Raw genomic sequence first — 121,896 nt, 5'->3', positions numbered from 1 at the left:
ATGATCAGAATTATTCAAGAAAAATAGCTGAATCTTAATGAGAGCAGTGAGCTTTGTTGTGTTTTAAATTCCTTTAGTTCCATCCCACACACTGCACCTCAGAAGATACATTGAAATGTAGCAACCCGCATTGCTGGGTGACAGAGGAATTGAAATTATCTGACCTGTCTTCTGGTTCTGTGGAAGACTTCAGTCAAAAGGCTTGTCTTTTCTGATCTGACTTTTTTTTTTTTTTTTTTTTTGAGACAGAGTCTCACTCTGTTGCCCAGGCTAGAGTGAGTTCCGTGGCGTCAGCCTAGCTCACAGCAACCTCAAACTCCTGAGCTCAAGCGATCCTCCTATCTCAGCCTCCCGAGTAGCTGGGACTACAGGCATGCACCACCATGCCCGGCTAATTTTTTTTCTATATATATTTTTTAGCTGTCCATATAATTTCTTTCTATTTTTAGTAGAGATGGGGTCTCGCTCTTGCTCAGGCTGGTCTCGAACTCCTGAGCTCAAACGATCCGCCCACCTCGGCCTCCCAGAGTGCTAGGATTACAGGCGTGAGCCACCGCGCCCGGCCTGATCTGACTTTTTTGACCCACCCAGGGATAAAAGTCTTTCTACGTCAGTGTTTGTCAAAAATATTTATTCACATGTGTTTAAACACCATAGATGCCTGAGACAATTGATAACAACCGGGGCAGATAATAGACCAACAAAAAATCTTAAATGGAAAAGCTGAGGAATGAGATGTTGAGAGGGGTTGTTACCAAAAGCTCGGCACTTGTCCCCAAGGCTGTATCAGAAGAATGAGGACAAACAGTTTCACGAAAAGGAAAGAGAAGTTTATTAATTTGCCAGAAAATGAGGAGTATGGCAGACTTTTGTCTTAAAGTACCAATATCCTCCCTATAAGCAGAAATACAGAGCTTTTAAAGGGAGTTTTCACTTGGGGCTATTGCTATTTATAGTTGATGGTCCTGATCGACATCATCTCCTGCAAAGACAATCTCCTGACCTCTGCCTGGACAATTCCATTAAGCCATCTCCTGTGGTGCAAAAAACCAAAGAACATTCCCTTGCCCTTCTGATTACTGGCCTGAGGCAGAGATTCAGGTTTTAATCCCAAAAAGAGTGAAGGGGGGTTAAAGAGACAACTTGTAAAAACATTTTACCCCTTTTCATGCCATTCTCTCTGCTGCATATTCCTCGCTCTGAATATATCCCTTCCATATCTATGGGAGGAGAGGTGACCACTCTGTTACATATTCCCCCCGTCAATTTCGCTCTTTCATATCTATGGGAGGAGGGGTGACACAGTCATCAAGCTACTTCCTGCTGAACTGGGGCGATGTTTTAGATGAAAGGTTTATACTTAATAGATTTTAAAAAATAAAGACTGCACCAGAAGACCAGGTGAAACGGGCACAAGCAACAACTACAACCATAAGCATTGACAAGGCAAAATGGAGGAGGATACCTGATAAGAGAAATTTTACCCTGCTTGGCATCTAAGAAACCAGTAGGACTGTGGGTCCATATTGTCACCTTGTACATAATGTCTGACACAGGGCTGGGCAATAAAAGAACATGGGACCTCTGAGCATGGGGCCATTAGTTGTACCCTGTAGGTGATCCGAGAGACTGGCTTCTGCAAATTGAGAAATCATATACAGGAATACTTGCACCAAACAAGGTTTAGGATGACAAACCCAGCAGTGAGACAGATCAACAGAAGAGGCGATAGTCTGGGGAAATCTTCACTAAAGAGCTGTCTCTCCAGCTTATAGACAGAACAAATAACCAAAGAAAGGTTAGACAAAAATATCAACATTTTCCTTTTTCCTAAACAGATACTTTAGATTGCCTAAAGACTAGCTTATTCACTGGGGGCTTGGGTCCTCTTCTTTCATGGGATACCTCTTTACTCTGGTATTATCAAAAAAAGACCAATTTCTCTTATAAATAAAAATATCTTCAAGAAAATACTAGTTAATTAAATCCAGCAGAATATAAAAAGCATAATACATCATGACCCGCTGGGATTTATCCTAGGAATGCAAGGTTCGTTCAACATACAAGAATTGATCAGTGTAATCCACCATATTAATAGAATAAAGGAAATAACCCTCATGATTATCTCAATAAATGCAGAAAAATTATTTGACAATGTCCAATATCATGTCATGACAAAAATCAGTAAAAAACATTGGGAGTAGAAGGAAACTTCCTCAATGTGATATGGGACATCTAGGAAAAAGCCGTAGCCTGCTTAATGCTTAATGGTTAAAAACTGAAAGCTCTATCTTTATGTCTCGAACGAGACAAGGATGTCTGCTCTCACCACTTCTAGTCAACATTATTCAGGAGATTCCAGCCAGGTAAATTAGCAAAGAGAATGAAATAAAAGCCAAATGAAAGGAAAAGAAGAAATAAAACTATTAATATTTTTACTTGCAGATGACATAATCTTATATAGAGAATACACAAAAAATTATTAGAGCTAAACAATGAGTTCAGCAAAATTGCCCAGTACATGAGCAATGTTCAAAAATCAGTTGTATTTCTATACACTAGCAATGAACAATCTGAAAATGAACTTAAGAAACCAACTTCATTTATAATAGCATCAAAAAGAATAAAATGGGCCGGGCGCGGTGGCTCACGCCTGTAATCCTAGCACTCTGGGAGGCCGAGGTGGGCGGATCGTTTGAGCTCAGAAGTTCGAGACCAGCCTGAGCAAGAGCGAGACCCCATCTCTACTAAAAATAGAAAGAAATTATATGGACAGCTAAAAATATATACAAAAAAAAATTAGCCGGGCATGGTGGTGCATGCCTGTAGTCCCAGCTACTCGGGAGGCTGAGACAGGAGGATCGCTTGAGCTCAGGAGTTTGAGGTTGCTGTGAGCTAGGCTAACGCCATGGCACTCACTCTAGCCTGGGCAACAGAGTGAGACTCTGTCTCAAAAAAAAAAAAAAGAATAAAATGATTAGGAATGAATTTAATAAGAGAAGTATAAAACAAACACTGAGACCTACAAAACATTGCTGAAAGAAATTAAAGAAGACCTAAATAAATGGAAATAAATTCTGGGCTCATAGGTTAGAAGACTTAATATTGTTAAAATGACACTAATCCCCAAGTTGATCTACAGATTCAATGCATTCCCTATCAAAATTCTAATGATCTTTTTTTTTTCAGAAACGGAAAATCCAATTGTAAAGTTTATATGGAATTGCAATTATATGGGACCTTGAATAGCTCAAACAATCTTGAGAAAAAAGAACAAAATTGGAGGACTTAGACTTCTTGATTTCTAAATGTCTAAACTTTATTGATTACTACAGTAATCGAGACTGTCTGGTATTGGCAGAAGGGTAGACTTATAGATCAATGGACTAGAATTTAGAGCCCATAAATAAACCCATAATTTATGGTCAACTGATTTTTTTGACAAGGGCACCAAGACCACTCCATGAGGAAAAAAAATCATCTTTTCAATAAATGGTGCTAAGACAACTGATTATCCACATGTAAAATAATTTAGTTGGACTCCCTCCTCACACGCTATAAAAACTCAAAATGTATCAAACACCTCCACGCAAGAGCTGAAACTATAAAACTCTTAGAAGAAAACATAGATGTTGATCTTCATGATCTTGGATTAGGCAATGGTTTCTTAGATATGACACCAAAAACACAAGCAACCAAAGGAAAAAAAATAATGTGGACTTCATAAAAATGAAGTGCATAAAAACTTGTGCATCTAAAAACACTATCAAGAAAGGGGAGGAAGGCCGGGCGCGGTGGCTCACGCCTGTAGTCCTAGCACTCTGGGAGGCCGAGGTGGGTGGATCGCTCAAGGTCAGAAGTTCGAGACCAGCCTGAGCAAGAGCGAGACCCCGTCTCTACTAAAAATAGAAAGAAATTATCTGGCCAACTAAAATGTATATAGAAAAAATTAGCCGGGCATGGTGGCACATGCCTGTAGTCCCAGCTGCTCTGGAGGCTGAGGCAGTAGGATCGCTTAAGCCCAGGAGTTTGAGGTTGCTGTGAGCTAGGCTGACGCCACGGCACTCACTCTAGCCAGGGCAACAAAGCGAGACTCTGTCTCAAAAAAAAAAAAAAGAAAGAAAAAAAAAAGAAAGGGGAGGAAAGGGTCACAGTTCTGCCCTCCAGGCAGGGCACAGCATGTGCTGGTGGGGGCTGATAACGGATATCCTTTGGACTGCCTGGGGTCTGGAGGAATGGCTCTGCCATGCTCATTCTGGGATGCTCATTCTGGGTGGAGCTGCACTTTTACCAGGGATCTCAACAGGTGCAACATCAGTAGCCAGATGAGCTGCCATCCCCTCTGCCCCCTTCTCGCTGAAGGAGAGCCATGGGGCATTTCCTCCTGGGGGCTGGTGTGGTGAAGTCCCAGTTCTTAGGAGCCTATATGTGTTATTTTCTGTGTGTAATCTGTGAGCATCCATACCACTATACCGAGTTCCTACCATCTACTCACTTCTGTTATCATATCACTATCCACTGTGGCCCTTATTTCTATCAGCTGCTTCTGTCTCTTTTTCCCAGGTGCCACCATGTAAGCTGTAATAGCATATTTCCCCAAATGATCCCAGGATAGAGCCCAAAATGTTTTTTTGTGAGCATAAATATGTCCAGTGCTGCTGGTCTATGATCACGTGGTACCTCCAGGAGAGAATGATATATATTGTGAACAATTAGGATAATAAATATGGATACAAAATTCCTTGGTGTCTTAAGAGAAAGTAGTCATTTGTTATTGAACACTCATTTGTTATTGAACACTTGTCTAGTGAACCAACATCAGGTTCCCCAGTCTGGCTGCACAAAATTCCATTGTTCCAGCACTCTACCAAAAAAAAAAAATCAGATTTTAATTGTTAATAGAGGGGTTGGGGTGGGTGAGAGAAGGAGGACTTTCACCACTCAAATAGGTGATAACCCCATATGAATCTCAGAAAAATATTCGGTGGACCAGGTCTACATATTTTTTTCCCATTGACAAATCTGGTGCCTAATTGTGTCTACTTGTTACTTGCATAGCCAGGGAACGAAAGCAAGCCCCCATTATCAATATCCCTAGATCTACAGGAATGGGCTTCAGGGAAATGATAAATCCATTACAGTCACTTTCCCTCTCATGTCAAAAAGTCACAGACACCAATACCCCTACCATCTTAAGCAGTTTCTAGTGTTTAAAGAGATTATCATTTAAAATGTCTCAAGAGCAAGAAGGACCTTCTTCATGGGTCTGGAGTAGGCTTGCTCTGACTTCTGGTTAGGATGTAGGTCATGACAGATCATTAATCTCACTGTAACAACTACAAAAAATCAGATGGTCAAAAACTCATACATTTTGAATGGACATTTGAGAGTTCTGTATGTGATGAAGTCTAAAGTAACTAAATTCCAGAGAGAGACAAACACATACAAATGGCGATTTTCTCCCTGGCAAGAATGGGCTCAGAAAGCAGAGGATTGGGCCAGTCATAGGTGAAAAAACTGCTTGGATAAGGACTGTCAGTGACTCTGTGGCCTAGATAGACAGATTGGAATCTATAGGAGCCCAAAAGCATAGCTAGTTCTCACCATGTATGGATTCTCCCAATGGGAGACAGAAGTGCAGACTGGGGGTGTGTGTTGGGGGGCAGGATGAGAGAGAGAGAGAGAGAGTCAGTCTTATATTTAGACCCCAAAGGCCTGCTTGACTTTAGCAACTGGAGAAAGCAGCCTATAACACAAATCCTACCTTCAAGGCATTTGGAACCTGATACTAACTAAACTAATAGAAAGTAAAGCTGGGCCGGCGCGGTGGCTCACGCCTGTAATCCTAGCACTCTGGGAGGCCGAGGTGGGCGGATCGTTTGAGCTCAGGAGTTCGAGACCAGCCTGAGCAAGAGCGAGACCCCCCACCTCTACTAAAAATAGAAAGAAATTATATGGACAGCTAAAAATATATATAGAAAAAATTAGCCGGGCATGGTGGCGCATGCCTGTAGTCCCAGCTACTCGGGAGGCTGAGACAGGAGGATCGCTTGAGCTCAGGAGTTTGAGGTTGCTGTGAGCTAGGCTGACGCCACGGCACTCACTCTAGCCTGGGCAACAGAGTGAGACTCTGTCTCAAAAAAAAAAAAAAAAAAAAGAAAGAAAGAAAGTAAAGCTGTATGCAAGCCACGGTCCATCTCAAATCCTGATTAGATTGAAGTTATAGACTTCAGGGAAACTACAGTGCCTGGTATGCAATAAAAAAAACTCCCAAACATGTGAAGTAACAGGAAAACGTGGTGCATGATCAACAGTAATTGGCACCCCATCAGTTCTCTCTTGTTCTATTTTCCAAAGCAAGTCTCTAGGCCAGCTTAGATTCCAGAGGTGGGGAAATAGACTCTACCTTGTGATGAAGCTGTATCACAAGGGTGTTGATACATGGAGCAGTGGAGAATTAGAGACAATTTAAAAATCAATCTACCCCAAGAGTTCCTGAACAAGGCCCTTACCTACGCTTTGCAGGGAGCACGAGATGCGGTCTGCCTCTGCTGCTCCTACCCTTACTGTTCATGTCTGTGGCCAGGCAGCTCCTTGCCACTGCTACTCTCGGTGGCGCCTGTGCAGCAGTGCTCAAGGATGCACCAAATGTCCACTCTTGGGAGACTCCCAAAGCTGCTGACCAGATGAACGGCCCATCCTAGGCATGTCAGAGATTCGCTGAGTTCCCCAAAGGCCTCTCTTGACCAAAGCCTATAGAAACAGAAAGTCACACTGTCACCTTCGCCAATCTGTTGCCACTCACATCACTTTTTCCCTCAGGGCTCAGACTTGGGACCCCTGAGCTGCAATGCCAGGCCCCAGTGCCCACACCTCACCACCCCTTCTTTCCAGCGGCGCATGGTCATCTGCTGATGACTTACTGTGTGCCCAGCAGAAGGCAAAGGTCTATGACCACCCTTCAAGGACAGTGTTCTTATTGCCATCTTACAGATGAGGGGCATGGATGTTCAGCGACATGCACAGGCCACTCAGCTGTTAGGTGACCTGCACTGGTGTGACTCAAAGCCCACACGCTTTCCATGCAATGGCTTCCCAGCGTCAGGAGCTGCCCTGAGGAACAGAGCCAGCCTGTGTCTGTCGTGGGATTCCAGGCGTGCTGCGGGCAGGCACTGGGGACCTGGTGGCACTGGGGACCTGGTCTCAGGTTCCCCTGCCCCTGACTTTCAGTCCCAGCCCCACCACTTTGCCCAGTTACTGATGGAGGCCATTCTGTCAGTGGAAGACCAATGGATGTGCCTGTTGCTTCTGGAGGCTCCAGGCCTTACCACATCCAGCCCTTACGACGACGAGACGACGCAGGTCCCGTTGCCACGGCGACACTGATGATGCCCACCCCCCCCCCCCAGTCTAGCCATTTGCCTCCCACGGAGACTCCTAGATCTTTCTGCCTCATCTACCTGGGCTTCTGGGGAAGCAGGAAGCCCACCAGGCCTCAGCACACAGGCCCCGAGACCCCCGACTGGGCAGCACAGCGCGGCAGAGGTGCCTCCTTGCACCCCCTGCCGCAGAGCTTGGGGGCGGCTTCCCAGGCGGCTCATCCCTGTCCCCGCGGGCCACGCAGCATCCGCAGAGTCCGAGAAAGTGAGCAGGCTGCCGCTTTGCTCGTGCGGGACCCCGAAGTGGCCGCGGGGCCCCGGGCAGGCGGTGGGCTCGAGAGGGGTCGCGGTCCCGCGGCGCGGGGAGCGGGGAGGGGGGGTGTGCAGGGGTGAGGGGTGGGGGGCGAGCGAGGGGCTCGGGCTGTAGGGGGAGGGGCGCGGGAGCGGGTGGCCGGGTGCAGGGGGGCTCTGCGCAGGGAGCGGGGCTGGGGTCCGGCTCTGGGAGAGAGCAGGGGACGCCGCGGCTGCTGCGGGGTTTCACGGGACGGTGGGAGGGACTTCGGCTGCTGTGATCTGCTCAGGGGGCGTCCTCCGAGGCCAAAGGGGTTCTTCCCTCCGCAGAAGGGAGGGGGCTCTGAGCCGCAGCGCTGGGGGTAAGGTGGGGCGCACGCACTGCGACACTGGGCAGGGGAGACCCTTCAGGCCCCCGCTGTGGGGGTGGCTGGTGTCAGGCTGGGCGGTGGGGGCAGGGTGGGCTGTGTGGCAGCAACGTCCCTCTCCCCGCTTCGCACTCACAGGCTGCGGCAGAGACTGCGACAGTCAGCGCAGCCGTCCCTGTCCCATCAACTCCTCCCCCTGGTCCCTGGCCATGGCGCTGGCGACGCTGCAGGACTGGTGCGGCTGGATGGGCGTGAACGCGCAGCGCTCCCTGCTCATCCTGGGCATCCCTGACGACTGCCTGGAGGACGAATTCCAGGAGGCCCTTCAGGCTGCGCTGTGGCCCCTGGGCAGGTACCGAGTGCTCGGCAAGGTCTTCAGAAAGGAGCTGGGGGCCAGGGCAGCCCTGGTCGAGTTTGCAGACTATATAAACCGAAGTGTGATCCCGCGACAGATACCAGGCAAGGGGGGACCCTGGACTGTGATCTTCCTGCCCCAGGCCCATGATGCTGACTTACAGGACAGACCCAATTTCCCTGCAAGGCCCCAGGGTCAAGCAGTGGCCAGATGGGCAGGTGAGGCAGGAGCTGCAGGAGAGGCAGGAGCTGCAGGAGAGGCAGGAGCTGCAGGAGCTGCAGGAGAGGCAGGAGCTGCAGGAGCTGCAGGAGAGGCAGGAGCTGCAGGAGAGGCAGGAGCTGCAGGAGCTGCAGGAGAGGCAGGAGCTGCAGGAGCTGCAGGAGAGGCAGGAGCTGCAAGCGAAGAAGTTGCAGCTGAAGAAAAAGCTCCAGGAGGGGAAGAAGCCACAGGTGAGGAAGGAGCAGCTGTGACAGGAGCTGCACGTGAGGCAGGAGCTGCAGTTGAAGAAGCTGCTCCAGGTGAGAAAGAAGCTGCAGGTGAAGAAGCTGCACATGAGGCAGGAGCTGCAGGAGAGGAAGAAGCCACAGGTGAGGCAGGAGCCACAGGTGTTACAGGAGCTGCAGGTGAAGAAGCTGTATGTGAAGAAGTCACAGGTGAGGCAGGATCTGCAGGTGAGGTGGCAGCTGCAGGTGAGGAAGAAGCCACAGCTGAGGCAGCAGCTGCAGGTGAGGCAGGAGCTGCAGGTGAGGAAGGAGCAGGTGAGGCAGGAACTTCAGGTGAGGAAGAAGCCCCAGGTGAGGAAGAAGCCGCAGATGAGGCAGGAGCAGCAGGTGAGGCAGGATCTGTGGGTGAAGCAGCAGCTGCAGGTGAGGCAGAATCTGCAGGTGAGGAAGAAGCCGCAGGTGAGGCAGATGCCTGGGCCCAGCAGTGGAGTGAGGCCCTGCAGCCCCTGCTGAAAACTCTGGCCTACCAGGAACTGAGAACCTTTTCCGGGAGGGAGCAGCCGGGCTGCGGGGAAGAGTCCTTTGAGAGCTGGCTAGACCATGCCAAGGACATGCTGTGCCTGTGGTGCCACACGTCAGAAAGGGAGAAGAGGAGGCGGCTGGTGGAGAGCTTGGGCGGCCCTGCCCTGGATCTCATGTGTGGCCTCCTGGCAGAGAATCCTGACACCCCCGTGCAGGACTGCCTGACCGCGCTCGTGCAGGTGTTCGGGAACAAGGACACCCGGATGACCGCGCGGCTGAAGTTCCTGACCTGCTCGCAGCGTCCCGAGGAGAGTCTGTTTGCCTACGTGCTGCGCCTGGAAGGCCTGCTGCACGAGGCCATGGAGAAGGGGGCCGTCCACCCGGCCATCGCAGACCAGGTGCGAGTCCGGCAGGTGCTGCTGCAGGCCCGGCCCAACGCGACGCTGCGGGACAAGCTGCGGAGGATGCGGCTGGAGAGGAGGCTGCCTGGCTTCCTGGGGCTGCTGCGGCTCCTTCGGGAGACCGAGGCCTGGGAGGCGGCTCTAGCTGTGAGGGAGCAGGACCAGCACACGGGAGAGGAAGGGACCCCTGGGGATGGTGGAGACCCAGCTGCCACCCAGGCCGCCCCTGCCGCGGGAGGCGCCAGTGAGGCTGTTCCTGACCCTGCAGATGCTGCCCAGGTTACTGCTGGTAGCCCGGGAGCCGCCCAGGCCTCCCCTGCCCCTGAAGAGGTCCCGGAGGCCTCCCCTGCCCCTGAAGAGGTCGCCGAGGCCTCCCCTGCCCCTGAAGAGGTCGCCGAGGCCTCCCCTGCCCCTGAAGAGGTCGCCGAGGCCTCCCCTGCTGCTCAGGAAGACGACAGTGTCCCTGCCCCTGCGGGCCTGGGTCAGGCAGGACCCACTGAGGCCCCTGGGGCCCCCCCGACAGCCCAGATGTGCAGTGCTTCTGACGCGAGCCCAGGAGGTCCTGGCTGGGTGCCCGAGAGCCGTGCCCAGGTCGGAGACCAGGAAGCCGAGGAGCCCCCCCTGGACGGGGAGGAGTAGGGAGAGGAGGACAGGGCTGGGGATATGAGCCACCCTGAGTCCTCCTCAGGCAAACAGGCTCAGAAGGCCTAGGGGCCTCCCACCTCCCCCAAGGGGCCCCAACCACCATCCCCGGCCCATCCCCGGCCCTTCCTGGTGACCCAGATGACCATGTTTGCCACCCAACGGGGAGGGGAGAGGTGGCCCTGCCGTGACACCACCGCACCTGGCCCCAGCCCCAAACCTTGCCAACTCGGGCAGCCGGCCTGGAAGCACCCGTGAGCGGCCGGCCGCGGCCTGGGTGAGGGCACCCAAAGACGTCTGCCACCCGCACTGGACCGGGAGACCTTAGAGGGACAGAGGCCGTCTCAAGGGTGCCGGCTGCCTGGGCCTCCCCAGAGGGGCCCCCCATTCACCGTCCCCGGGACAGGCCGAGCCCTGTTCTGGGAAGCCCACCCTTATCCGCGTAGGGCCCATAGCGACCCACGTGTCAAGCACAGGCGCCCCCCCAACCCCCACCCCCAGCCACCAGCCACCGTTCCTGTGCAAAGCCGCTGTGTGCGCGCCAGCCCCGGGGGGCACGTCCCGGCCTGCCCGGCCGGCCGCCTCTCGGCCCCGGGCACGTGCTGTGGGCTTCGGTGCCAGCCCAGGCCCTGCTCGCTGTTGTGCAGTGTCGTGAGCTCAGCTTCTGCTTTCTCGGAGTAGATTTAGGCCAACCGCAGCTTGTCCTTGCGGAGATGTGCGTGTTCTTATCCAAGCAGCTCCTCCCCGGAGACCCGGAGCACAGTCCCAGGAGGCAGCGGGCAGGACGGACGACGAGGGCGGCGGGGACGCGCACCCCGTGACCTCGGGGAGAAGAGCTGGACCTGGGACGGACGGGGGGGCTGTGCGGGGCTCCCCGAGGACTGTGCTTTGACGTCCACCCCTGCTGTCCCTTGTGACTCAGTTTCTTCGATGTGGTGGGGTGTGTTCTGCTGTGTTTTCCAGTGTCCTGTGACTGTCCTGTGCCGGCCATAGTTCAGGGCCTCGCCCCAGCGGGTGGGCCGGGAGGGGGTCCCTGAAGGGAGTGGAGGTTGCGAGAGTCCAGCGTCCTGGACGGGGGCAGATGTGGGGGCCGGGCAGAGGAGGCACCTGGCCAGGGAGCCCAGGAGGACGGGGCCCGGGACCTATGGCCTCTAGTGGCCGTCATCAATTGCTGTCTGTGTTGTCATTCCCTTTTCTCCAGTGGTTGCAGTAAATGTTTCTGCTCAATAAATTTCATTAAGTGTTCCAGCTGAGTCTCGCCTCTGCTGTAGGCAATTGAGAGAAAGGTGTGTTTGGAATGATACAGGGGTTAGGGCACAACAGTGGCCTGCCCTTCTGACCCTAGAGTGGTAATATGGGTATGGTTAGGGTATGTGCTGTATGGGCCTGTGGGGTGCCCTAACTGCAAAGGTGGTGCCCACCCAGGGTCAGTGGCTTTTGAAGCTTGGCAAAGATACTCATCTGAACATGCTGGATGGTGCCAGCAGACAGGACACAGGTGGATGCAAGCATTGTGTGGTTGGGTCCCAAGCACATGCGCCAAGGCTCGCGAAAGTGGGTAAGACGCTTAAGGGAGGGCAGGGTTGAAGCACCTGCATAGGTATCTTTTTAATAGTTCCCCAATTTATTGTCATGTTTATTCTGTCTGGAGTATAGTGCTATAGCCTGCACAACCAGTGTGGTGCCCTAGACTTGGGAGGGAAAAGTAAACCGAGAGTAAGAGAGGACCCCCCCCCCCTCCGCCCTCCGGGGTCTGGGCAGCAGACGCGGCACGACTGCGCCTGCGCGGGGACGCATCCGACTCGCGCGGACCCAACTTCGCGTTCGCGTGACTCGGCGAGCGTACAGCTGTCACCAGTGCGCCTGCGCTCGCCGCCATTTCCTGCAGCCGCGAAACCGGGTCGCAGTGGCCGCCGGGAAAATGCGCCGTCCGCCACGCGAAATGGCCGCCCCGGGCGAGATCGGCCACGGCGGGGACGTTCCCGGGGCCGTGCCCGCGCGGGCCGCCAGATGGCGCGCCAGGATCACAAATGGGCCGGCCTCCCCTCGGGGCCCCGCCCTGGGCTCCCGCTGCCCTTCCCCCCACAGCGCGGTTGGCTGCGGTGGCCCAACCCCCTGGGTGAATGTGGACCGTCGCCGGCCACCCAGGCTCCGGCGCAGGCGGGAGGAAGCGCGGTGTCCGCACGGAGCCGGAGGGGGCTCCTGCGGCCCGACCTTGTTTTCCAGGAAGCCAGTAGCGACCATCTCCTCTTGGACGGTGGACACTGGTGTGCAGCGATGTCCAGGGACAGGCTGAGGACGTGCGCGGAGGGCAGCTGCACCCTCCACCACGAGGCACCTCGGGTAGACCTGGGCTGGGCTGTGGGGCTCAGGGATGAGGGGTTCGTTCCCTAGAGTTAGATGAGGGCGCATCATGGGGCGGTGAGGTCCTGCAGAGCAGGGGAGTTTTACTCTTTCTAGCCCTGGAGATCATGGAACCCCCTCATTGTTTAGAGGTAAAAACTAAGGACTGAGAAAGGAGGGGATTGTTCTGGTTACTAAGTTGCAGAGCCAGGTGTAGGACTGTGCTGCTTTGCTTACACTTTGCTGCTCCCAATACTTGGTGAGCCTAGTGGGTGTGTTGCTTTGGCAGTCAGTCCAAAGGTGAAGGATGGGTGGGTTGAGGTTGGATAATTCTGAAAATATCTCCTAAACTGTCCAATATGATACCCCAACTCCTGCCTTGCAGATGATTGTGTTGCTGTCCCAACTGTAAGATTTTTGGATGGGCCGGCGCCAGAGAAAGAAAGACGAGCAGAGCTCTGAAAGGGGTAAGCAACGAGGCTTTATTGGGGCACTCCCGGGCGAGGTTCACAGCCGAGAGAGAGAGAGAGAGAGAGAGAGAGAGAGAGAGACCCGGGAAGTCACATCGCCCAGAAGTCTGAGTGGGTTTATATATGTTTTTAGGGCTGGGGGTAGGAGTTTCTTTGGCAGGAAGATTTATGGTGGGGAGAGCAAGGAATTGTCCCTTGCAGTTTTAGGGTGGGTATTGAGAAATAGGAGGGGCCGGTGGTATGTGTGGACTTTAGGAACCGAGACTCTTATCAGGGTAACCATCCAGATGTGGTCGTCCTTTAACTTAGCGGGGCCTTGCAGACATTGTCCTTGGCAGGTCGTGAGCTTCTTCTTTTTCCATTAGGGAGGGGAGGGGTGCCTGCCACCAGCCTTACACCAACTACTTAATATATTTGGAAATCTAACATTCTCATTCCTGCCTGTACAGGCCCTTGGTATCATTTAACTAAAGCTCAACTATTACACTGGGAGTGATATCTTGGTCTGACTCTTCTGTTATCTTCATGTCCATGGTGTCTTCCCTACTAAGTCAAGCAGTTTCTTTGCTGGCATTGGTGCCAAGGAGCTGAGAGGGCCCAATAGTATTTCCTTTTTCTCAGTCAGTGGTTCTGCCTTTCAGCATCACCTGAGTTTTATTCCTTCTAGCAAAACCCCTTCCTGGCTTAAGGCCGGGCACAGTGCAGGCCACTTTAACTTTTGCCTGCTAAAAGCGTCCCTTTCCCAGAGCAGCAGCAGCACAGGGAGGAACACCTGCCCCAGCTTTTATTCTCCCCAGGAACTTCCCTTTTCCTTTTCAGGTAGCCCTCCATCTTCCAATCGTGCTGCACATTTGAGCAAGCTGATAAGAAAGCCCGAGTGTTCCCTTCTTTGTTGCAGGTAGGAGATTCAATCCACAGAAGTCCCTGCGCCCAAGTGAGAATTCTCATCCTGGCCCCACCTACTAACCACAGTAAAAACCCAGGCCACTCTTCTTTCCTTGCTCCCTCAAGCCATTTTGGAATTGCTTGAGATGCCTGTCCTCTCCTCAGAACTCTCAATTATGCAATTAATGAAACTCTTCTTGCCCTCTTGGTGTTTATGTGATGTCTCAACATCCAAGCCTATTTTTAGGTATCCATCTGCTTCTGCAGGTGACCCTAATATTGGGGAAACCCAAGTGGAAGCCTATGAAATTGCACCTCCCCCCTGCCACAGCCTGAACAGTAATTTAAAGATAATTTCAGAGGTGGCATGACAGAGATTAGAGTCACTCTTAAAGATCTCAAGGATGTAGGTATGGTAGTCCCCATTATAGCTCCATTTAATGTGCCAGTTCTGTCCAATGTAGAAATCGGATGGATTCTGGAGAATGACTGCACACTACCCATCAGCAAGTAGTAATCCCAGTTGCAGATGCTGTGTGCCAGACACAATATCATTGCTCAGACAGATTAATAAGGCCCTGAGTACATGGTACGTGGCTACTGATTTGATGAATGCTTTCCTTTCCATTTCACTCAATTAAGGAAAGAGGATAAGAAGCTGCTATGGTTTGAATATTTGTCCTCTCCTAAACTCAAGTTGAAGTTTAACTTCCAATGTTGCCATATTGTAAAGTAGGGCCTTTAACAGGTGATTGGGTCATAAGGTCTCTGCGCTCAGGAATGGATTGATGGGTTAATGGATTAATGGGTTCTCATGGGAGTGGGACTGGTGGCTTCATAGGGAAAGGAAGGGAGACCTGAGCAAGCATGCTCAGCCCCCTTGCCATGTGATGCCCTCGGTCACCCAGAGCTCTGTAGAGAGTCTCCACCAGCAGGAAGGGTCTCATCAGATGCAGCCCCTTGACCTTGGACTTCCCAGTCTCCAGAACTGTAAGAGTAAATTCCTTTTCTTTATAAATTACTCAATTTCAGGTATTCTCTTATAAGCAACAAAATAGACTAAGACAAGCATTTTGCAATCACATGGACAAACAAAATCTTTATTTACAATTTATCCTAGGACTGCGTTAACTCTTTTATGCTCTGTCATCCTTGTCCTGTGTCATAATATAGTCCAAAGAGATGTGTATCATCTAGACAGCACATAGAACATCACTTGGATCCACTATACCGGTGCCATCATTCTGATTGGTCAGGGTAAGAGACAGCCAGCACACTGGAGGCCTTGGTAAGACACATGCACTCTAGAGGGTGGGAGGTAGACCCCAGGAGGATTTGGAGCTCTGCTACTTCAGTGAAGTTTTTAGGGGTGCAGTAGTCAAAGTGCACCTGGTAGGCCTCCTTGGGTTCTGGGGAGAAAGCATGCCTGAGCGTGGCTTATGGGTGGCTTGGCTCAGTATTTGGGTGTGAGCTTAAAATGGACAGCAGCTGCGTTCCAGCTACGCACACCCACGTATGTCCATGAAAGGGAGGATGGAATATCTTCCCGATGAGCAGAGGTTCTAGGGGTACACCTTGTCATCCACTTTGTGTGGAAGGAGAAGTGGCCCAGGGTGGGAATATACACAGATTCCTGAGCAGTGGCTAATGGCCTAGCCAAAGGCCTGAAAGGAAAAGGACTGGAAGACTGGAGACAGAAAGGTTTGGGGTAAAGGCATAGCATATGGATAGACACATGGGAGCGAGCATGGATGGAGAGTTTTATATCACAGATTAATACCCACCAGAAAGCATCAACAATTGAGGAAGAACTGAATAGTCAAGTAGACCCAGTGACCCAGCAAGTTGACGTTAGTCACCCTTCATCAGCAGCCAGTCTAGAACTAACACAATGGGCACATGAACAGAGTGGCCACAGTATGAGACACAAAACTGCTCATGGGCCAGCAGCATGGAATCCCACTTACCAAGGCCTTTGTTGCTACTACTGGCTCTGAATGTCCAATCTGCCAGCAACAGAGACCAATCTGAGACCCTAATATAGCACCATTTCTTCATGTTGGGTCCCTTCTCTTTTGGAAGGGCCATCAGCTCTTTCTTACAAGAATAGAAACCTATTCTGAGGAAGGGTTTGCTTTCTTTCTGGCAGAGCCTCAGCCAGCATCCCTACCCAGCGGCTTTCAGAGTGGGTGATCTGCAGGCCTGGAATCCCACACAAGAGAGCAGCCTAGCAGGGTGCACACTTCAGAGTGAAGGAGGTATGTGCGTGAGCCCATGAACATGGGATACTTCGCTGTCACACACTGCATCACCCCGAAGCTGCTAGATTGATAAAGTGTGACATGGCCCTCTGAAGGTGCAGCTGAAGGGCAAGTTTAGAGGCAAAACCCTGCCAGGATGAGTTCCCATCCACCAGGATGCAATATATGCACGGAATCACAGGCCTCTATGTGGCTGTGTCCCCAGTAGGAAAAATACATGGATCTGGGAACCAAGGGGTGGAGGCCAGAGTGGCCCCACTTTCCACCTTTCTCGGTGACTTCCTCAGGGACCAACATTGTGCCTCCCATCTCCTCCACTCTGGGGTCTGCAGAGTAAAGGTTCTGGTCTCACCAGGAGCCAGAGCCAGGGTCCTGTTGTCCTGATAGCTGTGACTGCTGTCTGGGCATTTGAGGGTTCCTCGTGTCCAGAGATTAGCAATCAGGAAGAGTCACTATCTTGGCAGGGGTACTAGGCACTTACCAAGGAATAGGTAGGACTGCTGTTACAATGGGGGGGGTAGGGAGGAATATGTAGGGGACTCAGATGATCTTCTTGGGTGACTTTTGGTACACCCTTGCCTGATGAGTGGCCAAGTACAGTAACTGTGGCCTGAGGAGGGTATGGATGTCAGGGACTCAGACCCCTCAGGGATGAAGGGAAGTCACCAAGCCTGCAGGGGTGACAGGTAGTTGAGGGTGAGGGAGACCTAGAATGGACAGCAGGAGAGGGTGATAATGGGTATCTGTTGCAGTTGCAGGACCAACTGCATCGATAGGGATCATACTTTGTCCCACGAACTTCTCTCTTCTAAGTTTACCCTCCGAAAGAGGGGCCCACATGAGCCACAGAGGAACTGATCCCCAAACACATATGGAACGGTTGATCTGTGTGGGACAAAGGATGGCCTGTGGCAGCTAAGGAAGTGTACCATTTAGATGTCGCTCTCAGAGAGGCGCTGTTGGGAGGAGTGCAGTTACCTGCCAGCATCCAGGTGCAGTGTCTTCAGGGTGCACTACAGCACCTGAGCTGAGACCATGTTATTCCCAGGTGGCTCCCAGTCAGCGGCTTAGCACAGCAGGGTACTGAGTCATTTCTGCTCAATGTGGGACTCCTCTATGGGCTTCTTTGCATCAGAGCCCCGCATTGGGTTGGCAAAGACCTTTCCCAAGCTGCGCCACAGTCTGAGACTCTTCCTTCCAGTCCTCCTTCCTTCTCCTCTCTTTCCACAGCTGTCACACCTGCACCACAGTCTGAAGAGTCTTCCTATCTCCTGTGTCCTCTCCCCTTCATCTTTCTCAAGAAATCTTTTGCATTGTGGCTTCCTGGGGGACCCCGGACTAACACATTTCATTTGGTGTTAGAGAGAGCTCCTCCTTATCCTCCCTCACGGAGAGGGTAGGAGAAAAGCCAAAGCACTCTTTGCTCCTACAAATTCCCTTTTAAAATCATCCTTGACATGTTTAATCTTCTCTTAAACAGCCTTGGTGGGATGGTGGTTGCTGAACTGCCTTTGCCGTCTTTTAGTAAATTCAGCCTTGTAGGGAGGTTGTGCAAGGGATTTGGGGGCTGCTCAAGGAAAAGAATATGACCGCAAGGGCAGTAACAGAGCAAGCTCTACTGGGCGGCACGAGGGTTGCATGAGAGGGAAAGTCGTCACAGCACAAGACCGTTCAGAGGCTTATGGGTGGGCAAGGAGGGGCCACCAACTGGAAGGGGAGGAAAGCAAGGGGATTCACGGGGGAGGGGGGTCAAAGAGGGAGCTTACATGTCTAGGTGATGTCACTCAGTAGCACACTGGAGAGTCTCTGGGTCAGACTACTCCTAAGGACAGCAGTAGTAGCTTGGGGGCTTATGACCACAAGGCTCTATTTTATCAATGGCCAGCAGATGCAAGGTGAGGTTTCATGGGGTATGCAAAGCAAGCAGGCTGTAAATGGCTAAAAATCTGCTTATTTGGGCTGCTTTAAAAATAATTAGATGTGTACAAATTTGAGTTTGGCACCAGTGGGTTTTTCAGCTAACAGGTCTCAGCCTGCAGTGAAGAAATAAGCAACTTAAGGGCCAAAACACAGAAGCCATCTTTGGCTCATTTATATAACAATGTGTAGGCCAGGCGTGGTGGCTCACGCCTGTAATCCTAGCACTCTGGGAGGCCGAGGTGGGCGGATCGTTTGAGCTCAGGAGTTCGAGACCAGCCTGAGCAAGAGTGAGACCCCATCTCTACTAAAAAAAAAAAAATAGAAAGAAATTACATGGACAGCTAAAAATATACATAGAAAAAATTAGCCGGGCATGGTGGCGCATGCCTGTAGTCCCAGCTACTCGGGAGGCTGAGACAGGAGGATCGCTTGAGCCCAGGAGTTTCAGGTTGCTGTGAGCTAGGCTGACGCCACGGCACTCACTCTAGCCTGGGCAACAGAGTGAGACTCTGTCTCAAAAAAAAAAAAAAAAAAAAAAACCAATGTGTAGTGTTTCCATTTAGACTAGATTTTGCAAGGACTTAGCACCTCCTGTCCTCAGATTTGGGATAAAACCTTGAGAAAACAGACAGCATTCCCTTTAACATCCTGTTGCCTATTTCACAAATACCGAACAGCTGTGTTGTGTCACGCCTTGTGGTAGGTGCTGGGGATACAATGGTCAGCAAAACCACTCATGGTTCCTGCCATCACGGAGCTTTGACTTGCTGAAAGAATTGCCCAAAAAAAGCATATGTGATTGCTGTGTTAAGTGCTTAGGAAATGCAAGTAGTACCAGAGCGCTCCAAGGATTTGTCAGAGAGGGACCTGAGTTAGAAAGGGGCATGCGCGCCAGATGAGGCATCCTTGATGAAAGGACATGAATGTTGAGACCTGAAGGATGAGTTAGCCAGGCAAAGAGTAGGGGTGGGGGTAGGGGTAGAGTCATGCTCAGGCAAAAGGAACAGAATGTGCAACTGGCCTTGAAGCTGAAAAGGGCCGTGGCACCAAAGTGACCTCTACCTCATCCACCCACTCCCAGTCAGTCACAGCCCAGGCTTTGTCATCTGAAACTGTCCCACCTCGAGACACAGTGATTCCAGTATACCACTTTTTGATCACCAGCTCCCCACTGTAATCATTTTTCAACCTCTTTGCGGCCTCCAGGCGTTGACTCCTCTGTTTCTCCTAAGCTCTCTCCTTTTTCACCTCCTCTTTCCCCCCCTAGTTTCTTTTTGTTTAAACCGTTTTACTCAGATATACTCACATGCACATATATGAAGTGTACGATTTGATAAATGTTGATATGCACCTACACCCAGGAAGCCATCACCACAAGGAAGATAATGAACATATCCATCACCCCCAAAAGGTTTCTCACGCTCCTTTGTCAGCTCTCCCTGCCTGTGTCCGGCAACCTTGCTAAACTCCCTTATTAGTTCTAATAGTTATTTTTTTTTGGTAGATTCTATCAGATTTTCTACACAGAAAATATTGCCTGTAAATAAAGACAGTTTTACTTCTTCCTTTCCAATATTGAATGCCTTTTATTTCTTTCTCCTGTCCTCTCTATTTTCAAAAGGGTTTCTGCTTAGCTCCTTAGCTCCTTACCACACACAGCTTCAGAATTCAGCATACGTCTTGGGGTGCAAACCAGCTGTGTGACAGACATGGTCCTCCACTTCTCCCTTCTTCTTGGAACTGTGAGAAAATGTGAACCTGAAAGAGCCAGTTTTTCAAGATAGATCCCAAGGGGCTAACTGGACCTAAATTTAAAATAGAGGGAAGCAGCCACTTGCTTGATTAGGGGTCACACAGGTACTCTGAGTTCCTGAAGACCTGCACCTTTTTATCTTTCTGGATTTTCTGCGCTCATTTGAGCCAACCAGTCAGAACTTACCTGCTTCAGCCAATCAGGGCTTAGCTATATTGACCAATCAGAGATCAGCTGTATGAACTAATCACAACTCAGCTGTGTCTACCAATGAGAACGAAGCAAGTTTCAATCCTTCATTTGTATAAACAGACCCGATGAGGAACCTGGAGGGAATTTTGCTATATAACCTGAGCCTTCCCTTTGTTCTCTGCGACTCACCTTTGTTACAGTGGAAAGGCTAGTAGGTACAACATGGGTGGAAAAGGATTTCTCACGCAGAAATTAAGATATAAAAGAAAAAAAAAGGTTTATTTTATCTTTCTTGGAAGAGAGAGAGAAAGAGACAGAGTGAAAGAGAGAGAAAAGAGGGAGAGCAGAGAGATGTCCTGGCATCCCAGAGAAAGAGAAGGAGTTGCCAGCAGGGAGGCCAAGTGGCTCGCTGATTTTAAGGGGGATGAAGAGAAGAAAAAATAGTGGTGGCTGTCAAGTGGCAGCAGGCAGATAAAAACTGCAAGGATGTCAAAGTCCAAGAGTTGGCTTCCTGCCTTTCCTTGGAGAAGGGATTATCACAGGAGGTGTGACTCTGTCCTCCAGATATGGTTGAGGCTGTAGCTCATTCTTCTGCTGTTTACTCAGGAACTCTATAAAAGCAGATTCTCAAAAAACAATTTTTGGAAATTGTAGGATTAGGTATTTTCCTGTTATTTTTGCAAGACCATCCCTTTCAACCGTCCCCTTTGCAACGATTTGAGCATTTTGTTCGGGATATTATGACCACATCTCTCCTATGTTAGTGCAATGGCCTCCTTAGTTGCTCTTTTTGCATCAATTCTTGCCCCCCCTTACACATTCCCTGTGTAGCAGCCAGAATTTGTATTTTAAAAAAATAGATCAGATTGTGTTACTTCCCTGCTCAAAACTTTTCAATTGCTTCCCATTGTTTTCTTTTTAATTTTTTGTAGAGATGGTGTCTCACTATGTTGCTCAGGCTGGTCTTGAACTCCTGGGCTCAAGCAGTCCTCTCATCTCACCTCCCAAAGTGCTAGGATTATGAGAGTGAGCCACTGTGCCCAGCCATACTTCCCATTGTTTTCTTAGCATGAAATGAAAAAGTCATTATTAATAACAATAAATGGTATTTGCAGAGTTGTGGGTACTGCTCATCATTCCAGCATTGTATCACCTGATTTTCACAGTAATGCAAATGATCCTTTCCATTGTTTCCCTTGTTTATACAGACAAGCAAACATCCATGAAGTTTCAGTTAGTTGGTCAAGGATATAGTTAGAAGTGGTAAAGCCAGAATTTCAAGCCAGGCCTCTTCAGCTCCAGAGCATGTCTTTGAACTAGAGGGAGTCCTGAATGGAGATGGGACATATTTTCTATGTTCTCATTTCTGTTCCTCCCTATGTTAGTCAGGGCTGTCCAGAGAAACAGAACCAATAGGAAAGATAGACATAATCTCCTATCGAGACAGAGCGAGGGAGGGAAGGGACAGAGAGAGAGATTTTTAAGCATTGGCTCACATGATTGTGAGATTGTGTGTTGGGGGGTGGCAAGTCCGAAATCTGCAGGGCAGGCTGTCAGGCTGGAGATCCAGGGAAGAGCTAATATTGTACCATGAGTCTGGAGGCTGTCTGGAGGCAGAACTCCTTCCTCTTCAGGGCACCTCAGTCTTTTCTCTTAAAGGCCTTCAACTGATTAGATGAGACCCACCCACATTATGGAGGACAGCAATCTGCTTTACTCAACGTCCACTGATTTAAATGTTAATCACATCTAAAAATACCTTCACAGCCACATCTAGATAGATGTTTGACCAAGCAAGTGGGAAGTATAGCCTAGCCAAACTGACACATAAAACGATCATACTTCCTGACTATATTTTCATGGCAAAGAATTCAAACAACAGGGAGGTATATAGAAGAAATAGTAAAAGTCACACTCCCACCTCTGTCCCCTTCCTCCCCAGAGATGAACAGCGTGAACTCCTCAGCGAGCATCCTTCCATAACTCTGCCTATTCCTTTAACACTCATACATGTAAATATATACATATGTAATTTGGTTTTTTTTTTTTTTTTTGAGACAGAGTCTCACTCTGTTGCCCAGGCTAGAGTGAGTGCCATGGCGTCAGCCTAGCTCACAGCAACCTCAAACTCCTGGGCTCAAGCGATCCTCCTGTCTCAGCCTCCCGAGTAGCTAGGACTACAGGCATGCGCCACCATGCCCGGCTAATTTTTTCTATATATATTTTTAGCTGTCCATATAATTTCTTTCTATTTTTAGTAGAGATGGGGTCTCGCTCTTGCTCAGGCTGGTCTCGAACTCCTGAGCTCAAACGATCCGCCCACCTCGGCCTCCCAGAGTGCTAGGATTACAGGCGTGAGCCACCGCGCCCGGCCCTATAATTTGGTTTTATTTTACTTAAGTGGGATCATCCTGTAAGTGTTGGTCAGTGTCTTGTTTTCTCTCTTGAATGGTAATTCATGGAGACCATTCTGTATTAGTTCATATATATTCATCTTTTGTTACCTGGGCAGACAAAACATTAATTCAATGTTTACAAAATTAAATGACAAAATTGAGTATAAAGCGCAAGGTCCCTTTCATCCCTTCCTAAACCTCACTCTCCTCCTCAATGGTTAAGTACTTTCATCTGTTTGGTGTGTGTCTATCTAAACCTTAGACATAATGTCATGAACAGAGGTGAAGATGGCAGGTACACCCAGTGTCTCCTTCATGGGTTCTTTTCTCCTCTGTTCTCACCCTGCATACATTATGTCAAGAATGTCATGCTGTGACATTGAAATTATGTCACAGGACATGATCTATGTTAATAATATGTCTGTCAAGTGTGCCACTGTGAAGCATGTGAAAAACTGAAGCCGATTCCTATGGAGGACTGTCAGCGGCTTTAGCTGTAAGAACCCACCCTTTCCCTCCAGGTTGGAGCCAGGAACTATCAGCTCTCAGGTCGGGGAGGCACATAAAGGTCAAGAATAATTTTTCAACCAGAAATCCAAGACTTTGTTTATTGTGTGAGTTTATTAGACAAGTATCTGCAGGAACTTTCCAGAAGATATCAGGAGAAAGGAGGCTGTGAAGCGGACTCTGTAATCTGCTGTGGTCCACTGCTGGCCTAGGGGTAGGGGTGGGCCCAGTGGGTTGGACCAGAGCAAGGGCATGAATTGAGAGTAGGCTGAATAATGGCCCCCAAAGATAGCAGGCCCATATCCCTAGAATTTGTAAATATTACCTTATTTGTGAAAAGGGCATTTGTAGATGTAATTAAGTTAAGGATCTTGAGATGGGGAGATTATTCTGGATTATCTGGATGGGCCCTAAATGATGCAATCACAGATGACCTTGTAAGAAAGACGCATAGGGAGATCACACACACACACACACACACACACACACACACAAGAAGGTGATATGAAGGAGTAGAAAAAGATTTGAAAATGCTGGCCTTAAAGGTTGGAATGATGTAGCCACAAGCCAAGGAATGCAGGCAGCCAGCAGAAGCTGGAAGAGATACAGGAATGAATTCTCCCCTACAGCCTCCAGAGGAAGCAGGGCCCTGCTGACATCTTGATTCAGCCCACTGATACGGATTTTGGACTTCTGCCCTCCAGAACTGTGATAGAACAAAATTCTGTTGTTTTAAGCCACCTAGTTTGTGGCAGTTTGTTAGAGTAGCCCTAGGAAACTCGTACAGGACCACCTCTAACTCTTCACAAGCCAGCCACATATACATAGTTCTCTATCCCCCTCCTCCAAGAGCCTGTGGATGGAGGATCTTGACCTTGGGGATATTCCTGTGACCGGGGAATGGAAAGAGAACATGAGAGGGAAGCTGACGGCTTGGATCAACGTTTACTGTGGGTGAGCAGTTTGTGAGCAAAGCAGAAGGAGGGCAACAGTGAATAGAGTTTACTGGGCCCTCTACCTTTTAGGGAGCACTCGAAGGAGCTTAGTCAGAGGTCAGTGATCCCAGGAACAGTATCATGAACTCTTTTTTTTTTTTTTTTTTTGAGACAGAGTCTCACTCTGTTGCCCGGGCTAGAGTGAGTGCCGTGGCGTCAGCCTAGCTCACAGCAACCTCAAACTCCTGGGTTTAAGCGATCCTACTGCCTCAGCCTCCCGAGTAGCTGGGACTACAGGCATGCGCCACCATGCCCGGCTAATTTTTTTGTATATATATATATTTTAGTTGTCCATAATTTCTTTCTATTTTTAGTAGAGACGGGGTCTCACTCTTGCTCAGGCTGGTCTCGAACTCCTGACCTCGAGCGATCCACCCGCCTCGGCCTCCCAGAGTGCTAGGATTACAGGCGTGAGCCACCGCGCCCGGCCATGAACTCTTAATTAATGGTATTCTAGCTGAATCTTGGAGTTAGACCGCATCTGCCATCATGATGGTACACAAGACATCCAGGGGAGGTGGCATGGCTGTGCATGGCAGGATGCTGCATAAATGCAGGTGGAGATTGGCTGGAGAGCAAGATGGCCTAGATTGCCCTGGAGGCTGCCTGTGGCCATGTGTATGGATCAGGGGAAGGCAAGCAGAGAGGTATTCACTGCTATTTGTACTTTGTTTAATGCCCTGTTTATCAATCTTATGAATTTGAAAGCAGCCAATTAATAATAATAATAATAATAATAAAAGACAAATGGCCAAGATTTCTCTGAATGCATACTTTATGCATTTAACAAAGTAACTTTTCCCAAACCTTTAAACGCCGGCCACAACACTAGCCAAACACCTCCAAACATTTAATGAAAATTACCTGCCTAGCATATGAGACTCTCTTGAGTGTTTCACACACCTTTAAAAGCAGGCCAAGGTGGCCTCTCTGAGGTGCAACGGTGACTTCACAGGCGGCAGCAGAGGAGAGGTTTTACCTGTCGGGCTCATAGTCGCCTGGTGCTGGACTCCAGGGCATGTTCCCCAGCTAGGACCTCTGACCAGCAGGGGGAGGCCCTCAAGACAGCTGGGTCTCTGGATTCGGGGAGGGAGGAGGGTTCCGAGCTGTCTGGGATGCTGCACCCACCCCCCACACCCAAACCTGGGTGGCTTGGAGAGTGCTCTCCCCACAGGATGCTGGGAAGTAGAAGGGGGTTCTCCCCATTCATGCGGGCAGTATGTGTGCGCGGTACACATACTGTCCAATCGTGGACAGATCACGGCTATCTGGATGTCCCAACCAGAGTTAAAGTGGATTCCGTATAGTGATAATGCTCTGCAACAACCTTTTACTCACTAGAGAGCGCAGAAGAAGGAAGACAAGGTCCAACAGAGCAGTGTGGCCTGGTGGTGTGTGGAGGAGCGGCGGAGGCCCGGAAAGGGAGCTCTGGGCATCTGAAGGGGAAGAAGTTGACTTCCTTTTTCCTCTGTATTCTCTTTGGGGAAATCCTGTTAGCGCTCTTTTCCTCCTGGTTTCCACTTCTTGTCCTTCTGCATTTTCTGGGAGGGTGCCTCGTCATTAACATTCAGACCTCTGATTTAGGCAACTGTCATCAGCCCTCCTATTCAATCTTTTCTTATTTTGGACAACACAGATTAAAAATTTCAAGAATTCCCATTACTTGTTTTTCAGTTCGGCCACTAGTATTCTCTAGTTTTACATAACTAGACCTGACCCTAATCTGCTGTGAGTGTTCTCTGACCTGAGCATGGGCCCTGCCATCGAGCTGGAGGAGACTCCCTGATTTGACATTGGACCCCACGCAAGGATAGGGCACTGGCAGCTCAATGGCACTGGTGCATTTAAGATTTTAGCTCTTTGACTATTATATCCAGAACCTAGAAGCTATCTGGTTGACTCCCTACTAGCTTCAGGAGCCCCAGTACATGTGGCCATAGAAATGTGACACTTAACTTGCAAAATCACCACGAACAAACATACGCTCAAAGTGGAGCCTTTGGGATGTCAACTAGACTCCTCACATCTCCACCCACACCCTGGGGAATCCCTGAATCACCATTCGGTCACCCAGGAAAATGCCCCCTATGCTTCCCGTCATGCCTTACCCTCCGCCCAATATCACTGGGGCTGAGGTTTTAGATACAATTGGTGTATATTCTTCATTAAGGGAAGGATGCTTAAGAATCCCATTATGAACTGTTGGTTACAAAAGGTATTTTCATTTTCCTTAAAGGATATTGATTTAATCTTAAGCTGTCACTGAAATATGCAGTTTAGATTTTGTGACTCTTTTTTTTTTTTTTTTGTTGAGACAGAGTCTCACTTTGTTGCCCAGGCTAGAGTGAGTGCCGTGGCGTCAGCTTAGCTCACAGCAACCTCAGACTCCTCGGCTTAAGTGATCCTACTGCCTCAGCCTCCCGAGTAGCTGGGACTACAGGCATGCGCCACCATGCCCGGCTAATTTTTTCTATATAGATTTTTAGTTGTCTATATAATGTCTTTCTATTTTTAGTAGAGACGGGGTCTCGCTCAGGCTGGTCTCGAACTCCTGACCTTGAGCGATCCGCCCGCCTCGGCCTCCCAGAGTGCTAGAATTACAGGCGTGAGCCACCGCGCCCGGCCGAGATTTTGTGACTCTTTTATGGGAGTAAAGGGAACTTGTTGCATACTGAAAACCGCTGTGGCAATCAAGAGGTTTTATGCTGGGATGGCTAAACTCACTGGGTTTGTTTCCACCTCCAGCCCTCTTGGTTGCTAACAACCACTGTTGATGTTAGAAGTGAAAGACAGAAAGGTTTAGAACAGAGATGCTAAGCTCCCAAATGGAGCATTTGGATAGAAAATGATGCTGTTCTGTGAATTCAGCACTCTTTGATGCCTGACATCTAACAAATGAGAAACTGAAGGCATTCCCCAGTGACTGACATGAAACTTGTTATTTCCAGAATTTCCTGGAGTACTACACCAGAGAACCAAAAAGAAAAAGTCAGGAATCAACTGCTGACATGTCACCAATAGCCTGCCCACCCACTCACCCTCACACATATATAAAATCATTACAGAGGGCTGGGACTCATGATGACACCATGTAGGCATGGACAGAACCTCGTGTCTCCATGAACTGATCAAGGGTTCCAATATAGTGATTACCTATGTGAACTAGCAGTCAAGATAAGGACCCCCCATCTGGTTCAAATCCAGGTTTAAACTCTCTTGATTTCAAGTGAGCAGGTTGCCTCCACAGACAAATCCTCCTTCACCATCCTAAAGGCAAGCTAGACAACACTCTCAAGCCTACACCTTCCCTATGCCTCCTGTGTCTTCCCCAGAAGTGTCAAGTTCCACCTCATTCATGGGGCCCCATCACTTACCATGTGCTCTAGAGTGGCCATCATGGTGACCCCAATTGGCCAAGTCAAGTAAATGTGCTAGCCTGCAATAAGGAAAAATCCACCTCCCCCCTGCCCCCAGGACAAACACCAAGGGGCCCCACAGTCCAAAGCTTACCATATAACAAAGGTAACCTTATGAATTATATGAAACACAGTGGCACATGAGTATTACACAAAATTTCTAGTTTGTATCTTTGCTGAGGGCTCAGATGTCTAAATGAACCTGTGTCCTGTTTCCATGTCTCTTTTCCATGAAACTATTGCCCACCTTCCTCCTACTTAGCAATAAGCAGTTCCACTGCTCATTCTTATTTTCCCCTTATTTTTCCTTGTGACATGTTTATATCTTTCAACAGTATCTCCATTCAAAGCACCATTCCAGGCTCCAGTTCCCAGCACTGGAATATTACAGGTTATATGCCCCCACCCATTGTGCAGGAAAATGATCCAAAACACAAAAATAACCCCTCCAAAATAGGAATACTCAATGTCGTCAAGATATCAATTGTTTCCAACTAGATTTATAGATTCAATGCAATCCCAGTCAAAATCCCACAAGTTATTTTTATGGATATTGACAAAAGGATTCTAAAATTTATATGCAGAGACAAAAAATCCAGAACAGGCAATTCAATATTGAAGGAGAAATACAAAGTTGGAGAACTGACACTACCTGACTTCAAGACTTACTATAGGCCAGGCGCGGTGGCTCACGCCTGTAATCCTAGCACTCTGGGAGGCCAAGGCGGGTGGATCGCTCAAGGTCAGGAGTTCGAGACCAGCCTGAGCAAGAGCGAGACCCCGTCTCTACTAAAAATAGAAAGAAATTATATGGACAACTAAAAATATATATATAGAAAAATTAGCCGGGCATAGTGGCGCATGCCTGTAGTCCCAGCTACTCGGGAGGCTGAGGCAGGAGGATCGCTTGAGCCCAGGAGTTTGAGGTTGCTGTGAGCTAGGCTGACGCCACGGCACTGACTCTAGCCTGGGCAACAAAGTGAGACTCTGTCTCAAAAAAAAAAAAAAAAAACTTACTATAAAGCAACAGTGGTCAAGGCAGTGTGGTATTGGAAAAACAACAGACAAATAGATCAACAGAACAATATAGAGAGCTCAGAATTAGACCCACATGAATATAGTTAACTGATCTTTGGCAAAGGAGCACAGGCAATATGATGGAGCAAAGACAATCTTTTCAACAAATGATGCTGGAACAACTGGACAGCTACAAAAAAAGTGAATCTGGACATCTAGACACAGACCTTACATCCTTCATGAAAATTAACTAAAATGGATCATAGACCTAATGTAAGATGCAAAACTATAAAACTTCTAAAAGATAACAGGAGAAAACCTAGATGACCTTGGGTATGGTGATGACTCTTTACAACACCAAAGGCACAATCCATGAAAGAAATAATTGATAAGTTGGACTTTATTAAAATGAAAAACTTAGGCTCTGTGAAAAACAATGTTAAGAGAATAAGAAGACAAGCCACAGACTGGGAGAAAATATTTGCAAAGACACATCTGATAAAGGATTGCCATCCAACATGTACAAAGAACTCTTAAAATGCAAGAATAAGAAAATGAACAACTTGATTAAAAATGGGTAAAAGATCTGAACAGGCGCGTCACCAAAGATGATATACAGATGGCAAGTAAATATGAAAAGATGTTCAACATCACATGTTATTAGGAAAATGCAAATTTATACAATGATGAGATACCACTACACCTATTAGAATGGCCAAATCTAAGCACTGACAACACCAAATGCTGGTGAGCATATGGAGCAACAGGAGCTCTCATTCATTGCTGGTGGGAATGGTACAGCCACTTTGGAGGACGGTTTGGCAGTTTTTTACCATACAATCCAGCAGTCGAACTCCTTGGTATTTACCTAAATGAATTGAAAACTTATGTCCACACAAAAACCTGCACCCAGATATTTATAGCACCTTTATTCATAATTGCCAAAACTTGGCAGCAACCAAGATGTCCTTCAGTAGGTGAATAGATTAATAAGCTGTGCTACATCTAGACAATAGAATATTATTCAGTGCTAAAAAGAAATGATCTATCAAGCCACGAAAAGACATGGAAGAAACTTAAATGCATATTACTAAGTGAAAGAAGCCAATCTAAAAAGGCTACAGACTGTATGATTCTAACTATATAATATTCCAGAAAAGGGAAATGTAGGGAGGCAGGAAAAAGATCAGTAGTTGCCAGGGGTTGGCTGGAGGAGAAATTAATAGGAGGAATGGACAGGATTTTTAGGGCAGCAAAACTATTTTGTATGGTACTACAATGGAGGATACCTGTCATTATATAGTAATCAAAATCTGTAGAATGTACACCAAGAGTGAACGCTAATGTAAAACTATAGACTTTGGGTGATAATGATGTGCCCATATAGGTTCATTAATTATAACAAATGTACCACTGTGGTGCAGGATGTCACTAGGAGGCTGTTGGGGGGGAGTCCATGGGAACTCTGTACTTTCTCCTCAATTTACTGTGAACTTAAAACTGCTCTAAAAATAAAGTTTATTAAAAAAATGCAAAATGATAACTTATGACTTTTTAATATTGGGCCAGAGAATTTTCTAATTCTGGAGTCACTTAACTGTTCCCAGAAATTTCATTTTAGCCCAGATGTTTTTACAATCCTGCTAAGTAATTAAGGTCTTAATTATTTTTTTCCTCAATGGGAGAAAAGATAACACCAAAATGCTATGGCCTTATTGTCTCATAAGGCAAAAGTCAATTTGAATCTAACTTAGCAATTTATCTCATCACTTCTTTCCCCATAAACTATGGGTTCCTCAAATCTTTTCAAACCAGCTCTTCATTCTGCTCTCCCCTCATTGAGTTAAATGAAACGTTGACACGTCAACTATCTCTGTTTGTGTGGGAACTTCATGATTGTAACTAATTGATAATTGTGATTTATGCCATCCTAAGATCCAGGGAGGCCTTTTCCTCTTGGGGTGCTGGCCTTCTGCTGGCCAGGAACAGTGTGAAAGGCCTTACCCAGAGTACAATAAGGCAAATGCAAATGAAAAGACAACAGACAGTAACCAGTCATTACTGCAGTCTAACCTCTAAAAGAAGATTCTTCTATCTCATCAATCATTCCTTTGCTACCTTCTAGCTCCCGCGTATCCCCCGTATCCTCGTTATTAAATACGTATGCCATCTATTCTATTTCAGAAACCTTTCAGCATTTTACCATCAGAAGATTTGCAGTTTAATCTTTTAGTTTTCTAGGGCTGCTGTGCCAAAGTACCACACTAGGTGGTTAAAGCAACAAGAATGTGTTGTCTCACAGTTCTGGGGGCTAGAAGTCTGAGATCAAGGTATTAGTGGGGTTGATTCCTTCTGAGAGTGGTGAGGGCGAATCTGCTCCAGCCCTCTGTCCTAGTTTCTAGAGCTTTGTTGGCAGTCTTTGGCATTTCTTGGCTTGTAGAAGCATCATCCCAATTTCTGCCTTCATCTTCACATGGCACACAGTGTTCTCCTTGTGTGCAGGTCTCTGTGTTCAAACTCCCCTCCCCTCTTTTCTTTTTTTTTTTTAAAGATGAAGTCTCACTCTGTTGCCCAGGCTGGAGTGCAGTGGTGTGATCATAGCTTATTGCAGGTTCGAACTCCTGGGCTCAAGTGATGCTCCCGCCTCAGCCTCCTCAGTAGGTGGGACTACAGGTACACACCACCACACCTGGCTATTTTTAAAAACTTTTTATAGAGACTGGGGTCTCACTATATTGTCCAGCCTGCTTTCCTCTTTTTATAAGGACACCAGTCATAATGGACTAGGGGCCTACCGTACTACTATATGACTTCATGTTACTTTAACTAATTGCATAGGCAACAACCCTATTTCCAAATAAGGTCACATTCCTCAGAGGTACTGGGGATTAGGATCTCACCATATGAATTTTGGTGGGGAGACAATTCAGTCCACAATAATCTTAAATTAAGAGAGGTCATTTCTGCCTATCTATGTATTCTCCCACATAAATTTCTTAAAATTTCAAATCAAAAATTTCATTTATCCAAGAATGGTGATTCAGAGGAGCTGTTGTTATCTGAGCATCTATAAGAATTAGGATGCTTTTGGCTGCAAGTACTGAAAATGTGACTCTATGCCAGCCATAAGAGTAAACCATCTTGGATGTCCAGCCCCACTGAGCCTTCAGATCATCAGATTCCCAGCCCACATCTGACTGCAACCACGTGGGAAATCCCAAGAGTTAACTGCCCAACTAAACTTTCCCCCAATTTCTGACTCACAAAATTGTGAGCAGAATTCAATGGTTGTTTTAAGCTAGTATGTTTTGGATAATTGGTCATACAGGAATAGTAACCTAATGGGAAGAAATATCCAAACTAAATAAAGGACTTCTATGAAAGAATAAGAAAAGAGAAGTATCCCAATTGAGAAATGGAGAAAAAATTTGGAATTTCCACAAGGAAGAGTAATAAAAAATGTCTCCCTAATCAAGGTATTAAATTTCATTCCTAATCATAGAAATTCTACATAAAAGCACAATAATAATTGACGTCCCTCAGAGTTAGCAACATTTAAGTCATATAATACGAAATGTTGGTGATGACATGGAGCTTGATGGAGGTATACATTGGTACAGCAACCCAGAAGACAATTTAGCAATGCCTTTTAAAATTGAAGATAGTCTTTGGCCCAAAAATGTCATTACTAGGTATGTAACCTAGAGGAACTCTCCAAGAATACTTACAGCAGCACTGTTTGTGATACTAACAATGGGAAACAAATATCTGTCAATGAAAAAACTCATAAATGAATTTTGGTACATATATACACACAATGGAATACTATACAGAAGTGAAAATTGATCCAAATTATCAAAGTGGTGATTTTTCACAAATATAATGATTAGCTAATAAAAGGGATGAACATGGAGAATATGATGCCATTTATAAAGTTTAAAACAGGCGAACACAATACTAGCAACTATTTAAGGACATATTCATTTGCACTAAAACCGCAAAGAAATGTAAGTGCAGAACAGGCTTCCCTGTATGGGGAGAGGGTGGGAGACAGCGGGGAAGGAGTGTACAGAGCGCTCAACCTCACTGGCAGTGTTTTATGTCTTAATCCAGGTACTACGTATAGGAGTATTGGTTGCACTTTTTTAATACCTTTTAAATATGGCAGAATGTATTTTGTAAAGTATTTGATTCCCAGAAGCTCCTGTAAAAGATTCCCAGGCACGTCTCACACTCAGCAGATCACACTCTCCGGAGGTGGGGCCCAGGGATCTTTCCCTGAGTGACCCTGGTCTAAGCCAGGGCAAGGCCACCGCAGTGGAGGTTGCCTCCTTCACATTGTGTTACATTTTCACCTTACAAGTGATGTTTATCCATTAGTTCCCCATCTTTGGTGCTTTTGTGCTAGCTACCATGTGCTAACTACCATACAAAAGCAAATAAGACATTTCCACTGGCTCCAAGGGCAAAGGCTAACTCCAACACAAAAGAGTTCAAAAACTTTTCAAACTGAACATGTTAAAATCCATCACTTTGATCCTAGTGTTTCCAAATCCTTTTTTCCTTATGTCCAGAACATCCACAGATCACTGCATCTGGCTGGGACCTCCACAGTCTTCTCTCCAGAGACATTCCAGACACACACCCTGCCTCGGTACTACCATTTGGCAGCCCCCCGTGACGACTCACAGCTTTGACTCACTCATTTCCTCACTGCGCGATCTCAGGCCTCCGTTTCCACCCCTGTAAGTTGAGCAGAGGAAAGTTTGGTTTGGGGCTGGTTCAGCCCCCAGAGGAGCAAAGCTGGGACCAAGAAATGGGCCTCCAGGCCGGGCGCGGTGGCTCACGCCTGTAATCCTAGCACTCTGGGAGGCCGAGGCGGGTGGATCGCTCGAGGTCAGGAGTTCGAGACCAGCCTGAGCAAGAGCGAGACCCCGTCTCTACTAAAAATAGAAAAGAAATGATATGGACATCTAAAATATATATAGAAAAAATTAGCTGGGCATGGTGGCACATGCCTGTAGTCCCAGCTACTCGGGAGGCTGAGACAGGAGGATCGCTTAAGCCGAGGAGTCTGAGGTTGCTGTGAGCTAAGCTGACGCCACGGCACTCACTCTAGCCTGGGCAACAAAGTGAGACTCTGTCTCAAAAAAAAAAAAAAAAAAAAGAAATGGGCCTCCCGATGGCCATTCTATTTCATCACCCTTTCTAGGAGAACAAAAAGCTGATTTGGAAACTGGCAACTAAGTGTTTTATGAAAGAGATGGATTCTGAATAACCTCTTAGATGTTCTTAGGGAAAATACACACATATTTGACTTTCAAAGCACCCTGACAAGGTGCCATTCCATATGCCATGGAAAGCGAATCACTACTTTTGGAGTAAGACAATTTTGCCATTTTCCTGCATGACTGAGCGCAAGGAAACCTACAAATTTGAAATCAAAAACTAGCTTCCTCACTAGTAAATGTGAGGCGGATTTCTCCTCCCCCCAGGGACTGTGAATGGACAGAAATGTGAAAGAGAAATTCTCACAGGGGCAAAGCAACCAGAGGAGACATAGTCCAATTGTACTCAAAGAGTGATAGGCACTGATTTAGGATCCTGTTTCAACTCTACCTGCAGTAAGGTGTGTGACCTTGAGGTTGTCTCTTAACCTCTCTGGGCCTCATGAGTTAAGCCAGGATAATGCTAATACCTACCGCACAGAGTTCTGCTTAGGAGTCAACGAAATAATTTCCACGAGGACATTTTAGGAATCCAGTCTGACCAGGAAAAGGCCTTGAAATCATTTCTTCTTCATCCCTGACGGCAGGCAGGCTGACAAGTAGAATGCTGCACACCAAGGGTGGGTTGGGGCATCAGTGGACGGCTCTGTGCCTCACCTCCATACCAGGCGGTTTCCCAGACCTGGCTAGGTGGGTGAACCCTGCCTGAGCACCTTGTGTGGCTGGAGAGGGGCTGGGCCCTGCCCACAGGTGGTGACCATGTACCTGCAGAGCAGGCAGGAGCAGGAAGAACACTCAGGCCTTCTGCCTGAAGGGCAGTCACTCCCCCCTCCTTCGGTTGGTGGGACCCAACTGATACAGCAACAACCCAGGGTTCACAGCTGCCAGGGAAGGGCGGGCCCAAAGGGTTGGGCTCCAAATCCTGGCAGCAGTTTCCCAAGACTCTGGATTTGCAGCACCCAAAACAGGAAAGGCCCAGACAAACCTGGGTGCTGGGTCACCCTCCTTGGGGCTGGCCACTGGCGCTGGGGCAGCAAAGCAAAGCCCGTTGGCCCGTGGTGTACCCATGGCGGCCGAGGCCTGTGGTCCCCTGGAGCCAGATGGGCAGCGCCGACACGTCCGACTCTGGGGGAGCGGGATGAGCGCACTTGGCATCTACACCTGGACCAGGTGCTCCTTGCCTCCCCTGGCCCAGGCTAGCCACAGAACCAGTCCTACGTGGGGGCGGGGAGGGGGAGAGCAGGTGAAGAAGCCCCAGAGCCACCCCAACCCCCTGCCCCTGTCCGGAACTCAGCACTGGCGGGCACACCCCACACCCAGACCCTGGCTGGTGGGCTCCCCCCCCCAGGGCACATCCAGTAGGGGCGGGAGACCGCGCTGGCTCTGGGACGAAGGCGGGGCCGAAGGAGGAGGAACCACATGGGGAGAGCCAAAGGCGCGGGGACTCGTGGGTACAGACTCCCTCCGACTCCGGGGGGTGGGGGGGTCCCACCTGTGGCAGGACCCGGAGGGGGGGCGGGGAGGGAGGGGAGTAGGTGACGTCACCCGCGGCCCTGGGGCGCCCAGGGCGGCGGCGGCAGCCCGGCCGCGTGACCCGCGCGCGCCAATGGCCCGGCGGTCTCCGGGGCGACGCGGAGGGTCCGCGCTCCACAGCCGCCGCGCCCCCGCCCCGCGTCCGCACTGCAGAGAGCCGTGGCGAGCAGGCGCCGGCGCACTGGCCCACGTGCCGCGCCGACACAGGCAGAGGGAGCGACGGAGAGCGGGGGATCGAGGGGCGCCCGACCCCGCCGCCGCTCCGCGCAGCCCCGAGCCCTGCCCGCTGCGACCTGGACCAGGAGGGACCCCGCCCCAGGCGAAGGTACCGGCCCCGGGGAGGGGAGGGGGCGCTGGGCCCCGGGAGCCTCCGCCGCCCTCGGTCCGCCCCGGCAGGCAGGACTGCGGCAGCCCGTGGGGGCGGCGGGCGGGGGGCGAGGGGCGGCGTGAGGAGGGGGCTGCGGCCCGCGGGGACCGGTGGGGGGCGGAGGCGGGGCTGGGCGGCAGAGGCACCACCGGGGGAGGAGGGGCGGCTGGGGGTGCGGGTGGGGGCTGGGCATTAACCTCGCTCTCGCCCGGTTCGCACTCACAGGCTCTGGAGACCGGGGCCTTCTGCGTTCGCTCTGGGAGGTGGCCCAGATTTATGTGCATCACTCCCTGATCACTCCCCTCCCTCTAAATTCGAATCCGTAGAGATCTGGGGACATGCCATTGACCCTGTTGCAGGACTGGTGTAGGGGGGAGCATCTGGATGCCCGGAAGTGCATGCTCATCCTGGGGATTCCCGAGGACTGCAGCGAAGATGAGTTTGAGGAGACTCTCCAGGGGTCTTTCAGGACCCTGGGCAGATATAGGGTTATTGGCAGGATGTTTAGGAGGGAGGAGAATGCCCATGCGTTTCTGCTGGAGCTTGCACAAGATATCGATTATGCTTTGGTCCCCAGGGAAATACCAGGAAAGGGGGGACCCTGGGAAGTGGTTGTAAAACCCCGTAACTCAGATGGAGAATTTCTCAATAGACTGAACCGCTTCTTAGAGGAGGAGAGGCGGACAGTGTCAGACATGAACAGAGTCCTCCAGTCGGACACCTGTTGTTTGGCTCCGAGAGTGACTATATCACCAGATTTCTGGACCTGGGCCCAGACCCTGGGGGCAGCAGTGCATCCTCTGCTAGAACAAATGTTGTACCGAGAACTAAGAGTGTTTTCTGGGAATACCATATCCATTCCAGGGGCATTGGCCTTTGAAGCCTGGCTCGAGCACACCACTGACATGCTGCAGATGTGGCAGGTGCCCGAGGGGGAGAAGAGGCGGAGGCTGATGGAGTGCCTGCGGGGCCCCGCTCTGCAGGTGGTCAGTGGGCTCCGGGCCAGCAACGCTGCCATAACTGTGGAGGAGTGCCTAGAAGCCCTGCAGCAGGTGTTTGGACCTGTGGAGAGCCGTAAAATCGCCCAGGTGAAGTTTTGTAAGGCCTATCAGGAGGTAGGAGAGAAAGTCTCTAGCTTTGTGATACGTTTGGAACCCCTGCTCCAAAGAGCTGTAGAAAACAATGTGGTGTCACGAAGGAATGTGAATCAGACTCGCCTGAAACAAGTCTTGAGTGGGGCTACCCTTCCTGACAAACTTCGAGACAAGCTTAAGCTGATGAAACAACGAAGGAAGCCTCCCGGTTTCCTGGCCCTGGTGAAGCTCCTGCGAGAGGAGGAGGAGTGGGAGGCCACTGTAGGGCCAGATAGGGAGAGGCTGGAGGGGCTGGAAATAGGCCCAAGGACATCCGGAGTCAATGGGGTTGGGGCAGGGCCTGTGCCTGCCTTGGACGACAGTTTTGACGCGAGGCTTTCCCAGGGTTCCCGGCGCCGGAGGGGCAGAGGCCAACACCGGAGGGGTGGTGTGCTGAGGGCTGGCTCTCGAGGCTCAAGAAAACGGAAACGCCACACGTTCTGCTACGGCTGTGGGGAAGATGGCCACATCAGGGTAGAATGTTTCAACCGCTCCAACCAGCCCTTGGTAAAGCAGAAGAGACGGACTGCAAATGAATCGGGAAACGGGAAGTGGGCTTGGGACAAGAGCCATCCCAAGTCCAAGGCCAAGTAGGCTCAGGACAGGGCAACATTTTCTACCACAGGCCAAGGAGACAAAAGAAATATTGGAAGGCAGGGAAGGGGCAGCCCCTGCAAAGCACAGGGGCCTTGCCTGGGGCTCAGAGGCAGAGCAGCCAGGCCCAGGCCCAGCCCCCTCACCCAGCCCCAGCTGGAGGGGGTTACACCAACCAAGACCAGACCACAACCTGCTCAGTGAGGGCCCCGTGCAGCGGCTGGAGGAAGAGCCAGGGATGCACACGGGAATCTACCGCACCCAGCACCTGGGGTGCCCAGGCCTCAGATGGGGACCCTGGCCTGGGTGACAGCCTGGTCATCTGGCCACCTCCAAATACCCACCTTGTGGGCTCTGAGCTAAGCATGCCCACCAGCCCCCGAGAACCTCGGGGCCTGGAAGAGCCTGCCCCATGGCCACCCCCGCCAGAGGGAGCCGGGGCTGCCGGGGAGGAGCTGGGAGGCACAGAGGCAAAGCCCTGCAGGGGAGGCCGCAGGCTCCAGCTGGTCTTCAGGATCATCTACACTGCGCTCGGGGAGCCCCAGGAAGGCAGCACCCTCAAGTTCCTGTGTGAGTGAGGGTAGGAGACCCCAAGGCCCCGGGAGCCCAGCACCAGCTGAGGGACAGTCGCAGACCCCCGTGTCCTGCCAGGGCTGTGCAGGCAGGGGGCCCAAAGACTGTGGGGAAGACACCCGGCAGGGCCCCTGGGTGCCCGGTGGGCCAGTGCCCCACAGTTGGCTTAGGCCACAATGGGTGTGCAGGGAAGCCTTTGTTCCAAAGTAGCAAGAGCAGCAGGAGGAGGAGCTGGAGGAGGAGGGGGCGGAGGAAGAGGAGCAGGAGGAGGAAAGGAAGAGGAGGGAGGACTTCGTGGGGGGAGTGTTTTGTTCCCCTTGTGTTTATGCAGAACCACTGGAGACCCGGAGAGAGCAGGCAAGGAGAGCCTGGGGCTGACGTGGCCAACACCTCTCAGCAGCTACCAAGGCCAAGGCCAGCCCCAAGCCTCGACAACTCGGGCAGCTGGGCTGGAAGCACCCCTTAGTGGCCAGCCATGGCCCTGGCCACCACCCCTGGCCCTTCCTGGTGACCCAGATGACCAGGTTTGCCACCCAACGGGGAGGGGAGAGGCGGCCCTGCCGTGACACCACCGCACCTGGCCCCAGCCCCAAACCCTGCCAACTCAGGCAGCCGGCCTGGAAGCACCCGTGAGCGGCCAGCCGCGGCCTGGGTGAGGGCACTCGAAGACGTCTGCCACCCGCACTGGACCGGGAGACCTTAGAGGGACAGAGGCCGTCTCAAGGGTGCCGGCTGCCTGGGCCTCCCCAGAGGGGCCCCCCATTCACCGTCCCCGGGACAGGCCGAGCCCTGTTCTGGGAAGCCCACCCTTATCCGCGTAGGCCCCGTAGCGACCCACGTGTCAAGCACAGGCGCCCTCCCACCCCCCACCCCCAGCCACCAGCCACCATTCCTGTGCAAAGCCGCTGTGTGCGCTCCAGCCCCGGGGGGCACGTCCCGGCCTGCCCGGCCGGCCGCCTCTCGGCCCCGGGCACGTGCTGTGGGCTTCGGTGCCAGCCCAGGCCCTGCTCGCTGTCGTGCAGTGTCGTGAGCTCAGCCTCTGCTTTCTCGGAGTAGATTTAGGCCGACCGCAGCTTGTCCTTGCGGAGATGTGCGTGTTCTTATCCAAGCAGCTCCTCCCCGGAGACCCGGAGCACAGTCCCAGGAGGCAGCGGGCAGGACGGACGACGAGGGCGGCGGGGACGCGCACCCCGTGACCTCGGGGAGAAGAGCTGGACCAGGGACGGACGGGGGGCTGTGCGCGGCTCCCCGGGGACTGTGCTTTGACGTCCACCCCTGCTGTCCCTTGTGACTCAGTTTCTTCGACATGGTGGGGTGTGTCCTGCTGTGTTTTCCAGTGTCCCGTGACTGTCCTATGCTGGCCATAGGGCAGGGCCGCGCCCCAGCGGGTGGGCCGGGAGGGGGTCTCTGAAGAGAGTGGAGGTTGCCAGAGTCCAGCGTCCTGGCCGGGGGCAGATGTGGGGGCCGGGCAGAGGAGGCACCTGGCCAGGGAGCCCAGGAGGAGGGGGCCCGGGACCTATGGCCTCTAGTGGCCGTCATCAATTGCTGTCCGTGTTGTCATTCCCTTCTCTCCAGTGGTTGCAGTAAATGTTTCTGCTCAATAAATTTCATTAAGTGTTTCCAGCTGAGTCTCGCCAACTGCGTGCACCTGAGCTGCGGGTGGGCCGGGGGTGGCGCGGGCTGGGGACGAGGGCAACGGTGGCCGGCTTATCATCGGGGTGTGTGCAGGGCAGGCTCCGTGAGTGCCGGTGGGGTCCCCCAGGCTGGTCATAGGTGGGGGACCGGGTGCTGCTGGGCATGGGCGGTGCCTGGTTGGGTCCCCAAGGCCATCGTGGAGCTCTCAGGCATGAGCAGGTCAGACATCAGCTTGGGGTGGCATGGGTGTGGGGCTGAGGGGACAACAATGGCCTTGTCAACACTGGTGTATGTGTGGGGCGGGGTCTGCAAGAGTTTGAGGAGCCCTAACTACAAGCGTTGATGAGTCAGAGTTAGTGAGTTTGGGTCCCAGCGGAAGGAACCCAACTGGGCAGGCTGGATGGTGCTGGTTGACAGAGTGCTTGTGGCCTTGAGTTGTGGCTATTTGTGTCACCAGAGCCCTCAGGAATAAGTGGATAACACATCAAAGGGAGGTTGATGGAAAGCAGGCAGGACCAGGGCCCCGGCATCTCCTCTTGCAATGTGGGGGTTCAGGGCATCTAGTTTGTGTGAGTATGTGTGTGTCAGGGAATGTGTGAGTGTGTGAGATGGTGTGTGAATGTGTGTGTTAATGAATGTGTTTGGTTTTGGATGTGAGTATGCATTAGTTTTCCAGTGTGACCAAATGTGTGTGTGTTGGTGTTCAAGTGTATATTTATGTGTGTTAGTGTGTATAAATGCATATGTGTGTTAGTGAATGTGTATTAGTTCATGAATGTGTGAGTGAGATGGTGTTTGAAGGTGTGTGAGGTAGGTTGGTGAATGTATGTGAGTATGTGTTTTTGAGTGTATTCACAAGTGAATATGTGTGTATGAGCATGTGAATGTCTATGAGTTTGTGAGTGTGTGTGAATGAATGCGTGGAGTGGGTGAGTACATGTGTGGGTGTGGGTGTTAATGTGGACGAGAGAATGTGTGACAAGGTATGTGAATCTGTGTGTGAGTGTATGTGTTGGGTAGCTGATAGATTTTTTTATTAATTTTTTTTTAAGGGATGAAATGAGAGTTGAGAAGAGGGCAGAGGAGGGCACAAGTTGCTTCTCCACAAAGCAGCAGCGAGATTGTTGGCCCAAGGGTGATGAGCCCACTGGCCAGGCCTACTGTCCAGTCATCTGTTTCCAGCCCCAGCACCTTGCTATTTGCAAGGTTCCTGGCATTGTATTACTCTTATTGTTGTGTGAGTCTCCTTGTGGACATTTGTTTTCTTTTCTCCCGGGTAAGTACCTCGGAATGGAATTGTTGGGCCACAGGGTAGTGGTATATTTAACTTTATAAAAAACTTCATGTATATTTGCAAAGCTTTTGTGACAATTTTATTCCCGTCAGCAGTGCCCATTTCTTAGGGCCCTCCACAAAAATCTTGGATTGCCAACTTTGAACTTCTAGCCATCCCGTTGGTATCTTACTGTTTGTACAGTAAGTACTGTCTTAATTTGTGTTTCTGTGATGACTAATACTATTGAGCACTTTTTTCTGTGCTTTTTAGCTATCTCTCTATCTTCTTTAGCAAGTGCCTGTTGCCCAATTTTGCCTGTATTTTTTTGGTAAATTACTGAGTTGTGCAAGTTGTTAAAATAGTCTGGATGCAAGTCCTTTGTCAGATATGATGTGCTAGGAATATTTTCTGCCAGTTGTATCTTGTCTATGCATATTCTTAATTGTGTCTGTTCATAAGCAGATGATTTTAATTATGATCAAATCCATTGCATCATTTGTTTTGTTCTATAATGACCACTTTCTTGGTTCTGCCTAAGACATCTTTGCTTGACCCACATTTGCAAACATACTGTCCTGTGTTTTCTTCTAGAATCTCTGTAGGGATCCTCCCTGAGCAAGAATTGGCTTGAGCTCAGAGTCAGCAAAGCTGGACGTGTTTCTTGGGTCCAAAGGTCAATGGGTCCAGAACGCCCCTTGAGGCTAGAAGTCAATGGGTCGGGACATGGCCCATTGACTGCTGAATGCTTCTTGGGACTAAGGGTCAATGGCCTATTGAAATAGACAAACTGTTTCCTATGGCAAATAGCCAAGGGGTGTCTCATTGTCCTGCATACAGGTAATGAGGTCCAAAGGTGAAGATGCAAAGGTTTGCCTTCCCTTGAGCAATTTCCATAAGAAATGGAACATGTCGCCTCAGGGCTCTAAAGATAGTCACGTACCAGGAAGTAGCTGCTGGAAAAAAGGTGTATAAAAATAAAGCGACTGCTACTTTCCGTACTGCAGTCTTTACCGGCTATGTGTGTCCGTGTGTTTTTTCCGTGTGTCTGTATGTATGTTTATGTGTTCATCCCCCGTTCTGTAATCGGGCCGCAACAATCTCTGTAGTTTTAGTTTTTGCATTTAGGTCTTAGCGCATACCTAAATTAATTTCTGTATTTTGAGTGGGTGAGGTGTGGGGTCAAGATGCATTTGAAAACACTTTCCTTTTGACATTGATTTTATCTGGGGTGATGGTCAAAAAATATTTGCCTTTGCACCTGTGGGTCTACTACAGGGTTCTATATTCTCTTTTCTGTATTTTTAACTTCTAGATTTTCCATTTGGTTCTTCATTATAGTTGTCATTTTTCTGTTGAGATTCTTTCTCATTGGTTTCTTCATTATATTCATTTTCTCTTTCAATTCTGGAACAACACATTTGTTGCTAATAGCTGTCTTTAAGTCCCCATCTGCTAATCCCATTGTCCTTGCCATCTCTGGACCTATTGGAACATTTTTCTCCTTGGTATGGGTCATGTTTCTCTCCTTTTCATGTCTAGAAATTTTTGCATAGAGGCTGGATATTTTACCTGTTAGGTTGTTGTTAATAAGTGTCTTGGTTTTGTTGTTTCCATTAATTCTGTGTTGAGTTTTGTTCCAGAAGGCAGTTTGCTTACTTACAGTCCATTGTGAGCCTTTCAAGGTTTGTTTTGAAGCTTTGTTAATGTAGGTCTCATGGGGCTACCTGAGCCTTCTTCCTAAGGTGTGGCCTTTCTGGGTTCTGTACTGAATGTTCAGTGACTTCAGTGTGGTCTCTCCACCATGGCTGATGGGAAACCGAACACCTATGAATGCTGTGTGAGCTCTGGTAGTTCTCACTGCTTCTTGGAAGGTGTTCTGTGCTTGACCTTGTGTTGTGTCTATCCGAGCATGCAGGGTTTGCCACTCAGCCAAAGGCTCAGTAGGAATTTTGCAAAGTGCTCTGGAGCCCTTTCTGTGCTCAGTTCCCTTCTCTCCAGTACCCTGACTGAAAATTCTAGATGTCTCAGTAGCGCTCAACTCCACAACTCAATGAGAATTTCACAGTGCTGCTCGGATTCTCCCCTCACTTTGCCATAGACCGGGAAGTACCTCCAAGCTCTGGGTTGATCTTTGGCCCTGCCTCATTTGTTTCCCTTCTCTCAAGATTCACAGTCCTGGCAAGCTCCCTAGGGTCACGTAACTCACTGTGCAGTGAATGGGGATGAATGGTCAGTAGATATGAGGGGACTGGAGAAAAGGTTAGTATGGTTGGGTCCCAGGTGATGGACGGACAGGCAAGGAGAGAACAGCAGATACACGGGAGGTCAGATGGGGCCATGAAGGGCCTGTGGTACCTGTGCTAAGGACTTTGGATTTCTGTTCCAGATGTGCAGAAGTCACCGGCATCTTCCGGGAAGGACCACTGCCCTGGAGATTCCTGAAGGAGAGAAATGACCTGCTCATGTCTGTGAAGTAGAAAGGTTAACAAGGAAGCAGTGCCGGGGATAACCTGGAGGGGGCACTTGTGTCACACCAGAGGTGGCTGCAAAGGTCCAGGTGGTGGATGAATCCAGGGGCCACTGAGTACCTTCATCTGCTGAGGTTGGAGGGACACCAGGGCTGGGAAGCAAGCAGATTTCTGTTGGACAGGGTCTCTTTGCAGACCTGAGCCAAACTTCTCCATGGGAAACTAGGGTTCTGCTGGGAAACTAGGGCTTTGCCTGGCCATCAGCAAGTCCCTAGAGGTAGCTCTTGTCAGCTAACACTACTCAATTCTGCCCCCTGCCCAAAGTTCCAGTCCTCAGGGTCACTCTATGACACAAGAAGGGGGGCCCGGGGTCTGTCAGGAGGCCATGTGCCACTGGCTGCCTTCTCTCCTCTGAGCTGACTCCCTGAAAAGGCTGGCTTCAGCCACGGAGTGTCTGAAGACCACACTGTCACGCAGGCCCAATTCAGCCCACCTCAGCCCCCCCAGCCCATCCCAATACAGGCCTCATCTCTCAACCGGACATCCTGCTTGCTGTCAGCTGTCACTGCTGATCACAAGTGTCCTGTTGGATTGCTCCTAACCTCTTGCCTACAGGGACCATTTTTATTTTTAATTACCATGGGTACATAATAGATGTATATATTTATGGGGTACATGTGATTTTTGATACAAGTACACAATGTGTAATGATTAAATCAGGACAATTGGGTTATCCCTCACATGAAGCATTGGCCCTTTCTTAGTGTTGGGAACATTCCAATTTCACTCTTTTAGCTATTTTAAAATATAGAATAAATTATTGTTAAGTAATTATTGTTAAGTCACCTTATCGTGCTACCGAATACTACCGAATACTAGATCTTATTCATTCTACCTAACTATTTTTGTACACATAAACTGTCCCGTCTTTATCCCCCTCTCTCTACTACCCTTTCCATCCTCTGGTAATCATCACTCTACTCTCTACCTCCATGAGTTCCATTGTTTTAATGTTTAGCTCCCACATATGAGTGAGAACGTGCAATGTTTGTCTTTCTGTGCTTGGCTTATTTCACTTAACACAGTGTCCTCCAGTTCCATCCATGTTGCTGCAAATGACAGAATTTCCTTCTGTTTATGGCTAAATAATATTCCATTGTGTATATGTACCACATTGTCTTTATCCATTCATCTAGTTTGATAGACACCTAGGTTGATTCCATATCTTGGATATTGTGAATAGTGCTGCAATAAACATGGGAGTGCAGATATCTTTTTGATTTACTGATTTCTTTTCTTTTGGCAATATACCTAGCAGTGGCATTGCTGGGTCATGTGGTAGTTCTATTTTTAGTTTTTTGAGGAACCTCCATATGGTTCTCCATAGTCACTGTACTAATTTATGTTCCCACCAACAGTGTACCAGGGTTCCCCTTTCTCCACATCCTCACTAGCATTCATTATTGCCTGTTTTTTGGATAAAAGCCATTTTAACTGTGCTGAGATGATATCTCATTGTAGTTTTTTTGTTGTTGTTTTGAGACAGAGTCTCACTCTGTCACCTGGGCTAGAGTGCCGTGGCGTCAGCCTAGCTCACAGCAACCTCAAACTCCTGGGCTCAAGCGATCCTCCTGTGTCAGTCTCCCAAGTAGCTGGGACTACAGGCATATGCCACCACGCCCAGCTAATTTTTTCTATTTTTAGTAGAGATGGGGTCTCGCTCTTGCTCAGGCTGGTCTTGAACTCCTGAGCTCAAGTGATCCTCCCGTCTTGGCCTCCCAGAGTGCTAGGATTATAGGCTTGAGCCACCGCACTTGGCCCTCATTGTAGTTTCGATTTGCACTTTTTCATATACCTGTTGGCCATTTGTATGTCTTCTTTTGAAATGTTTGTTTAGATCTTTTGCCCATTTTTAAATAGGATTATTTGATTGTTTTTCCTATTGAGTTGTCTGAGCTCCTTATACATATTCTGGTTATTAATCCCTTGTCAGATGGGTAGTTTCTAAATATTTACATTCATTCTGTGGGTCTCTTCACCTTGCTGATTGTTTCCTTTGCTGTGCAGAAGATTTTTAGCTTGTAGCTCAATGGGATCCCATATGTCTATTTTTGCTTTGGTTGCCTGTGTTTTTGAGGTATTACTCAAGAAATCTTCACCCAGATGAATATCCTCAAGCATTTCCCCAATGTTTACTTCTAGTAGTTTCATCATTTCAGGTCTTAGATTTAAATTTTTAATCCATTTTGATTTTATTTTTGTATATGGTAAGAGACAGTGGTCTAGTTTCATTCTTTCGCATGTGGACATCCAGTTTCCCCAGCACCATTTATTAATTACTGTTTTACATCAGTTTTAATGGAAATAAAAGAGAGAGTGAGAAAAGTACATTTATTAGTGGTTTACATACTTGCCATGATGGCAAAAATCATTCTAACATGCATGAATAATATATTCAAGAACATTCCACACTCCTTGGTGGTTTGCGCAATACAGTTTATAAAATAAAACAAAAAATTGTCTATTCCCATTAAAGCACCAAAAACTGGTATTGAGAAATTAGATGAAAGGATCAATCTCTAACTCCTGGATGCCAGGAAGCAGAGTTTTTCAGAATCAAGAACAAAGCCCTAAGTAAGAGCTCAAAGCCCCACCCCTCAGGGGTCACATAGTTTGGGCTGCTGCTATTAACTAATTCATTATTTTAACACATAAAACAATTCAGCCTTTTCTTTACCCCAAATTAAAATGAAGCACATATAATACTCTTCAGAAATGCAAACACCCTGAGATAGCTCAGTACCAGAACCTGCACAGGGATTTGCTATTTAGGTACAGTTAGTGTAATTCATATTTAAAGTCATTTCATAAAAATAACAATTGTCCCGGTTTTCCAAGTTCTGTTTCTTCCTATGATGGTCAACAAAGTCATCTCTATTAAGATTCTTATTCATTGCTCGAGTGTAGAAACTGCTTAGTAAAATTCTCCAGCTCATTTTCAAGTTGAACATCTTTACTTCTTAAGAGCTTTGAATTGTTTTGTATTTTCTCCAACCGATCTATTTCTTTGGATAATGTAGCAATTTCTTGTTCCAGATGTCTCTGAGTAATATCAACTAGTTGGCACAGGTGAGCAAAAGTGGTAACCATTTCTGTTGCACTTGATGGCTACAGTTTGCACTCGTGAAGCTAACAGTCATCTGCAGTTTTTTGGTTGCATAGTTCACAAACTGCTGTTTAAAGGCTCTCTCCTGGGCACGTGTGGTCCAGGTCAGCTGTTCATAAAGACACAATGCTAATACATGCTTAATGAAACAGATGTGAGTTTCCAGTCTATAGTTTTCCAAATCACTCCTCCAACAACAGTGATGCTCAGAGAAGTTCTAGATGTAAGGGAAGCTATCCTGTTACTAAGGTAACCATGATTTCTTCCTGTGATGCATTATCTGGTGTTGCTGGATTGGTAGGAGCAGTGGGAGTAGAAGCTAAAGATCTAGGGAGATGAAAGATAGGCTCTGATGGTCCTAGGAGCACCCTGTGGGCATTTGTAGGGCCCCCAAATTGATGCACAAGGGAAGGCCAGCCCAAGGACCAGCACGATTTATTGAAGAGACTGTCCTTTCCCCAATACATATATTGGTGCTCTTGGCACCTTTGTCAAAAACGAGTTCACTGTAGATGTATGGATTTATTTCTTGGTTTTCTATTCTGTTCCTTTGGTCTACCTGTCTGTTTTTATGCCAGTTACATGCTGTTTTGGTTACTATAGCTCTGTAGTATAATTTGAAGTCAGGTAATGTGATTCTTCTGGTTTTGTTCTTTTGCTCAGGATGGCTTTGGCTAGTCTGCACCTTTTGTGATTTCATATACATTTTAGGATTATTTTTTTCTTTTTCTGTGAAGAACGTCATCAGTATTTTGATAGGGATTGCATTGAATCTGTAGACTGCTTTGGTAGATTCAATTTTTTTGTGTCCTCCTCAATTTCTCTCGTCAATATTTTATAGTTTTTATTGTAGAGATCTTTCACTTCTTTGGTTAAGTTTATTGCTAGTGTGAACTAAAATAAAATCTTAAGGCTCCCCCCACAGGCTGACTGAATGAACCCCCTTTTTGCCAAGGGATACCCTAAGACTGAGCTGCTGGCTATGAGAAGGAAGGTTAGACATGCCTCATCATGCCTCCCTCCCTTCTTGTAGATATGCTTTGTAACTCACTAACAGGCCTAAGGCTATGCAAGACAAACCTGCAGGTCCTCAATTTATACAACAAATATATGGCCAGTAGCTTATCTCTGATTAACAGACCTCCTTATCTTAAAAGATTCCAACCCTTTAGACAAAGCTTCATTTCTTTAACCAATTACAAGTCAAAGTACCTTTAAACCCACCTATAACCTATAAGTCCCTGCTTGGACATGTCCCACCTTTTCAGGAGAAACCAACATATGCCTTCCACGTATTGATTTATGACTTTACCTGTAACCCCTGTCTTGCCGAAAGGTATAAAACCAAACTGTAACCCAGCCACAGCGAGTCCACTTGCTCAAAGCTTCTTTGGCATGGCTTCAGGTCATAGTCCTAAAATTTGGCTCAGAATAAACTTCTTTAAATTATTTTACAGAGTTTGGCTTCTTTTTCATTGACACTAGGTATTTTATTTTATTTGTATTAATAGCTATTGTAAATGTGATTACTTTCGTAAGTTCTTCTTCAGATTGTTCCCTGTTGGCATATAGAAATGCTACTGATTTTTGTATGTTGATTTCGTATCCTACAACTTTACTGTATTTATCAGTTCTAATAGCTTTTTTTGGTGGAGACTTTGGGTTTTTCTAAATCTAAGATTATATTTTCTGCAAATGAGGATAATTTGACTTCTTCCTTTCCAATTTGGATGCCTTTTCTTTCTTTCTCTTGTGTAATTGCTCTAGCTAGGACTCTGTTGAATAACAGTGGTAAAAGTAGGCATCCTTGTTGTGTTCCATATCTTAGAGGGAAGACTTTTAGTTTTTCTCTGTTCAGTATGATACTAGCTGTAGGTCTGTCTTATATGGCTTTTGTAGTGTTGAGGTATGTTACTTTTATACCCACTTTTGAGAGTTTTTATCATGAAGGAATGTTGAGTTTTATAAAATCCTTTTTCAGCATCAATTTAAACGATCATATGGTTTTTGTCCTTCATTTTGTTGATGTGATGTATCACATTTATTGATTTGCATATGTTGAACCTTCCTTGCATCCCTGGGATGAATACCACTTGATCATGATGAATGATCTTTTTAATGTGTTGTTGAATTCAGTTTGCTAGTATTTTGTTGAGGATTTTTGCATTTATGTTCATCAGAGATATTGGACTGCATTTATCTTTTTTTATTGTGTCTTTGTCTGGTTTCGGTATCAGGCTAATACTGACCTTGTAGATTGAGTTTGGAATTATTCCCTCCTCCCTGAATTTTTAGAATAGTTTGAGTAAGATAGGTATTAGATCTTCTTTAAGTGTTTCAGAGCACTCAGCAGTGAAGCCATCAGTCCTGGGCTTTTCTCTGAGGGAAGACTTTGTTACTGCTTCTATCTAATTATTTGATATTGGTCTATTCAGGTTTTGGATTTCTTCAATGTTTCATACTGGTAGGTTGTATATGTCTAGAAATTTATACATTTCTTCTAGTTTTTCCAGTTAATTGGTATATAGTTGCTCATGATAGTCTCTAATGATCCTTTGAATTTCTGCAGTATCATAATGTCTTCTTTTTGTCTCTGGTTTATTTGGATCTTCTCTCTTTTGTTCTTAGTCTGGCTAAAGGTTTGTCCTTTTGTTTGTCTTTTCAAAACACCAACTTTCATTTAATTGATCTTTTGTATTTTTTGTTTCAATTTAATTTATTTCTGCTCTGGTCTTTATTATTTCTTTTCTTCTGCTAATTTTGGGTTTGGTTTGCTCTTGCTTTTCTAGTTATTTAAGGTACATTGTTAGGTTGTTTGTTTGACATTTTTCTACTTATTCAATATAGGCATTTATTGCTATACATTTCCTTCCTGGGGTACTGCTTTTGCTATTTTCCATAGGTTTTGGCCTTTATTTCCATTTTTGTTTTTTTCAACAAATTTAAAAAATTTTCTTCTTAATCTCTTATTGACCCCCTTGTCATTCAGGAGCCCATTGTTTAATTTCTATGTGTTTGTCTAGTTTCCAAAGTTCTTCTTATTATTGATTTCTAGTTTTATTCCATTGTGGTCAGAAAAAAACTTGATATGCTTTCAATTTTTTGAATTTTTAAAGACTTGTTTTGTTGCTTAACATATGGTCTATCCTTGAGAATGATCCATGTGCTGGGGAGAAGAGTGTGTATTCTGTAGCTGTTGGATGAAATGCTCTGTAAATATTTATTAGGCCCATTTGGTCTATAGGAAAAATTAAGACCGATGTTTCTTTGTTGGTTTTCTGTCTAGATGATCTGTCCAATGCTGGAAGTGTGGTGTTGAGGTCTCCAGCTGTTATTGTATTGGGGTCTATCTCTCTCTTAACTCTAATAATATTTGATTTATCTATTTGGGTGCTCCAGTGTTGGGTGAATATATATTTATAATTATTATATCTTCTTGCTTAATTGACCCCTTTATCATTATATAATGACTTTCTTTGTCTCTTTTTACAGTTTTTGTCTTGGAATCTATTTTATCTGATATGAGTATAGCTATTCCTGCTCTATTTTGGTTGTCATTTGCATGAAATATGTTTGTCCATCCCTTTATTTTCAATCTGTGTGTGTCTTTATAGGGGAAGTGAGTTTCTTGGAGGCAGAATATAGTTGGGTCTTGTTTTTAATCCATTCAGCCATTGTATGTCTTTTGATTGGAGAATTTAGTCTATTTACAGTCAATGTTATTATTGATAGGTAAGGACTTACAACCGCCATTTTGTTATTTGTTTTGTGGTCCTCTTTTTCTTTCTTCTTTCCTTCCTGTCTTCCTTTGTGTAAAAGTGATTTTCTCTGGTAGCATGTTTTAATTTCTTGCTTGTTATTTTTTGTGTATTTGTCATAGGTTTTTGATTTGAGGTTACGATGAAACTTGTAAATAACATCTTATAACCAATTATTTTAAACTGATGACAACTTAACTCTGGTTACCAAAAAATAAACAAAGAAGCAAAGAAAAATCTAAAAAAACCTCTACACTTTAACTCCATCTCTCTGCTTTTTGATTTTTTTTTTTTTTTTTTTTTTTTAGACAGAGTGTCGCTTTGTTGCCCTGGCTAGAGTGAGTGCCATGGCGTCAGCCCAGCTCACAGCAACCTCAAACTCCTGGGCTTAAGCAATCCTACTGCCTCAGCCTCCCGAGTAGCTGGGACTGCAGGCATGCGCCACCATGCCTGGCTATTTTTTTTTTCTATATATATTTTAGCTGGCCAGATAATTCCTTTCTATTTTTAGTAGAGACGGGGTCTTGCTCTTGCTCAGGCTGGTCTCGAACTCCTGACCTTGAGCGATCCACCCGCCTCGGCCTCCCAGAGTGCTAGGATTACAGGCGTGAGCCACCGCGCCTGGCCTGCTTTTTTATTTTTTGTTGTTTCTATTTATATATTTTTTAAACTCTCTCTCTCAAAAAGTTGTTGTATTTGTTATTTTTTTAAATAAAAAAATTGTATTTACTTAGATGGATTCAGAATGCCAACAAAACAGCTGCTACTTTTTTTTTTGCAATTACAGAGTGGTATTCAGTTAACAGAACAACAATTATTTCGTATAAGCTGCATCAGAGACAACTGAAGATGAAAAAACTACCATCCCCATATATAACTAATTTGTGCTGTGCACCAACAAGAACCTGCTTTAAATTTCCATGCCAATTTACAACCCCCATACTGTACCAGGCAAGGTTAGTGGCTGTTGAAAATACCACCAGGACAGGGCTAGCCAAAGACACATTCGGTAGTGTTAACTATACAAAAAAGACACTGTACAGTTTAAAAACAAATCTTACACAGCCTTACATTTCAATTTTTTTCTTTAAAAGGAGTGGGTTGTGTACAGGGGCGTTAAATGCTTTATAGACAAGAAAAAAAAACTGCGCTAGAACCAACTTATTCATCATCATCATCTTCATCTTCATCTTCTTCATCTTCCTCCTCCTCTTCATCCTCTTCATCTTCCTCATCCTCCTCCTCTTCCTTCTTTTTCTTGCTTTTTTCAGCCTTGGCAACTCCCTTTTTTGCTGCATCAGGCTTTCCTTTAGCTCGGTACGCAGCAATATCCTTTTCGTACTTTTCCTTCAGCTTTGCAGCCTTCTTTCCATAAGGCTGCTTGTCATCTGCAGCAGTGTTATTCCACATCTCTCCCAGTTTCTTTGCAACATCACCAATGGATAGGCCAGGATGTTCTCCTTTGATTTTAGGGCGATACTCAGAACAGAACAAGCAAAAGGCCAAAGGAGGCCTCTTGGGTGCGTTGGGATCCTTGAACTTCTTTCTTGTTTCCCCTTTAGGAGGGATATAGGTTTTCATTTCTCTTTCATAACGGGCCTTGTCCGCCTTTGCTGTATCTTCAAACTTTCCTTTCTCTTTAGCAGACATGGTCTTCCACCTCTCTGAGCACTTCTTAGAAAATTCTGAGAAGTTGACTGAAGCATGTGGGTGCTTCTTCTTGTGCTCCTCCCGGCAGGTTTGCACAAAGAATGCGTATGATGACATTTTGCCTCTCAGCTTCTTAGGATCTCCTTTGCCCTTGTTTAGTTATTTTTCCTCAGCGAGGCACAGAGTCGCCCAGGGCCCGTCCGGCTCTCACTTGCCCCGGCGCTGTCTCTATGGAGCTCAATGTACTGCAATGGCCGTGTATTTGTTATTTTTGATAGGTTTGTATTTTAGTCTTCCTACTTAAGACATGAGTTGTTTACACACTATAATTACAACATTAAAGTCTTCTGTATTTGTCTGTGTAACTTACTGTTGCCAGTGAGTTTTATATCTTCAGATGATTTCTTATTATTCATTAATGTCCTTTTATTTTGGATTGAAGAACTCTCTTAACATTTATTATAGGATAGGTCTGTATTGGCAAAATCCCTTAGCTTTGTTTGTCTGGGAAAGTTTTTATTTCTCCTTCATGTTTGAAGGCTATTTTTGCTGAATATAATGTTCTAAAATGCAAGGCTTTGTCCATCAGCACTTTGAACATGTTATGCCACTATCTCCTGGCTTGTAAGGTTTCCACTGAGAAGTCTGCTGCCAGATGTATTGGAGCTCCTTTATATGCTATTTGTTTCCTTTGTCTTGCTGCTTTTAGGATCCTTTCTCTATCCTTGACTTTTGAGAGTTAAATTATTAAATGCCTTGAGATAGTTTTATTTGGGTTGACTCTCATTGGTGTTCTTTTTTTTTTTTTTTTGAGACAGAGTCTCGCTTTGTTGCCTGGGCTAGAGTGAGTGCCGTGGCGTCAGCCTAGCTCACAGCAACCTCAAACTCCTGGGCTTAAGCGATCCTCCCGCCTCAGCCTCCTGAGTAGCTGGGACTACAGGCATGCGCCACTATGCCCGGCTAATTTTTTCTATATATATTTTAGTCGGCCAGATAATTTCTTTTCTATTTTTTTAGTAGAGACGGGGCCTCGCTCTTGCCCAGGCTGGTGTCCAACTCCTGACCTTGAGCGATCCACCTGCCTCGGCCTCCCAGAGTGCTAGGATTACAGGCGTGAGCCACCGCGCCCGGCCTCATTGGTGTTCTATGACTTTCTTGTACCTGAATATTGATATCTTTCTCTGGGTTTGGAAAGTTATTGTTATTATTTCTTTGTTTTTTTTTTTTTGTTTTTTTTTTTTGAGACAGAGTCTCACTCTGTTGCCCAGGCTAGAGTGAGTGCCGTGGCGTCAGCCTAGCTCACAGCAACCTCAAACTCCTGAGCTCAAGGGATCCTCCTGTCTCAGCCTCCCGAGTAGCTGGGACTACAGGCATGCGCCACCATGCCCGGCTAATTTTTTCTATATATTATTTCTTTGAATAAACATTCTACCCTGATCTCTCTCTCTACCTCCTCTTTAAGGGCAGTAACTCAAATTTTCCCTTTTGAGGCTATTTCTAGATCTTACAGTTGCGCTTTATTCTTTTATATTACTTTTTATTTTTTCTCTTCTGTGTATTTTCATGTAGCCTGTCTTCGAGCTCACTAATTCTTTCTTCTACTTGATCAATTCTGCTGCTGAGAGACTCTGCTGCATTTTTCAGTTTGTCAATTAAAATTTTCAGCTTCACAATTTCTGCTTGATTTTTAAAATTACTTCAATCTCTTTGTTAAATTTCTCTGATTGGATTCTGAATTCCTTCTTTGTGTTATCTTGAAGTTTGGTGATCTTCCTCAAAACAGCTATTTTGACTTATTTGTCTGAAAGGTGACATATCTCCATCACTCTGGGATTGGTCACTGGAGCCTTATTTAGTTTGTTTAGTGAGGTCATGTTTTCCTGGATGTTCTTGATGCTTGTGGATGTCTGTCAGTGTCTGGGCATGGAAGAGTTAGGTATCTTTTCTAATCTTTGAGGTCTGGACTTGCTCGTACCCATCGTTCTTGAGAAAGCTTTCCATGTATTCAAAGGGAATTGAGTGTTGTGACCTAATCCTGTGATCACTGCAGCCGTACCAGCACTAGGGGGCACCCCAAGCCCAGTAATGCTGCAACTCTTGCCGATTCCTGGAGTTACTGCCTTGGTGAGCTTGGGGAAGATCTGGGAGAATTCCCTGGATTATCAGGCAAAGTCTCTTGCTTTCTTCCCTCACTTTCCCCAAACAAAAGCCTTACTCTCCATGCTGGGCTACATGGAGTTCATGGAGGGGTGACACAAGCCCTCCCATGGCCACCACGGCTGACACTGCTTTGGGTCACAGCTGAAGCCAGTACAGTACTGGGTCTAGGCTAACGCCAGTGGTGCATACTGCCTGGCTACCAGTGATGTTTGTTCAAGGCCCAAGGGCTCTTTAGTCAGAAGGTGGTGATTCCTGCCAGGACTGGGTCCTTCCCGTCAGGGTTCTCTTCTGGCCCAGGGTGGGTCTAGACATACTGTCCAGGAGCTAGGGCCTGGAATCAAGGGGCTTCAGGAATTTATTTGGTCCTTTACTTTACTGTGGCTGAGCTGGTACACAGGTTGCAAGACAAATTCCTCTGTACTCTTTCCTTTCCTTTCTCCAAGTGGAAAGAGTCGCTCCCCGAGCTGCACTGCCTAGAGTTGGGGGAGGGGAGGCTCACTGGGTAAAGTGTACCCCAAGTCCATTGGATCTTAGCCTAGCGTAGCACCAGGACTTACCCAATGACTGTAGTCCTTGTGGCCTGACTGCCACTCAAATTTATTCCAGGGCCAGGGTCACTTTGGTCAGCTGGTGGTGGAACTAGCTGGAACTCAGGTTCCTACCACTGGGGCAGAGGATGTCCCTCTGGCCACGGCTGGTCTACATGCTCCCTCCATGGGCACTGGCAGAATTGTGCCCTGTGTTGTGGTCCTCTGTGAAAGGGCAGCACCCGGAATCACTCCTCTTTCCTTCCTTCAAGCATACAGATTCTCTCTCCTTGGGGTGCTGCCAGAGGATGTGGAACGGGTAGCGTAAGCAATGCACGACTTTCCTACCCTCTTGCCTACTCTGTTCAATGCCTCTTTCCCTGATACAATGTTGAAACTGTGAATTCTCACCTGACTTTTGGCTCTTATGAAGGTGGTTCCTTGCATGGATAGTTGTTCAATTTGGTGTCCCTGCAACGGGAGGATCCCTAGAAGGTTCTAATCAGTGATCTTGCTCTGCCTCCTTCCAGGGAACATTTCTTGTGGCATCCCACAGGGATCTTGATCATGGCCAGTGCCCATGCACTCATAATTTGGGCAAACATAGGCTGGATTCTCTTGTAGCTAACTGGAACAGTGCGGAAACTGCCTTACACGGAGGCGCCCATAAGGATGAGGATGAGAGGTCTGAACTTGGGAGACCAATTTGAAAGCAGGAACAGAGCAACTCAGCACAGCAGATATATATTGCCAGCTCCAGCCAACCCCTGGGATTGCTTAGGCCCCAGAGTCTGAATACTCATTCAGAATATCTGGCTAAGCACTAAAAAGGCTTCACAAACAGTACTTCTTGAATCAGTAAGGCTATATCAGAGGAAGGATCCGAATTGTAGGGGAATCGAACCTTTCCCAGGTGAGGGAGTGAGCAGGGCTGGTTCCTTCTGGAGGCTCTGAGACACAATCTGTCCCATTCCTTGCTCCCAGTTTCTGGTGGCCTCAGGCATAACTTGGCTCAGGGCAGCATCACTCCAGTGTTCACATGGCATTCTCCCTGTGTGCATGTCTCTCTGTGTGCCCGAATGTCCCCTTTTCATAAGGACGCCAGTCATATTGATGATCAGGGGCCCATCCTACTCCAGTATGACCTCACCGAGATCTAAGTGCAGCTGCCACGACTCTGTCTATCTCCAAATAAGGTGACGTCCCGAGGTACTGCGGGTTAGGACTTCACCGTAGGAACTGGGCAGGGAGGCAGACTCCATTCCAGGCACTGGGGATCCCAGGGTGGGAAACGCGCTGCTACGGTTTGAATGCTCGTGTCCCCTCCGAGATTTATGTTGAAAGTTAATTCCCAATGCAAGAGTACTAAGAGGTGGGGCCTTTAGGATGTGATTAGGCCATGAGGGCTGTGCCTTCATGGATGGGATGAGTCCCTTGTAAAAGGGCTGGAGAGAACTAGGTAAGCCCCCCTCCCCTTTTGCCCTTTGGTCCCTTCTGCCATGTGAGGACACAAGCATTCGTCCACTCCAGGGGGCACAGCCACAAGGCACCATCTTGGAAGCAGAGGCTGGGCCCTCACCAGACACGGAACCTGCCGGTGCCTTGATCTTGGACTTCCCAGCCTCTAGAACAGTGAGGAATAAATTTCTGTTCTTTACCAATTACCCAGCCTCATACAATCTGCTGTAGCAGCACAGACGGACTAAGCCACACGGGCAAGGCCCCTTCTCCTGGGGTGCCGGCTTGCCAGCTGGGAAGGGAGCCCCCGATGCTCAGAAGCAAAGACCCAAGCCAGCATCTGTCGCATGAGGACACACAGGTCAGCACTGCTCGTGAGGGTGTGAATGGAGGGGGTTCTGGGGTCTCCTTTTGATCTGTGTGTCCAGGCAGAGGGGGCCTGTGGGAGGAGGGGACTGCTCAGCTGAGACACGGGGTCAGGGGAGGAGGAGGAGGTGCCACCACAGGAAGTTCTTGGGGCAGGCTGTCCCACACAGAGGAAGGAGGGAAGGCAAAGGCCGCAGGTGGGAAGAAGTCACGTGTGCCGCTGGGCCAGCTGAAAAGGCCAATTCCGCAGGAGTCTGGTGAGAGGGGGCTGGGGACAGGTGGCATGACAGGAAGAGCATAAGGAGAAGCCAGCTCCTGGGGGGCCCTGCTGACCAGGACGGGGACTTTGAGTTTACTCTGAGGAGACGGGAAGCCGTGGGGGGATGTCTCACCGGGGAGGAGCAGGGTCTGGTGGTGTTGCAGAGAGATCAGCCTGGCTGCAGTGGGGGGGGGTGGAGGGGGGAGGTAGAGCAGGGAGGGGAGAGAGTGGAGGCCGAGAGAGCGGGAGATGGGGCCAGGGGCCGTGGAGGCGTGGAGAAGGGCAGCAGTCACGGACCAGGGCTGACAGAGTCCAATGACAGGTGAGATTTGGGGGTGAGGAGAAAAGGAGAGGGGAGAAAGAACACTGGCATCTTTGCTTGGGCAGCCAGGAGGAAGGTGTGGCCCTGTGGGGAGACGGGGGAGCCTGGGGAAGCAGCGGGCGTGCCCAGGGGGCCGGAGCGCTCCAGCATCCAAGGGGGCAGTTTGCTGCGCACCTGTGGGGCTTGGGGGAGAGGTCACGTCCAGAGACAGAACATTCGTGACAGGTGCCAAAAAGTCCCAGGGCTGAGGCTGGGAACCCACCTCCACCACACTGAGCTTGAGCCAAGGAGGAGGAGGAGGAGGAGGAGGAGGAGGAGGAGGGAGAGGAGGAGGAGGAAGAGGAGGAGGGAGAGGAGGAGGAGGAAGAGGAGGAGGAAGGGAGGGAGGGCCCAGGATGGAAAGGTAGGCCCAGAGGGAGGAAGTCAGTCCAAAGGTAGGGGGTGGGAGTGGTTCCCACAGAAACTGAGAAAAGAAAGAGTTTAGAGAAGGAAGGAGAGTCAACTGTACGAAGAGGCGGAGACAGTGGGGACAGAGAAGTGACAAAGGAGAGACAGTTGAGGTGTCACAGCCCAGCCCTGGGGAGGGTAGGGGCTGGGAGGGGATGAGCATCCTGCAGAGCCCTGGACTTGGAGTCAGCAGGTACGGAAGGAAGAAGAGTGGGAAGGGACAAGGCTGAAAACAGGGGAAATTAGCTGACAGTCGGCCTGCAGGCCAGCTGGGCCAGCTGGTGACACCGGCCCCTCCTACGTTCCCAGGGGAGTGCCCTCTCTGAGGAAGGACTCCAGAAAAATCACGGCCAAAACCAAGGAAGAGGACAACGTGTGGTATAAGCCACGGCAGGTCTAATGTCAGGGGCTCAACTGACTGAAAATCTCTCAGGGCACTTTAAGGGCAGCAGTTTGCCTGTATTGGGATGGGCTGTCTTGGCCCTGGGGTGTGGGCGGGACCGGGCGGTTAGACACGTGAGGCCAACTTAGGAAGCTGGTTTGTGACGGAAGACACACGTGTTTCTCCCCTTAGCCAGTGTTGACCTGACCGCCCAGAGGCGGTGGAAAAGCCTAGGGGGCAAGACCACGTCAACTGAAATAACAGAGACAGGTTCTCTAAAAGGAAAGGATGTTTCTTCCAGACTAGAGCACGGCAAGGGGAATACATGCGCCATGGTAAACTCCGTGTGCATACTCAGGGAGGTAAAGGAAGACAAAAGCTTTTAAAGGAAAAGTGAGGAGGATCCCATAATCGTTTTAAGATAATTGTCCCTGGCTACGAGGCTCAGAAACACAGGTGGCGTCAGTCTGAGGTTGGACAGACGGTTGCTGGGCAGACGTCCTCGCAGAAGTATTTGTAAGATTGCAGTGGCCTTTGTGCAAGATTGTAGTTTTTGCAGAGTCTTTTGTGATAGGTTTTTTTTTTTTTTTTTAACCAGGCATTTGTGCATGAAAATCCTCCCTTCATGGCCTTCCCCAGCTCTATTTGTCAGGCCGCACACGCTCTTGTGCTCTCTCTCTCTCTCTCTCTTTTAACACAAGTGATGCCATTTTAATTCTGACAACATTCACAACCATGCAGGCAAGCCAAAGTCGGACTATGAGGCCACCTCCAATGTGACCTGCTTCTGGGCAATGGCTGAGTGTACACGATGAGAATGCCTTCGACCTTGACCCTAGGCACTTCCTCCTAGACACAGGCCGAGCACACCTCTCTGGGATGAGGAGGAAAGGAGCAGAGGAGATTCACAGAAGAGGAGCCGGGAACCGGGTGACAGACTTGGGAGATGATGGCCAGCCTCACTATCTATCAGGAACACGCAAGGCACACAGTGATGAGGTAGTGTTTCTCCCCATGGGAGGGGCAAGTGGTCAGGGCTGGACAAGACCAAAGGCTGCTCAGGCTGTGGGGCACACAGGACCCCTCCCACACTGCTGGTGGGAGGGAACACAGGCGGTAACAGATTAGCAGCACCTGGCACAGCCCAGGTCACAGCAGAGCCACTTCTTGGTGTACACCCCAGAGCCTGTCCTGCTGACAGGCACGTGAGGTGCTGGCGGCAGCAGTGTCTGTAGCAGCCAAATACTAGGAACAGCCCGAATGCCCGTCCGTAGGGTTGTAGACAAATAGTCTGGGGCCGTGATTCAGCCAGGAGCAGGAGCAAGCTGGGCGCCTGGCGGGGAAACCTTGACCAGTGAAGCTTGAGTGAGGAAAGCAAGCTGCCAAAGAGGATGCCGGGCAAGGAAAGAGAAGGGGGCTAGGGAACAACACCCAGAGGTGTGACCCGCCGTGGGAAGCTGGACTGGTGGAGATGTTGTTCAGAAGACCCTGGACTCCCGTGACGGGCCAGGTGCAGGGTGGTGAAACTCGCAGGGACTGGAGCTCTGTTTCGAGCCCGGTTGCAGCGTGTAGCTCAGGCAGCAGAGCAAAGGGGAAGGACCTATGGAAGGCCGACTCGGGCCAGACACGCGGAGGTCTCCGGGAAGGTTACGACACCCATGCTGCCCTCTGGGCCAAGAGAAAAACGTCCCAGAGCCCATCAGGCCAGCCGGGGCACAGGGGGCAGGGGACAAATTGAGCACCCCACTCCCAGCGGACTGCCTCTCCATTCACACACACACGCAGGCAGAGACCCAAATCCCATCTCTGAGAAGGAGCAAGGACTTAAGGACTTGCCCAAGGACACACAGTAAGATACCAGCCCAAGGGGCTAGGCTCTAAGCAGCAGAAGCCCTGGTCTTGGAACTTGGGATTTGGAGCTGCAGAATGGAAAAGGCCCGGGCAAACCTGGGTGCTGGGGCAGCAAAGCAAAGCCCGTTGGCCCGTGGTGTACCCATGGCGGCCGAGGCCTGTGGTCCCCTGGAGCCAGATGGGCAGCGCCGACACGTCCGACTCTGGGGGAGCGGGGTGAACACACGTGGCATCTACACCTGGACCAGGTGCTCCTTGCCTCCCCTGGCCCAGGCTAGCCACAGAACCAGTCCTAGGTGGGGGCGGGGAGGGGGAGAGCAGGTGAAGAAGCCCCAGAGCCACCCCAACCCCCTGCCCCTGTCCGGAACTCAGCACTGGCGGGCACACCCCACACCCACACCCTGGCTGGTGGGCTCCCCCCCCCCAGGGCACATGCAGTAGGGGCGGGAGACCGCGCTGGCTCTGGGACGAAGGCGGGGGCCGAAGGAGGGGGAACCACATGGGGAGAGCCAAAGGCGCGGGGACTCGTGGGTACAGACTCCCTCCGACTCCGGGGTGAGGGGGGGTCCCACCTGTGGCAGGACCCGGAGGGGGGGCGGGGAGGGAGGGGAGTAGGTGACGTCACCCGCGGCCCTGGGGCGCCCGGGGCGGCGGCGGCAGCCCGGCCGCGTGACCCGCGCGCGCCAATGGCCCGGCGGTCTCCGGGGCGACGCGGAGGGTCCGCGCTCCACAGCCGCCGCGCCCCCGCCCCGCGTCCGCACTGCAGAGAGCCGTGGCGAGCAGGCGCCGGCGCACTGGCCCACGTGCCGCGCCGACACAGGCAGAGGGAGCGACGGAGAGCGGGGGATCGAGGGGCGCCCGACCCCGCCGCCGCTCCGCGCAGCCCCGAGCCCTGCCCGCTGCGACCTGGACCAGGAGGGACCCCGCCCCAGGCGAAGGTACCGGCCCCGGGGAGGGGAGGGGGCGCTGGGCCCCGGGAGCCTCCGCCGCCCTCGGTCCGCCCCGGCAGGCAGGACTGCGGCAGCCCGTGGGGGCGGCGGGCGGGGGGCGAGGGGCGGCGTGAGGAGGGGGCTGCGGCCCGCGGGGACCGGTGGGGGGCGGACGGAGGCGGGGCTGGGCGGCAGAGGCACCACCGGGGGAGGAGGGGCGGCTGGGGGTGCGGGTGGGGGCTGGGCATTAACCTCGCTCTCGCCCGGTTCGCATTCACAGGCTCTGGAGACCTGGGCCGTTCTCCCCGAGTCCTAGGCTCCCGCCCCAATTCACTCCCCTCCCAGGGCCACCCTGGTCTGCGCTGGGAACCGTTTCCTGCCCCTAGCAGCAGCCCCGCGCAGGCCGAAATTGCAGGCGATGGCGGTGACGATGCTGCAGGACTGGTGCAGGTGGATGGGCGTCAGCGCTCGCAGGGGCCTGCTCATCCTGGGCATCCCTGAGGACTGTGACGAAGCCGAATTTCAGGAGTCCCTGGAGGCCGCCCTGTGGCCTATGGGCCACTTTACCGTGCTGGGCAAAGTGTTTCGAGAGGAAGATAATGCCACTGCGGCCCTGGTCGAGCTTGACCGGGAAGTCAACTATGCTTTGGTCCCCAGGGAAATCCCGGGCACTGGGGGCCCCTGGACTGTGGTCTTTGTGCCCCGTTGCTCAGGCGAGGAGTTTCTCGGTCGTGTGTTTCACTTCCTGGAGCAACAGGGGCAGACGGTGGAGAGCTTGGCCGGTGCCCTGGGCCTGGGGCTGCGCAGGGTGTGCTGGCTCCGCTCGGTCAGTGAGGCGGTCCAGCCCTGGGTGGAGACCGTGAGGTACCAGCGCCTGGGCGTGTTTTCCGGGAGGGACCAGCCAGCCCCAGGGGAGGAATCCTTTGAGGCCTGGCTAGACCACACCACCGACATGATGCATGTGTGGCAGGGGGTCTCAGAAAGGGAGAGGAGGAGGAGGCTGCTGGAAGGCTTGCGTGGGACGGCCCTGCAGCTTGTGCACGGGCTCCTGGCGCAGAACCCTGCCAGGACAGCGCAGGACTGCCTGGCGGCACTGATCCAGGTGTTTGGAGACAACGAGTCCCAGGCGACGATCCGGGTCAAGTGTTTGACCGCTCAGCAGCAGTCAGGCGAGCGTCTCTCGGCTTTCGTCTTACGGCTGGAAGTCCTGCTGCAGAAAGCCATCGAGAAGGGGGCCCTGCCCAGAGCCTCCCTCGACCACGTGCGCCTGAGGCAGGTGCTCACCAGAGCCAACCTCATAGAGCCTCTGGATGAAGCGCTGAGGAAGCTGAGGATGGTCGGGAGGTCTCCTACATTCCTGGAGATGCTGGGGCTGGTTCGGGAGTCTGAGGCATGGGAGGCCAGTCTAGCCAGGAGCGTGAGAGCCCCGGCGGGGGACGGGTTGGGTGCTCCGGCCGATGCCCAGGCTGTTGCCAGAGCCAACGCCAAGGCAGAGGATGAAAAGGTGGAGAAGGAGGAGGTGGAGGTTGAGGTGGAGGTGGAGGAGGAGGAAGAGGAGGAGGAGGAGGAGGAGGAGGTGGTAGAGGAAGAGGAGGAGGAGGACGACGAGGAAGAGGATGACCACGATCCCGCCCCTGCAGGCCTCGAAGGCCTCGAAGGCCTAGGTCAGGCAGGACCCACTGAGGCCCCCGGGGGCCCCTCCCCAGCCCAGATGGGCAGTGCTTCTGGGGCAGGCCCGGGAGGTCCTGGCTGTGGGCCAGAGAGCCTTGCCCAGGCAGGGGATGAGGAGGCCGAGGAGCCCACCCTGGAGGGGCTCAAACCCATCCCAGAGGAGTCGGAAAACGAGGACGGGGCTGGGGACACGAGCCACCCCGAGTCCTCCTCGGGCAAATAGGCTCAGAAGGCCCAGGGGCCTCCTCTCCTCCCCTCTCAGGCAGCAGCGCCCTGGAGGCAGGGGGAGGAAGTATTGAGGGCAGGGCCCGCCCAGCCCAAACCAAGCCCCCCGGGCCTCCCACCTCCCCCAAGGGGCCCCAACCACCATCCCCGGCCCATCCCCGGCCCTTCCTGGTGACCCAGATGACCATGTTTGCCACCCAACGGGGAGGGGAGAGGCGCCCCTGCCGTGCCACCACCGCACCTGGCCCCAGCCCCAAACCCTGCCAACTCGGGCAGCCAGCCTGGAAGCACCCGTGAGCGGCCGGCCGCGGCCTGGGTGAGGGCACCCGAAGACGTCTGCCACCCGCACTGGACCGGGAGACCTTAGAGGGACAGAGGCCGTCTCAAGGGTGCCGGCTGCCTGGGCCTCCCCAGAGGGGCCCCCCATTCACCGTCCCCGGGACAGGCCGAGCCCTGTTCTGGGAAGCCCACCCTTATCCGCGTAGGCCCCGTAGCGACCCACGTGTCAAGCACAGGCGCCCTCCCACCCCCCACCCCCAGCCACCAGCCACCGTTCCTGTGCAAAGCCGCTGTGTGCGCGCCAGCCCCGGGGGGCACGTCCCGGCCTGCCCGGCCGGCCGCCTCTCGGCCCCGGGCACGTGCTGTGGGCTTCGGTGCCAGCCCAGGCCCTGCTCGCTGTCGTGCAGTGTCGTGAGCTCAGCCTCTGCTTTCTCGGAGTAGATTTAGGCCGACCGCAGCTTGTCCTTGCGGAGATGTGCGTGTCCTTATCCGAGCAGCTCCTCCCCGGAGACCCGGAGCACAGTCCCAGGAGGCAGCGGGCAGGACGGACGACGAGGGCGGCGGGGACGCGCACCCCGTGACCTCCGGGAGAAGAGCTGGACCAGGGACGGACGGGGGGCTGTGCGCGGCTCCCCGGGACTGTGCTTTGACGTCCACCCCTGCTGTCCCTTGTGACTCAGTTTCTTCGATGTGGTGGGGTGTGTCCTGCTGTGTTTTCCAGTGTCCCGTGACTGTCCTGTGCCGGCCATAGTTCAGGGCCTCGCCCCAGCGGGTGGGCCGGGAGGGGGTCCCTGAAGGGAGTGGAGGTTGCCAGAGTCCAGCGTCCTGGCCGGGGGCAGATGCGGGGGCCCTCAGGAGGGAAGCTCATGGCAGGAGGGCCACAGTGGGGACCTGGCAGAGGAGGCACCTGGCCAGGGAGCCCAGGAGGAGGGGGCCCGGGACCTATGGCCTCTAGTGGCCGTCATCAATTGCTGTCCGTGTTGTCATTCCCTTCTCTCCAGTGGTTGCAGTAAATGTTTCTGCTCAATAAATTTCATTAAGTGTTTCCAGCTGAGTCTCGCCAACTGCGTGCAACTGAGCTGCGGGTGGGCCGGGGGTGGCGTGGGCTGGGGACGAGGGCAACGGTGGCCGGCTTATCATCGGGGTGTGTGCAGGGCAGGGTCCGTGAGTGCCGGTGGGGTCCCCTGGGCTGGTCGTAGGCGGGGCATCGGGAGCTGGTGGGCGTGGGTGGCATCTGGTTGGGTCACCACGGCCCTCGAGGAGCACGCGGGCACCAGTGGGTCAGACGTTGAAGGGAGGGTGAGGGCCTGCAGGCTGGCCTGGGGGCCCAGGATCCCCACTGGGCAGCACTGTGGGGGGCTCAGGGCATCCGTGTGCGATCCCAGGCTGGCAGTCAAGGTCAGGGAAGGGCCCCAGAAGGGCGTGGACATGAGGTCAGGTGCCCCCGTCTGGAGCTGTGTGCAGGGCCCTGCCTCCTGGCTCACGGGGGTGGCATCTTCACAACCACCCAGTTCAGCCCGCACTGGCCTAGCTCCCAAGGGATGTTTGGGGACAGGGCTGGCTGTGATGGCTGAGGGGCAGACTGGGTCTGATCCAAGGATGGGACTTCTCTCAGTCCTCTGTGGTCAGTGACAGACCTAGGGCAGGACATCCTTCAGTGTATTTTGCTCCTGGACAGAATTGAGCAAGGACTTTTCCTAGTTCTCTCTGCTCAGGGGACAGACCTGAGGACAAAACCTCCCTCATTCCTTTCTTCTGATAGACAGACTTGAGGACAAACTCTGTCAGTTGTCTATTTTCAGGTATACACCTAAAAACAAGACCTCTCTCAGTCCTCTGTGCTCAGGGACAGACCTAGGGAAGGACCTCCCTCAATCCAGTCTGCTCATGGACAGACTTGGGCACGGACCTCTCCCAGTCCACTCTGCTCAGGGGAGAGACTCGAGGACACATCTCCCAGTCCTCTCTGTTCAGGGACAGGCCAGAGGACAGGACTCCTGTTAGCCCTCTCTGCAAAGGGATAGATTTGAGGACGTGATCTCATTCAGTCCCCTCTGCTCAGGGACAGGCCGCAGGATGGGCCCTGACCCACCAGGATGTTGCCTGATTGGGTCCCCCACCTGCTGCTCGAGCCTTCTGTGACCCCGGGAGGCCCCCGCCTAGCTGGTGGGGTTGTCTTAGTCCCTGGGTGTCCAGGAAGGCACCTGGGTGGGCCTATGTGGCAGGCCACACACGGTGCCACCAGAGGCACTTGGTGAGGACTGTGCAGCTGAACTCAAAGTATAATGGAGGCTGTGCAATCGGGATGTGCCAACGGCCAGGCAGGGCTTAAGGGGACAGGGTCCCCCGCTGTAGGACCCCTCAGCCAGATCCATCAAAGGTCTCCCTGCTCCCGACAGGCGGGGAAGCGGCTGTGCCTCCTGGAACCTTCCTCCTGCATCCCCCGCTTGATCCATTCGAGGATTCACAGCCCACCGGGGCCAAGACTGGTGCTCACACACATTCAGGGACACACTCACACCACACACATCCAATGACAAACTCACATGTCCACACACGTTCCATGACACACTCGCATTCAATGACACATACATTCAACAGGACACACATTTAATCACAGACAGGTTCAATGATGCACACTCACACAATTTAGTGACACACATATGTTCAGGGACACGTTCAGGCACATTCGCTGACACGCATTCACACACATTAACTGATACGGACAATTCAGTAACACACTCAGACACATTAACTGACACACATTTATTGACACACGCACTCAAGGACATACACTCACACTCATACACAATGACAAACTCACACACAATGACAACGTCCAGCGACACACTCACAGGCTCACACACGTGCAATGACACTCATGCACAATGACGTACATACTTATAATAGCACAAACTCACACATGCTCACCCGCAGACACGGTCACACGCACACCCGTGCGATGACACTCACACACTCCTGCACACATTCACCACACTCGCTCTCGGAAGTTCACCTGCAAACATCTGCTCACACTCACATGGTCCCACAGTCACAGCCCCTCACACGCACACACTCACCCCTCGCTTGGGGGATCCCAGCACACACAGGGCCACTGTGAACCAGGGAAACGCAAGGAGGCCCCTCCGCCCCCCAGCCCTGCTGTCGGCAACTCTCGTCCCACGGCCACGTCCCCCAGACACAGGGTCCTGCAGGCCGGGCGGGCAGCCGCAGTTCCTGGCCCTGGCTCTTTGGCGGCCTTGGGGACTGTGTCCTTCGTCTGTAGCCTGGGGATGGTCAGAGGCTCTGTCCCTTCAGAGCTGCTGGAGGACTCCCGTGGGCACGAATGTAGTGAGCCCAAGGGCCATTCCCCATTTCTGGGTCAAGAATCCTGTCCCCTCCAGGCACATATGCAGGGAGTAGCCAAATCCCTCATCGTGCCACCCCCGTGAGCCACGAGGCAGGGCCCTGCACACAGCTCCGGATGGGGGCACCTGACCTCATGTCCACGCCCTTCTGGGGCCCTTCCCTGACCTTGACTGCCAGCCTGGGATCGCACACGTGGCCTCTGTGACCGCCCGGATGCCCTGAGCCCCCCACAGTGCTGCCCAGTGGGGATCCTGGGCCCCCAGGCCAGCCTGCAGGCCCTCACCCTCCCTTCAACGTCTGACCCACTGGTGCCCGCGTGCTCCTCGAGGGCCGTGGTGACCCAACCAGATGCCACCCACGCCCACCAGCTCCCGATGCCCCGCCTACGACCAGCCCAGGGGACCCCACCGGCACTCACGGACCCTGCCCTGCACACACCCCGATGATAAGCCGGCCACCGTTGCCCTCGTCCCCAGCCCACGCCACCCCCGGCCCACCCGCAGCTCAGTTGCACGCAGTTGGCGAGACTCAGCTGGAAACACTTAATGAAATTTATTGAGCAGAAACATTTACTGCAACCACTGGAGAGAAGGGAATGACAACACGGACAGCAATTGATGACGGCCACTAGAGGCCATAGGTCCCGGGCCCCCTCCTCCTGGGCTCCCTGGCCAGGTGCCTCCTCTGCCAGGTCCCCACTGTGGCCCTCCTGCCATGAGCTTCCCTCCTGAGGGCCCCCGCATCTGCCCCCGGCCAGGACGCTGGACTCTGGCAACCTCCACTCCCTTCAGGGACCCCCTCCCGGCCCACCCGCTGGGGCGAGGCCCTGAACTATGGCCGGCACAGGACAGTCACGGGACACTGGAAAACACAGCAGGACACACCCCACCACATCGAAGAAACTGAGTCACAAGGGACAGCAGGGGTGGACGTCAAAGCACAGTCCCGGGGAGCCGCGCACAGCCCCCCGTCCGTCCCTGGTCCAGCTCTTCTCCCGGAGGTCACGGGGTGCGCGTCCCCGCCGCCCTCGTCGTCCGTCCTGCCCGCTGCCTCCTGGGACTGTGCTCCGGGTCTCCGGGGAGGAGCTGCTCGGATAAGGACACGCACATCTCCGCAAGGACAAGCTGCGGTCGGCCTAAATCTACTCCGAGAAAGCAGAGGCTGAGCTCACGACACTGCACGACAGCGAGCAGGGCCTGGGCTGGCACCGAAGCCCACAGCACGTGCCCGGGGCCGAGAGGCGGCCGGCCGGGCAGGCCGGGACGTGCCCCCCGGGGCTGGCGCGCACACAGCGGCTTTGCACAGGAACGGTGGCTGGTGGCTGGGGGTGGGGGGTGGGAGGGCGCCTGTGCTTGACACGTGGGTCGCTACGGGGCCTACGCGGATAAGGGTGGGCTTCCCAGAACAGGGCTCGGCCTGTCCCGGGGACGGTGAATGGGGGGCCCCTCTGGGGAGGCCCAGGCAGCCGGCACCCTTGAGACGGCCTCTGTCCCTCTAAGGTCTCCCGGTCCAGTGCGGGTGGCAGACGTCTTCGGGTGCCCTCACCCAGGCCGCGGCCGGCCGCTCACGGGTGCTTCCAGGCTGGCTGCCCGAGTTGGCAGGGTTTGGGGCTGGGGCCAGGTGCGGTGGTGGCACGGCAGGGGCGCCTCTCCCCTCCCCGTTGGGTGGCAAACATGGTCATCTGGGTCACCAGGAAGGGCCGGGGATGGGCCGGGGATGGTGGTTGGGGCCCCTTGGGGGAGGTGGGAGGCCCGGGGGGCTTGGTTTGGGCTGGGCGGGCCCTGCCCTCAATACTTCCTCCCCCTGCCTCCAGGGCGCTGCTGCCTGAGAGGGGAGGAGAGGAGGCCCCTGGGCCTTCTGAGCCTATTTGCCCGAGGAGGACTCGGGGTGGCTCGTGTCCCCAGCCCCGTCCTCGTTTTCCGACTCCTCTGGGATGGGTTTGAGCCCCTCCAGGGTGGGCTCCTCGGCCTCCTCATCCCCTGCCTGGGCAAGGCTCTCTGGCCCACAGCCAGGACCTCCCGGGCCTGCCCCAGAAGCACTGCCCATCTGGGCTGGGGAGGGGCCCCCGGGGGCCTCAGTGGGTCCTGCCTGACCTAGGCCTTCGAGGCCTTCGAGGCCTGCAGGGGCGGGATCGTGGTCATCCTCTTCCTCGTCGTCCTCCTCCTCCTCTTCCTCTACCACCTCCTCCTCCTCCTCCTCCTCCTCTTCCTCCTCCTCCACCTCCACCTCAACCTCCACCTCCTCCTTCTCCACCTTTTCATCCTCTGCCTTGGCGTTGGCTCTGGCAACAGCCTGGGCATCGGCCGGAGCACCCAACCCGTCCCCCGCCGGGGCTCTCACGCTCCTGGCTAGACTGGCCTCCCATGCCTCAGACTCCCGAACCAGCCCCAGCATCTCCAGGAATGTAGGAGACCTCCCGACCATCCTCAGCTTCCTCAGCGCTTCATCCAGAGGCTCTATGAGGTTGGCTCTGGTGAGCACCTGCCTCAGGCGCACGTGGTCGAGGGAGGCTCTGGGCAGGGCCCCCTTCTCGATGGCTTTCTGCAGCAGGACTTCCAGCCGTAAGACGAAAGCCGAGAGACGCTCGCCTGACTGCTGCTGAGCGGTCAAACACTTGACCCGGATCGTCGCCTGGGACTCGTTGTCTCCAAACACCTGGATCAGTGCCGCCAGGCAGTCCTGCGCTGTCCTGGCAGGGTTCTGCGCCAGGAGCCCGTGCACAAGCTGCAGGGCCGTCCCACGCAAGCCTTCCAGCAGCCTCCTCCTCCTCTCCCTTTCTGAGACCCCCTGCCACACATGCATCATGTCGGTGGTGTGGTCTAGCCAGGCCTCAAAGGATTCCTCCCCTGGGGCTGGCTGGTCCCTCCCGGAAAACACGCCCAGGCGCTGGTACCTCACGGTCTCCACCCAGGGCTGGACCGCCTCACTGACCGAGCGGAGCCAGCACACCCTGCGCAGCCCCAGGCCCAGGGCACCGGCCAAGCTCTCCACCGTCTGCCCCTGTTGCTCCAGGAAGTGAAACACACGACCGAGAAACTCCTCGCCTGAGCAACGGGGCACAAAGACCACAGTCCAGGGGCCCCCAGTGCCCGGGATTTCCCTGGGGACCAAAGCATAGTTGACTTCCCGGTCAAGCTCGACCAGGGCCGCAGTGGCATTATCTTCCTCTCGAAACACTTTGCCCAGCACGGTAAAGTGGCCCATAGGCCACAGGGCGGCCTCCAGGGACTCCTGAAATTCGGCTTCGTCACAGTCCTCAGGGATGCCCAGGATGAGCAGGCCCCTGCGAGCGCTGACGCCCATCCACCTGCACCAGTCCTGCAGCATCGTCACCGCCATCGCCTGCAATTTCGGCCTGCGCGGGGCTGCTGCTAGGGGCAGGAAACGGTTCCCAGCGCAGACCAGGGTGGCCCTGGGAGGGGAGTGAATTGGGGCGGGAGCCTAGGACTCGGGGAGAACGGCCCAGGTCTCCAGAGCCTGTGAATGCGAACCGGGCGAGAGCGAGGTTAATGCCCAGCCCCCACCCGCACCCCCAGCCGCCCCTCCTCCCCCGGTGGTGCCTCTGCCGCCCAGCCCCGCCTCCGTCCGCCCCCCACCGGTCCCCGCGGGCCGCAGCCCCCTCCTCACGCCGCCCCTCGCCCCCCGCCCGCCGCCCCCACGGGCTGCCGCAGTCCTGCCTGCCGGGGCGGACCGAGGGCGGCGGAGGCTCCCGGGGCCCAGCGCCCCCTCCCCTCCCCGGGGCCGGTACCTTCGCCTGGGGCGGGGTCCCTCCTGGTCCAGGTCGCAGCGGGCAGGGCTCGGGGCTGCGCGGAGCGGCGGCGGGGTCGGGCGCCCCTCGATCCCCCGCTCTCCGTCGCTCCCTCTGCCTGTGTCGGCGCGGCACGTGGGCCAGTGCGCCGGCGCCTGCTCGCCACGGCTCTCTGCAGTGCGGACGCGGGGCGGGGGCGCGGCGGCTGTGGAGCGCGGACCCTCCGCGTCGCCCCGGAGACCGCCGGGCCATTGGCGCGCGCGGGTCACGCGGCCGGGCTGCCGCCGCCGCCCCGGGCGCCCCAGGGCCGCGGGTGACGTCACCTACTCCCCTCCCTCCCCGCCCCCCCTCCGGGTCCTGCCACAGGTGGGACCCCCCCTCACCCCGGAGTCGGAGGGAGTCTGTACCCACGAGTCCCCGCGCCTTTGGCTCTCCCCATGTGGTTCCCCCTCCTTCGGCCCCCGCCTTCGTCCCAGAGCCAGCGCGGTCTCCCGCCCCTACTGCATGTGCCCTGGGGGGGGGGAGCCCACCAGCCAGGGTGTGGGTGTGGGGTGTGCCCGCCAGTGCTGAGTTCCGGACAGGGGCAGGGGGTTGGGGTGGCTCTGGGGCTTCTTCACCTGCTCTCCCCCTCCCCGCCCCCACCTAGGACTGGTTCTGTGGCTAGCCTGGGCCAGGGGAGGCAAGGAGCACCTGGTCCAGGTGTAGATGCCACGTGTGTTCACCCCGCTCCCCCAGAGTCGGACGTGTCGGCGCTGCCCATCTGGCTCCAGGGGACCACAGGCCTCGGCCGCCATGGGTACACCACGGGCCAACGGGCTTTGCTTTGCTGCCCCAGCACCCAGGTTTGCCCGGGCCTTTTCCATTCTGCAGCTCCAAATCCCAAGTTCCAAGACCAGGGCTTCTGCTGCTTAGAGCCTAGCCCCTTGGGCTGGTATCTTACTGTGTGTCCTTGGGCAAGTCCTTAAGTCCTTGCTCCTTCTCAGAGATGGGATTTGGGTCTCTGCCTGCGTGTGTGTGTGAATGGAGAGGCAGTCCGCTGGGAGTGGGGTGCTCAATTTGTCCCCTGCCCCCTGTGCCCCGGCTGGCCTGATGGGCTCTGGGATGTTTTTCTCTTGGCCCAGAGGGCAGCATGGGTGTCGTAACCTTCCCGGAGACCTCCGCGTGTCTGGCCCGAGTCGGCCTTCCATAGGTCCTTCCCCTTTGCTCTGCTGCCTGAGCTACACGCTGCAACCGGGCTCGAAACAGAGCTCCAGTCCCTGCGAGTTTCACCACCCTGCACCTGGCCCGTCACGGGAGTCCAGGGTCTTCTGAACAACATCTCCACCAGTCCAGCTTCCCACGGCGGGTCACACCTCTGGGTGTTGTTCCCTAGCCCCCTTCTCTTTCCTTGCCCGGCATCCTCTTTGGCAGCTTGCTTTCCTCACTCAAGCTTCACTGGTCAAGGTTTCCCCGCCAGGCGCCCAGCTTGCTCCTGCTCCTGGCTGAATCACGGCCCCAGACTATTTGTCTACAACCCTACGGACGGGCATTCGGGCTGTTCCTAGTATTTGGCTGCTACAGACACTGCTGCCGCCAGCACCTCACGTGCCTGTCAGCAGGACAGGCTCTGGGGTGTACACCAAGAAGTGGCTCTGCTGTGACCTGGGCTGTGCCAGGTGCTGCTAATCTGTTACCGCCTGTGTTCCCTCCCACCAGCAGTGTGGGAGGGGTCCTGTGTGCCCCACAGCCTGAGCAGCCTTTGGTCTTGTCCAGCCCTGACCACTTGCCCCTCCCATGGGGAGAAACACTACCTCATCACTGTGTGCCTTGCGTGTTCCTGATAGATAGTGAGGCTGGCCATCATCTCCCAAGTCTGTCACCCGGTTCCCGGCTCCTCTTCTGTGAATCTCCTCTGCTCCTTTCCTCCTCATCCCAGAGAGGTGTGCTCGGCCTGTGTCTAGGAGGAAGTGCCTAGGGTCAAGGTCGAAGGCATTCTCATCGTGTACACTCAGCCATTGCCCAGAAGCAGGTCACATTGGAGGTGGCCTCATAGTCCGACTTTGGCTTGCCTGCATGGTTGTGAATGTTGTCAGAATTAAAATGGCATCACTTGTGTTAAAAGAGAGAGAGAGAGAGAGCGCAAGCGCACAAGAGCGCGTGCGGCCTGACAAATAGAGCTGGGGAAGGCCATGAAGGGAGGATTTTCATGCACAAATGCCTGGTTAAAAAAAAAAAAAAAAACCTATCACAAAAGACTCTGCAAAAACTACAATCTTGCACAAAGGCCACTGCAATCTTACAAATACTTCTGCGAGGACATCTGCCCAGCAACCGTCTGTCCAACCTCAGACTGACGCCACCTGTGTTTCTGAGCCTCGTAGCCAGGGACAATTATCTTAAAACGATTATGGGATCCTCCTCACTTTTCCTTTAAAAGCTTTTGTCTTCCTTTACCTCCCTGAGTACGCACACGGAGTTTACCATGGCGCATGTATTCCTCTTGCCGTGCTCTAGTCCCGAAGAAACATCCTTTCCTTTTAGAGAACCTCTCTCTGTTTGTTATTTCAGTTGACGTGGTCTTGCCCCCTAGGCTTTTCCACCTCCTCTGGGCGGTCAGGTCAACACTGGCTAAGGGGAGAAACACGTGTGTCTTCCGTCACAAACCAGCTTCCTAAGTTGGCCTCACGTGTCTAACCGCCCGGTCCCGCCCACACCCCAGGGCCAAGACAGCCCATCCCAATACAGGCAAACTGCTGCTCTTAATGTCCCCTGAGAGCTTTTTGGTCAGTTGAGCCCCTGACATTAGACCTGCCGTGGCTTATACCACACGTTGTCCTCTTCCTTGGTTTGGCCGTGATTTTTCTGGAGTCCTTCCTCAGAGAGGGCACTCCCCTGGGAACATATGAGGGGCCGGTGTCACCAGCTGGCCCAGCTGGCCTGCAGGCCGACTGTCAGCTAATTTCCCCTGTTTTCAGCCTTGTCCCTTCCCACTCTTCTTCCTTCCGTACCTGCTGACTCCAAGTCCAGGGCTCTGCAGGATGCTCATCCCCTCCCACCCCCTACCCTCCCCAGGGCTGGGCTGTGACACCTCAACTGTCTTTCCTTTGTCACTTCTCTGTCCCCACTGTCTCCGCCTCTCCGTACAGTTGACTCTCCTTCCTTCTCTAAACTCTTTCTTTTCTCAGTTTCTGTGGGTACCACCCCCACCCCCTACCTTTGGACTGACTTCCTCCCTCTGGGCCTACCTTTCCATCCTGGGCCCTCCCTCCCTTCCTCCTCTTCCTCCTCCTCCTCCCCCTCCTCCTCCTCCTCCCCCTCCTCCTCCTCCTTGTCCTCCTCCTTGGCTCAAGCTTAGTGTGGTGGAGGTGGGTTCCCAGCCTCAGCCCTGGGACTTTTTGGCACCTGTCACGAATGTTCTGTCTCTGGACGTGACGTCTCCCCCAAGCCCCACAGGTGCGCAGCAAACTGCCCCCTTGGATGCTGGAGCGCTCCGGCCCCCTCGGCAGGCCCGCTGCTTCCCCAGGCTCCCCCGTCTCCCCACAGGGCCACACCTTCCATCTGGCTGCCCAAGCAAAGATGCCAGTGTTCTTTCTCCCCTCTCCTTTTCTCCTCACCCCCAAATCTCACCTGTCATTGGACTCTGTCAGCCCTGGTCTGTGACTGCTGCCCTTCTCCACGCCTCCACGGCCCCTGGCCCCATCTCCCGCTCTCTCGGCCTCCACTCTCTCCCCTCCCTGCTCTACCTCCCCCCCTCCACCCCCCACACTGCAGCCAGGCTGATCTCTCTGCAACACCACCAGACCCTGCTCCTCCCACATGAGACATCCCATCCCCCCCACAGCTTCCTGTCTCCTCAGAGTAAACTCAAAGTCCCCGTCCTGGTCAGCAGGGCCCCCCTGGAGCTGGCTTCTCCTTATGCTCTTCGTGTCATGCCACCTGTCCCCAGCCCCCTCTCACCAGACTCCTGCGGAATTGGCCTTTTCAGCTGGCCCAACGGCACACGTGACTTCTTCCCACCTGCGGCCTTTGCCTTCCCTCCTTCCTCTGTGTGGGACAGCCTGCCCCAAGAACTTCCTGTGGTGGCACCTCCTCCTCCTCCCCTGACCCCGTGTCTCAGCTGAGCAGTCCCCTCCTCCCACAGGCCCCCTCTGCCTGGCCACACAGATCAAAAGGAGACCCCAGAACCCCCTCCATTCACACCCTCACGAGCAGTGCTGACCTGTGTGTCCTCATGCGACAGATGCTGGCTTGGGTCTTTGCTTCTGAGCATCGGGGGCTCCCTTCCCAGCTGGCAAGCCGGCACCCCAGGAGAAGGGGCCTTGCCCGTGTGGCTCAGTCCGTCTGTGCTGCTACAGCAGATTGTATGAGGCTGGGTAATTGGTAAAGAACAGAAATTTATTCCTCACTGTTCTAGAGGCTGGGAAGTCCAAGATCAAGGCACCGGCAGGTTCCGTGTCTGGTGAGGGCCCAGCCTCTGCTTCCAAGATGGTGCCTTGTGGCTGTGCCCCCTGGAGTGGACGAATGCTTGTGTCCTCACATGGCAGAAGGGACCAAAGGGCAAAAGGGGAGGGGGGCTTACCTAGTTCTCTCCAGCCCTTTTACAAGGGACTCATCCCATCCATGAAGGCACAGCCCTCATGGCCTAATCACATCCTAAAGGCCCCACCTCTTAGTACTCTTGCATTGGGCATTAACTTTCAACATAAATCTCGGAGGGGACACGAGCATTCAAACCGTAGCAGCGTGTTTCCCACCCTGGGATCCCCAGTGCCTGGAATGGAGTCTGCCTCCCTGCCCAGTTCCTACGGTGAAGTCCTAACCCGCAGTACCTCGGGACGTCACCTTATTTGGAGATAGACAGAGTCGTGGCAGCTGCACTTAGATCTCGGTGAGGTCATACTGGAGTAGGATGGGCCCCTGATCATCAATATGACTGGCGTCCTTATGAAAAGGGGACATTCGGGCACACAGAGAGACATGCACACAGGGAGAATGCCATGTGAACACTGGAGTGATGCTGCCCTGAGCCAAGTTATGCCTGAGGCCACCAGAAACTGGGAGCAAGGAATGGGACAGATTGTGTCTCAGAGCCTGCAGAAGGAACCAGCCCTGCTCACTCCCTCACCTGGGAAAGGTTCGATTCCCCTACAATTCGGATCTTGAGATGGAGTTCTTGTTAAGTATCAAAGTGTAAATTGTCCTAAGACCTTCAAGTATGTGTATTCATTTTTTAAAAATATAAATTTCAATATACAACTGCCTTACGATCCATCTGTTATATTTCTAATATTTAAAGCAGAATGGAAACAAATGCCCACAGGCACGCTCACAAAGGAAGCTTGCATGGTTTTATCACCATTTCCCACTTCGATCCAAGCCACATGCTTGTGCGAGTGAGAATGGAAAAGAGAGTTTCTGTGTATCCCTGCAGTGCGGGGCTCCACAGTAGTGAAAAGGCATGCATTCCTCACCCTGGCTACCACATGGATGTATCTCACATACATCATGCTGAGGGACATCAGTGATACACAGGGAGTGCTGGTGTGTGATTCCGTATCCGTGAAATGCAAGAGCAGGAAGACAGATCTTTGGTGTGGGAAATTTAGAGGGTTATTCTCTCTGGGAGGTTCAGGTGACTGGGAACGAGCTTGAGTGTATTTTGTGGGAAGTTGTAAATTTTCTGTATCTTAATAGGGGTCTGGGTTAGTTACTGGCTATATGCAATTGTCAACAGTCATCGAACTGTGCACTCCAAATACAGGTGGCTGTTAAAGGAATTGTCTTCTTCGAGGCTGTGTTGCAGAGCACCTGGATTTCATTGTGCTTGCCTGAGGAAATAACCCCCCCATGTCCTCATCTGTCATTTGGAGCTACCTGCTTGTCTCGTGGGGTGGCCATGAGAACCCCCCTGGAGAGTGTATGTCATAAAGGTTTGAAGACGTTTCTGCATTCATGTGCTGTGATAGCATGTTTCTTCCATAGAGCACCTGGTGGATAGATGGGTACCTCGCCCCTATTTAGGCTCCACCTCTCTTAAGAGGCAGGGTGGGTGGTCAGAGTGAGAACTGGTGAATTGCAGGGACAGTGGAATCTCGGAGGCCTGTGTCAGAGAGACTGTGGGCACACCGATCTCCAGGCTGTGGGGCTGTGCTACTGCAAGGCAGTGGGGCCTGCTTTTCTCTGAGGCTTCTTTCTCCTTCCAGCTCTGCTTTCTCAGAATCCAGCCATTTCCTAGGAGAGCAGCCCAAGAGAGGAGGGCGGGCCTGTCTTTCCTACCGGCCACATCAATGCTTGGAGGGACAGCATTCCTGCCCAGTACCACACTGATCGGGCTGACAGACTCTGATTCCTCCCTTTGGAGCTGGGCCCAGGCTGGTCCAATGGTCCCTCGGTGAGCTCTGAAGCCTCTGCCTACTTGTCCGTGGCTCTCCTTCATGGTCCCTCTCTCTCCTGATTGACCCATTTGACCTTGTTCAAATGCCTCCAGGGAGCCTGGGGTGAAGGACTTTCCTGTCCCTCTTGCTTGGGAAGGAAGAACATTAGGGAGCCTTCAGAGCTTTCCCCAAACAAAATGATGGCCCTAATTAATCATCCAAGAAGGAGTTACCCACTGCGTTCGTTATAGTGTGTGCTGAACTCATGACTGCAGGCCAGAGCAGAAATAGACCCTGCTGTGACTGAGTGCACAGTCTAAGGGTAGACCACAAACCATCAGGACATTATCCCCCAAGCAAATGTAGCAGGATAAACTCTGCCTTATCCATCAAGGGAATCCACACCCCCCTCCAGTGTCCTAGTGTCCATTCAGGTGAGAAGCAAAAGTTATTTATTTACTTATTTATTTATTTTTAGTGACAGGGTCTCACTCTGTCACCCAGGCTGGAGTGCAGTGGTGCGATCATAGCTCACTGTAGCCTTAAACTCCTGGGCTCAAGGCATCCTCCCACCTCAGCCTCCCAAGTAGCTGGTACTACAGGTGCATGTCATTCCTGGCTAATTTTTACATTTTTTTGTAGAGACAGGGTCTTGCTATGTTGCCCAGGCTGGTCTCAAATGCCTGGCCTTGAGCAGTCCTCCTTCCTTGGCCTCCCAACATGCTGGGATTACAGTTGTGAGCCATCATGCCCAGCCACAAAATCTTTTTCTATGCATTTCCTTCAACGAACAGATGCTACAGAGATGCAAAGTTTCAACAAGTATTTATTAAATGCTTGTTGCAGATCAGGTGCAGCTCTAGAGTTCAGAGATCTCAGCAGCGAGGGGGGAGGTCCAAAGAGCACAAAGAGTGTAACTCTCGGCTTTTAAACTTCTATATAGCCTGGCTAAGACAATCCTCTTGACAACCATGAATCTTGGTTGTTGGAGCTTGAAACAGAAAAGTGTCTCAACAAAATTCCAGTAGCATTTTTACAGAAATAGAAAAAACAATTCTAAAATACATAGAGAACCACAAAAGACCCCAAATAGCCAAAACAATCTTGAGAGAGAAAAACAAATTTGGAGGCACACCTCCCAATCTCCAACTACATTACACAGCTATAGTAATCAAAACAGTATGGTTCTGGCATAAAAAGAGACACATAGACCAATGGGAAAGAATTGAGAGCCCAGAAGTAAATCCATCCTCAACTAATTTTCTACAAGACTACCAAGAAGAGACAATGGAGAAAGGCTAGACAGTCTCTTCAATAAATGGTGTTGGGAAAACTGGATATCTACATGCAAAAGAATAAAATTGGATCTTTATGTTACATCATAAACTCAAAATGGATTAAAGACTTACATGTAAGTCCTGAAACTATAAAACTAGAAGAAAACATGGGGGGAAAGCTACTTGATATTGGCCTGGGCAATAATTTTTTGATTATTATACCAAAAACTGAGGCAACAAAAGCAAAAATAAACAAATGGGATTATACCAAATTAAAAAGTTCCTGCACAGCAAAGGAAACAATCAGTAAAATGAAAAAGCAGCCTTCCGATTGAGAGAAAATATTTGTGAACCATATCTCGTGAGGGGTTAATATCCAAAATGAGGAGCTCACACAATTCAAAAGCAAAAACAAACAGCAACTAAAAAACAAACAAAATAACCCCCCCAAAATCCAATTAACCCAATTAGAAAATGGGCAAAGGACCTCAATAGACATTTCTCAAAAGAAGACGTACGGATGGCCAATAGGCATATGGAAAGATCAACATCACTAATCATCAGGGAAATGCAATCAAGGCCCCAATGTGATATCACCTCATATCTGCTAGGATAGTTATTATCAAAAAGACAAGAGACAAGTGTTGGCCAGGGTGTGGAAAAAAGGGAACCCTTATACACTGTTGGTGGGAATGTAGATTGGTGTAGCCATTATGGAAAACAGTATGGAGATTCCTAAAGAAAAAAAAATTGAATTACCATATGATAATGATGACTCAGCAATCCCTCTGTTGAATATATACCCAAAGGCAATGAAATTTTATTTTATTCATTGTGATTTAAGACTCTAAATTTAAAAAAATTCTATCACTGTAGTACTCAGTTATTCAAAAATAACAATGATAGTAAAATTTTTGGTAAATAATTATAAACATGAAAAGTAAAATTTTGTTAGAAAAATAAATCTTTAAAATGAGATGGATAGGATTTTTTTTAAATGAATTAATGTATTCATGGACAAGTATGAGGTATGGCAAGTATGAGACAGGGTTTTGCTTTAATTTTCATCCAAGTTATCTTTTTTACCTCAAGAAGCAGATGAAAGTAAAAGAAGATTTAATATTGTATGTCATTTATTTCTTCTAATTCCTTCCACTGTATCTGCCAACAATCACACAATAATCTTTCCTCAAAAATTAATTTCAAGGATCTAGTCACCTGACAACCCAAGTAGGTCCCTTTGCAAAGAATTAGAAACCACCTGACATGCAAAAGAATTTGTTGCCCAGTCATCAGAGCCCTTTGTTTTGCAATTTCTGAGAAATATACCAAAAAGGCTTTGCAAAGACATGGCTATAGATTTTATCTCTTATTCTTCCACTTAGAGGTGCTTTGTTTAACCTGGTTTACTCAGAAAAGGCTGGGCACATTGACTACTAATTTAAACACACTTTTGACAATAACTAGCTTTTGATGCAATGTTCTTACCTTACACATGTCTTAAACATATTTTTGTCGAAACATTAAAGCTGAAGATTTAGCTCATTCAATATATTGCAAATATATACCATAAAACTTTACTGGGAAAAGCATTCATCATTGTCATACCAATGAGCTAAATCAGCCTTAACACACTGACTGGCACACTAGAAAAAAATTTTTTTTCCTTGAGACCATGGTGTTTTATTACAAAAATAGAACAAAAATTTTGAAAACAAAATGACCCTTTCTAATTTAATGAAAAATTTGTATTTTTTTAATTGTTTTCTGTGCATGAGTTTAATGGAACTTGAAAAATAGTTCTCACAGCTCCCAAGGTGAAGAGATGTGTGAGTTACATATGCTTTACGAGGCCCTGGACTCAAAACTAGCGTGTTAAATACAACTCACACGGCACTTAATGTGCTAATTTCTGTCAGAATAGTCTGACTTTATTTTTCAAATTAAATAATTGTGTTAGTATCCATTGGAAAAATATATTTAAAAACCGTATTTCTTTTAACATAGATATTACCAAAAACATTAATATCAAGATTAAAATGTTATATAGGTAATATAATGAATTTCTCCATTTTTAATAAATTGCAAAACAAGGTAATAATGCTGTTTCTCATCTCCTAATTTACGATAAAGCTATGTGATTTGTAACTTAAATGTTATATTATTAAAGAAGGTATTATAATGGAAAGCATGGTATGAATCTTTGCCTGTATTCAACTTTAGTGTTGGTCTTTGCAGAATAAATATTTAAGAACCAGGTAAACCTCAGAAACAAATACCTTAATTTTATTAGATATAATGATCAAACTTTTCCCATGTCATTAATGAAAGAGAAAAGCATATACTGCTCAAAATTAATTGGTGTGATATCTAGCAATTTTTTTCCAATTTAAAAGAGGTAGAAAATATAAAACATTTTATAAGGTGAAATAAGGTCATTATAATTGGAATAAATATTTCATGATTTGATCTGGTAAAAGTAGGTTTTTTTTTCTGTTTTAACTTTTTATTAAAATGCTTAGAATACAGATTGACTTTCTTTTGTAAAGACTGTTTTACTCTTCCTGAAATAGGACATATGTACTCTGATAAAACAGAATGGAAAGTCTCAACTCATGGGAGTTCCCATACAAGGCTCTGATCCTGTGTTTGGAGCTAAGCTCCTCAGAGCAGCTTCTTTCAGCTATCTTAAGAATGGTGTTCTGTGGGACAAGAAATAGACTGATGCTAATTGACTTTTCAATCCTCTCTTTCTCCAGTGGAATAAACCACTTTCACAAGAGCTGCCCTATGTAGAACCCATAGTTTTCCAGCTTGCAACAAAGTGATTAGGGAAAATGTCTCTGAACAGAGAAGTCTGAGTAACCTTTAACCAGGGGAAATAAAAAGGTATACAAGTTAACTACCTAGTTCATTCATGGTTAGCTAGATTTGTTCACTTAAGGCTTTAACACCTTTCCAAACCAATAATTTTGTCTTAATCCAGCCATGCTTGCTAATAAATGAAATGCATGCATTGAGCCCCTGCACTCAGGACCTGGCAGTGAAAAAGTATGCTTTCCCAACAGGCCAGTGCCGAAGACTGAGAAATCCAACTAAAGAATGACACTCTCACCCCAGTAATGTTATCCACAGTTTCCCCACCTTACATTAAAAAGGAATCCACTGAATTTAGTTCAATCCTCCACAAATAAGCATCATTACAATTTTCAATTTTGAGGAAACTACCTCTAATCTTTTATTAAAGGAAAAGGGAATAAAGATACCCTCTCATGTTAAGACCATCTCCTATCTTCTCATCTTTTACTACAAGGGTATCATGAAAATCCAATTTCACACATGGCACTAAGAAAATGGAACGCTATAAAAATAATCTTCATCACCCTAGTGGGGATGCTGATGCTTTCACACTGGGTGTTCTCTGACAATAAATGATGCTGCCTCCAAAGGAACAGTTCTACAGGCAGTTTTTGAGTTAATGTTTTTCCTAACTTATTTCTAAAATGGAGAAAGGCAATTTTATACCACCCCCCGCAAAAAAAATCTGGAAAAGCTACAGATGTTAACTTTTACTTTAAACACCAATGAATGAAACAGGTGACTGAGAAGGAGAAAAGATTTAAGAAAAAGAGTTCATGAACAGCCAAATCAAGACTAAATTCTGCAAGTGGAAATTTTAAAGCCCACCGAGTAAATCTTTCCTAAATTCAAACAGTTGCAACTATAACCCATTGTAAGTCCTCAACTCACAGAATTAAGAGCCCTTAAGCTGTTAACTTTGTCCTTTGTCCTCCTATTCAGAAAAATTTCCCCCTAGAGTCTGTGCAAAAGTAACTGAGACACATCTGCAGTATGTGACAACATGAGAGACGGTCTCAACTCTTTCATGAGTTGGAAGTCACTTTTTATAATTCAAAATGAAAAAAGAAGGTGCTATAGAGAAATGAAATTTCACAACAGTATAAAAGCAAAGACTGGCTGAAATTTATAACTTTATAAGTAAAAATAATAATAACTCCCTCTGTAATTAACCCCTCCACAGTGAACAATCTACTACGCATTCTGTGAGGAGCGTACCACAGTGGAAACCTGCAACTGCAAGGCCAGGGTTCTGCCCCTTTTCTAGTTCTCTGTGCACAAGGTGATGCCACCTACTAGGCAGTCGTAGAGATAGGTGAGCTCAGGGGAACTTCTCTCCCCAACTTGCTAACTCAGCAGGAGTTAAGTTCACCCGCCCGAGCCATGGCCTCCAATGTGTATCTGTCCATAAATTTATGAAGTATCTAAATACCACTCATTAGTTAAAAAAAAAAAAAAAGAATAGAAAACTCTGGACCAAGTAAATTGTGAACTCAAAAATTAAGAGGGATACCAATTACATTAACAACACTTTCTTTAAAAAATAGAATCACTTTCTTCAATTTGAAATCAACCACAGTGGCGAGACGTGTTTTTCTTTTCAGGTGCCCCGTGATGGCACACAGTTTTACCCGGCAAATTCTGCCAGTTTCCAAGTCCCGGGATCCTGACCTGCACCAGCATATGGGGCAGCGTTACCTCCCAACAGTGTGGAGAAGAACACATGTCACCACTGGGCGATGAGAGAGTTGACAAAGACTTTTGGCTTCTCAACGCCAGACTCGGTTGGAGAGCTTTCCTTGTTGTATCAGAAAAGTTCATGAGGAAGCTGTGAATAGCATCAGTCCAGAGAAGTAAAGCTCTTTTATTTTCACTGTCCAAACATCAGTCAATGTACTGGGAGAGCCAGCGGAAACCCTCGCCGTAGCCTTGCCCCTTGAGCACACTGCACATGAACACTTCCATGGGGCGGGCATTCAGCTCCTTCAGGGTCACAGTCCCCTTTCCTGTGGTCTGTCCATAAAGCCTAAATATCTCACGGAGTTTTTCTTCACTGATTGCATCTGTTCTGTCAATTTTGTTACCCAAGATAAGGATTGGCACATTGGATGTTGTTTCATCAGTCATTAAAGCATTAAGCTCAACTTTGGATTCCATGAGGCGAGAATGATCAGCACAGTCCACCAGAAAGACAATCCCATTAATTGCTGGGAGATAATTTTTCCAAACCCGTCGTGCTTGCTCATGCCCACAAGATCAAAAGTTATAAAAGTCATTCCAGCAATTGTCCACTCTTCTGATGTCGGATGCAGTGTTGGAACGTGTTGGCCCAATCTGTCATCTTTGAGCATGTGAAGAAGAGTGGTTTTTCCCGCATTGTCCAAACCCAAGAATACAAGTTTTCCAGATTTCTTGTAGAGTCCTAGGAACTGGAGCACACTGCTGAAGCCATTGTAGATGCACTCGAAGAGGAAAGACATTATTAATGCTTACTACAACCCGGGGGGCTCCTCCAACAGCGGCGGGCAGCTAAGACCCTCCCTCATGGCACACAGACCAGCAGCACCCAGGACCCTAAAAGTAGATTTTAATTACCTTATTGTATAATATGAAGTACATCCTTCCTGAAAAAAAAAAAATGTAAACCTTTTAATCTGTGGGTTTTAGCCACTGTATCTAGATTATTTGGAAGGACCAGAGAATATTCCAGATAAACTGAAAACAATGAGTATCCTAATCAAATTTAATCGTTTGTGCCTTTTCCCCTTAGCTATTGGCATGTCCTAGCCATGAGCATCAAGAATAACTAGGAAAATTCAGTATATGAAAAAAGACAGGGGTCTCTGTCTCAAGAGAAATAAATTATTTAATAACATTGTGGGATAGCAGATGCCAAATCATTTCCACTGCTCCGTTCTACAATATATCTGAATTCATACCTCAACACAGGCTAAAATGCTGGCGGTTTAGAACCGTGCTTCACTCCCAGTAGAAATACAATTTGTGTAAGACGAAAAGTCAAGCTCTAAACCAGTGTCTAGTGATTTCATAATTACTGAAGGGGTCTCCCCTAAACCAATGATTCCAGTTGTCCCTTCGTTTGCCAGCCCTGCTGAGTTTTAAATCCTGGGACGATGCACTTGAGTACATCAGGATGAGTAGTTCAGGCTGAGTAAGGGGTATGCTTTTCTTTTGGAAGGCGGGAAACTGTACTTGTGGACGGGGCTGTGGGATGGAGAGTTTGCATGAAGAAGCCACCAGATATCAAGCAGATGGAGAATAGGAAGTCGTGTCCTGAACGCGAAACTCCAGGGAATTAAAACTAGCCCTGCCCACCTAACCCTTGGAACGTCTTTGCACACGCCCGAGACACATGAACCAGATTTATAAAGATTAACGGCTTAGACTATGGTGGTAGCGATGGAAATGGAGAAAAGCGAATTTGAAAGGTATTTGGAGGGTGGAATCAAGGGAACTTTTTGTATTGGATTGGATGGGGATTGGGAGTGTTGAGGGAGATGGTTGGTGTAACTCATAATTGTCCTTCACCTTCGCCTGGCTAAATCGTATGGGTCCTTAAAACAGAGCTGTGGTCCATGCGGGTGGTCCCGAGACCCAGAGCCGAGTGAGGCTCCGTGGGAGTGAGGTCTGAGCAACCCGAGCATCGCCCCAGTAGGAGGTTCCCTCTCCGCCTCACCTCTCCTGCGGCCGTGGATTGGCGGTCAGCTACCCTTCTCAGTAGCTTGCCCCGTCCTGGTGAGTCGCCCCGCTGCTTTGCCACTGCCGAACTCCCCGGGGGCGGAATCTGTGCCTGTCCCGGCTCCCCGCGCCTACCTGGCGCACGGGAGGCGCCCGACCCACAGCCCGGGCGGGAGGCAATCTACCGGATCCTGGCTCCATCCCCGCCGTCCGCGGGAACTCCACCTGCCTTTGCGGGTGGCCACGCGGCGGGGGAACGCCAGCGCCCACCGTCCCCCCTCTCCGCCCTGCCACACGTGGCTGCAGGCAGCGCCGAGTGTAGTCTGCGGGAACCCTCGTCTTCAAAGTCCCCGCCCCCGCGCGCGTGGGGGGCAGCAGCAGCGTGGGCCGGCCTGTGTCTGGGCTGCGGACTACGAGTCCCAGGATCCTCTGGGAGGGCTCGTGCACCCCCGTGTGCCTTCGGGGGCTAGCGGGCGAACAGTGCTTTCTGAGGGTGCACCAGGCAGAGCCGCTGCCGCTGGTCCTAGAGGAGCCCGAGAGGCGGCGGCGGCGGCGGCGGCGGCGGCCGCGGTACCTTTCGCTGTGGCCGTGTCACGGTGCGCATGCGCTATGCTGGGCGCGGGGGGAGGGGGTCCCCTGATCTGTCATTGACTGGTGGAGCTTGGGAGGTAGGCCCACTGCCCGGCCATCGGTGACTGCGGTGGCCTGTATGGCGGGGTTGCCATAGTGACCGCTAAGCCTAGGCCTGTGACAGCTGGAGGAGGAGATAGGCGTGGCTGGGCGCGGGTGTGGCCTGAGCCCACTGTCCCCACACTGGCTCCCCTTGCCCCACTGCTTGGATCGTAAAGGGCCAGGCACGGAAGCAGAAGCTTGGTGCGGAGCCCACTCCTCAGATAGGAAGGGAGGGTGACCATGCAGGAACCAATCCGGATGGTGGAGTGGAGAGGCGAGACCCTCGGGCTATGGCGGGCAAGGAGGGAATCAGCTCCTTCTCCCGACCAAGGGAGGAGGAAATCAATGCTGGCAGAGGGCCTGGGGGGCGGGGGCGGAGAGGCAAAGAAGTTGTCCGTTGCCTTGGGGATGTCAGACCACCACAGGGCAGTGTACTAGGCAGCGTCCCTTTGGGGCCCGTGCTGTCCAATAGAAACAATGCGAGCCACATGTGTGCTTTTTAAATCTAGTAGCCTTATTTACACGTCGAAAGAAACTGGTGAAATTAATTTTAACCATGCGTTTTATTTAACCCAACATATCCCAAAGTGTTATCTATCATTTCAACGTATAATCAATATAAACATTTACCAGTGAGATATTTTAAATTCTTTCTTTTGCATTAACTCTTTGAAATCCGGTGTGTATTTGACCTGCACAGTGTATCTCAACTCAGACTCACCACATTCAAGGGCCCTATAGCCCCGTGTGGCTCTGTGGCTGTCTTACTGGACAGCACAGCTGCTCCTACAATGTGGCTGGCTCAGATGTCACCTCCTGCTTGTGGAAACCCTACCTTGCTAGGGTTTCTGCCATCCTGGCTCTTGTGATCATTACTTTCATTCCGGTTCCACTTAACAAAGTACTACAGTGTCTCCCGTATCATTCTGAACTCCAGTGCCTGTGAGGTGGGTAAGACAGCTGATGCTGCCATTTCCCAGGTGACGAGTACCCAGTTGGTGTGGACATTTTCACTTAGGAGTGTGCTGGCTGCAGGACAGGGCCAGGGTCTCTCTGTCTCTCTCATAGTTTCTTCCTCCCCTCCCAGCAGCACTGCATTCCCTGGATTCTGCTGCTCTCCAGAATGATAACCCAGAAGAGGGCAAGGCTGATGGGCTCCTGACAGTCTGTTTAGAGGTGAGCTGGGGTTTCCCTTTTCCCCTGAAAGGCTTCCTCAACTCATAGGGGATGCATTGTCCTCCTCTGCCTGGAGTGTCTCTGCTGAGCCGGTTTCTCCCCAGGAGCTCCAATCCCTCACTTCCGCGGACTGTCCATTTCAGAGGAAGATGGCCCTCATAGGACACCCTTCTGCAGTTTTCTGCTTTCCACTCACCGTTTGATCCTTCATCATACCTTTGAAACCTGCTCTGTGCCTCAAAGTTTTCTATTATGCCACACGTGAGACCCAGTCCTGACCATCAGGGAAATTAGGGAAGAGGGTGCAGGACAAACTCTGAACATAAAATGCTGAAATAACAAGAAATTGCAAGATTAACTGCCCCATCAGACGTTTAAACAGTAAGTGATATGGGGAAGAAAAGAAGGAGAAATGTAAGCTGCATTTGCAGACTTGGAAGTGACAGGCAGAGGTGCTACAGGCTAGAGGAGTCTATGTGCAAAGACTTAAGCACAAACATGAACATGGCCTTTTCAGAGACTAGTGAGAAGACAGGCTACAGTTGCAGGTGTGTTGGGGCAAAGATCCAGGTTTCATGCATACAGTGGACCCCCAGGGTGTCTATGCTTTTTTTAAAAATCTTTTGTATTGTTGTAAAATTTACATAACGTAAAATTTACCATCTTAACCATTTTTAAGTATATTAATATAATTCAGTGGCATTAAGTACATATTCACAGTGTTGGGCAACCATCGCCACCATCCATCTCCAGAACTTGTTCATCTTCCCAAACTGAGACTCTGTCCCCATGAAACACGAACTGCCTCCTCCCCCTCCTCCAGCCCCTGGCACCCAGCATTCTACTGCCTGTCTCTATGGATTGGATTGATCTAGGGACCTCCTATGAGTAGAATCCTACACTATTTGTCCTTTCGTGTCTGGCCTCTTTCACCGAGCATCATGTCCTTAAGGTTGGTGTCTCCACACCTGGCTATCAGCTTCACTGGACCTTACCGTGCAGGCACTGGGAAGCAGGGAAAAGTTTCAGATGAGGATTGCTTTGTCACAAGTGGTAATTTAGGGTATGCCTAGAGGGTGTGTGGAGGAGGGAAGATCCAGTGACCTAATGTTTTGTTTTTGCTTGGAAGGCTAGCAGAATGACAGTCCTCATATTACTTAAGTGAGAAACCATTAGTGGGCAGTAGGAAGCCACACTGGAAAGGTTTCAAAGATCAAGTTTGCTGAACCATGCCAAACGGTAAGAGAAAAAATATTGAAAAACCACCACTTTGTCCTGGTCAGTTAGCTCAGGTAGTAGCTCATGGATTCCAGGAGGGTTTCCCATGGCCTAGTAATGGGGTACAGAGACCCCAAGGAAATAATTGGTTGCTCTTTGGTGCCAGCTAGTTTTCACTGGATGCAAGGAGAACAGGCAGAAGACAGTTTAGTTTTTTACTGCTGTATTGGCCACAATAAAGAAAGTGTTTAGTCCCAAAGATTTTAGGTCAGTTTTCAAATTAAGAAATTTAGATAAATTTTCACATCTTTGCAATTGTGAATTGTGCTGCTATAAACATTCGGGTGTAGGTGTCTTTTTTATAGAATGACTTTTGTTCTTCTGGGTAGATGCCCAATAATGAAATTGCTGGATTGAATGGTAGGTCTACTTGAATCTGTTTAAGGTATCTCCACATTGCTTTCCACAGAGGTTGCACTAGTTTGCAGTCCCACCAGCAGTGTATGAGTGAGTGTTCCTGTCTCTCCGCATCCACGCCAACATGTGTTGTTTTGGGACTTTTTGATAAAGGCCATTCTCACTGGAGTTAAGTGATATCTCATGGTGGTTTTGATTTGCATTTCCCTAATGATTAGAGATGTTGATCATTTTTTCATGTTTGTTAGCCATTTTTATATCTTCTTTTGAAAAATTTCTATTCATGTCCTTTGCCCACTTTTTGATAGGGTTGTTCGATTTTTTCTTACTGATTTTCCTGAGTTCTAAATAGATTCTTGTTATCAGTCCTTTATCAGATGTGTAGTATGTGAAAATTTTTTCCCATTCTGTAGGTTGTCTGTTTACTCTTGTGACTGTTTCTTTGGCTGTGCAGAAGCTTTTTAATTTAATCATGTCCCATTCATTTATTTTTGTTGTTGCTGTGATTGCCTTAGGGGTCTTCTTCATAAATTCTTTGCCTAGGCCAATGTCTGTAAGAGTCCTTCCTACATTTTCTTCTAGAATTCTAATCGTTTCACACCTAAGGTTTAAGTCTGTTATCCACCATGATTTGATTTTTGTGAGAGGTGAAAGCTGTGGGTCCTGTTTCAGTCTTCTACATGTGGCTATCCAGTTTTCCCAGCACCATTTATTGAATAAGGAACCTCTTCCCCAGAGTATGTTTTTGTCTGCTTTGTCAAAGATTAGATGGCTATATGAGGATGGTTTTATATTTGGATTTTCTGTTGTGTTCCACTGGTCTGTGTCCCTGCACTTGTGCCAATACCAAGCCGTTTTAAGAACCACAGCCTTCCAGCCTGAGCAAGAGTGAGACCCCGTCTCTACTAAAAAAATAGAAAGAAATTATATGGACAACTAAAATATATATATACAAAAAATTAGCCGGGCATGGTGGTGCATGCCTGTAGTCCCAGCTACTCGGGAGGCTGAGGCAGGAGGATCGCTTGAGCCCAGGAGTTTGAGGTTGCTGTGACCTAGACTGACGCCACGGCACTCACTCTAGCCCAGGCAACAGAGTGAGACTCTGTCTCAAAAAAAAAAAAGAACCACAGCCTTGTAGTATAGTTTGAAGTCTGGCAAATTAACACCTCCCATTTTGTTTTTATTGCTTAAAATTGCTTTTGCTAAATGGGGTCTTCTCTGGTTCCATACAAAGTGTATAATTATTTTCTCTATATCTGTGAAAAATGATGTTGGTAATTTAATAGGGATTGCATTGAATCTGTAGATCACTTTGGGTAGTATAGACATGTTAACAATGTTGATTCTTCTGATCCACGAGCATGGTATGGTTTTCCACCTATTTACATGCTCTGCGATTTCCTTCCTCAGTGTTTTGTAGTTCTCCCTATAGAGGTCCTTTACCTCCTTAGATAAATATATTCCTAGGTATTTTATTTTGTCTGTTGCTATTTTGAAGGGTATTGAGTCCTTAATTTGCTTCTCCGTTCGACTGTTATTGGCATATATGAATGCCTCTGATTTGTGTGTATTGATTTTGTATCCTGAGACTTTACTGAATTCATGGATCAATTCCAAAGTAGCAAACTTTTTAAAAGTTCACATAGAATATAAGATCTACAAATCTAATAATGTCAGTGGAACTCTTTTCAAAACCAAGTAAATGGATTTAGAACAGAAAATAAATGAGTAGATTTCAGGTTTCCTTTTTCTTGATTGCTTGTGTTGAAGATATGAATTGGCATGAGGATTTAAGAGACCTTGATATCTAAATAAGACTTTTGGTTTCCAGAATTTAGGCTCATTTGTTAAACATGACTTATACACCCAAGACGCAGTTGGAGAGAGACACAGCTTGAAGAATCAGCTCTCCTACAGCTACTAGAACAATTGGGGTTCCGCTGCATGCTAGGGACTAGCCAGCGCCTACCCAGCATAATAAAAACCTCTTTAGTTTTTCATTTTCCCCTTTATATAAATTGTGTTTTGTATCACATTTAGAATATGCTGTGAAAATTCGGCTGTGTGCTGTAAACATGTTGGCTGGTATTAACCTTGAAGCCGCAGCCTTAGTCTTTCCTCTTGGAGACTGGTTGTTCACTTTTACTTACGGCTTTAGGGTGTGCAGGGACTGAGAGCTGCTCTGTTTGCCTGTGGGGTACTGGGCTTGCTGAACCCTGGCCTGCTCGTCTTCCCAGCTGGCCCCGTGGAAATGCCTGGGATTTAAGGGTGCAGCTTCTGACAAAGTGAGCTCCTCTGGAAACGCTCAGGGGCTCTAGCACCCGAGCATATTCTCAGGTACCGGCCACGTGGGTGGCAATTCCAGCACCAAGTACAGATATGTTGTCTCTTGCCTAGGACTTGGCTGACTTCTGTCCATTTGCCAGTGCTCCTAGAGCCAGCTTGTTCTGGTCCTTTTTTTTATTTTAATATTTTTTAAATTTATTTAGAAAACTGGAGACAGAGTCTTGCTCTGTTGCCTGGGCTAGAGCGCCGTGGCGTCAGCCTAGCTCACAGCAACCTCAAACTCCTGGGCTTAAGCGATCCTCCTGCCTCAGCCTCCCGAGTAGCTGGGACTACAGGCATGCGCCACCATGCCCGGCTAATTGTTTCTTGTTTTTTTTTTTTTTTTTTTTTTTTTTTTTTGAGTCAGAGTCTCGCTCTGTTGCCCGGGCTAGAGTGAGTGCCGTGGCATCAGCCTAGCTCACAGCAACCTCAAACTCCTGGGCTCAAGCGATCCTACTGCCTCAGCCTCCCGAGTAGCTGGGACTACAGGCATGCGCCACCATGCCCGGCTAATTTTTTCTATATATGTTTTTAGTTGTCCATATAATTTCTTTCTATTTTTAGTAGAGACGGGGTCTCGCTCTTGCTCAGGCTGGTCTCGAACTCCTGACCTTGAGCGATCCACCCGCCTCGGCCTCCCAGAGTGCTAGGATTACAGGCGTGAGCCACCACGCCCGGCCCTGGCTAATTGTTTCTATATATTTTTATTTTTTTAATTTTTTATTTATTTATTTTTATTTATTTATTTATTTTTTGAGACAAAGTCTCACTTTGTTGCCCAGGCTAGAGTGCCGTGGCGTCAGCTTAGCTCATAGCAACCTCAGACTCCTCGGCTTAAGCGATCCTACTGCCTCAGCCTCCCGAGTAGCTGGGACTACAGGCATGCATGCGCCACTATGCCCGGCTAATTTTTCTATATATATATTTTTAGTTGTCCATATAATTTCTTTCTATTTTTAGTAGAGACGGGGTCTCGCATTTGCTCAGGCTGGTCTCAAACTCCTGACCTTGAGCGATCCACCCGCCTCGGCCTCCCAGAGTGCTAGGATTACAGGCGTGAGCCACCGCACCCGGCCTTGTTCTGCTCCTTGGCATCCTTTTTACAGGCGGTAGTCTTGGTTCACATCGGCTGCTCATTCCAGCCTGTGATGTAGTTCAGGCTATCACTTGCTTGGAGCCCTTCTCCGTGCCCCCAAGTTTACTCAAGTCTTTTCTCTCCATGACATTGTCTGTGGTCAGTCCAGCCCACTCTGTTCTTTCACTTGAATACTTATCCCCAAAATGGATTGTTTTACCTAAATAAAGCCTTGTTAGCATTTGGTACATTCTTGCATGCTGTCTTTTTTAATTATTAAAATATATGTTATAGCAACACTAACAACTTGTAGAAGAAAAAGAAATTGTTCATAACCCTGTTACTTAACATGGCTAATTGTACATTTGTGTATTTCCTTCTAGGCTTGTCTAATTGCACATCTATTTTGTTATCATAGTCTCCTTTTTCACATATACATGTAATTTTGAGGTTCTAGATGTTTGAAATCCCTGAAAAGATAGTGAAGGCATTTTTAGGACCAGATACTAATTGCCGTCCAACCAGAATGATTTTAAAGGCAAGTGCAGGAGCATTGCTGACATAAAAGAGCATAATGTATTCAGGAAACAGTGAAAAGGACAATTTTCCTGGACCATGGTGCCTTACGGGGCAGGAGTGAGGGGCGAGGAGGCCAGACAGGCAGGAGGGGAAAGGTCTAGAATGCCACTTGAAGGAATTTGGCTTCATCCTAGTAGTGCCTGCAGAGGATTTGAAGCAGAAGCCTGCAATGCCTAGGTTTGCATTTCAGAATGGCCACCCTAGTGGCAATGTAGACAATGGAGCGACAGCGTGTGAGATGGGAGGTGGCAGGAGAACCAGTGATGAGGCAGTAGCAATGACCCAGCAGAAAGGCAGGCGGAGCCCAGGGCAGCTGGGATGCCTCCCCGCAAAGCAGTGGAAGTGAAGGGTCCAGGACCCCTGGTACAAGGACTTCTGGTGCCATGGGCCAGAGGCGTGACGTGTGCTCTCCATGTCTCACCTTCCTCTATCAAGCCGCTGTCCCTTGTCCAGCACCACCACCTCTCCCCCCTCATAGACCTCTACCATAGAATTATCCACTTGACTTTGTACTCAGGGCTTTCATTCTCAAATTGTTTTAATTCACCTGACAAACATTTATGGAGCTGGCAAAGAGCTGGGCTGGCGGGGACTAGAGTTGGGAGCGCTCAGTGTAGTCCTAGGGGCAAATCCAGCCAGCCCCTTGCCGCTGAGAGAATTTCCCACCCCACATGCCTGCACACAGGGGCTCATTGGAATCTGCTTTAACTCTTTTCTTCCTACTAAAATGACTTTCTTCGCAGGAGCTGAGATGTGTTTACTCCTTTTCGTAGCTTCCACGGAATAAAGCACTCAGCTAGGCACACACGAGGTGCTCGGTAGGCGTTGGACTTGGTGCAGAGGGGCCCCTGAATGCTTCTGGACCATTTCCTGTCCATCTTCACCTCTTCCTACAATGCTGCCAATGCCAGCCCTCCCCAAGGAGGCTCAGGGTAAGTAGGAATGGTTTGGGTCTTTTAGGAGTCTCTGATATTCACAGCTGTGCTCTTAGACTTCTGCCAGGAGGAGGGGGTTGTACCTGGACCCTGCACAGAGGGACATAGGTAAGGATGAGATGCTAGTGAGGTGCAGGCCCCTGACCTCCCATGTACCCTCTGCGCAGGGGCTGGAGAGTCAGGGGCCAGATTTCCGTTTCCTTGGCAGCCAAAACCAGATCGTTTGTTTCTCTTTCTAGTTGAAAGCCCAGTGTCAAATGGAGTTGTTGATAAACTTACTTAAGCTGCCTCAGAGGCATTGGTCTCTCTCTGTCCTCTGATCTTCTAGGCTGGGGGTGCTTCTGTAAGGCCTGAGATGACCTCAGGTTCCCTTTCTATCCAGGAGACCAAGGCCAGTTGTTTCTTGCAACTGACAGTTTCCCATCCCGCCTGCCATGCCCATCTCCTACCCCTTCTCGGGGATTGCATTGAGCCCTGTGGAGATAGTCTTGGAACATTCTGGGGTCTGCTAGAGTGCCCTTTTCCTTGTAACTCTGGCACACCGTAGTGTCTCAGCACAAATAGCTAAGTCCCCTGTCTTTCCCCAAAGCCAGGGATTCCAATTTCCAAAGCAGCCATGATGCCCCAGTTAGAGCCAGCAGAGGAGCCATGGATGCTGCAAAGAGAAGTGCTGTGAGGCTCCCGTGCAGGCAAGTGCGTGAACGCCAGGCAAACCAGTGCCCGCTGCTCAGTGAAGGCGCGCACAGCCTCTTTCAAGCTCTGCTAGTGGGGGTGGTTTGCTATTTATTTCGTGTCGCTCATGGGCGACACACACACCTGATCCATTCATAAAAAGCGTGGAAAATGACCATTTGGAAGCCATGAATTGAACTGGGGTGTGCAATTCCAGTTCTGAGATGAAAAACGAACATTTAAAGGATTCCAAATATTGTGTGGGCTTTTTGCTGGTCTCTGTTACCCACCCACATTCAGAACTCATCGTTATACACGAGATGTTCTCAACTGCATTCTCCTTCCCAGGACATTTCCCTTCTGGTTCAAAGGATAGCACGTCAACGACGGCAGCTTAACTCCAAAGAAAGGAGTGGAAGGAGGGTAACAAAAGAAACTATTTATTGTGTCTTGTGCTTTTTAAAACATTCATTCATTTAACAAATTTTTTTCACCCCATCAGATTTGCTTTATAACAAAGATAATATGTGCTCATTCTAGAAACTAAAAAAACACAGACATGAAGAAAACACAAAAGTCCTGAAATCCCACCACCCAGAGGCAATCACTGTCCACCTTTGCATGAGCATTCTTCCAAGCATGCCTCTGCAGTTGTGTGTGCAGATGTGGATACTCCGATGCATGTGCTATCGCCTCTGCCTGCCATTTTGCCCTCAATCATGTATCGTGGACAGGTTTCCATGTCAGTGAATATACAGGTGTAGACAAATGATTCATCCTCTTTAGTGGCTATATAGGATTCTACTGTTCCAACATATTGTGATCTATTTAACCAGTCTACTATTGAGAGGTCTTTAGGTTATTTCCAGGTTTTCATTATGCTAAACAACACTAAGATGAACGACTGAGGAACAACCTTATACTACATCTTTGCAAACTTGTCAGGCTGTCTCCTATGGGTAAATTCCCAGGTGTGGGCAAATGGTGAAGTGTGATATATCTGAAATACATTATTTCCTTTCCATTCACAACACTCCTGGGTTATTTCAACTACATGCAGAACAAAGTTGAATTGATCTTAAAAGTTGCAACAGTTTCTCAAAAATTCCCCAGGCCTGTGAGGAAGATGGGTATTGGTGGGGTGAGGGGGGTTCCCTTTAATCTCCTCATCTGTACCTGAGTCTCTCATTTGTTGTCTCTACTTCTTCGGGCCTCCCTGACGGATTGAAGGTTTCTTCCATTTCTGTACCAAGCCCCTTTAGCGTGCATTCTTTGTGTCTCAAGTGGTCCCATATCAGTCTGCCAGGTAATGGGAACAAATAACAGCAATCACAAGTGCTTGCATAGCATTTACAACGTGCCGGGCATGCACACTTACACGCACTTTGCAAATACAACTCACTTAATTCTCCAAAAAGCCTTAGGTAGCAGATCCCATTATCCTCACTTTGTAGATGAAGAAACTGAGGCCCTGAGAGAGTAAGTAGTTTGTCCAAGTTCACGGAGCGAGTAGGTGGCTGAGCCAGACACCAGACTGGCTGCAGAGGTTCACAACTGCGGCTCAGCCCGTGTGCCTTCCCCCGCCAGTTCACACAGACAGTCCACACGCGTGTTCTGTGCTCTTAGCCTGTCTGCTTCTGTGCATGGCCAGTGGCATCCGCTCTTCCCTTGCCATCTCATTTGGGGATGGCTCCTTATGTTCGTTTTGTAGGGCATACCCCTCTTGAGTGCCTTGAAAATTTAATTCATTTGTTATCAGCTTGATGAATCTCCTGTAAACTCACGTTCAAAGTAATTCTGAGATAGGCTCTTTGCCTTTGCTGGGAGATCACCATTCTGGCAGTATACACGTGTTCCCAAATCTTTATCAGCACAGGCACAGCAGCTCTCTGCTTTCTGTATAGTCCTTTTTCAGGCGAAGCTAACTATCAGCCATACTGTGAGATGAAAATTCTACCTCTACCCCCAGGTTTTTAGTTTTCTGCCCTGACAATGCACAGGATTGACTAGGATAGGGGATCCTGGAGGGAAGGGATCTGGCCCAGCAAACAGAGACCGCGACACAGAAGGGGCTCCGCCCTGCCCAGTCCAGTCTCCCGGTCCCAGACTGAGTCCTGGGATCACCCCCCAGTACCTTCAGCCCTTCTCTGCGGCCTCTCCTGTGGCTTTCTTTCCCTCTGTGCTCTGGCCTAGCCAGGCTCTCCTGGCACCACTTGTGTCACCTGTTCACCTGTTTGCCTGTTCACGTTTCCCTGTCGGAACCCTCTCTTGCAAGTGTGGAGCTGGCGCTCAGAAGTGCTGACACTGGGCGTGCCTTAGAGGCCCTGTTTTTCATCCCACGGCCCTGGCCTAACTCTCACTTTTGTATTTTCTTTCAGAGTGGGGAACCAGCCCTGACACTAAGAGACCAACTTCCTGGCAGGACGTTTCTGAGGAAGACTCGTTCCAGGGAGCAATAATAGAATGATAGGGAGCAGTCCTGGGACTCTATGTTTCCTGAGACTTGGGGATGTGAGGGCCACTTGGAGAGACATGCCACACAAGGAACTCCGGGGAGGGTGCACCCTGTGAATGCTTTCGAGGGAAGCTTCAGTCTGCAGTCAATCCTGGTTTCACAGCGGGGAATTCCTACAGGAGACAGCCTCCTTATGTGTGACACACATGTAGGCAGCCCGACACCGAATTTAGACCTGATTAATCAGCAGGGCTTCTGGGCGGAAAAGAAATCTTGGCAGTGCAGGGAACGTGGGAAGTCCTTCACTGAGCATCAGGGAATTCACCCTGGAGAAAAACCCTTTATATGTAAGGCGTGTGGGAAAGCCTTTAGCCAGAGCTCATCACTTACAAAACATCACAGGTCTCATGCGGGAGAGAAGCCCTTTAAGTGTAGCGAGTGTGAGAAGGCCTTTGGCCAGAGCTTGCCTCTCTTGGGTCACCAGAGAATCCACACGGGGGGTGAGAAGCCCTGCGTGTGCACCGAGTATGGCAGGGCCTTCACCAAGCACACACCTGACCCAGCACGGCGGGATCCACACCGCAGAGACACCCTATAAATGTGATGAATGGGAGAAGGCCTTTTCTGACACCTCTTCCCTTTCTAGACATCCCTGTTCACACTGGAGAGAAACTCTATGGGTGTGATGAATGTGGAAAAGCCTTTAGTGGCCCCCAGGGCTTACTCAGCCTCAAAGAACACGCACAGAATGTGGAAAAGCCTTTAGCACAAATGCACGCCTTATTGAACATCAGGGAATTCACGCTGGAAAGAAACTCCGCAAATGTAAAGGGCATGGGAAAGCCTTCAGCCAGAGCTCACACCTTACAGAACATCTGAGAACACACACTGGAGAGAAACCATTTATGCACCATGAGAAAACTCGCATGAGAGAAAAGTCCTAGGAATGTTATAATTCCTTCACTGACTCCTGAGCCTTGGTTCCGCATCAGAGTGTTCACGCTGGAGAGAGCCTGTGAGGGAATGGAAGTGCCCAACAGGGCTGCTGGTTGTGGGGTTGTGGCTGACGAGATAAGGTTGTAGGAAGTGTTGGGGTCCCCCTCTTTGCCTATGATTGCACTGGGTACTATGTGGTAAGACAGCCTTGCAAACGTCTCTCTCTCCCCTGCAAATGAGAGGAAATTGAGGGTTAACTTTTGTTGGGGCTTTGAAATCAATGATGAATTTAAATGTAAATGTTGAGTATCCAAAATATTGTTTGAACTTTTCCATAAAACACAATTGAAGTTGGCATGGTGGTGCACCTGTAGTCCCAGCTACTCGGGAGGCTGAGGCAGGAGGATCCCTTGAGCGCAGGAGTTGGAGGCTGCAGCAAGCCACGGCGGTGCCCGTGAATGGCCGCTGTGCTCCAGCCTGGGCATCAAAGTGAGACTCCGTCTCAAGAAAGAAAGAAACAGAAACCACAGTTGGGATTGTTCAGGGCATGATGGCCTTACATGTTATTGTGTGTTTGTACTTCTGCCCCCCAGAAAAGGCCCACAGTGACTGCCACTGGATGGTTGGGACAGCTGGAGTGATGCTGATGGTGAGCAGAGCTGTGTGATGTGAAAAAGGACCATAGCGAACGCTGAATGTTCTCAGGGCTGTCCTGTGTAGGGATTGCCAAAGGTCTTGAAGTTTCATACTGGTTTTATGTATTTTTTTAGTACATGAACCTTGGTTACATGGTAAAGTTTCAAACCAGTTAATATTAGGGTAGCAAATTACAGGTTGGGGCTGGTAATATAGTTTGTCCTTCCTTTATTGAAGTGATAGTTGAATGCAAAGAAGTCAAATTCCGCATGTATTTTTAAACATTTACCTTTTGAGTAAATTCTTCTGCGAATCACCTTAGTTGGGTCCTCTTTTACTCTGTGCCCAAGGCAGTCTGTTTTGTCCATAGCCTGGTGTCAATCTAACACCTTGTCAACTGTGCCTGTCCTGGTGGCTCCTTTTCGTTCTGAGTTTGTGCTTCCCTATGGCCCCTGCTATATTTCAGTTGCCATAATCCAAGAACTATACCTGAAGGAGTTTGCAAAGGAAGTACAGGTGCTGGGCTGCAGGTGGGAGCCGGGAGAAGATGTGTCTCATGCCGGTCTTCAGGAACCTGCAAAGTGACTTTGCCACCGAGAGTGCCTCCGCAGGAATGACTGGCAGGAAGGGGAACAGGAGTGTCCTCTGCCTCGGGACCCGTCAGGTTTGGTAGGGGTAACATGGTGCTTCTCAGCTGCCCTTGTGCTTCAGAGGTGCCCAGGGAGGCTTAATACTATGCAGATTCCTGAGCTACCAAGTCACAATCTCCAGGGCTCGGCTCGCCCACAGATAGGGACTTTGAAAAAGGTCCCGGGGTGACTCTTTTGCACAAGCAGCACTGAGAAAGGCATGCCATAGGATAGATGCTGCAGCAACCTCCGTGCAGCTTTAAAAACCCTTGATATAGGAAATAACGTGCACGATGTTCTCTCTTCTGCTTCTGAGGGAATTTCCCCAGTAAATTTCCCTCTGTTTCGCTGTGTTCATCTCTTACCCCGTTTCCATGAAGAAAGATAAGAAAGGGGGAAACACGGAGGAGCGTCTCCATGCCTCTTAGACCAGTGCTGCGTATTCCTTCCTGTTGTTTAGAGGAAAATATTGTCTGCATTTCCCATTTTTCTCTATGTGCAGTAGACACGGTAAACTTACCAAAGATCTGTTCTCTTCTCTTCCTCAGAGAACCCCAATTTTGCCCAAATATCCACCCATTTCCTTAGGGCCAGTGGGTTTCAGGGGCGTCTATGGTTATCTCCAGCCCCAGAAGGAAGATCCCCACTACTCTTGCCAAGGATTGGCTTAGGCCTGGGGACGCGAGACATGGTGGGAGGTGTTAGGGGCAGCACTCTTGTTCCTCCTTCATTGTGTGGACATTGTCACATCTATGTGTTACAAAGGACTACAACAGTTGTCTGTCACCATGAAGGAAGCTAGTCAAGAACAAAAGTGGCTCATTGAAGGTTGCAGAACAGAAAGAAGGAAGGAATCTGGCTACTAATGGCTTCGAGGGGCCGCTGCATTAACAATCCCTGAGCTTCTGCCTCAGGACGCTGGTGATGTGAGAGAGCAGACCATCCATGTTGCCGGCACCACCGAGAAGTGGGCTTTCTGTTACTTGCAGCTGAAAGCGAAAGCACCTCAATCTCTTTTCCCACCCCCTTCCCATGTAATCTTCAGCTGGCACTAAAGCTGTTGCAGTTCAGTCGGAGAGTACGTGCTCAGACCGACGGAGTGTATGGCAGTGCCCCATCAACCAAGGCTTTGCTCCAAGTTCCTGTAGGAGGAGCTGCCTACCCGGGAGAGCCTCCCTGGATTCTGGGGTCAGATAAGGAAAGAAACACTTCTTTCCTGGACTTGCTGTGGCCACCCTGGAAACATGAGTCACCAGCCTCCAAATCCACTTTATGCTCTAACCTGGCAGAGGAGTCTCAGGACCAAATAGACGTGTTGGGCAATGAAGAAGTTGGTGTTCAGAAGGATAGGTTTTGTAGTTCATGGAGTCTTTTTGTTACTTCTAGTTATCTCTAGTTAACTGGTGTCTTGGATAACAATGGATATCCCCTGAACTAATATTTCTATCAGCAATAAGAATTTTTAATTCAAAAGATGATTATTCAAAATCCTTGGATTTGACTGGTTTTCACCAGTGTATAGCCTTCAACTAGTCACTCTGGATACTTCCAGTTATTTCTAAGTTGCTAATTATTAATTACCACTAGGTATTTGTGATAATTGTGCATTATTCACACAAGCACAAAGAACTTTGAGTGAGAAGGATGTTTTTTCTACTTTAGGCATCAAATCATTATTCTAGATATCTGTAATTATCTCTTGTTAACTATTTACCTAGGTAACACTAACCATCAATAGCATTAAATTCTCATTCCAACAACAGATGATCATTTTGAGTTGAGAAGAATGTGATCTTCAGCCTCTAGGCTTTAACCAGTTGTTCAAGATGTCTTTTATCATTGCTCCTTAACTAATCTTCCTGGAATATCTTATTATACGGAACTAACTCATTAATTCAATAAGAAAAAACAACTTATATTTGTGAAAAATATTTTCAACTACTTGATTTCCCATTGTTATTTTAGTTCTCTCTAGCATACTACTCACGTACCTCTACTTACATACAGAAATAATTCATTATTGCATCAATACACGAGAGTTAAATGTTGCTCTAAAAAAGTGATTTTTAGATTCCTGGCTTTGATTCTAGTTATTCTAGTCATTATTAGTTAACTCTTCTCAACTAATTTCCTAAGTAACCCCAGGTATATATAGTACTGGCCTACTATCCAACAAGAAGTAAGACTTTACAGCTGAGAAGAATCAAATATTTCATCATTCAGACTTCACTTATTTATTCTAATTATCTCTAGTTATGTTTAGTCATCAGCTTATCTAGGTTCCATAAATATGTATGATGTCAATTCTTTATTCCAACAAAGATAAGAACTTTTCACAAAGAAATGATAAATGTTTGAGGTGATGGATATGCCAATTACCGTGATTTGATCATCACGTAAGTATTCTAGTTATTTCTAATTTTTTCTGGTTAACTGATATCCTAGATGCAAATACTTTTCTATAGTATTAATGAAATAATCCAACAAGAAATAAAGATTAGAGTTAAGAAAAATGTGATTTTCAGCCTCCTGCCTTTTATTGAGTATTGTGATTATATCAATTTCTTTCTATTTAAATTGTAACTAGGGAACTCTAGGTGCCTATTGTACTAAGACAGCATTCCAAAATTATATAGGAACTTAGATTTGAAAAGAATGTTTTTTCAATGCCTGTATTCAACCAGTTTTTTGAATTCTGTCTAGTCACATGGGAACCAGTACTAGAAATAGTATTAATGAATTATTTCAAACATATAAGCAACGAGATTTTACAAGTATGCATTTTCTGTTAGCTGTATCCAGTTATCTTTACTAACATCTAACTAACTCTCAAATAGTTACCTGGGTACCAGTATTTATCTCTAATGCTCATACGTTATTGCAATAAGAGGTAAGAATTTAGAGTTGAGAGTTCAATGTTCAAACTCTTGGATTTCAATATGTTTTCCCAGATCTTTCTAGAATCATTTACCTAGGTAGCACTAGGTGTCCCTAGTATTTAAGCTTTATTTTTTATTGAAATAAGTTAGATGTGAAAAGAGTGTGTACTTCAGCTTCCTGCCTAAAAGATATATTCTGGTTATCTCTAGTTTACTCTAGGTTACTAGTTACCCAGGAACTGCCAGTTATCTATAGAACTATCTCCTTACCTTGGCAAGAAATAATGTTAGATTTCAGAAGCATGTGTTTCATATTTATTTCTGGTTATCTCCAGATTCCCCTAGTTAACTAGTTACTTATGTATAGACTTTATACATCCTTACATAACTCCTTATATAAATAAGATATAAGAAGTTACAGGCCGGGCGCGGTGGCTCACGCCTGTAATCCTAGCACTCTGGGAGGCCGAGGCGGGTGGATTGCTCAAGGTCAGGAGTTCGATACCAGCCTGAGCGAGACCCCGTCTCTACTAAAAATAGAAAGACATTATATGGACAACTAAAAATCTATATAGAAAAAATTAGCCGGGCATGGTGGCGCATGCCTGTAGTCCCAGCTACTCGGGAGGCTGAGGCAGTAGGATCGCTTAAGCCGAGGAGTCTGAGGTTGCTGTGAGCTAAGCTGACGCCACGGCACTCACTCTAGCCTGGGCAACAAAGTGAGACTCTGTCTCAACAAAAAAAAAAAAAAAAAAAAAAAAAAAAAAAAAAAAAAAAAAAAAAAAAAAAAAAAGAAGTTACAATACACACACACACACACACACATGCACCCACACATAGAGAGAGATTGTTTTCCCCATTATTCCAATAAGTGATAATACTTTGGAGTTGAGAAAATTGTTTTTCGACTTCCTGGATTTAACATCATTTCCTAAATATCAGTAATTATCTCTAGTAAACTAGTTACCTAAGCACCACTGATTATCTATAGTATTAATGCATTAAGAAATAAGAATTATGCCTGGGAAGCACATAATCAGTCAGCATTCTTACTTCACCTATTAATTCAAATTGTATATAGTTGTATCTATTTAAATAGCTGCTGGTCCTACAAGATACGTTGAGTAGTAACTCATTATTCAATTATGAATTCAGACTTTAGAGTTCATAAGAATGCCTTTTATTCTTCTGCACTTCCACTATTTATTGTAATTTTTTTCTAATCATAAATGAGTCAACACAGAGCTCCTCAAAGATCCCAGTGCCACCTCAGCAGCACATTTCTTATTTGAGTAGTGTCTTCTCTGCCTTCCAAGGGAACAGAGTTCAGAGGCAGGACTTTGATCTCACATAATAACTCAGATCGCATACCTCCTTCCCCTAAACTTTCTCACCAATTCATCAATCCTCTGCCAGGGCAGTTCCCATATTTCCATGTCATTTACTGTAGGCTGCAGTTGTCCAAACATAAAGGGGCCACTCTAGCAGGATATTAGGCCAGCCCCAGGCATGAAACCCCATGTCCTCTGTGCTCCCATGTCAGTAAGTTCTCATATTGAATTATGTTCTGTCCCCTGTCATGCTGGCTCGACATTGTCAAAATCCATTCCCACCTATGTTATCCCAGTTCATGCAGGTGCATATTAGCCAGGTCCTGCAGTTCATCTGAATATAAGGTATTTCCCACGCAAACAGAAACTGTAGAGGTCTCCTGTGCTGTGATGTGCTGTGATCTCACCTATTAATACTTTACACTTGTCATTAGTCCAATAGCAATTAGCGGGACGGACATTGACTAAGACAAGCAACATCTTTTGAGGTAGTGTCCTCAGATGAGGTCTTTGTGGGGACTCCAGGAACAAGGAGATTGCTTCCCAATTAGCAAGGGTTGGAGGTGCCTAATGCCAGGAAAAGAGTTCAGGGGATTCCAGGTATGCACACTCGTCCTGCTCAACACCTTTGCAGGTCTCAGGCTCTGCTCTTTCCTTGTCAGCGCCTCACGTGGATGCAGAGGCCCGCGAGTGCTGTGCGTGCCATCTCTGTGCGGTCCTGCCAACCCACAATTGGGACCAGGGCCTGATGTTCAGCAGTCTGTCTTAGGACTGGAGAAGGGGAGAGACCCTTAATCTAGTGGGTCAGGGTGGGTGGCGAGCTGGGCTTTCCCATCAGACAGACAGACAGACAGACACACACACACACACACACACACAGCCCTGTGATAGAGATCTGGGTTAGGGCACTCACAGAGTGGCCCTAGCAACTGCTTCTACTGCCAGGGAACTCAGAGTCCACACAGCCATCAATCCACCCCCACGCCCCAAATGCCTTTCAATGACCCTGATTCCAAAAGGAGGTGAACAGATGCTCGTGCGAGGCATGTCTGCCTCTCTTCGGTAAATGACATCCAAGAGAGACCGGGTCCCCTTCCTTCACCCCAAAGCAACAGACACGTATGATGTCACAAATATAGGAAGAGCCGGGAGTGTGGCTTCAAATACAGGCAGTCGACCCATGACGCTGATAAGCATTTCTCACCAACGGGATGAAGCAGTGTGTCCTTGTCATGTCAGAAATCAGACTGTCACATGGGTCACAAGATTTCTGTGTCTTTCTATGGTACCTGAGGTTTATCTTCTGAGCAGAGCCTTAAGCCACACCTCACTTGCTCTCCTGACCTCTAATGCTATGAATGAACGAATGAGTGAGATAGTGAAGAAAACACTGGAACCGAGAGGTAAACACGGCCCCACGAGAAAGCTGGAGTTGGCTGATGCACCGGACTCAGAGGGACACGGGGAGACAGAGCGGCTAGAGCATGTTCCCTCGTGTGAGGCCCACGCGGAGCATGGCGGTGGTCTGTTCCCAGACAATTGCCAGCACCCCGAGATGTCACGGGGATGGCCCAGGTGGTGTGCCCCAGGGGTCGCGCTCTCGCTCAGGCAGAGTCCGGGCGGGTTCCGTCAGGCCCGAGGCGGATACAGCTGGGAAGGCCCTCTCCTAAAGCCAGAGTCCCGGGTTTCCCCACAGACAAAGTCAAGCATGAAAGTGAATATTTATTTAGAATGAGAAGAAAATTAACAACAGTCACAGCATAATTTCCCCAAACTACTATTTCTTTGGAAGTGTGTTCATATATTTTCTTAGCCACGCCACCTATGTAGTTGTACAATCTCAAGTGTGATGGAGCAGAAGTTCAAGGTGAGGGATGTGATGGTTTTGTTGTGAATCCAAACAGCTACTTGGCAAATTTTACTCAAACACATGGCCACGTGAACACGTGACGTGGGCGAACAGTTCACTGCCTCTCAGAACGAAAAACGCACTTGGGTTCGTGTTTATTTTCACATGGAGTTGGAAAAACAAACTAGATTTTCTAACATTTATCCTCAGAAACCCTCTCGTTGCAAGGTAGTCTAATCATTCATGGGCTTTACAACTTATCTCTTCATGGCGTCTGCTGAATTCTATTCCGACGAGGGCCACCTTCAGCCAAACGGGGGCTGCTTCTATAACCCATTTTCCAATCGGCAGCCCTGGGGCACCGACTGCTCTAGCAGCCTGGGATGCCTGGACAGTCTGCATTTATACCCTCGGGAGCCGTCGGAGCTGGCCGATGAGTAAGTCGGGAGATAAAGCTCGGTTGGTGTGAGGCAAATGAGTATGTTTTAGGGGCCAGGGGGATTCAGGACAAGGTGCTTGCTTTGCTACAGTTTAGACCGGAGTAGACGGGCCCCTGGGCAGTGGGCCTGGGCTCTCCGGAGGACAGCAGCCGGCCTGCGGGTACGATGACTCTAGCTGCCCTCCCCTTGGGGACAGACAGCAACAAGAGGAGGGTCCGGTCGCTGTCAGCTGTGAAGACAGCCTGAAGCCCGTTTTAGGAAATCGTGTAGCCATCGGAGAAGAACTACTGCCATAAACGGAATTTCAGGGAAACACAGGGTCAACAGTCTTGCACAGGGCTGACAAAATGCTTAACGCACGCTGAGATCTCATCCGCTGACACGTGGGCCACACGCAGGTAGGTGACCCGGGAACTTTGCGTTTGACTTTCAGCTTGCTTTTCGCAGAGGTATTGGAAGGTCGCGATAATATGTAGGAAAACATGTCTGTCATCGGATTTAACCCTCAGGGCTAGTTTCCAAAAGATATAAATAGGCATTGCAGGGAAAATTCAGGCATCACCTTAAAAAGGAATCCCACAGTTGATATCCATGTGTCTCCCAAAGAATGGAAACTCCAAGTGATGTCTCTGTAAAAGTATACATCGGGTTTTAAAAACTATTGTGACTTCATAGCCGGCATCAGTGGCTTTTTGTGTAAAAAAAGAAAAAGAGTGTGTTTCCCGTGTGAGAATGTCAAGTAGGGTCACAAGAAATGGTATGAAAATCAACGGTATTTTCCTGTGGAACTATCTGGGCAGCCACACGTCCAAAAAAGGTCGAGGGAAATACAACTGTTTGCAATCCTTTTACAAAAAAGCTTGAGGTGGGTTTGGGAAGAAGGAACGACGGTGAACGTGCCACCCACAAACGCTAGAGATGGACCCAAAACGAGTTATGCACGTTCCCAAAGTCTCGAATTTCCAGAACATATTTACACGGCACAGAGAAGGGGTCACGCATTTCATACAGACGGGTTTTCCAATGAATCCTCGGAAGGAGGAGGCTCCCCGCTAACGCCTGCTGTGCATGGGAAGACACCTGAGAGCTTCCCTGGCGACTGCTGGTTTCCTTCTCGCTTTCTTTAGGATATTTTTGTCAAACAGCTCTTTCTCGCGGTAGTGCACGGGTGGGCCTCGCAGGTACTTCTCTTCCGCTCCCTTGTAGTCCAGCCCCTCAAGCGTGGCAATGGAACAGATGATGGCTTCTGGCAGAAGAACTTCCAGAACAAGGTCGATTTTGTCACGTCTTACCGGAGCCAGCATGGTGCCGTCCATGTGTTTGTAGACTTCTTGTAGGTGCTTTACCACGAGGTCCAGCTGGTCCTCATCCTCCAGGTATGTTTCAACGCAGAACAGGCGCCTATTTGAGTTCAGAAACGACGTCAGCCAGCTGGACTGTTTCCTGCCTTTCAAGATGTCCAGAAGGTGGGGGTCGGCCCCCTTTCTCTTCACGATGAAGTCCACCAGCTTCTGGTTGGCTCGGTCCCGGGCGGCCTTCATCCGGTCAGGGAGGATTTTCTTGCAGGGCCGCTTCCCCCACAGGGACGCCTCCTCCTCCCAGTCTTCCAGGTCGGCGTAGTTCACCTTGGGAAAGTCGAAGTCCAGGTCGCCCTCTTGGACGGCTTTCCTCATCGGGTAACTGACGTCGGTGGCGTAGTAGTCGAGGAAGGAGCCCGAGAAAGAGCCGCGGCCGAGGCCTTCCCGGTAGTGGGCGATGAGGGAGAAGCACCAGTTGACGCTGTGCTTGTACACCTTGCTGGCTCTCTGCAGCAGCCTGTCTTTCTCTTTGCACTCCAGGGGCTTCAGTCTCCGAAGGGGCACGCGGATGCCTCTCCTCTCGCGGCGCAGGTTGGCCTCAATCAAGAGCACCCTGGCCGTCTTGTCTGCCTTGCTGACACTCTTTACCACGGCCGGCCAGAATGGATGATCCTGAAATTTAAACCACACCATCATCCCCCTTTCAATGGGGCATGGCTCCTTCCGAAGAGCGGAGCCGGGGCGTCGCCTTTCTCCTTTACCACCAGCTGCTCCTTTGCTGCCAGCTGCTCCTTTACCGCCAGCTGCTCGTTTACAGCCAGCCGCTAGTTTACCGCCAGCCGCTCCTTTACCGCCAGCTGCTCCTTTACCACCAGCTGCTCCTTTACCACCAGCTGCTCCTTTACTGCCAGCCGCTACTTTACCGCCAGCTGCTCGTTTACAGCCAGCTTCTCCTTTACCACCAGCTGCTCCTTTACCGCCAGCTGCTCGTTTACTGCCAGCCGCTCGTTTACCGCCAGTGCGGATGGGATTCTTGGCCTTTGAGCCAGCGACAGGCTGAGGGTCTTGCAGTCCCTTCTCAAAGGGTGGGACTGGAAGCTTCCTCTTTCTACCTGCAAGATGGAGTGAGGACCGCTGCTTCGCGGGAGGGGACCAGCAGGCCGCTGCCATGCCTTCCAAGCCTGGCTTCCAGGCACCCTCTGCAGGGAGCTCAACATTCCCTGCCGAGGTGGGGCATTCGGAGGCAGCGGCCGGGGTCTGCGGGAAGGTGTCTTGTGCCTCTTCGTTCAGACCTGTGGGCACAGCGGACATGAGCCCCAGTGGCCAAGATGGAGCCACCTGTTGGTCCTCAGCATGCACAGCCTCCTCCGTGACAGTGGGACCCGAGGACGTGACCGTGGAGCTGTCTGCCTTTTCCTTGTCCTCTTTCTCACCGCCATCCTCCAAAAGCGTCAGGGAATGTTGGCACGCACTGGAGCTTGACGATGCCTTTGAGTGCACTTCACCTGGGGTGGGGGCAGTGGCTGTGTGCCCCTCTGACTTAGCACCGTACGGGGCATCCTCGCCCTCTGAACGCAACAGCAGTGATCCCGGCTCTTTACTCTTGCCTAGACGGCTCCGTAAGTCCCCTTTGCGTTTCCGATACCTTTTACAAGGTAAGTCCCCTTTGCATTTTGGATACCCTGTACGAGGTAAGTCCCCTTTGCGTTTCCGATACCTTTTACGAGGTGGTGGCCTGGCTCGCTTTTCCGGCACCTTGTGGGATGGCGTCGTGGTCTCCTCCTCGTCTGGTTTTCTTCCTTGACCTGAATTTATTCTCTCATTCAGAACCTCCAGGGCCACTTTAAGGGCTCTTCTGTAGTGCACTCCCTGTCCTGCTGGGGCTCTGACCCTCGCCCGCGGCGCCACTGGTGAGATGATGGCTTCCATCGCAGACTCAGTTAGGGCCTTTATGTCTGTGCTTTTTGCTTTAATTTTTTCATCTATCGAGAGGATTTCAACTTCCACAGAAAGGGCCCTCTTCCTCTTATTTTTCGGTGAAGTCCCAGATCTGGACAAAACCTTTGCTGGCCACAAGTGGCCTCTCCACTTACACAGGACATACTCAGAGTCCATTGTGATTTGAGTCGCGTGTGAAGAGGCCTCTAAGAGAGGCTGAGGTGCGTGGCCGTCATACTCACTGCTACTGCAGCTCTTCCCCAAAGCACGGTGCTTTCCGACGCCTCCTTTGCCTTCACACCGCAAGGGCTTTCCCTCCACCTGGGTCTCCCCGAGACGCTTGAACTCGCGCCTCGGATGGAGGACACCGGCGTGCACTGGAACGTGGAAAAGGAACAGAAGAAACGTGTCAGAAAGAATTCCTTTGGTCAAAGCAGAAGCACCCTGCTCAATGGCATTGATAAGAGGTCCAATAAGGAAACACGAAAAATGTGTCTTACAGGGGTTGATAAGTGCAAGTGTTTGGGGAAAAAACGCAGAGGGTGCCCCAGGACATTTAGAACACTGCAAACCCGGCGTCTTGCCCTGAGTGTACCGAGTGAACACCGAGGAGCATCTGCGTGAGGGACGTGTGTGTGTCCTGTCAGGGATCCGTTTTTCTTACAGGACACTCAGTGACTTTTGGGTTCCTTGGGCTTCAGCCTATGGAAATGCTTCCTTTTTTCCTTTTCTAGGGTGCCCATGCTGCTCCGTGCCCCCCAGGAAGCCTGAGACGATCTCCTATGCAGGGACGCTGGCTGTCAGCACGGCGTCACGTGCAAGGGTATGAACTTAGAAGCTAGAGGTCCACAAGGGTCATGCTGACGATGACTGGCTGTCATGGCCAACAAGTATGGCCACAGCATCGGTCATTCGCTGCGACCTGCACCTCTCTATTGTGGTTTAAAACATTTGTCTCCTAACACCAAATCTGTGATTCTTATCTTGAAAACAAGCGTCAGTAGAGCAAGGTGCAAAAGAACATTGCACCCCAAAAGGTCAACACAACATGGCTGCAAATGAACGTTTAGTAAATGGGAAAGTCTTACCCAACATCAGGCAGGTAGCTTGGTTCTCACACTCCAATTGCTCGTGTGCACACCCTCAAGTGGTGCCAAACGAAGATACCCAGCGCCTGTGCACCGCTAACGTCAACCTGGAAAATCCAAAATGGATAAGAAATTAAGCCAAGTCAGTGGGGATCGATTTATCAAGTTCCCCTTGCCGACTCCCTCGTGCATGCCTTTTGGAAACAGAACTGAGATCTCAATCTCATCCATAAAGTAGATGTCGTATATATTTTCTTCCTTCTTTTGCATTCGAAAATACTTTCACGTTATGCTACTTTGTGGATGCTAGTCTCCTCCTATTTCAGAACAGCGGGAACTATGTGCTTTCGTGATAGCATCGGCCTCGGACGTATAGGTTCAATATTGGCAGTCTTTGTGTGTGTGCGGGCACGCGTGCAAAGGTGTGTGTGAAAGAACAATGGAGTTTTTAATGTCACTGTGTTTTTCCAATTCTCAAAGAACATTAAAGGGGCTTGCAGGGAATATGAAATGCATAGAAAGATATATAAAAAGGACAGCATGTTCCAGATGCTCACTCCTCACAGGATGACGCGTGTCCTTCCAACACGCTACCTATGCATGCGTGCGCACACACACGCACCGGTTATGTTCAACTAGAGTTCCTACCATAAGAGCACATTTGGACACATTGTCTCGTGAATGCCCATTTTTCTAGGTCGTTTTCTGTGCCTCTCTTTAGAGCAAGGCAGCCCTGATATTTCCAAACTTTATTTAATGAGATGTCCAACATTATAGAAGCATTTCCACAGAAGGTGCTACCGTTCTCTCAGTCCTTCTCTTCCCACCGTCTCCCCTCAAATACTCTGTTACCTTGCTGTAGTTTTCTCTATATCTTGTACAATATATATTATAGCTCATTTGCATATTTTAGCCATGACTAGCTGTTCTTTGGAGCTTCTGTTCAGCTGTTAAGTCCTCCCTTTCCCTCTACTTACTAACCTCCAGGGGGGCGAACCAGGTGTGTCTTTCAGAACCCATGGATGGCCCTCCATTCTGCATAAGGACAAAGAGTTGCCTGGTTCACAAGGTAAGTGAATTCATCGTAGCTCATCATAGCAACAACAAAACGGCACAAACCCGGGTGATATCCGTGGGGAGAGGCTAACAAACCTAAAGACCGAGCCAAAGATCCTACGTTATGTACCCAACAGAAGGCTGATGCAGACCTGAATGTACTGACAGGGGGAAAAGTCAGTGGAAAAGTCTAGTTAGCGACCGATTAAGTACAGATCATAGAGTTTAGGTCAAATACACGATGACCTGGACAACAACGCTATCTATCTTGTCATAGGGTAAGGAAGACATTTAAAGGGAAGAGAAAAGTCTGGAAAGATAAACAGAGATCTTATGCCCTGGTTACACAGCAAAAAGGAGATGAAGGAGGCTTATGCGGGTAGATGGTATTTTTCAAGTCATGTTTAAAATGCTACACGGAGGACACATGTATCTGTATGTTCACGTGCCCCAACGTATTACGGCAAAGGTGCTAAGGAGATATGGAATGAAACATCGGACAGAAGGAAAGCAAAGGAAGCGAGTTTGGCGAAACCGTGCTATCTGAAATAGAATTCAGGGGGAACAGATTTGAAATGTTCTTGGAGGGATATTTTTAATTGAGCAAAGGCTATATTCGTTGTTAAAGTTTGTATACGCAGGCACATAAGACATAGTCACTGGGAGTGCGAAGAGAGAGAGAGGAAGCCACAGTGGGGAAGTTTGCACAAGAAGGGAAAGCATCGAGCGGCACATGCACACGTGCCGACCCCCAAGTGTAATGCACTCTCTCACGCGCGCCCGCACACACGTACACAACAACAAACCGGGCCGAGGTTAATCCTGTAAAACTACCAGAAACCAAAGTGAAAGGGGCACCTTCAAGGGAAAGAGAGAAACAAACGACATTATTAAGCAGGGTCCTCTGTTTTTTTTTTGTTTTGTTTGTTTGTTTTTTAATAAACGAGAAGTTGGTAAAATGATGTCGACACCAAAAAAATGGTAAAAGAGAACGACGTGCTACGAAAGACAGAGCCACGGTGCGAAGCCGCAGGCCCTCCCAGGTGCGGGGAAAGCAAGGGACCGCGTGGGGCCTGCGCACCCACGCGCAGGGAGCAGGCCCTCAGAGCCTGGGCCTGGACTTCGGTGGAAGGCGGGCTGCCCTCTCCTCTCTAGAAAGAGGTTTCTAGAGAAGGTCAGGGAAGGGACCCGTGGAACCTGAGACCCCTGGCGACGGCGCCTGCCGGGGAGATGAGCAGCTCCTGCCGCAGTGGCAGGATCCCAGAGGCAGCCTCCCTTGGCCCCATGTCTCCGGAGAGAGCGCACCAGAAATGACCCCGCCGGCGCTGGTCTTTCCACAGGGACACGACCAAGGGCGTGCTTGGAGTTTGAGGACAATCTACATTATGAACCGTCTCTCCCTACGGCAAAGACACGTCCCTACTGTGTGAAGGAACTCTGTCGGGGTGACACCGAGAGGAATGGCTGCAGAGCGGAAGGCACAGCCAGCCCCCCTCCCTCTTGACCGCCTGCCCCCTGTGAAGACCCCAGCCGGCCGACCCACACAAGGAGCCAGGTGGGGAAGGGACCGTGGGGCGGGCAGGTCCCAGTCCCACAACCACGGAGCAGCACGGAGGACTAGAGTCAAGAGACGTAGATACCCTGGACATGGCACCTGCTTCTGCCGAGACCCAACAGCACGTCCCGTAGAGGCTGGGCTGCTCTTCACAAGCACAGTAGACACAGACAGAGCCATGTCAGCAGCGTCCACTTCCAAACACGCAGCCACACGTCCCAGAACCTTGGTGAAGGGCCTTGCATTTTCTGCTCATGTAATAAAGAGGGGGCCCTTGCTGGGTTTAGCTTCATTTACCCAGCTCTCATTAGTGGCTCGATAACAGGAATCTGTCCTCCAGAGAAGATGCTTCTTAGCTCATGTGTCAGCTGCCCGGATGAGCACATCACCCCCCACCCCCCACCCCACCTTGCTCGAGGTTACAACGGCCCTTCCAGTCCTACCCGTCTTGTCTCTTTGTCTACTGACCACGAGTTTCTCGCTCCCAATGGACACGTAATAACGGTTTACGATGAGGAGGGGTAAATGAGTAAATTTACATCATTAAGGGAACGTGTGACAGCCGTTTCAGTTCAGGAATACTTGAGGATTGGTGCTTTACAGAGCTTAGATGACAGTCAGCTCACCAAACAGGTGTCACCTCGGGACAATGAGCTGGAGCTGGCGGACGACATGCCACTCAACCTCCTCAGCCTCCCTTTCATCAGCAGCTGCCAGCCTCGCTAATAAACACGAGGGATTAGAGCCCTGAATGGCCAAATAAAAGCCACACACACACACACACACACAATCACACTCACACACTCACACTCACACTCACACACACGGATTGATCGCGGACACCTACTAGTCCTGATGTTTCTACAGTTACTCCATCCCTCCGGTCTGAAAATATCCTTGTGAAATGTGTCTGCCGCCAGGAAAGAATGGCTTACTCCGGTTGTCATGGAGACCAGAATGTCATCAAAAAACGTTCTCCTTGACGTTAGCTTCCTATGGAAACCAGGAAGTACAAATGCATCCTCGGAGGCACAGTGTTGATCTCGATCTCAGTCAGTTACACCCCGCCCCATCCAAGGCGTGAATGAACGAGTGACATACCAGGGACCTTGCTCGAAATCCTCTACGGAATAGGAGTTGGGGGCAGGGGGACTGTCACAAAATGGGCTATGGGGGAAGGCGAGTGAAAGGATGACAGGAGCTGTTCCCCCTCGAGACACACAGGCTCGGGATGCAGGTCCCGTGAAGGACCACTCTCCACGCTGCCTGAACACACAGGGCCAGGGACATTTGTGCAGGGGGGATCAGGGATCCTTGCTCACTTCAAAATGACCTGCACAGGACAAAGCCTGTGAGGATAAGGCACCCGCAGGCCAGAGGAAGGCAAAGCCAAACCTCAGGCTGTGGCAGGAACAAAGGACCCTGGGTCTACACTTGGCTTGGCAGCACACAAAGGTGCCTGTGAAGAATAATGACCCCGCAAAGTGCCCGTGACCTGGGACGACAGGGAGGTAGGGATGACCTGTCACATGTGGGATCCAGGCTCGGCATGTACTGCTCAAACCACAGGCCAATGCTTAATACGCTCAGAGGCAGGTCTCTTACCGCCGGGGACACAGCACACACGTCCTGTCTCACAGCCAGCCGCTCCTAGCAGAGAGACGGAGCTGCCCTCTGACGCAGCTCTGCCTCCCGCTGAGGAGCTAGAGCCGACCCTGCCATGGTCAGTCCTGGGCAGTGACGAGCTGGAAACGGGCCCTCAAGGGGGGGGGTGGCGAGGGGGGAGAGGTGCGGTTCTGACGTCCAAGTTTTCCCCATTTCCATGGTGAAAATACTCCCCTCACGGCCAATTTCAGGCCCCCAACGTCAGGTCCCTGAGTGCTGAGTTGGCAAATGGTGCCCAGAATCAGCTCTCTCGAGATGAAGCCCGAGACAGCCCAGCACAGCACGGGACCCAGGGACTCCAGTCTAGAGCAAGCACAGCCATGCCAGTCCACGCGCCACAAGGGAAGGGCCAAGCCGGACTCCATTTGTACCTGCGCGCCAGCTGAATGAGGGGTTCCACCAGGTTCTTAGTGTGGAGGAACCACGGATACCTCTCCAGACCTGCCATCCGGCCTATCTACTTCCCCAGGCAGGGCAAACAGTGGGCTGCATTCACCGAGATCTTTTCCAATCAGAGAGACTCTCTGAAAGACAGATGTCGGTTTGACTCTGAGCTCTGCCACTCACCAGCCTTGTGACTTTCACAATGTGCGCTAGCGTCTCTGTTCCCTAGCTTCCACTTTGGTCGAATAAACTGTTAATGTCTCTACCCTCAAAGGGTTGATTAAAGATCACCAATGAAAACTGGTTTGAGCAGCTCCTAAATGGTCAGTTCAGGAACCCCGTTGGGGGATCAGCGAGGTCTTCCTTTCCCAACTTGGTATCTGTGAGTCCAGAGGGCCTCACACACTTCATCAGCACATGCGACACATTGCGAGAGGTTGAATGAGGAAGCAGGTGGGAAAATACAGCTCCTTCCGCTTCTGGCACACATTAAAAAGACGTGCCAAAATGTCACACAATGTCATGCTTTTCAATATTTGTTTTGTTTTCAAAAGATAGATTTATTTTTCACATACTATGTTTATATGTAAGCATAAATGGGCTAAATATTGTTTTTAAGTGAAAACGTTTAAAAATTGGTTGCTTAGTTTTTTGTTTTTTTTTTTTCTCAAAACACTGGATGATTCCATTACATTGGTCTAACAACTCTTATGTGTCTCTTAAACACTGTTTATTGAAGTGAAATTCACATAATATGAAACGAACCATTTAAAGCACAGCACTCAGCGGCATTAAGGAAATTCAGAATATTGTGCAATCATCACCTCTGTCTACTCACCCAACATTTGCACCCGTCCCAAAGGAACCCCTGTGCCCACCAACCAGTCACTCCTGAGTCCTGCCTTCCCACAGTCCCCGGCAACCACCGATCTGGATACTTGGGTTGTTCCCATCTTTTGCTGTTGTGAGTGGGCATGCCAAGAACATTCGTGCACATGTATTTTTTGAGTACTTGTTTGTAATTTACTGAGGAACACAATGAGGAGTGGAATAACTTTGTCATGTGTTAACTATATACTTAACTTTTTGAGGACCCACCAATCTGCTTTCCACACTGGCTGTACTCCTTTAAATTCCCACCAGCAATGTACAAGGCTTTCAATTTCCCTACATTCTCGACAACAATTATTATTTTTCTGTTTACTTTTAGAAATTATAGACATGCTAGTTGAGGGTAACTACTATTCCTGATATTGATTTACATTTCCCTAATGACTAGTGACGGTGAGCGTATGAGCATGTGATCCTCGGCCATTCGTGTATCATCTTCGGAGCATGTGGAGTCAGATCCTTTACCCACTCTCATTGGTTGTTTTATTGTGCTTTGCTTTGGAATTGTCAGAGTTCTTTTTATCTTCTGCATACTAGACCCTCACCAGATATGTATATCACTTGCCTTCATGTCCTCCCATTCTCTAGGGTACCTTTTCTTTCTCCTGATAGTGTCATTTGACGCACAACCTGTTTTAACGTAGTCAAATCGATGAAGTCAGAAAGCAAGGTGGTGGCTGTCAGGGGATGGGGAGGAGGGAATGGAGAGTCAGTGTTTCATGGGTACAGAGTTTCCGTTAGCCAAGGTGAAAAAGTTCTGCAGAAGGTTGATGGTGATGGTGGCACAAGAATTGGAATATACTTAGTGCCAATTAAATACACCCCTAAAAATGGTAACTTGTATTCTATGTATATCTTATTACAACAAAAAAGCACCAGAAAACACAAGCATAAATATTGTTATTGAGCATATATAAAGCACTTCAAAAATCTGTAGGAAAGTCATCCAAAACAATTGAAAACCCTCAAGACACTCACAAAGATATTTCAACGCAAAGGAAAAGCAAATGGCCATTATGAAAGAACTCTGTCTTATTAGTAATTGGAGAAATGCAAAGGAAGACCCCACGTGAATGTTAATTTACACCCACTAAAATGGCAGCGTTAAGAAATCTGCTAAAGCAAGTGTTGGTCAGTGTACCTAAGAACGAGAACTCAGTCTGCCCTTGGGGCTGTAACTTGGAAACAATAGGGACATAGGGAATGTTCCCCTGGCCCATGATGGAGCAACTGCACTCCATCATACTGTGTAAAGCCTTGGGAACCTATGCCAGACATTAGAGTACTCACAGCATCATTGCTTAGAAACGGTCTAAACTTCAAACAATCGAGACATCCATGGACGAAAACTGGATGCCTATTTTGTGGACTGGGCCCACAATGGCACACCATCCAGTAGGGAAAGTGAAAGCCCTATGTCTACAGGTAGCGACATTTGCTCTCAACGAGAGCGGCCCCTGCTCTGCAAGAGCCCTGCCCAGAGGTCAGCGGGCCAGGAACCGCCGCATGCCGGCTGGAGGAGCCCCAGGGTGGTCCACGCCAGGGCAGGGCAAGGAAAGCAGGCTCTGTGAGGGACACACTGTGGAGTCAGCCAGCAAGTGGCGGAATCCTACCTAGAACAGGAGACCGTCTCCAGCGAGGTCCGGACCCGTGGGACACCAAGCCACGGCGGGTAACGGTACAGGCACGTGTGCAGAACGCACACGGCCACGGGAGGGGGTGACTGAGCCACCATCTCCAGGGTGATGGCTGCTCCTCGCGCAGGACCAGGGCCGGCTGGAAGGAGCCCAGAGGCGAGGCACTGGGGAGCGGCCCCTTGTCGTCGCTGCCCAGGACCAGGACCTGGGGAGCCCATGCTCAGGGCCCAGCTACCCTAAGCGTCCTGCAGGTGAATTGCTTCCCTGAGGGGGCGTGGCTCCTCGTGGCTCCGCCTCCTGAACACGTGCCATGCCGGCCAATCAGCGAAGCCGGCTGCTATCGCGTGGACACAGGCCCTCAGAGGAGCGTCCGTCCTCGCGGTGCCTGGGTCGCCCGCGTCTTCTGAGGGGGTGCTGTCGGGATCGGTCAGGTGAGGTGCGACTGGGTGGGGAGGTGGGGGAGGCCTGGCCCCCTGGACCTTGGGGACGTGGCTGTGGAGCCCGGCAGGGCCGGGGTTGATCTCTGACAAAATGTCCCATGTGTCGCCTGGGACCCGGATCAGGGCGAGTCCCCTGAGGGCGGTCCGGGGGGTGGGCCTGAGGGTCCCCAGGTCCTCTGAGGCTCACTGCGGGGCTCTGCATGTGTGTGGGTGGGGTAAAGGACGTGGCAGGGGCGGCAGGACCCAACCCGGACGTGTCCCTCTTGCCCAGCTACCATAATAACGGGACACTCGGATCACGTGGGATCCCCCTGGCGTCTGCAGTGGCAAGTGGGCAGGGCTCTCACCTGAGTGTCCCGAACAGGTGCAGATGGGTTCATTACCCATTCAGAGGGCTGGAAGGATAAGGAGTCACTCCACCACGGTCTGTGCCCCCAGACCGACAGGCAGACAGGGCATCCCTGGGGCCCTGAGGGCCAGGGCCCCAGTTTGTCCCAAGGGCGTGGTGAGGGGCAGGCAGAGGGGACTGAAGTTGGGGTGTGCGGGGCAGCGGTGCGCTCTGTGGCCACAGCCCGGGACGGGTACTGAAGGGATGGGCCGGGGTGGGACTGGACGGGACCGGGTGCTGGCACCATCTTCCTCGTCCCCTCCTGCTGTGACAAGAGGCAGGAGGGTGAGCCAGCCCCACCCTTGTTGAACCTGGAGAGCCTCGCCCTCACCCGCGGGCTCTCACTGAACCGGTCCCCATTTCTGTATTGTGTCTTTGCGCTCACAAGGGTCAGGAGTCATCTCTAGCGTCTGAAGACAGCCAGCCATGGCACCCCCAGGAAGGAAGCGCGTCAGGAGGAGGGCTGCCAAGGCCCCGGTGGAGGCTCAGCTTATGGCAGCCTATGACGTTCAGCATGGAGGTAAAAGCGCACAGAGGGGCGGCGGGCTGGGCGAGGGGCTCCCTGAAACCTGTGCCCGTCCGAGGGCACGGTCTGTCTCGTCTCTTGGCAGACCCAGCACGTGGGCGGCCCAGGGCCCCGTCATTGCTATGGATTCCACCATGCAAATGCACCAGAGCCCCAGGTTTTTTTCTCAAGCAGGTTCATGCTCCCACCCCCTAGCAGAGTTACAGAAGCTCTTAGCCCAGCTCTTCTGGACGGGTGCAGCCCTTGCTTCCAACGTGTCTGATAGGCAGTACACGGTTTGCCGTGACTGTAACGCCGAAAGGCTTGCAGAAGTGCCTCGGTGAAATGGTCTCAGACCCTGGCATCATTTCACGCGACCTGCACCTAAACCGTTCCACCTGTAGGTCTGCTTTGCAGCTCTTGGTGGCCAAGAGGCCAGGAATTCCACCAATAGGACATGCCTCCCGCATCCTTCCTTTAAACATCTTTGTCCTTTTTGCTTTCAATGCAGAAAACTATCCAGGAATCGGTGACGGTGGAGAAAACAGCCCCTGTTCAGGCACTCCTGAGCAAGATACGTGGTAATGTGTTCAGAGTCATTTTTGCCTGGTAGTAAAGTAATTAAGGAAAATCAGCTTCCACTCATGTGGCAGGCGTTGTATGTAAAGCACTTGGCAGAAGGCATTTCTTCTAATGCACACGTGGTATTTCACTGACCAACAATGTAAATGTGAATGTAATGTCTTCACAGGAATGAGGTCCAGAATATGCTGGAGAGATTTGAAGGTATGTTTTAGGAGATATTTGTAGGTGAAGACACTTTGCATAAACCATATAACGTTTACAGCAGGAACTGTCAGTCAGTGCGTGGCACTCCTGTCGTTTACTGCCTTGTTCTCAGGTACAGGATGTTACCTAAGTCTTGAGTGTGATTCAGCTCCATAGATTACTTGCCCCTTCGAATTGTTGATGTGAAGAGAATGGCACTGACAATGGTACCATCACTGGTGAGAGGTGATGCTTTTATTTGATGCACTGTGGAACATTAGAAGAAGCTGATGAAATAATCTCTTCCACACTGTGCCACGTAGCGAGTCATAGATCCAGTTTTAACGTCAATGTTTCATTTTCCCATGTCAGTTATTTCCCATAACTTCCCAATTTCTTTTCCATGGGTGGCAGGAGTGCCGGTCGAGACCCCTAAAATACCTGCTTATCGTTATATTCACCTTAATAACCCTGGTAATGGAGAACGAAACACAGCATGGCTAGCAATGGAGTGATGTATGATCAGAGTCAATGGCAAGTTTTAAATGAGCATGTTCGATATCAATTACCTTAACTGTGTTAAAGGACATAGTCTTAAGTGTGAGAGTCAATTTTTGACTCCTCTGTGTGGATGATTCATACGAACAGGTGAGTTTTCATACCGTTGCTCAATTTGTTTGTGACAGTGTGCTTGATTTGTGAGCTGTCTTATAATTTCATCAATATACATGATAAACTATATTTCCAAATTATTTGTAGAATGATGCAGTTCATTCATGATTACTGGAAAATAAGTACTGACGGTAGATCTGTTACAGAGAGTCAGTCGTAGGCTTAGCAAAGCATTATTTGAAGTATTAAAAATGTTTATAATTTTAGTAAATTTGAATTTTCCACAATGCAACCTTTTGATGACAATGATATGCAAACTCTCCATGAAATGATGTGGAAACTGTTCTTGAATAAATTTTCTCATTTCCTTGTCTTTTAGTCTAATTTATTTAAAAGGCTCACTGGCTAAATTGAATTTTTTTATTTATTTTTCATGAAATTCTCTGTATCATTTTGAAGCCCTGTTAATTGGAAAAATTTTTTGTGTCTCATGTAACAAGTTCTAGCAATCATTCATCTAACTCTGTCCTTTCAGTTGGTGAATATTTCATAAAATGTTACGAACCAGCCTTTATAGTTGTTATCTCATGACAAAATAAAGGGGTCAGTGTCACCCTTTTCTCACATTTTGGAAAACAGAAACTTTCGATCTTAACTGTATTTTCATCTTCAATTAAAAAGTGATGTCCCGTTAAGGCACACTGAATTAAAGGAGTAGCTGGAAACTTTCACAAAAATATAAATAAATAAATAAATAAATAAGCGAAAAGGAAGCAAAGTATCTTGCTTTTTGAAATGATGCCTATTGGTTAATGCTAAGTGCCTTTCCAAATACTGCGGAACCACCGTTGCCGGAATTGACTTGAACATAAAGGAAGGGAATAGTTTCCAAGAGTATATTTCAATGGGTATCTATTTGCAATGCAGGGGACATGAAAAAGGTTCTTTATGAAAAGAGAAAACGTTTCAAAATGAACACCGATGCTTCTTTCAACACCATGCAGCAGACAATTGAGCATGCTTGGAAAACCCATCAAGAGCAAACGTAAGGTGGTTGGAAATTTAGAGCAAAACCATTTGTCTCATTTCTTAGTATACTCATGAGTAGAAACTACGGAAGAAACATACTATGTGCTGTATTTGAAGGATGCTCAAGTTGAAAATACATCTGGCTTGATTTTCCCCTAAGGAATTAATTCCTTTAGTCCTCTGACCTCACCCCATACCCCATAATTGAAATAAAATGTATTTCCTCAAGGTCAATAAAGGTGACTTATTTTGCTCTTGCCAATCACAGTTGATGTGCTTAACCTAAAGAAGTTTTTATTCCTTCCATGAATGTGCTTCCTGAATTAGAGTTAAGTGTCTTTAGCATTTAAGACTGTGTTCGAGCATATAGAAAAAGGTTAGTCTTATGTTGTCAATAATTTGTAAGTTTTACTGAATTAGTCTCACTACTTGTACAAATAGTTGTCCCAGGACAACATGGGGAAAAATGAAGTGTTTCTGGTGGGAGGTCACAGATGATAAGTGGGTACAATATCCACATGGAATTTATTTGTGACATCACAACCTGCGTGTTATTCAGGAAGAGAAAAGGAAAAAAGAAACCCATGTCGATAAAATGCATTTTCCTGGAAAATGTATAACACAGTAAATCTTCCATGGTTTTGAAGAGCTAAGGCATGTGAGGTAGCCTCTCTCTTAGCTGGTAACAAACAAAGATTCTTGTCATGAGAGTAAATCCTCTGTTGTACCTTCCCATCAGAGGATTGCAGCTGATGTCATCACCTTCTCCCTTCACGGGACAAGTCGTGACAAAAGAATTTTGTTTCGAAAGTGTTTTCCCTTTTTCTTATTGGTAGGAATTGTCACAGCATCCATTATTCTGTTCTGCAGGCAGAAGCTTTGTCTGGAGTATTCTCAGCAGTTCCAGGCTTTGATTCAGGAGTGGGATCTGGGTGCGAAGAAACTCAAAGAAGAGCAAGAGAAACTAGCTGTAGGTATCAGGCTTAGCTTTCTAATTAATTAATCTCTTGTGTCAAACTGTCAGGGATGAATCATTCATGCAAAACTTCCAGGAGAGAAGGTAGAGTCCACGAGTACAGATGGACAAGGTGGGTGGAAGATGTGGCGATGGGAGCCAGGACGTCCTCTTTGGATTGGTCCTGTCCCTTTAGAGAGACACTAAGGTCATCAGTTAGAGGTAGGGGCAGGAGAGGAGGTGTTACCTTTAGGGCAGGGGAGAGGGCCTGGAATTGTGTCCTGAGAGTGGGCCAGGGAATGGACTAGGGGACTCTAACTGCCAAGTGGCATTAGGGGGTCCATCTTAGGTTAGGGTCATAGCGATCATGAATTGACAATGAGACCAGTCAGGTTGGTTGAGTCAGAGCTGCTGTGCAATTGGGTTTTTCTGGGCTGGGGTCTAGCTGAGCACGTTGGCCAAGGGAGAGGGGTGCAGGGTGTAGAAGCAAGGACAGAGGTATGATGACTGACCATGGAATTGAAGCTGGAACTGAGGAAAGTGAGGATGCGGGGGTAGGGAGTTGGACAGTCAAAAGCGCTCACCCACTGGATGTTAGGTCCTGGGGACTACTGGGCTGTAGTACTAAAGTGAGTGACCTGCCAAGGGTGGGAAGTAGTGGCTGGATGTTGGGAAAAATGGAGAAACAGCACAGTACTGTGGTCCAGGGAGTGGCCTCTGGAACCACAGTGCTTGAGGTCCAACTCTGATTTGACCATTGGTAGCTGTGAAGCCTGAGCACATTCTTTGTGTGCCTCAATTCCCTGAGATATGGTGGGGACATCATGAGAGAACCTATGTCGTGGAGTTGCTTTGAGCATCAAGTGAGTTACTACATAATAAGTTTGTTTAACATGGTTCAGCAGTGTATCCACAACCTGGTTCCTCCGTGAGATTTTGGTATCTTTTATATTGTGTGGATGTTGCAGTTACTGGGACTGACCAAATGTAGGGTGTGACCTTGCGAGTGGCCAAGTTCAGAGGCGTGTTCTGTGGAGGAACAGAAAGTCCAGCATTGTTGAAAAGAACATGTGTGTGGATTTTAAAATCATCAAGAATAAGACATACGTGTATACTGTTGTTAAAAGAGAAAATTTTCTATTCTACTGAAATTTAATATAGAACCATTTTTCCTAAATCTTCAATTTTACTCATAGCACTATTACAACTTTTCCCTTTTATATTTGCAGAGTATACTTCTACAGCTACAAAAGGCTTGTGACCACTCTAGAATTGTTGAGATCCGGAGAATGAGAGAATTTAAAGAGTTACATGTGGCATTCCTAAAGGTCTGTTGTATTTG

At 49.6% G+C, this 121,896-nt stretch overlaps 5 protein-coding genes, 1 long non-coding RNA gene and 2 pseudogenes across 10 annotated transcripts; 4 read left to right on the top strand and 4 right to left on the bottom strand.

The window, feature by feature from the left end:
* The first annotated feature begins 8,247 nt into the window (after positions 1–8,247).
* Positions 8,248–12,233, top strand: LOC138378824 (paraneoplastic antigen Ma6F-like). The gene is made up of 5 exons (XM_069464162.1): positions 8,248–8,397; positions 9,394–10,008; positions 10,129–10,394; positions 10,777–11,015; positions 12,163–12,233. Exons 1-5 carry the CDS (start codon positions 8,248–8,250, stop codon positions 12,231–12,233), a joined length of 1,341 nt encoding a protein of 446 aa, XP_069320263.1.
* Positions 12,234–12,544: 311 nt separating this feature from the next.
* LOC138378128 (uncharacterized) lies at positions 12,545–33,506 on the top strand. Of its 4 annotated transcripts, XR_011231929.1 has the most exons (6): positions 12,545–12,744; positions 13,130–13,211; positions 14,034–14,112; positions 16,249–16,357; positions 23,979–24,082; positions 25,465–26,295. It is a non-coding gene; the product is annotated as an uncharacterized lncRNA (long non-coding RNA). The 4 variants fall into 4 exon arrangements; XR_011231930.1 differs by lacking the exons at positions 23,979–24,082; positions 25,465–26,295 and adding an exon at positions 33,131–33,506; XR_011231928.1 differs by lacking the exon at positions 23,979–24,082.
* Positions 33,507–35,430: 1,924 nt separating this feature from the next.
* Positions 35,431–39,562, top strand: PNMA3 (PNMA family member 3). 2 transcript variants are annotated; one of them, XM_069463008.1, is made up of 3 exons: positions 35,431–35,642; positions 35,910–37,324; positions 37,443–39,562. In XM_069463008.1, the coding sequence occupies exons 2-3, from the start codon at positions 36,023–36,025 to the stop codon at positions 37,719–37,721; spliced, it is 1,581 nt and encodes a 526-aa protein (XP_069319109.1). In that variant the 5' UTR covers positions 35,431–35,642; positions 35,910–36,022; the 3' UTR covers positions 37,722–39,562. The 2 variants fall into 2 exon arrangements, with proteins under 2 accessions (XP_069319109.1, XP_069319108.1); XM_069463007.1 differs by lacking the exon at positions 35,431–35,642 and having other exon boundaries at positions 35,847–37,324.
* A 6,747-nt stretch (positions 39,563–46,309) lies between these two features.
* LOC138378823 (mitofusin-1 pseudogene) lies at positions 46,310–46,996 on the bottom strand (annotated as a pseudogene).
* Positions 46,997–51,448: 4,452 nt separating this feature from the next.
* LOC138378822 (high mobility group protein B1-like) lies at positions 51,449–52,093 on the bottom strand (the record flags this gene model as incomplete). Its single annotated transcript, XM_069464160.1, has 1 exon — positions 51,449–52,093. A coding segment is annotated over one exon (645 nt), but the record flags the coding sequence as incomplete, so codon positions are not given.
* An 8,963-nt stretch (positions 52,094–61,056) lies between these two features.
* On the top strand, positions 61,057–62,532 carry LOC138378821 (paraneoplastic antigen-like protein 6B). The gene has a single exon (XM_069464159.1). It carries the CDS (start codon positions 61,057–61,059, stop codon positions 62,530–62,532), a length of 1,476 nt encoding a protein of 491 aa, XP_069320260.1.
* Positions 62,533–68,045: 5,513 nt separating this feature from the next.
* On the bottom strand, positions 68,046–69,521 carry LOC138378819 (paraneoplastic antigen-like protein 6B). Its single transcript, XM_069464158.1, has one exon. The coding sequence runs from the start codon at positions 69,519–69,521 to the stop codon at positions 68,046–68,048; it is 1,476 nt and encodes a 491-aa protein (XP_069320259.1).
* A 12,714-nt stretch (positions 69,522–82,235) lies between these two features.
* LOC138378472 (small COPII coat GTPase SAR1A pseudogene) lies at positions 82,236–82,899 on the bottom strand (annotated as a pseudogene).
* Between the last annotated feature and the right edge of the window lie 38,997 nt (positions 82,900–121,896).

This window comes from Eulemur rufifrons, chromosome 30, assembly GCF_041146395.1.
Source record: "Eulemur rufifrons isolate Redbay chromosome 30, OSU_ERuf_1, whole genome shotgun sequence".
Taxonomy (NCBI): Eukaryota; Metazoa; Chordata; class Mammalia; order Primates; family Lemuridae; genus Eulemur; species Eulemur rufifrons.
This window is presented reverse-complemented; position numbering and strand designations above follow the sequence as displayed.

What these genes read in the sequence shown, in the direction of transcription:
- LOC138378824 (XM_069464162.1), top strand. Translation starts at nt 8,248, where the DNA reads ATGGCGCTGGCGACGCTGCAGGACTGGTGCGGCTGGATGGGCGTGAAC. An exon ending in GGCCCCTGGGCAGGTACCGA is followed by an intron (nt 8,398 to 9,393) that starts GTGCTCGGCAAG and finishes TCCGGGAGGGAG; the next exon opens with CAGCCGGGCTGCGGGGAAGA. An exon ending in GGCACGTGCTGTGGGCTTCG is followed by an intron (nt 11,016 to 12,162) that starts GTGCCAGCCCAG and finishes GGGTCTGGGCAG; the next exon opens with CAGACGCGGCACGACTGCGC.
- PNMA3 (XM_069463008.1), top strand. Translation starts at nt 36,023, where the DNA reads ATGCCATTGACCCTGTTGCAGGACTGGTGTAGGGGGGAGCATCTGGAT. An exon ending in ACCGCTCCAACCAGCCCTTG is followed by an intron (nt 37,325 to 37,442) that starts GTAAAGCAGAAG and finishes TTTCTACCACAG; the next exon opens with GCCAAGGAGACAAAAGAAAT.
- LOC138378821 (XM_069464159.1), top strand. Translation starts at nt 61,057, where the DNA reads ATGGCGGTGACGATGCTGCAGGACTGGTGCAGGTGGATGGGCGTCAGC.
- LOC138378819 (XM_069464158.1), bottom strand. Translation starts at nt 69,521, where the DNA reads ATGGCGGTGACGATGCTGCAGGACTGGTGCAGGTGGATGGGCGTCAGC.